We start from the raw sequence: 144,179 nt of genomic DNA on the forward strand, positions 1-144,179 counted from the left end.
GCCCCAAAACTGAGGGAGTCGTTTCAGGACGGATGGACAGACAGACAGACAGACAGAGTCCTGTTTTATAACATAGATTTTCTCCTGAAAAAGAAAAATGTCAACAGTCGAATTCTCCTGTACTTCACTTTTAATTGAGAGGAATTGAGGTTCACAAAATAGCTGATGATGGAGGGGTGAGAGGATGGCACACCAGCAACAGAGCAACAGGGGAAGTGGCAAACTGGGCGTGGCAAAATAATAGGTCAGGATATCCACATCTTTATGTAGGTTCAGCTATTGGGAGAGGTTCAGTCTCTTAAATGTCTAGGCCTCATCTTCAGCCATGAACACTCCCAGACCAACAGCCTAAAAGGCCTTTGTCATTAGCACAATAGAGGACTACACTCCCCAGTGGGCTGGCACACCAACTTCACGTCTGTCTTGAATTTTTTGGATTTTTTAAAGATCTCAATATTATTGAGATCTACCACAATGAGGCAAAAGCTCAAGACATGATAGGTTGGTGGCCTCACATCACAGGTAGTTTGGAGGCCCTTTTAATAGTCCACGCTGCCTCTCCTCAGGTCTAGCTCTATCAGACCTCCGACTCTCCCCAGCACCTGCAGGATACACGTGTTTGTCCAGTAACCCACTCCTGCTTACACTTCCAAAATCCAGGCTGACCGCACACCTCAACTCTTTTACTTCTCTTTTCTTCCATGTGTGGAATCGCTTTACTGAGGCTATTCAATCCCACTCTTTCCTTTCAGGCTTCAAGCAAGTGGTGCACCATACCTGCCTGCAATATTTCTACCTCCATTAACCCTACCTAACTCAGCATTCTTACTTGCAGGTTACCATGTTACCTCCCCTCCACTCTGTCTTTTCCTGTTGATTAATTCCCTAACTTGATGTTGAACATTCACCTGTGGGACGGCACACACAGTGATGTTTCGTTCTGCCTAAAAACACCAGAATGACAGTTTATAGCTGGGTGGAGATTCAAACACTGGCTAAACAGCTCGGAAGAGAGTGTGCATACCTATAGGCGATGCTGCCTGCCACTTTATTACCCAAAGGCCAACATCTAAATATCTCTAAAGGTCAGTTGACTTTTTGCTCCACCAAATAACAGCGAAACGCAGTTGAGTAAAAGGGTGAAAATTGTACAGATGCTGTGATAAATAACTACCTCTGTCGGTTTGAATGTTTGAAAGAGAATAGACGTCTGGATCAATTTTTGAATTAAATTTAAATCCCGATTTATATATATATATATAAACGCGAGTTGTCTGCGTGTGTCCGCGTTGTATTCAGAGATGGCTGAACGGATCTTCATCAAACTTTCAGAGGTTCATCAGTGAGTGCCTGGGAGTGTTTTAGGCAAAATAAAAAATAAAATAAAATAAAAATCGCCTGATAGTGCCGAAGCCTTTTTAAATGAATGACAGTTACATACAAGTACACATTCCCAGAAATAATTACAAAACAATTACCAGACATTTGAATACAAATAAATCAAACAATTCCGGAAGTGTACGAATTTGGTAGTATGGCTTCTTCTTCTTCCTGATCGGCATCACACTTAACTCAGAAACGTGAGCCACATTCACTCAGAAACGTGAGCCACATTCACTCAGAAACGTGAGCCACATTCACTCAGAAACGTGAGCCACATTCACTCAGAAACGTGAGCCACATTCACTCAGAAACGTGAGCCACTCCCCTTCCTCTCCTGCCTCCCCCCTCCCCTCTCCTTCCCCCCCTCCCCCCACCCTTCCCTCCCCCTCCCCTCCCCCCCCCTTTAAGATATAAATTCTCTGTAAAAGAGCTTCCACTTCTGACTGCTCCCCTTCCACCTCTCCCCACCCTTCCCCCCTCCCCTCACCCTCCTCCCTTCCCCTTCCCCCCCACCCCTCCCCTTTAAGATATAAATTCTCCGTAAAAGAGCTTCAACTTCTGACTGCTCCCCTTCCCCCCCCTCCCCTCACCCCCTCTCCTCACCTCCCCCCGTTCCCCTCCCCTCCCCCCTTTTCCCCCCTCCCTCGCCCGGCAACGCCGGGTACTTCTGCTAGTTAAACCATAAATACAAGACCAGGAAACTTTCAGTTATAGGATCGAAAAATGAATCTTGTTCCAATGAAGGCCGAGATGCAAAAATGGACAGCTGGTATCAAAATACGTAAACAGAAGGTTCCCCAGCTTAAATCATCAGACAACGCAATCGGACAACATGTCATGCATTGCCTTTTGTCCAAGGGAGCCACATTTCTTTCCAATCCAATTCCCCCAAAACTACTTTTTCTTGCTAAATAATTGGTGGCATTTCCATCTTGCGCAAACTCCATATTTTTAGCTGATTCGTCTTACTGATGAGAGCTTAAGGCTGAAGCACGTGTCCAAGACACTTGCTTGAATGCAGGCTTGTGTACTTGCCCCTTCAGAGTTGTTGTCCTTGTTAATCTAGTGAGATCTCTACCCTGCAGACTGCGTTTTTGTTCCATACATCCTTTCTTACCAAGCAGTGTAATGGTACATCATTACAGGCATTAAGGTCTGGTGGGTGTTTCCTCTGTCGATTACAATAATCGTGAATAATGATTTTCCACATTGTGGTTTTGCTTTCCTTTTTGTTTTATTATCTGCATAAAGTTGTGGGAAAACATATTGGCACCCTTGCACTTTTTTCAAATAATGCACAATTTATTCCAGAACATTGCTGAAATAAAAAAATCTTATCGGTATCCACATATGTATTTCTTTGGCTTGCAGTGGGACAAAACAAAAAAGGTGAAAATTTTCTAAATCTTAGCTTAATCCACATAGAAATCCTAAAATGGCCATATTATTGGCACCTTTTAGAAGTTGTTAGAAATAATTAGAATTCAAGCAGGTGATTCTCCTTTACTTTGGAATTGAACTCACCTGCAGTGAGTTACAGGTGCCTGCAATATAAAAATCACTCATTCAACCAGTTTGAATGGAGAAAATGAGTCATTTTGCTGTTTGGTGTCACTGTGTACCGCAATGAGCATGGAGATAACAAAGAAAACCAGAGAATTGTCTGAGGAGGTCAGACACAAGATTGTAGCCAAGCATGGACAATCTCAAGGCCACAAGTCCATCTCCAGAGACCTTGATGTTCCTGTGTCCACCGTACGCAATGTTATCAGAATGTTTAAGGCCCATGACACTGTAGCCAACCTCCCTGGACGTGGCCGCTAGAGAAAACTTGATCGAAGATTGCAGCGAAGGATTGTTTGAATGGTGGAGAAAGCACCTTTATCACCTGCCAAACAGATTCAAGCTGACATTCAGACACAAGGTATGACAGTTTCAACTCACACCATCCGTCGCCAACACAATGAAAGGGGGTTCTATGGTAGGAGACCCAGTAGGACCCCACTGCTGAGATAACCTGACTGGAGTTTTCCAAAACACACCTGAACAAGCCAAAATCCTTCTGGGAGAATGTCCTGTGGACAGATGAGACTAAAATTAGAGCTTTTTGGTAAAGCACATCATCTCTATGGTTAGAGAAAACAAAATGAAGCCTTCAAAGACAAGAACACCTTCTCTACAGTCAAACATGGAGGAGGTTCATTGATGTTTTGGGGTTGCTGTGCTGTCTCTAGCGGTGGGTGCCTTGAATGTGTGCATGGCATCATGAAATCAGGAGATTACCAAGGCATTTTGGAGCACAATGCTCAACCCAATCTCAGAAAGCTGGGTCTCCATCAAAGGTCATGGGTCTTGCAGCAGGACAATGACCCCAACACACTTCCAAAAGCACACAGGAATCGTTCAAAACAAAGGTTCTGTAATATTAACAGTGAAATAAAGAATTGCGGAGACCAAATGGTTTTGTCAATTTAAATTTAAAAAAACAATAAAATTGTGAGTTATTTGAAAAAAGTGCAAGGGTGCCAATATTTTTGGCCACAACTGTATGTCCACTCCTGTCCTTTTCATTGCTTTTTTTTTTATCTGGCTTTATTAGTGCTCGTTTTGCTGATTTACATTTGAAACCTAGCTTATGTAGCTTACATACATACATACACACACACACACACACACACACACACACACACACACACACACACACACACACACACGCCCACACACACACATATACACACACACACACACACACACACACACACACACACACACACACACACACACACACACACACTGTATAAAGCTCTTTCTAACCACTACAACAACAACAACAACAACAACAACAACATGCATTTTAAGGCCATTTTCCCTGCTAGAGCGGGGGTTAGCCTTGCGGTCCCCATGACAATCTTCTCCATCTTGCCCTATTTTCTGCATCTCCCCTTGTTAACCCCCTTGCCCGCATTTCTTCTTCCACCATCTTCAACCAAGTCTTTCTCGGTCTTCCCCGTCCTCTACTTCCTTCTACATTCATTTCCATCACTCTTCTCAACCAGTCACTTTCATCCTTCCTCAACACATGACCAAACCATCTCAAACTGTTCCTCTTCACAGCATCAATCCCAGGCTCTATTCCCATCATCTTTCGCAATTCATCATTTGTCTTCCTCTCTCTCAACGATACTCCGCACATCCACCGAACCATTCGCATTTCCACCGTTTCCAGCCTTCGTTGCTGCTCTACGTTCATTACCCATGTCTCGCTCCCATAAATCATAACACTTCTCACACATGCAGTATACACCTTTCCCTTCAGCTTCAACGACACTCCCCTCCTCGTCAGCACGCCACTCAGTTACCGAAACTTCTTCCATGCACATCTCACTCGAGCAACCGTTGCCGAGTCTGATCCACCTTCTCCATTCAGCATGTCTCTGAGGTAGCAAAATGTTTTCACACCTTCCAGCTTCACGCCGTCTCCAAGATCCAACTCAACATTTCCTCCATCTGCAGCTCCCTCTGTGCACACCTTACATTTGAATGTAGCTGCCACACTAGTTAATGACCCTATCAGACCACTACATTTTTGATGAACCCACTCAGCGCACATTGTACATTGAATGGAGTTCACTCCGACACCCTTCCTGCACACAGCACATGGCCACTTCCAGTTCTTTCCACCTCACCACATGCTTTACCACTTGCCATCACCTTCGTCTTTCCGATATTCACCTTCAGACCTTTTGCCTCCATACATTCCTTCCACTTGTTCATCTTTTCCTTCAGTCCATCCATACTTTCCGCAAACAACACCAGATCATCTGCACACAACAACTCCCACGGTAAACCCTCCTTTACGTTCTGAGCCAGCACCTCCATCACAGCTACAAATAGTAGTGGACTTAGTACCGACCCCTGATGCACTCCCACCTTCACCTCAAACTCACCACTGTTCCCGTCCTTCGTCCTTACAGCTGTGTGCGCTTTTGTACATTGCCATCACCACTCCTAACTTCCTCAATGCCCATGTCAATACTTCGCGTGGAACCCTATCGAATGCTTTCTCCAGATCAACAAACCCAAAAAACAACTTCTTCCTCTTCTCCATATACTTCTCCTGCAACTGCCTCACAATAAAGAGTGCGTCTGTCGTTCCTCTTCCTGGCATAAATCCAAACTGCATTTCGTCGATCTTCACCTTCTTCCGTATCCTCCTCTCCAACACCCTTTCCAATACCTTCATTCCATGCTCCAATAACTTTATCGCTCGGTACGAGCCACACTCCAGAGGGTCACCTTTCCCCTTGTGTAGAGGGACGAGGGTACTGAGTTCCCAATCCACTGGAATGCGGCCTTCTTTCACCACCAGATTACAGATCTCTGTCATTCTCTTCACACCCCAACTTCCTGCTGCCTTCAACATATCTCCCACAACTCCCGTCGGCCCTCCCGCTTTTCTACTCTTCATTGCTTTTATCGCTTCCTCAACTTCCTTCTCGGTTATCTTCTCTGCCGGTCCTAAAACTGTGTTACTCTCTATGTTGCCATCCCATTCATTCTCTGTATTCAACAGCATTTCCATATATCTTTTCCATCTTCCTTTAATTCCATCTGGGTCCACAACGATTTGTCCCACTTCATCCTTCAAGCAACTCACCCCCATCACATCACACCTCTCTTTCGCTATCTGCTTTGCAATCCTGAATACCGCTCTCTGACCCTCTTCCGAATCCAAGCGTTCTCTGAACATTTTCCTACATGCCTCCTGCGCCTTTGCTACCTCTTTCTTTGCAGCCTTCTAACTTCCATGCTCTGCTTTTTCTGCTCCCGTACCCTTCGCCTTCTGCCACTCCTTGAACTTCTTCCTCTTCTCGTCAATCCTCTTTCCAACTTCCTCATCCCACCACCCTGTTTCCGAGTGCCTCGGTGGTCCTTTTGTCCATCCACATACCTCACCAACGGCTCCCAACAGACTATCTTTCATTGACATCCAACCACGTTCAAGTTCAACCACATCATCCTCTACCCAACTCAGCCTCTCTTTTAATGCCTACCTTACTGTCACCTCTTTCAACCTCCGCACCTTCATTCTCGGTTGGTACTTCACCCGCCGAGCTCTCCTCGCACCTTTCACCCTTATGTCGCAGACAACCAAGTGGTGCTGTGAAACAGCCTCCTCCCCCGGGATCACCTTTGTGTCCCGGAGGTGCCCCCTATCTCGCCGACGCACCAGCAGGTAGTCAACGGTTGTCGTCGACCCACCTGACGTTTATGTAACAAGCTTATTATCCTATTTCTGGAACTGAGTATTACAAATCAACAAATCAGCTCCATCAGCAAACTCCAAAATCCTTTCACCTTCCCCATTTCTCACACCATATCCGTAACCCCCATGAACTCCCTCAAAACCGTCCATACTCCTTCCCACATGTCCATTTAGGTCTCCTCCTACCACAACAACTTCCTCATCTTTCACGTTTTCCATCAGCTTCTCTATCGCACACCAGAACTTGTCCTTCTCTTCATCGCTCCGACCAACCTGTGGAGCATTTCCCGAGATGACGTTCACCAAGAGCTCTCCAATCATTATTTTCACCATCATCAACCTATCACTCACTCTAGTCACACTCACCACACTGTCTACAAACTCCTCAGAAAACAGGACACCAATGCCATGCATGCCCTCCGGGCACCCTTGCCACACAAACTTGTATTTCTGTCCCTGCCTACCCTTCACCATTCTCACACCACTTCCCTTCCATCTCGTCTCTTGCACACAACATATGTCGACTCTTCTTCTGACCAATACTTCCACCACTTCTCCTGATCTCCCTGTCATTGTCCCTACATTGCATGTCCCAAACCTCAGAAACCGATGGAGACAGGTGTTGTCGCCTCTGGCTTTTGATGAATCAGGAGTAAGGCATTCATTGCCGATGTGTCTTTTGTTACGTGCTCCTCCCCAACCCCTGGTCACGGTATACGTGGTCACGGTCACGGTCACGAATCTCTTTCTAACCACTGATGACTGATATTAATGTTCGGTAGCTTCAGGGTGTCGCAGAAAGCTGAAATTTGGCGTGCCGACGGACATCAAAGCCGGTACATCGGGGAAAAGCCCAGAACTGTCAGGAAGCGTCCATAAATGAAAATGTACGTTTAAAAAAACAAACACATACATCAAAACAAAAAAACCTCAATCAATATCGAGCATTTGAAAATTGTAATTTCTGAATGTAAACTGTGAAATAAACATGTCAATAAAAATGTATGTAAAAACAGTAAACGTGTCTGTAAAATAAAAATAAAAGTTAAAAAAACAACTGAATTTATATGTAGCAGCAGGTCAGTGATGTTTGCTTATAATCATAAAGCTTCTATTTATTATGTACCTACGAACGAAGCACGGTTTGTTATTGCTTTGACAATGTGTAAGCATACCCCACTAGTATGTACCTGTATATATAAATACAAACCCATTTAGGTCTCACTCATAATTGGAGGGAATAACCAAATAGCTCCCTCCTAATCAATTACCCCAGGTGGCTAGGATTTCCACAAGTTAACACTCCTCCACTTCCAACCAAATGAACCTATATAAAGCAACCAAGAAAAGCTACACACATTTTTCGATTCAACACATGGCTGCGGATTACATGAATGCTGGTAGTCAGGCAGTGCCGCTGATGCAATTCCCCCTGTAGATTCGAGGAGGAATTTGGATTTTCCGAGGATGCCGGAGATAGCTTGCTTCCTCTTCACAAACGACGCCGTGGGATCTACAACATACACAAACTAATGCCAGGAGATGTGAGGCCTGGTTTCACGTCCAGACAAGGGGCAGCACACACTGATGTCTTGCTTGGCCTGTGAAAACCAGGGTGACAATTTATAGCTGGATCAAGATTCAAACACAGGCTTGACAGCTCAGAGGAGAATGAGATGTACAATGCGAGATTGAGATATCAATTACAGCTTTTTATTATCTCCGCCTCTGAAGGTAGACGGAGGATACGTTTTCGCCCTTGCCTGTCTGTCTGTCTGTATGTATGGAAACAGGATATCTTTAAAAAGTTGTGGACAGATTCAGATAACCTTTGGTTCAGGTTGGTTGTGTAACAAGGAAGAATTGTTTACATTTTGGTGAACATCCGTATCCGTATACTAGAATATTTAAGTGATTCTTCACAAATGAGAGATATGGCCAAAAATGATACATAGCACGATGTTTGAAAAAGTAAGCCTGGTGTTGGCTGAACAGTTAAGGTGGCTGTCAGGCTTAAGATGTTTGGCTGTCAAAAATTTCCATGTTTTTACGTGGACCACAATAAAGAATATGAATATGAAAATTAACTTTAAAATAGGGGTTATACCCCTAGCGCTCACCTGGTAGAATAAGCAGGATACTGCACTGACTAAGGGTATTTTAAACCAATTTCAATGGTTGCTAGAAGAAAGGGCAGCATGTAGAATCATACTAACATAATCATAAGACTTTAAACAAACAAACAAAAAAAATACCTATTTTGGGGGGCAACCCCCCATCCGCCCGTCACCCCGTGTACCTCCTCAGACCCCAATTTTTCCAATGCATTGAACAAACATAGGTACATCACACGGATGATGAAGGTTGTGGTGAAGTTTCATCAAAATCGTGTGTGTAGGTTCTGAGAAAAAAGCAAATAACTATTTTGGGGGGCAACCCCCATGTAGATCCCCAAAGGGGCAGATTTTTTTTTAATGCCGTGAACAAACTTTGGTACATCACGGGTGGTGAAGGTTGTGGTTAAGTTTCATCGAAATAGTGTGTGTAGTTTCAGAGAAGAAAGCAAATATCTATTTTTGGGGGGGGGGGGGGGGGAGGGGGGGGTCAAGCCTGGATCCACTTTGACCCCGGTAGACCCCCTTCGACCCCGATTTTCTTAATGCCGTGGACAAACTTTACTCACAACACAACAAATATCATTTGTACCAAATTTGGTCGCAATCCCATCAGCGGTTTCGGAGAAGTTTCAAGTGTTTACGGACTGACTGACGGACGGACTACGCACCTTCGCATAAGCTCCCCGGGACACTCGTTGCAGGTAAGCTAAAAAAAAAAAATTATATATGTACTTTTTTTTCTTTTTTTTTTACTACCCTCCCGTGTAGGGTAAAGGCTATCCGGGAAGTGCGAGGCTTAATTGACAATTACTGTAAATTAACAAAAATGTCACATTTGACTATCGAGGATAATCAGCGCTACAATATGGCACCGTCATCCATTTCATTACTTTTCCCAAGCCCCATCTGGTGCTCAGCCCACGCTTTCTGGAAATACCACCAACCGCCACTGTTCTGACCCGAACTGCCCTCACGTGCATTTGTCCTTCCTTCTTAATGAGATAGCCTTCGTACAGTCTCCCTGGACCCTCGGACGAAACACAGTTTCCCATCAGCATGTCGAGATTCATCAGTAGGTTCATATCTATGATCTGCCTTTGTTCCCCTGTGATTCCCCCATCCCCTAAGTGTCTGATGTGATGATTTAAAGCACTGCCTCGCTTTTGCAAATGAAACAAAAGGCAATTTTTCAAAAATAAATTAAATTAAAACGCCCATATCTGATTACACATTAAAAAAAAATTCATTTCAAATCCTTGCGGAGAATATTTCTCATCAGCCAAATGCAATTCCAGGAAATTTCGTAGTTAATCTCGTTTAAGCAGTACGAGAATGGTTGGGTCGGAGTGGTGCGTACGTCGGTACATGTGGTGCGTGCGAGTGTGGATGAACGGCGGGACACAGGGGGTGCTTCAAAGTATCCGCCATATTATCGTACGTAATATGTGGACGTTCTCCATTCACAACTGCATATTTCAAGTTCCATTCCAGACGTTGCATCGACGTTGGCCCGACGCCTCGCACATTTCTCGACTGAAGATCCTTTCGCATTTGTCAAGAGGAATCCATCAGACAAAATTCCCTGAAATATTAAAAAACATTTTTGTACATCCTGAAATAATAAGTGGATGGATTAATTACCCTGCGCTCGTGAAGCAAAAAGCAGGGTGAGGCATTCGGTTGCGTACGTGTGGCGTACGTGTCTGCATTTTCAAAGTTCGTTTTCTTGGCAATCGTTGGTCCGATTGACATGAAATTTTACCATAGGAGCGCCTCCACCTGTAGATTTTTTAGTCATAATTATGACGTCATGGGTCACGTGGTACGGACGCCATCTTGGAAAAACGTTACACCTCCATATCTCAGAAACTGCTCAATGGGAAAAAAAATTAAACAAAGCTCATTGTCAAGTACTCCCCATGCTGAATAAGATATGTTAATGATGTTATCGGTGCCTTTATTATGACGTCATAATTCGACAAGTACAGCGCATGATCTGATCAGTGTGAGAATTTTTTTTTCGCTGGAACTGTTAGTCTAATTGACACAAACTTTTCACCATGGGAGCACTTCCTCTTGTAGAATATTTTAATTATAATTATGACATCATAGGTCACGTGGTACAGGCGCCATCTTGGAAAAACCAAAAAATACGTTGCACCTCTATATCTCCAAAACCGCTCCATGGAAAAAATTGAAACGTGGCTCATTGTAAAGAACTCCGCATGGGGAATAAGTGACGATAATGATGACATCATCAGTGCCTTAATTATGACGTCATAATTTGACAGGGACAAAGCTTAGTCTGATCAGTTTGAAATTTATTGAGCGTGATCTACGCAACAATTATATTAGAGAATGTAAATTTATGATGTCATCGCTCACGTGGTCTGGCAGCCATATTGCATCAAAGACAAAGACCCTTCAAAAACAGAAGAGTTGACTGCACAGGGTAAATATTGTATGAATGCCATCTAGTTGATTCTTTTTTCCTTTTTTTTGACATTATTTCACAGAAGTTCGCCGCCGATATTCAAGGCCACTCCACTGTATTTCACATAATCGAAGGAAGTACGAGAGGGCATTCAGAAGGTTCTCGGAAAGAGAAACCCACAAATTGTCCAAGACGCTTCAAGGCATTTAAATTTATTATTTAACCTCTCAAAATTTATTTGAGACGTTAATAAATTTGAATTTTCAAATATTAAAACAAAAATGTTTTGTTTTTTTGGGGATATATTATTTATAATGTATTATTTAAAACATGGCTAGAAATACCATACAATACGTCTCAATATAAAAGTAATGTAATATACGAGTATTAAATAATAATATAATGGGAAATTATTTTTTTCACCAATTTGAATTCCATCCACCGAAGTGTATTGAAAATAATTTTTAAAAAGCCGTTTTTTTCAAAAAGAGGACCTTTCAAATGTTGCGCTGTTTGAGCGATGTCTGTCCGTTGGTGTCCCGAGTCGTACACGGTTCTTTATGGGGTACACGACTCGTCTTCGACAACAAAGACGGACAATTGCATTATTGAGCTCGCAGTGCGTCTGTGTTTCAGTACAGTGTATAAACGTGAATCTATATATAAGTACCGGCCCTGCAGCTGCCCTGGAAGTCGACGGGGTCGTTGAGGGAATTCTTTGCGCTTGGATCGTTCCGCGGGAGGGAAAATGCAGGCGGCGAAAGAGGCGGGACGAGTCCGACGTGGACGCCGAGATATTAACCGCGAGGAAGAAGAGTAGACGACTCGCGCCGCGTTAAACATGCGGGGAGACAGGCGGACGCTGAGGAGGAGAAGGAAGGGAGACAGACAAGAGTGAGGTGTCTGCGAGGAGAGTCTGCCATGGGAATGATGCATCGCGCGGCGGCGTTCTTCATTTGTCTCTCCCTCACGGCTCTGTCATTCCCTTCATCTCCTCACACTCTCGAGGAATCCGCCGGTGGGTCATTGTTCTTTTAATAACTCCTTCTTCAGATTTTAGGTCTTCTTTGTTCTAGCAATCCATAAAATTATTCATTCAATTATTCATTCGCCGATTCATTCATTCCTCTTGGAGAGAAATCCAACAAGATTTCGTTAAAATCAAAATACTGTGGTAAAATAATATTAATTTTAAATTATTAAAAATTTGATTGATTAATACTGAACATACGATATTTCTTACTGAGAATGTTTATTATTCCTTTACCAGCTGTAAGTATAATGCATTTAATTATTTATTTAATACAACATTACTATAATATACAAGGATTAACGGATTTGCAAGAAATAAAACTGGCTCCAGCTCTAATTACTCAATATTTTGTTAAAATCCGAGTACAGTACGTGCATTGACGATTAAAAGGAATTTAAATACTCGAGGGGTCTTCACAACATTAATTGTACAAGGGACGATCAGGAAATCTGCAGCCTGGCGTCAAAATCACACAGATAACGGAATGAGTTTTTCTTGTACATTCTTTCTTTCACATCCGAGAATGAGTTAAGTCAGTTCACCAACAGCTGAGATTTGGCGTTTCCTATTGGTACCTGTGGCTCGTGATATGTAGGGAATCCAACTTCAAATGTCATGGACAACATGTAGGTTGTCCACTCACGAGTCACGATAGCCATCTCATGTTGAAGTACACTTTAAATATCTCATAATGTCCATGTAATCCAGGTTAAGGTACATTGATATCTCATAATGTCCATGTAATCCAGGTTAAGGTGCATTGATATCTCATAATGTCCATGTAATCCAGGAGAGGGTACATTGATATCTCATAATGTCCATGTAATCCAGGTTAAGGTACATTGATATCTCATAATGTCCATGTAATCCAGGTTAAGGTACATTGATATCTCATAATGTCCATGTAATCCAGGTTAAGGTACATTGATATCTCATAATGTCCATGTAATCCAGGTTAAGGTGCATTGATATCTCATAATGTCCATGTAATCCAGGTTAAGGTGCATTGATATCTCATAATGTCCATGTAATCCAGGTTAAGGTGCATTGATATCTCATAATGTCCATGTAATCCAGGTTAAGGTACATTGATATCTCATAATGTCCATGTAATCCAGGTTAAGGTACATTGATATCTTGTAATGTCCATGTAATCCAGGTTAAGGTACATTGATATCTTGTAATGTCCATGTAATCCAGGTTAAGGTACATTGATATCTCATAATGTCCATGTAATACAGGTGAGGGTACATTGATATCTCATAATGTCCATGTAATCCAGGTGAGGGTACATTGATATCTCATCATGTCCATGTAATCCAGGTTAAGGTACATTGATATCTCATAATGTCCACGTAATCCAGGTTAAGGTACATTGATATCTCGTAATGTCCATGTAATCCAGGTTAAGGTGCATTGATATCTCATAATGTCCACGTAATCCAGGTTAAGGTACATTGATATCTCATAATGTCCACGTAATCCAGGTTAAGGTACATTGATATCTCATAATGTCCATGTAATCCAGGTTAAGGTGCATTGATATCTCATAATGTCTATGTAATCCAGGTTAAGGTACATTGATATCTCATAATGTCCATGTAATCCAGGTTAAGGTACATTGATATCTCATAATGTCCATGTAATCCAGGTTAAGGTACATTGATATTTTGTAATGTCCATGTAATCCAGGTTAAGGTACATTGATATCTCATAATGTCCATGTAATCCAGGTGAGGGTACATTGATATCTCATAATGTCCATGTAATCCAGGTGAGGGTACATTGATATCTCATAATGTCCATGTAATCCAGGTGAGGGTACATTGATATCTCATAATGTCCATGTAATCCAGGTTAAGGTACATTGATATCTCATAATGTCCATGTAATCCAGGTTAAGGTGCATTGATATCTCATAATGTCCATGTAATCCAGGTTAAGGTACATTGATATCTCATAATGTCCACGTAATCCAGGTTAAGGTACATTGATATCTCGTAATGTCCATGTAATCCAGGTTAAGGTGCATTGATATCTCATAATGTCCACGTAATCCAGGTTAAGGTACATCGATATCTCATAATGTCCATGTAATCCAGGTTAAGGTACATTGATATCTCATAATGTCCATGTAATCCAGGTTAAGGTACATTGATATCTCATAATGTCCATGTAATCCAGGTGAGGGTACATTGATATCTCATAATGTCCATGTAATCCAGGTGAGGGTACATTGATATCTCATAATGTCCATGTAATCCAGGTTAAGGTACATTGATATCTCATAATGTCCATGTAATCCAGGTTAAGGTGCATTGATATCTCATAATGTCCATGTAATCCAGGTTAAGGTACATTGATATCTCATAATGTCCACGTAATCCAGGTTAAGGTACATTGATATCTCGTAATGTCCATGTAATCCAGGTTAAGGTGCATTGATATCTCATAATGTCCACGTAATCCAGGTTAAGGTACATCGATATCTCATAATGTCCATGTAATCCAGGTTAAGGTACATCGATATCTCATAATGTCCATGTAATCCAGGTTAAGGTACATTGATATCTCATAATGTCCACGTAATCCAGGTTAAGGTACATTGATATCTCGTAATGTCCATGTAATCCAGGTTAAGGTGCATTGATATCTCATAATGTCCACGTAATCCAGGTTAAGGTACATCGATATCTCATAATGTCCACGTAATCCAGGTTAAGGTACATTGATATCTCATAATGTCCATGTAATCCAGGTTAAGGTACATTGATATCTCGTAATGTCCATGTAATCCAGGTTAAGGTGCATTGATATCTCATAATGTCCACGTAATCCAGGTTAAGGTACATTGATATCTCATAATGTCCACGTAATCCAGGTTAAGGTACATCGATATCTCATAATGTCCACGTAATCCAGGTTAAGGTGCATCGATATCTCATAATGTCCATGTAATCCAGGTTAAGGTACATTGATATCTCATAATGTCCATGTAATCCAGGTTAAGGTACATTGATATCTCGTAATGTCCATGTAATCCAGGTTAAGGTACATTGATATCTCGTAATGTCCATGTAATCCAGGTTAAGGTACATTGATATCTCATAATGTCCATGTAATCCAGGTTAAGGTGCATTGATATCTCATAATGTCCACGTAATCCAGGTTAAGGTACATCGATATCTCATAATGTCCACGTAATCCAGGTTAAGGTACATTGATATCTCATAATGTCCATGTAATCCAGGTTAAGGTACATTGATATCTCATAATGTCCATGTAATCCAGGTTAAGGTACATTGATATCTCATAATGTCCACGTAATCCAGGTTAAGGTACATTGATATCTCATAATGTCCACGTAATCCAGGTTAAGGTACATTGATATCTCATAATATCCATGTAATCCAGGTTAAGGTGCATTGATATCTCATAATGTCCATGTAATCCAGGTTAAGGTGCATTGATATCTTGTAATGTCCATGTAATGCAGGTTAAGGTGCATTGATATCTCATAATGTCCATGTAATCCAGGTTAAGGTGCATTGATATCTCATAATGTCCACGTAATCCAGGTTAAGGTACATCGATATCTCATAATGTCCACGTAATCCAGGTTAAGGTACATTGATATCTCATAATGTCCATGTTATCCAGGTGAGGGTACATTGATATCTCATCATGTCCATGTAATCCAGGTTAAGGTACATTGATATCTCATAATGTCCACGTAATCCAGGTTAAGGTACATTGATATCTCGTAATGTCCATGTAATCCAGGTTAAGGTGCATTGATATCTCATAATGTCCACGTAATCCAGGTTAAGGTACATTGATATCTCATAATGTCCACGTAATCCAGGTTAAGGTACATTGATATCTCGTAATGTCCATGTAATCCAGGTTAAGGTGCATTGATATCTCATAATGTCCACGTAATCCAGGTTAAGGTACATTGATATCTCATAATGTCCATGTAATCCAGGTTAAGGTGCATTGATATCTCATAATGTCCATGTAATCCAGGTTAAGGTACATTGATATCTCATAATGTCCATGTAATCCAGGTTAAGGTACATTGATATCTCATAATGTCCATGTAATCCAGGTTAATGTACATTGATATTTTGTAATGTCCATGTAATCCAGGTTAAGGTACATTGATATCTCATAATGTCCATGTAATCCAGGTGAGGGTACATTGATATCTCATAATGTCCATGTAATCCAGGTGAGGGTACATTGATATCTCATAATGTCCATGTAATCCAGGTGAGGGTACATTGATATCTCATAATGTCCATGTAATCCAGGTTAAGGTACATTGATATCTCATAATGTCCACGTAATCCAGGTTAAGGTACATTGATATCTCGTAATGTCCATGTAATCCAGGTTAAGGTGCATTGATATCTCATAATGTCCACGTAATCCAGGTTAAGGTACATTGATATCTCATAATGTCCACGTAATCCAGGTTAAGGTACATCGATATCTCATAATGTCCACGTAATCCAGGTTAAGGTGCATTGATATCTCGTAATGTCCACGTAATCCAGGTTAAGGTCCATTGATATCTCATAATGTCCATGTAATCCAGGTTAAGGTACATTGATATCTCGTAATGTCCATGTAATCCAGGTTAAGGTCCATTGATATCTCATAATGTCCATGTAATCCAGGTTAAGGTACATTGATATCTCGTAATGTCCACGTAATCCAGGTTAAGGTCCATTGATATCTCATAATGTCCATGTAATCCAGGTTAAGGTACATTGATATCTCGTAATGTCCTCGTTCTGCACCCACTACATCATATACAGCTTCTCCACGAGCTCAAGATCAACGTTAAATAAATAAATACTGCACAATCCCAGATGTAATAAGTTCCATATTTTGTTTTGAATTGCTGAAGTCTCCTTGTAAATGATACTCTTATCATTAACGACCGGATTATGACAACAGCCGGATGTTTAAATTGTGTTTCTTTCTTTATTTATTTTTCAAGTTAACTACTTCACCATCACGATATGAGGGATTTGAACACTGAGAAAATCTTCAACAAGGCCCTACAAAGGCTAAGACTGCCATCTGTGTTTGGTTGTTGATTTTAACTTCTTTAATCTCCAATGCCCGCCGTACATTATTATTACTATCCTTTCGAAACGGACTCGGCTCCCTTGTTTTAACTCTTTATGCCAAGAGTAATCCCTGCTGGGGTGAAAGGCTCACCGATGACTGGTTGTTTGTTTCAACATTTGTAACTCTACGGAATTATTTTATCTGCTTCTGTAAAGTGTCCACTCTGACTGAACCAGCTCTTTCTATCCCCAACTCATCTATTCCCTCTCTATCCAGGTCTTCCTTGGCTGACTGTGCCTCGCTTGCTCTCCAGAACTTCAGACACCCAGGTATATATATATGGCCCTGTCATCCAGAGGCTTATGTAGTGCTTATCTTGGTCTGCATTCTTTGCTAAAAAATTTATCATTATTAAAATTGAATTATTAAATTAATGCAGAAATAATTAATTAAATGAAATTAATTGAATTAAATAATTGAATTGAATTAATAATTGATTCAATTAATTGAATGAATTTATAATTATTAAAATTAAATTAAAATGCAGGTATTTGATTATTATTATTATTATTATAAAATTATTTCGATTATTGTAAATTGTTTTTGCTAAAGCTCTTCAATAGCTCAGAGATTGTTTTCAAGTCCTTGACAGATCAGCTGGGTCGATGTAAAAGTGTTGTTTTGTTGTTGTTTTGATAGCCAGCTGCATCCTTCTTGAAGTTGGGAAAATTTCTTATCTGTACAAAATGAAACATCCTCCATTTCAACAGCTGCCTCTGTTTCTGCTTCTGCTGGTCACATGACCTATTTCAACCTGATAGACAAAGGGAACATAAACTATAATGTTTTTTTTTTTTAAGTGTCAAATTCCTAGCTCTGGACAATATCAAGAATCATAGTACAGATTCACCAAGTACACACACTGATAATTATATATCTAAATATCTCTAAAGGTCAGTTGACTTTTTGCTCCACCAAACAACAGCGAAACGGAGTTGAGTAAAAGGGTGAAACTTCTACAGATGCTGTGATAAATAACTACCTCTGTCGGTTTGAATGTTTGAAAGAGAATAGATGTCTGGATCAATTTTTGAATTAAATTTAAATCCCGATTTATATATATACTAGGGCATGCCCGTACTATATATATATCTAAAATTATATCCCCCCCCCCCTCTATTTACATGAAATGGTTTGGTTCATGAAATGTTTTGGTCCATTCGCAACGCCAAAGCGAACGGCGAACGCTTTACATGAAATGGTTTGGTTCATGAAATGTTTTGGTCCATTCGCAACGCCAAAGCGAACGGCGAACGGCTTGCGAGTACAGTGACAATCCCCCCCCCCCCTCTATTTACATGAAATGGTTTTAATTAGTTTTAAAACATAGTTTAACGCCAACATAGCGGCAACATAGTTTGCCAACGTGAAATAAATGAATACGCTCTCAAATGTGCCGTCTGAGGCAGAGTGTGTTCGCCACGTTCGGCACACGCGATAGCTCGCTGCTCTCTGATTGGTTGAATCGTTTTTTGGACATAGCTCGGTAAGTAATTGTCCGATTAATATGAAACCTTGAAAAGGCACATCCTCGGGTCCCCAGCAATATACCTGGCAAGTTTCAAGTATATCGGACCGGTAGTTGTCGAGAAACAGCGGTCGCATACACACACACAGAGATTACTGGAATTATAGATAGATAAACACGAGTTGTCTGTGTGTGTGTCCGCGTTTTAGTCAGAGATGGCTGAACAGATCTTCATCAAACTTTCAGAGGTTCATCAGTGAGTGCCTGGGAGTGTTCTAGGCAAAAAAAAAACAAACAAAAACAATTGGGAAAAAAAAGTTCGTTTTTTTGGAGTTAAAAAAAAATCGCCTGATAGTGCCGAAGCCTTTTTAAAATAATGACAGTTATATACAAGTACACATTCCCATAAATAATTACAAAACAATTCCCAGACATTTGAATACAAATAAATCAACCAATTCCGGAAGTGTACGAATTTGGTAGTATGGCTTCTTCTTCTTCCTGATCGGCATCACACTTCACTCAGAAACGTGAGCCACATTCACTCAGAAACGTGACCCACTCCCCTTCCTCTCCTGCCTGCCCCCGCCCCTCTCCTTCCCTCCCTCCCCCTCCCCCGCCCGGCAACGCCGGATACTTCTGCTAGTATATATATACTAGCGGGGTCACCCGTGGGAATCCCACGGGCATGGATGTGTGTGACATTTCGACATATTGAGTTAGATGCTGCACCTGCACATTCAGTTATATAAAATGGTTACTGGCAATTGATCACATCCACAAATGATGTAATCCACACAATTTATGTACTTTACATAACGTTAATAGGAATACATGCCCGTGTAGATGGGAAATACAGTTTGTTTGAAATAAATCACAAATATCAGAAGAAAGTTTTTAAAATTTAGAACTATTCTCACTCAGAGTTAAACATCACCGTAATATTATGCGGTTGCTTCAACGTTTTCGGTGAATTATATGTCATTCCCATCTACACAGGCATGTATTCCTATTAAGGTTATGTAAAGTACATAAATTGTGTGGATTACATCGTTTGTGGATGTGATCAATTGCCAGTAACCATTTTATATAACTGAATGTGCAGGCGCATCTAACTCAATATGTCGAAATGTCACACACATCCATGCCCGTGGGATTCCCACCCGTGGGAATCCCACGGGCATGGATGTGTGTGACGAATTTTAAATATACTAGGGCATGTCCGTACTATATATATATCTAAAATTATATCCCCCCCCCCCTCTATTTACATGAAATGGTTTGGTCCAAAGCGAACGGCTTGCGAGTACGGTGACAATCCCCCCCCCCCCCTCTAGTTACATGAAATGGTTTGGTCCAAAGCGAACGGCTTGCGAGTACGGTGACAATCCCCCCCCCCCCCCTCTATTTACATGAAATGGTTTGGTCCAAAGCGAACGGCTTGCGGAGTTTGGTAAAGAAATCGCCATCGCGTGCACAAACGCGCAGGAAAGCGAATGAATCGCAAATTAGTTTTAATTAGTTTTAAAACATAGTTTAATGGCAACATAGTTTGCCAACGTGAAATAAATGAATACGCTCTCAAATGTGCCGTCCGAGGCAGAGTCTGTTCGCCACATTCGGCACACGTGATAGCTCGCTGCTCTCTGATTGGTTGAATCGTTTTTTGGACATAGCTCGGTAACTACTTCTCCGATTAATCTAAAACCTTGAAAAGGCACATCCTCGGGTCCCCAGCAATATACCTGGCAAGTTTCAAGTATATCGGACCGGTGGTTGTCGAGAAACAGCGGTCGCATACACACACGCATACACACACACAGACACACACACAGAGATTACTGGAATTATAGATAGATGTCGACTGTTATTTTAGGCGGTGTATTTTCGTTTATCATCATGGCGCGATTTTAGAAAATATATCTCTGCATTTTCCTCTCCAATACCTCCTCACACTTTACACACACACCGGCCCATGTTTACATATACACACACACACACACACACACACACACACACACACACACACACACACACACACACACACACACACACACACCACCCACACACATATACACATACACACACACACGTACATCGACACACACGCACGCACGCACACACACACACACACACACACGTACACACACACACGTACACATGTCCCACATGTATATATCCCACATCCCACATGTATATACATGTTTAAAGTGTACGTGCCCTTCCCCCCTCCCCCGCCCGGCAACGCTGGGTACTTCTGCTGGTAACTAATAAAATAAAAACGAAGAAATATCTCTCGGTTTCATGAAACTCGGTGGAATGGATGAAATTCGCTCGGTGAATTCACTCGGTGTATTCGGTTCGGCTCGGTTCACTCGGTTTAAAGAAAAAGCGATAATGTCGACATGTTGCGGTCTGTGTCATGTTGGGCGGTGTATGATACTTGTTGGCTGTTGAGTGGTGTTGGGCGGTGATATGGTGTATTTTAAAAAATATATCTCTGCATTTTCCCGCGTTGCTGACACCGAGTCGTTCTTCATCGACTGTGTCATTCATTTTGGAAATGGAAGTTTCCACGCAACGCATGAATTGTCACGAGTCAAGAGGAAGTGTCTCGTCATCATCAAATGACAAATATATTACATTGTGAAAATTAAAGATTTCAAATAAACCTATTTAAAGTGTATGCGCAAATAACTAATAAATAAAGAAACGAAGAAATATCTCTCGGTAATTTCCTGAACCATATTTTACTTCCGGCTAATAATGTTGAATGAAATAAAAACGAAGAAATATATGTCGTTTTGTGACGACTGTCATCAAAAGTAAACGGTGAATTCACTCGGTTTATTCGGTTCGGCTCACTCGGTTTAAAGAAAAAGCGATAATGTCGACATGTTGCCGTCTGTCATGTTGGGCGGTGTATGATACATGTTGGGCGGTGTATGATACATATTGGGCGGTGTATGATACATATTGGGCGGTTGTTGGCGGTTGGGCGGTTGTTGGCGGTTGGGCGGTGGGCGGTGATATGGTGTATTTTAAAAAATATATCTCTGCATTTTCCCGCGTTGCTGACACCGAGTCCAAAACCATCGATAAAAATGAAATCATATGGTGAGTTAGATTGGAGATAAAGGCGTGAGAGAGACTCAATGGCCTTGAAGTTACAGGCGTTTGAGAATTCATTTCGTTCTATAAACGGCAACTTTCATCGGATTTTCTTCCCGTTTTTTTTCAACCGAGTCTAAAAGACTAAAACTATGTTAGCGACTGTGAAAAATGAAATGATATATCGAATTTGATTTGAAATAAAACTGGGAGAGAGAGCAAGACACCACGGGCCTACAAAACAGGCCTCAAAGCTATGCGAGTTAATAAAATAATAATAATAATAATAATGCATTTATTTTATATAGCGCTTTTCAGGAAGCCCAAAGACACTTTGACAGAGTGCAAAACATAATGCATAGCAAAACATAAAGACAATTGCAAAAAAAGAAGAATCAATAGGGAAATATTCAAAGCACAAAGGAGGGAGAAGGAGACGAGATAGTCAGGGGTTAGATGCTGTGGGTTAAATGTTGAATGCAGTGTTGAACAGGTGGGTCTTGAGTGATGTTTTGAATGTGGTGAGTGAGGAGGAGTCTCTGATGGTGTGAGGTAGCGAGTTCCAGAGGGTGGGAGCAGCGATGGAGAAGGCCCTGTCCCCCCAGGATCTAAATTTGGTCCGGATGGGGGGGGTCAGGAGGTTGGTACCAGCAGAGCGGAGGTTGCGGGTGGGAGTGTGTCTGGAGAGGAGGTCAGCCAGGTAGGATGGGGCCAGGTTATGGAGGGCTTTGTAGGTCAAGGGGAGGATTTTGTACTGGATTCTCTGGGAGATGGGGAGCCAGTGAAGCTTGTAAAGGACGGGGGTGATGTGGTCACGGGTCCGGGAATGGGTGAGTAGACGGGCAGCGGAGTTCTGAATGTATTGGAGTTTATTGGTGATTGTTGAGGGTGAACCATAAAGGAGGCTATTGCAGTAGTCCAGACGGGAAGTGATGAAGGCGTGGATGAGGGTTTCTGCAGCCACGGAGGAGAGGGATGGACGGAGACGGGCAATGTTTTTCAGGTGAAAGAAGGCTGTCTTTGTGATCTGTTTAGTGTGTTTGTCGAAGGAGAGGGTTTGGTCAAAAATGATGCCAAGATTCCGGATGTGAGGGGAGGTGGATACTGGGAAACCGTCGATGTTGAGGGCAAAGTTATGGGTGGACTTGGTGAGCGTTTTTGGGCCAATGATGATTATTTCAGATTTATCACAGTTAAGTTTGAGGAAGTTGATTTGAAGCCAGGATTTTATTTCAGTGATGCAGTTTGTCAGGATAGAGTGGGTGGCGGTGGAGATGGACTTGGTGGAGATGAAAAGCTGGATGTCATCGGCGAAGCAGTGGAATTGGAGACCATGACGGCGGATTAAGTGACCGAGGGGGGACAGGTAAAGGATGAAGAGGAGGGGGCCATGAAGCGAAGGCTCTCCCAGAATGGGTGGAGCTATGGGTGGAGCTACTCTGCAAACCGAGTAAGCCACACCCCGGACAGACGCCCAACAGACAGACAGACAGACAGAATCATCTACGGCTATTATATTATATATATATATATATATATATATATATATATATATATATATATATGTTGTGAACAATACTGAGCCTTTCATTAGCATCACTTATTAGGGGCATCGGGCCTGAGACGATGGCCTAGGGGTACGTACACTCACCTGGAAGCTGTCTAGCCTGGGTTCAACCCCCGACTCAGCTATATAAATTGTCATGTTTCACAGGCAAGTCAGGCAGGGTGATTCATCAATGTGTGTGTTGTCCGCTGGATAGACCTTAAACTGCTGTCCCGTCTGCCGTCATTAGTTGGTGGACGTTAAAGATCCCATGGTGTCCTTCGTGAACAGTAGACATGCTATCGTCGGCACCACGAGCAAATTACAAATTCTTGCTACAACTACTGCTGGGAAGGTAATGGCAAACCACCCAGAATAACCAGAGTCAAGAAAATGCTTCGGCGGCACTGGACCTGCCTTCGTGCAGAACACCAGAATACAATATTTGCCTCACCTGTTCTCAAAGGGAGAGGCTTTGTAATTGATCTGCATGTCTGAGTGCGAGTGTGTGATTCCACACAACACCCTGCAGTGAAAAGCTCTCTATTTTATATACGAGTACACCTGCTCACTACAGGAGTGGCAGGGGGAGTCATGTTATTATCCTTATCATTATTGCCAGTTATTATTAGTTACTTATGCTAGACATTAGCCTGGTGTTGGCTTAGCGGTTAGGGTGCCGGCTTGGGATCCTGGGTTAAAATCCCGATCGATCGCTGAATTAACACCAGTGGGGTTGACTAAGCCTGTCATCCTTCTGAGGTCGGCAAATTGAGCACCAGTTCACTGGTAATTCCCTGTGTGTCGCAAGAGGTGACTAACAGGGTTGGCGGCAGGAAGAGCATCCGGCTGCAAAACATTGCTTCAAAAAGGGGACCAAGGTGCCCGAAAAAGGCCAACCCAGGAGGAAAATGGCCTCTGAAGGGTGCGAAAGGTGGGAACTTATGCAAGACATTGTCATTGAAAATATCACACCGTGCCTCACCGTTCTAAATTCCCAATAATTGGTTCACGAGTTATCAGAGTGACCACTAAATTCTTCATGGGTGTGTGTCTGTCTGTGTGCCTGTGTGTCTGTCTGTCTGTCTGTCTGTCCACAGCATAACTACCCGATGATATCATCCGATCTTGATGAAACTTGGTTGGGAGGTTGATATCATGATCTAGTTGTGTCCTGCCTAGAGTGGGCATATTGCGCCCATTGTGGGTGGAGCGACGCCCGAAAAAGATGTCTTTTTATGGGGTAATCGAGTTCAAGCTACATCTTCTCCGAGGAAGTTGGTGGAATCTGACAGGGGTTTCGGTATTTGGTTAGGCCAATGTCATGTCTAGCCCCATGTCATGTGTCTAGCCCCATGTCATGTGTCTAGCCCCACGGAGCTCGATTTTTCATTTTCGCCCCAAGGTCAAGGTCACAAGGTCATGAAATTTAGAAAAGCCTATTTTTGATGGTTTTATTACATTGTTCGCTTCCTGATAGGGTGAAATGTCGTACATGATCTTATATTATCACATACATCATGAAATACAAGTTTTCCAACAAATTTCAGCATCTTCGACTTTTGACCGTTGAAGGTCACAAAGGTCAAAGTTTCAAAGTTGTCGGAATGGAACCGAATTTTCGGTTTTGTGTAGCTAACTAACCTCATAACTGATTATACATTATTTTCTATCTCATTTCAAGGTCAGTAACCTTCGTTTTGACATTTCCGGGCCTGGCCTGTCCGGGCCTGTTTCGGTTATAGTCCGTCCTTTGTCATTGAATACCGCTCGCTCGTGAACCATCGTCGTCTCAAGACTTGTAAAATTTACTTCCGTGAGGGTGTTGGGGGAGGGAGTGTGTGGGGGCAACAAAACCCCTTGGAGAGTAGGGATATTGTTTTGTAATATCATGCTATTATCATAGGTGTTGTTATTACTTTTGTAATGAGAAGCAGCTTTGGAAAAACGCCACGAAAAACGCCTTGGAATAACTCCACGTTAGCGGCAGGAAAGGGTGTATAATCTGTGTTAAGATAGCTATGTTATTAACACTCGTGGGGTATATAGACTGCAGTACTTTTACGATCAGGTGCATTCGTTGACGTGATAAGCATGTCCGGATTCCTCCAAATTTCTTTCCGTTTAGTGTTAAACAGCATTAGCGACTGTTTAAAAAGGTAATCATACATGTTTGTGGTTTATAATATTTTTACCTCTCATCGGGGTGCTCCCACGAAAATGGGACGACAACCTGTTTATACATGTTAACACGGCGTTTGTTAAAGGAGGAAACACCCTTGGAGAGGTGGGATATTATATGTTTTGATATTGTTTTTTAATGACATTAATATCATGCTATTATCATTAGTTTTGTGATAAGAAGAGGCCTTGGAAAAACGCCATGATAAAGCTATCTTAACACTGATATACACCTCAACATGCAACCCCATTGGTGGGTAAAACTCCCTTGGGGAGGAAGGCAAATGAATTTGCTACAAGCTTCATCCCGGTTTAGAATAGGTACACCGTATCCCTGCGCATCGTAAGAGGTGACTAAGGGTTGGCGTCAGGAAGGGCATTCGGCCATAAAAACATTGCCTCAAACAGAGAACCATGATTGTCATGGGGCCCGCAAGGCTAACCCCCGCTTTAGCGGGGAAAATGGCCTTAAAAACGATCATTCATTATTCTTCATCATGTGACCCTTAGTCCTTCTGTGAAGTTCGGTTGAGATTGGATAAATAAGGACCGACTGTATCGTGGTCAAAAATCGTCAGACAGACAGACACCAAATGGTATATTTTAGTATGATGATATATACAGTCACGTGAAAAAGTAAGTACACCCCATGTAAAGTTTTGACTTTTTCTACATATTTCAACATACAGCTATTTGATCTTCATTTCAACAATATTGACAGTTAAAGGTGATATAATATAACAAATATCATGAAACATTTACATTTTGTAGTCCATTGTATAATTTAAATAAACAAAAATGCAAATTTCGCATGTGGAAAAAGTAAGTACACCCTTAGCTCTAATAGGTGGTATTGCCCCCTTTGGCAGAAACATCAAGTAGGCGTTTCTTATAACTGTCTACCAGTCTCTGACATCGACTGGGAGAAATTTTTGCCCACTCCTCCATGCAGAATTCTTTCAGCTGTGCGATGTTTGAGGGGTTTCTTGCATGCACAGCTCGTTTCAAATCCCCCCACAACATCTCGATGGGATTTAGATCCGGGCTTTGACTTGGCCATTCCAGAACCCTCCATTTCTTTTTTTTCAGCCATTCCTTGGTGGATTTACTGGTATGTTTAGGGTCATTGTCATGTTGCAAGGTACACCTTCGGTTGAGCTTCAACTTTCTGACAGATGGCCTCACATTATCCTCAAGCACCCTCTGGTACAATGAAGATTTCATAGTGGATTCTATGATGGTGAGCTGCCCAGGCCCTGATGCAGCAAAGCTGCCACAAACCATAATATTTCCACCACCATGCTTTACAGTTGGTATCAGGTTCTTGTGGTCAAATGCTACCTTTGATTTTCGCCAAACATGTCTTCTGGAACAGTGGCCAAATAGCTCTATCTTTGACTCATCTGTCCAGAGCACATTGTTCCAGAAGTGCTGGTCTTTGCCTAGGCGTTCATTGGCAAACTTTAGTCTTGCCTGATGTTCTTTCTGGACAGCAAAGGTTTCCTCCTGACACACCTCCCATGTAGATCAAATTTGTGCAGCCTCTTTCTAATGGTAGACTCGTGCACTTTGACATCAACAGTGGCAAGAGCTACCTGTAGGTCCCGTGATGACATTCTGGGGGTCTTGGAGACTTCCTTCAGCATCTTGCGGTCTGCTCTCGGGCTGAAATTGCTGGGGCGACCTGGCCTGAACAAGTTGGCAGTTGTTTGGAATCTTCTCCACTTGTAGATGATCTTCCGGACAGTCGAATGATTGATTTCAAATTGTTTGGAGATCTTTTTAAATCACTTCCCAGACTCATAGGCATCTATAACCTTCTTTCTGAAGGCCTCAGAGAGCTCTTTTGATCTAGGCATGGTGACGACGCCGCACACTTCAACAACAAAGAGCAAACCAAACGAAATGTCTGAGGCTTAAATAAGACAGGTTCCTCCAAGATCCTCTCTAACGATGTTCTAATCATTTGCACCTGAGCTGGTGCACCTGATTCTAATTTTAGGTATTTGAAGTAGTGATAAATGTTGGGGTGTACTTACTTTTTCCACATGCGAAATTTGCATTTATGTTCATTTAAATTATACAATTATACAATTATACAAAATGGAAATGTTTCATGATATTTGTTATATTATGTCACCTTTATCTATCAATATTGTTGAAATGAAGATCAAATAGCTGTATGTTGAAATATGTTGAAAAAGTCAAAACTTTACATGGGTTGTATTTACTTTTTCATGTGACTATATATGTGTGTATATGTGTGTATATATATATATATATATATATATATATATATATATATATATATATATATATATATATATATATATTTCAATGGGTGTGAATACTTTCTGAAGCGGTGAGCAGGGTGAACATATATATATGTTCACCCTGCTCACCGCTTCAGAAAGTATTCACACCCATTGACTTTTTCACATTTTGTTGTGTTGCAGCCTCGATTTAACTTGGATTAAATTGAGATTTTTTTGTCACTGATCTGCACATATTACCCGATAATGTCAAAGTGGAATTTTTCTTTAGAAATTTTTACAAATTAAAAATGAAAAGCTGAAATGTCTTGAGTCAGTAAGTGTTCCACCCCTTTGATATGGCACTCCAAATTGAGCTCAGGTGCATCCAATTTCCTCTGTTCATCCTTGAGATGTCTCTACAAATTCAATGGAGTCCACCTGTGGCCAATTCAATTGATTGGACATGATTTAGAAAGAAACACATTCTATATAAGGTGCAACATTTGGCAATACATGTCAGAGCAGAAACTCTACCATGAAGTCCAAGGAACTCTCCGTAGAACTCAGAGATATAATTATGAGGAGGCATAGATCTGAGGAAGGGTATAAAACAATTTCTCGAGTGTTGAAAGTTCCCAAGAGCACAGAGAGCTCCATCATTAGGAAATGGAAAGAATATGGAACTACCCAGACTCTTCTTCGTACTGGCCGTCCGACCAACCTGAGCAACTGGGCAAGAAGGACCTTGGTCATGGACGTGACCAAGGACCGAATGACAACTTTGACAGAACTACAGAGTTCCTTGGCTGAGATGAGAGAACCTGCCAGAAGGACAGAAATCTCTGAAGTGCTTCACAAATCTCGGCTTTATGGGAAAGTGGCCAGACGGGAGCCACTCCTGAGAAAAAGGTACATGACAGCATACCAGGAGTTTGCAAAAAGGCACTTGAAAGACTCGGAGAGGATGAGGTAAAATATTCTGTGGTCTGATTAGACGAAAATTGAACTCTTTGGCTTGAATGCAAACTGCTACGTCTGGCGGAAACAGAGTGCACCAAAAAACGGCACGATAGTGCACCAAATCACCCATCCAACACCATCCCGACCGTGAAGCATGGACAGGTCTGAACCACTCACCCCACAGCCGAGAATACCTTTCAAAGGTGTCCTATATAGTATGCGTGCATCTGACAAAACAACAGCAAAAAATCAAAATCAAAACTTGAGACCCCACAAACACGACATTTACCTTATTATTCTCAGGAAGCACTCGTGTCTCCAAATATCCACATGTACACCCAATCACATAACCACAACATTGACTGAGAACCGTCACGGAGGCAAAAATGGTGGCGATTTGATTTTGAAGCCCCTCCCTGAACGGGGTAAGTCCTTCTCTGAACGGACAGACATCAGGACAAACAGACAGACTGGTGGATATATATATATATATATATATATATATATATATATTGTGCAGTTGCGGCCAAAAATATTGGCACCCTTGCACTTTTTTTCAAATAACTCACAATTTTCTCAAAAATAGGTTGAAATTGATAAAAGTATTTGGTCCCCACAATTTATTTCACTGTTAATTATAGAACCTTTGATTTTGATTCAGAACTTAATATATCCTTTTAAATCCCTCGTGGTCTTTCCCCCTGTCCCCCTGTGCTGTCTTTCCCTCGCGGTTGTCAGCTCTTTCACGAGCCTCGATTCAGTATACAAAAAAAATAAAAATCAGAAAATGAAAAGAAATGGCATTGACGAAATTATTGACACCGAAGACTTCATATTTGGTATCACAGCCTTTGGACAAAATAACTGCAGTCAAGCGCTTCCTATAGCCATGAATGAGCTTCCTACACCTCCCTACTTGCAGTTTGGCCCACTCTTCTTGTGCAAACTGCTCCAGTTATCCCACATTTGAAGGGTGCCTTCTCCCAACTGCTATTTTCAGATCTCCCCACAGGTTTTGAATGGGATTTAGATCTGGACTCATTGCTGGCCACTTTAGAACAGTCCAGTGTTTAGTCTTGAAGCATTCCTAGGTGCTTTTTGAAGTGTTTGGGGTTATTTTCTTGCTGCAAGACCCATGACCTTAGACGGAGACCCAGCTTTCTGACACTGGGTTGAACATTGCACTCCAAAATGCCTTGGTAATCTCCTGATTTCATGATGCCATGCACACATTCAAGGCACCCAGTGCCAGAGGCAGCACAGCAACCCCAAAACATCACTGAACCTCCTCCATGTTTGACTGTAGGGAAGGTGTTCTTTTCTTTGAAGGCTTCATTTTGTTTTCTCTAAACATAGAGATGATGTGGCTTACACAAAAACTCTAAATTGGGCTCATCTGTCCACGGGACATTCCCCCAGGAGTTTGGCTTGTTCAGGTGTGTTTTGGAAAACTCCAGTCCGGCTTTCTCAGCAGTGGGGTCCTCCTGGGTCTCCTACCATAGAACCTCCTTTCATTGAGTTGGTGATGGATGGTGCGAGTTGAAACTGTCATACGTTGTGTCTGAAGGTCAGCTTGAATCTGTTAGGCAGTTGATTGAGGTGCTTTCTCCACCATTTGAACAATCCTTCGCTGCAATCTTCGATCAAGTTTTTTCTTGCAGCCACGTCCAGGGAGGTTGGCTACAGTGTCATGGGCCTTAAACTTCCTGATGACATTGCATACGGTGGACACAGGAACATCAAGGTCTCTGCAGATGGACTTGTAGCCTTGAGATTGTCCATACTTGGCTACAATCTTGTGTCTGACCTCAGACAATTCTCTGGTTTTCTTTCTTTTCTCCATGCTCATTGCGGTGCACACAGTGACACAAAACAGCAGAATGACTCCTTTTCTCAACTCAAACTGGTTGAATGAGTGATTTTTATATTGCAGGCACCTGCAACTCACCACAGGTGAGTTCAATTCCAAAGAAAAGAAGAATCACCTGCTTGAAATTTAATTATTTCTAACAACTTCTAAAAGGTGCCAATAATATGGTCCAGGCCATTTTAGAATTTCTGTGTGGAATAAGCTAAGTTTTTGTAAAAAAAAAAAATATACATATTTACATATATGTATAAATATAAATATATATATATATATATATATATATATATATATATATATATATACATATTGTTGTGGTTTTGAGTTTTGTACAGTGAGTATAATAAAGGTTCAAATTTCCCCCTCATAGTTAGTCACACAAGCAACATGTAGCCTCGCGATAGTGTAGTTATTTCTTAGTATTTGTGAGCTTAGTCCTTTTCCTATGTTAGTTCTGCGTTGAGTAGAGTCAGGAGAATAGGTCCTACTTCTACTGACTCTCCAGCCTCCCTAGCCTAATGCCCCTTTGCGCTGACTTTGCTTCATTTTGGGTGAATTAACACGAGGCAGGCCTAGGAGGGTTGGGGCAGAGCCGAATGAGGGGCGACAGAGGAGCTGACGGTAAGCACGAGCCGCCAACCAGGCCTCAGAGGGTGTGGCGGTAGCACTGCGTCACAGGGCGAGGTTGGAAGGTTCGAGAGGGTTCAAGAAGGTTCGGGGCGTATCTATATAACCCATCGCGCAAAGCCCCCAGGAGGACTAGCCCAGGAGGTCTAGCGCGAGGAGGACTAGCGCGGGAGGACTCGCTGATGAGCAAAGGATTAGCGCGGGAGGACTGGCTGATGAACTGAAGGATTGATGAGAGGACTCGTTGGCGAGCAGAAATTGAGAGATATGCGGTGAAGAAAGACGCGCATGAACCGGAATATGCGCAATTATAAAGCGACGCTCAGTTGAGCTGGAGGCCGAGCCGCGTACAGTGCATTAAGTCACGCGAATGATAACGGCTGTGTAACCGCCCGCCGCGCTGAGAGACGCGCACTTTCCGTGCTACCTCATCGGCTGCTCTTGTTCGGGAGACGCGCTATGAGGTTCCTTCCACCGCCTGCTTGCCATCTTCGCGGGACCTGCTGGGACTGTGGAGAGCCGGACGGGGCCGTTCCTGGACCACCACGTCGACGCGTTTGGCTGGAACATCAACCCATCTGCAATTCCCTGTGTGAGTGTGATGGGCCCGAGTCTGGGCGTTAAGACTAAGACTGTTGAAGTGCTGCTCTGTGTCTCTGCATCCCGATCATTGTACATACGTGTGGGAATAATAATTAAACCTGTGTTCTTCCTTTTCCATTCGATCGTTCCTGTGATTTCCTCATTGGCTAAGCGTGGTACGAATAGAACCGCTTGAATCGGGTTCCACTACTAAAACAGCACGGACCATGTGGTACTCAATCCGCTCAGCGTACCCAAATCACATGTGGCTCGTGCAAGGCTTGCTTCCTCGCTTCCATGATGGCGCAGGGATTTAGGTACGAGCGAGACTTGGTCCTGAAACCCTACCTTGCATTTTGCCCGGAAGAGGCGTTTCAAGCCTCTCGCTTCCGTCATGCACAGAAAAAACAAGGGGATTAATCCGCCCTTTGTAAGGGTAAGAAGGGCGGCGGAGAACCGTAACAATATATACATATACAGACTTGGCATTTAATATGGAATATTTTTTTTGTGGGGGTGAACTTACTTTTCAAGATGACTTAGAACCAAAAGTTCATTGGAATTATGTTGAAATTATTCTAGATTTTGTTAATGTGACCTTTAAAAGAAACAAAAACCACATTTGACATTTCGAAGCAAATAAATTGATCCTTGAAAGTGATGTAAACTGATATCGAACTCAATTCACGGACAGTACTGTGTTAAACTTCTGTACGTTTTCCAGAAGTATCTCTTTATTTTGCACATTAGCCAAAAAAAATTTCAACAAAAACAAAAGCTAAATTATGACTGGGATTACGGACCGTAAAATTACAGTTCAGTACTTCGTGTAACCCCCACGAGCATTCAGGAGAGCACGTACACGTTGAGGCATGCTGTTCACGAGATTTGCCAAGGTTTGGACAGGAATCGCTTGCCATGCAGTGACAATAGTCTGCTGCAATTCACGCACAGAGGTAGGCTGCTGGTCCAAGTTGTCGATTTGACGCGTTAATTCTGCCCACAAGTTCTCTATCGGATTCATATCCGGGGACATGGCAGGCCACTCCATATGCTCTACACCACAGTCAGCAAGAAAGTGTTGGATCATGTGAGCATGATGAGGCCGTGCATTGTCATCTTTGAAGACAAAGTTTCCTCGAAAGGCTGCACGAGCAAATGTAAGCAATGTTTCTTCCAGAATGACCCTGTACTTGAACTGGTTCAGGTTTCCATTCAGAACAACCAGGTCAGTTTTGCCCCCTGCATGAAAAGCAGCCCAAATGGTCACCCCACGACCTCCAGCTTGGACTCTTGGCACTATACAATCTTCGTTGTGGGCTTCATGCACTTGTCTGCGCACTCGGACGCGGCCATCTTGACGATAGACCAGAAATCTAGACTCGTCACTGAAGGTCACGTGATTCCAGTGTCCTGGCTGCCATTGACGGTGTTCTCTGGCCCACACTACAATCGGCGCTGGCTGTGTTGTCTGGTCAGGTGTGGCTTTCTCAGGGGACGCCTGGCACGATAGCCTGCTTGAACCAGTCGTTGGTTGACTAGCCTTCTGGATACAGGCACATTTGTCAGTTGCTGCCACTCAGCCCTAAGCCGATTAGCTGACTTGGTACGGCCATTGCAGACTAACCGGTGCAGCTGGCGATCATCTCTCCTTGTGGTTCTGCGTGGACGTCCTGGCCTCGCTATTAGAGTAGGGACACCCCTCTGAGCATTTCGTTTCAGGATCTTTGACACCTGACCTTGAGTGATGTCATACTGCCAAGCAATAGCACACTGTTTCATGCCAGGATTTCGTAAAGCCACCACTCCATGACAAACAGCATTGTCAAGTTGACGGACCATCTCCAGAGGAAGCGGCAATAACTTTTGCAGACGTGCAGCCGTTGCTTTCCACTAATACAGAACGCAACAACCCTTATGTACCCGATTGTGAAGCCAATCGTCAAATGTACCTGTCCTTACATTTTGTCACGCCACCTGTGATATAATCCTGTTATTGACTTCTTGCTGCGAAAGACAATCAGTGACATGGTTCTTTCAACAAAGACATCACCAAAGGGTAAAATAAACTTTCTTTTATGCTTCGGTGATTTGTTGGAGGTCTAAGTGTTAGCATGCAAAGTTTGGGCTTTCATGGTTTTGCTAGGTTTTTGGAGTTATGGAGCAGACAGATGGACTGACGGACGGACACTGCCTTATATTAATATGAATACGCATTGCGTAGAGTGAGAGCTTCATCGACAATAGCCAGTCAATCGAGTACGCAGCCCTCGCAAACACGCATTTCTTTTATGCTTCGGTGATTTGTTGGAGGTCTAAGTGTTAGCATGCAAAGTTTGGGCTTTCATGGTTTTGCTAGGTTTCATGGTTTTGGAGTTATGGAGCAGACAGATGGACTGACGGACGGACACTGCCTTATATTAATATGAATACGCATTGCGTAGAGTGAGAGCTTCATCGACAATAGTCAGTCAATCGAGTACGCAGCCCTCGCAAACATCTGTAGGCCTAGGCCTAGCTAGGCTAGGTTGTTTGATCTTGGGCTTAGAATTAAAATTAAAATTAATTTTATTGAATGGATAGATTGGGATAGAATGCAGGACTTACCTACTGTAGGCTATATACTGGGTATGTGACAAAAAATTTCAAAAACAAGGAACTCCTTTGCAACTGGTACCATTGGAAAGAGCATGAAAATACCATTAAAATGATACTCAGATCATTGTCCTAGGTCTAATATTAAGAGAGTTAAAGCCTTTTGATATTTACCAATTACGTGCAATTTTGGTCCTTTGTAATCAATGGAAACAAAGGAAATATGTGTGACCTTTTTTTAAAATTATGGTCAAACACAAGGTTTCGGTGCTCAAATTAACTAAATATTAAAACTAGATGTGGATAAATGTATTAACTAATACATTAAAAACAAACAATTGTGGGAGGAGTGAGGAATGGTTAGGCGGTGGGGGAGGGGAGCGAGGCGTGGTTAGGCAGTGGGGTGGGGGAGGGAGTGAGGAGTGGTTCGGCAGTGGGGGGGGGGGGGGGAAGGGGTGGTAGTCAGTGGGGGGAGGGGGAAGGAAGGGGTGTGTCATGTATGCAGTGCAAATGTTCACCGTTGTATCCCTACACCGGGACCGGGTTGTATCCCTACGCCAGAGCTCGGATGGCGCTGCTGTGAATCGGGCCTTGATCGGCAGAGTGAATAAACGCGTACGACAATTGATCGCAGTTTGTCGAGATACTTTACATGGCGACGAAGGTAAACATCTAGACCATGACATCTTTCGGCCATATCGATGAATTCGACCCTCATGAGGGGGATTTTGACACGTATTCTGAGCGATTGTCTTTCTACTTCGAGGCGAACGGCATTGCGACCGAAGGCCTGATGAAGGCCGTCTTCCTGTCCGTTTGCGGAGGTGAGACGTTCACACTCGTTAAAAACCTGATTCGGCCTCGGACAATCCAGGAGCTCACGTATGCAGAGCTCAAGGCCGCTTTGAAGGAACATTGCAACCCATCTCCTTCAGTCATCCTGTGTCGGTTTAATTTTTACATGTGCAGACAGCAGCAAGGTCAGTCGATCGCAGACTTCATTGCACACCTCAAAAAACTGTCACATCTGTGTGAGTTTGGGGACACGATTGATGACATGCTTCGTGATTTGCTGGTGGTTGGCATGTCCGATGACCGCACTCGTAGACGCCTGCTTGCTGAGAGAAGACTGACGTTCCAAAATGCCAGAGACACCGCAATTTCCATGGAAAGTGCTGAACGCAACGCTACAAGCATCGGTGCCACTCGCTCATCTGGTACCAGCCCTGCTGTGAATCGGTTGGATCATGTTCAGCCACAACGTTGGAACAAGGCTCCTCGTCAGAAGCCAGTGCAGTCTCAAACCCACAACAACTGTTTTCGGTGCAACGGAAAGCACCCTCCGGAGACGTGTCGGTTCAAAGATGCCACCTGCCATTTCTGTTCGAAAACTGGCCATATTGCTCCAGCTTGCATCACTCGCAAATCGGGAAAAGGAAAAGCTGCTGACAAGATTCATCAGTTTATCGGTTCGGAGGAACCCGAGCTTGACCAGGTGAGCTCTGTTTCCGACAACTCAGAATCGTATGACCTGCTTCATATTGATTCTCACCATAGGCGGGACCCTCTTCTTGCCAATGTTGTCGTCAACAATCGACCATTGCAAATGGAGGTCGACACTGGTGCGGCCGTCTCGCTCATCAGCCATGCTGTTTTCACAAACCTGTGGAGTGATGCTGACCGACCCCATCTGAAACCTACTACCTATGGACTCTCCACCTATACAGGTGAGAAGATTGTTCCCTGCGGTACATGTGATGTCACGGTGGGCTACGATAACCGTGAGTTTCACCTACCCCTGATCGTCATTCCTGGAAAGGGCCCTTCCTTACTCGGCAGGAACTGGTTGAGCATAATTCGACTGAAGTGGGAAAGCATTCATCAACTCCGGGCAGCCAACGTTTCTCCTACCGCAGCATACACACTCAAAAATGTGCTGGATACGTACCCGGATGTCTTCAAGGATGAGCTTGGAACCTTGAAAGGACATACGGCTAAACTCAGGGTTGACCGGGATGCCAATCCTATATTTTGCAGGGCTCGCCCAGTCCCTTTCGCCCTGCGTGAGCGGATTGACAAGGAACTGGATCATCTTGAAAATCTGGGGATCATCGAGCAAATCCAGTATGCCGAATGGGCGGCGCCCATCGTTCCAGTCATAAAATCGGACCAGTCCATCCGCATATGTGGAGATTATAAAATGACCGTGAACAGGTGTTCTTCATTGGATAAATATCCAATCCCGAGGATCGAAGACCTCTATGCTCGTCTCACGGGAGGCAAGACTTTTACGAAACTCGATCTCAAATCCGCCTATCTACAGCTCTGCTTGGACGAGAATTCGAAACAGTATCTTACCATCAACACGCATCGTGGGTTGTATAGGTACCACCGACTTAGTTTTGGAGTGAAATCTGCACCTGGAATTTATCAGCGTGTCATGGACAGTTTGTTTGCCGCCGAACGCAACGTCGTTTGTTACCAGGATGATATTCTGGTTACTGGTCGTACGGACGCGGAACATCTACAGAACCTGGAGAGAGTTCTGAAGAAGATTTCGGACTCCGGCCTACGTTTGCGTCGAGACAAGTGCAAGTTTATGGTGCCATCAGTCACGTACCTGGGTCATACGATTGATGCCGAGGGTCTACACCCGACAGATGAGAAAGTCCGAGCTATCAAGGATGCTCCTTCTCCACGAGATGTGACCGAATTGAAGTCATACCTCGGTTTGCTTCAGTTCTATGGTCGTTACATCCCGAATGTGACCGACGTTTTGGGCCCCCTTTATCGGCTTTTGAGGAAAGGAGTCTCCTGGAGCTGGGGGTCTAGTGAACAATCAGCATTCCAGACCTCTAAGGATCTGCTCAAATCGTCCAATGTTCTCGTTCATTTTGATCCAGAGAAGGATCTTGTGCTGACATGCGATGCCTGTCGGTATGGAGTGGGGAGTGTATTATCGCACGTGATGCCTGATGGTACAGAAAGACCGGTTGCATTTGCATCCAGAACGTTGACCCCGGCAGAGAAAAACTATTCCCAACTTGACAAGGAAGGATTGGGAATCGTTTTCGGCGTTGGCAAATTTCGCCAGTACCTTCTTGGACATCATTTCACGATTCGCACTGATCACAAGCCGCTGATCAGTCTGTTTGGTCCAACTAAGGCGACATCTGACACACTACCGCCCAGGATCATCCGCTGGTCCCTGTTTCTCGCTGCTTATGACTACACCATATGTTATAAGCCCGGTTCGTCTATCACAAATGCAGATGCCATGAGTCGGTTACCCCTTCCAGAATCCGTTGATGATTCGCCTACACCAGGATCCATTATCGCACTGATGGATCATCTGGAAGATTGTGCTGTCGATTCTGGCCAGATCCGCACTCATACTCGACGAGACCCCGTTCTGTCCAGAACTGTCCAGGCTGTACAGCTTGGATGGCATTTGCTACCTGAGGGTGACCCAGATTTTGCGGCTTTTAAAGCACGTAAAAACGAACTCAGCGTGGAAAATGGTTGCCTACTCTGGGGATGTCGTGTCGTGATCCCGAAAAATCTGCGTTCCAGGGTCATGGATGAAATCCATGACTGTCACCCCGGGATTGTGAAGATGAAGTCACTCGCCAGAAACTATGTGTGGTGGCCGAATCTTGATGCTGATATCGAACATCATGTTCGACATTGTTACCCCTGCCAGAGCACCCGGAATACACCTGCGAAAGCGCCACTGCATCCCTGGGAATGGCCCAGCGAACCGTGGCATCGCCTACATCTCGATTATGCCGGGCCTATTAACGGCAGCATGATTCTAATAATTACGGACGCGCACACAAAATGGATTGATGCCTATGTGACGCGTGGTACTACGTCAGCCATTGTCATCGAAAGACTCAGACGCTGTTTCGCCACTCATGGTCTGCCCAGGATGATCGTGAGTGATAACGGTTCGTGTTTTTCCAGTACCGAGTTTGCCAAGTTCACACGTCGGAACGGCATCAAACATAAGTTTGTCAGCCCACATCACCAGGCTTCAAATGGCTTGGCCGAACGATCCGTGGGAATCATCAAATCCGGATTGCAGAAACTTCAGGAGGGAACCCTGGAAACAAAGCTGTCTCGTCTCCTGTTCAAATACCGCATCACGCCACAATCAACAACCGGTGCAGCTCCGTCTGAGTTATTGATGAAACGACACTTGAGATCGACACTTGACAATCTCAAACCAGACATATCATCAAATGTTTATCAAAGCCAGCTTAATCAAAAGTTGGTGCATGATAAGACGTCCAACAGTCGATGTATCAACATTGGAGATCCAGTGTTTGCCCGAAATTTTGGTGCAGGTGCGACGTGGCTACCGGGAGACATCATCGAGAAGCCAGGTCCACTGTCCAGTGTGATTCGCCTGCAGGACGGCCGCGAAATTCGTCGACATCAGGACCACATAACCTACCGTCACTGTGAGTCGATGGAGCCTGTAGCATCGTCACAGTCAGGACAACAGTTCGACCCGCCACTGCCGGAGATCGACGTGGCCGCTCCAGCCGGCTCGGATGCCCCGAAAACCTCTGCAAACGCTACACCCTTCGTGGAGACCAAAGGAATCACCTCGGACTCTGTATCCACTGGTACACCGCGACCCAAAGGAATCACCTCGGACTCTGTATCCACTGGTACACCGCGACGCTCAATGCGTGAGAGAAAAGCACCCGACCGGTTGAATCTTTGAAGATGTTTTTTTTTCACGTTGACACATGTTCTATTTTCACGTATTTTCATTATTCTCATAACCGTTTGCACACATATTTTCACATGTTTTGGAAATGTTGCTTTTGAAATGTCAATTCTGGAAATCTAGCACGTATTGCTCTTGGTAATTTTGGACTTAAAGGGGAGGATGTCATGTATGCAGTGCAAATGTTCACCGTTGTATCCCTACACCGGGACCGGGTTGTATCCCTACGCCAGAGCTCGGATGGCGCTGCTGTGAATCGGGCCTTGATCGGCAGAGTGAATAAACGCGTACGACAATTGATCGCAGTTTGTCGAGATACTTTACAGGGTGGCAGGCAGTGGGGGGAGGGTGGGAGGAAGGGGGTGATAAGCAGTGAGGTGGAGGGGAATGGTGGGAGGGAGGGGAGGTAAGCAGTGGGGGTGGAGGTAAGCAGTGGGGAGGGGAGGTGGGAGGAAGGGGTAGGTGGGGGGGGGGGGGGAGTGAGGGGTGGGTGGGTGGGGAGAGTGAGTGAGGAGTGGGAGGGTGGGGGGTGGGGGGGGGAGTGAGTTTGGGGAGTGAGGGGTGGGTGGTTGGGGGAGGAGAGTGAGGGCCAATTAACAACACAAACGTGTGATTGCATGCATGTCATGAGATGCATGAGCTGTGAGCGCACTATGCACCCCGACGACATATTTTGGAATTTCCATCCACGACACGTTTTATTATTATCGTCAAAAACAAGGTTTCGGTGCTCAAATGAACTAGATATTAAAACAAGATGTGGATAAATAAATAAACGAACAGAATAAATTGGTTTCAGAACGATATAAACTTAACTTCGTCAAAATCAGTGAATGGTTTTGACAACCTAAACTTGCGGCAATAAATTCACCTACTTCTCGAAGTCGGAAAATAACGGTTGGAAGACGAGGTCAAAGGGGAAAATCCGAACTACGTCATAAGTATTTCCGGTTCATCTAAGAAAAACAAATACGGACTCTGCAGCGATAGTAATAGAGGGCTGTGCAGACAGCCGAGATCGCTGGCAGAACAGGTTGTGGTGCCACAGCGACGCGCTACTCAGCATCCGATAGTCACGTACCTACTGTATTATATAGTCTAGACTTCTAGTCGACTGGACCAGGTACGTGGGTCCGACTAGCAAGGAAGTATTGAAATCGGTGTACCTGGCTTAAATGAAGTTGGTGTAGCTGGCAGAAAACTGAAGTCGGTGTCGATGGCAGAAAACTGAAATCGATGTACCTGACTTAAATGAAGTCGGTGTAGCTGGTGTAAATGATGAGCGGTTTCGAAATCAAAATCCGTTCTGCACAGTACTGTATTGTAATTTATTGATTTTAATCACCAGGTGAAAATAATTTATCGGTCGCGCCAAACCAAAGCAAGATCACGTGAGCAAGATGGCGGATCATGGAATGGACAAGATGGCGGTTCATGGAAGGGACATTTCAAATGACAACATGAAATTTTGTTCCCAAGAAAATGGGGGAAAATTAGAATTTTTTTTTTTTTGGTGAAATTTGAAATGAAAGTGAAATTTTGAATGGATTGACATATACTTGCAATTGGCATAGAGGTTCGCGTACAAAGCTCTCTATTATAGATAAATGTACACTGTGTGTGTGTGTATGTGTATATATATATATATATATATATATATATATATATATATATATATATATATATATATATATATATATATATATATATATACTGTACATACAGACTTGGCATTTAATATGGAATATTTTTTTTGTGGGGGTGAACTTACTTTTCAAGATGTCTTAGAACCAAAAGTTCATTGGCATTATGTTGAAATTATTCTAGATTTTGTTAATGTGACCTTTGAAAGAAACAAAAACCACATTTGACATTTCGAAACAAATAAATTGATCCTTGAAAGTGATGTAAACTGATATCGAACTCAATTCATGGACAGTACCTGTGTTAAACTTCTGTACGTTTTCCAGAAGTATCTCTTTATTTTGCACATTAGCCAAATTTTTTTTTAACAAAAACAAAAGTTAACTTACGACTGGGATAACGGACAGTAAAATTATAGTTCAGTACTTCGTGTAACCCCCACGAGCATTCAGGAGAGCACGTACACGTTGAGGCATGCTGTTCACGCGATTTGCCAAGGTTTGGACAGGAATCGCTTGCCATGCAGTGACAATAGCCTGCTGCAATTCACGCACAGAGGCAGGCTGCGGGTCCAAGTTGTCGATTTGACGCGTTAATTCTGCCCACAAGTTCTCTATCGAATTCATATCCGGGGACACGGCAGGCCACTCCATATGCTCTACACCACGGTCAGCAAGAAAGTGTTGGATCATGCGAGCACGATGAGGCCGTGCATTGTCATCCTGGAAGACAAAGTTTCCTCGAAAGGCTGCACGAGCAAATGGAAGCAATGTTTCCTCCAGAATGGCACTGTACTTGAACTGGTTCAGGTTTCCATTCAGAACAACCAGGTCAGTTTTGCCCCCTGCATGAAAAGCAGCCCAAACGGTCACCCCATCACCTCCAGCTTGGACTCTTGGCACTATACAATTTTTGTTGTCGGCTTCATGCACTTGTCTGCGCACTCGGACGTGGTCATCTTGACGATAGCCCAGAAATCTAGACTCGTCACTGAAGATCACGTGATTCCAGTGTCCTGGCTGCCATTGACGGGTGCTCTCTGGCCCACTGCATTCGGCGCTGGTGGTGTTGTCTGGTCAGGCGTGGCTTTCTCAGGGGACGCTTGGCACAATAGTCTGCTTGAACCAGTCGTTGGTTGACTAGCCTTCTGGATACAGGCACATTTGTCAGTTGCTGCCACTCAGCCCTAAGCCGATTAGCTGACTTGGTACGGTCATTGCGGACTAACCGGTGCAGCTGGCGATCATCCCTCCTTGTGGTTCTGTGGGGACGTCCTGGCCTCGGTATTGGAGGAGGGACACCCCTCTGAGCATTTCGTTTCAGGATCTTTGACACCTAACCTTGAGTGATGCCATACTGCCGAGCAATAGCACGCTGTTTCATGCCGTAATTTCGTAAAGCCACCACTCCATGACAAACAACATTGTCAAATTCACGGACCATCTCCAGAGGAAGCGGCAATAACTTTTGGAGATGTGCAGCAGTTGTTTTCCACTAATACAGAACGCAACAACCCTTGTATACCCGACTGTGAAGCCAATCATCAAATGCATCTGCCCGTACATTTTGCCACGCCACCTGTGATATATTCCTGTTGTTGACTTCTTGCTGCGACAGACAATCAGTGACATGGTTCTTTTAACAAATAAATCACCAAAGTGTAAAAGAAACTCACCAGATTGATATACTGAGTTAAGAAAGTAAACCCAAGTCAAGAAAAAAAATATAATCCATATTAAATGCCAAGTCTGTATAATGAATGAATGAATGATCGTTTTAAGGCCATTTTTCCCGCTTGAGCGGGGGTTAGCCTTGCGGGCCCCATGACAATCATGGTTCCCTGTTTGAGGCAATGTTTTTATGGCCAGATGCCCATCCTGACACCAAATACTGTATATATATATATATATATGTATATATATATATATATATATATATATATATATATATATATATATATATATATATATAATAGTTTATGATTATGTAGTGTGTTGCCCTGATTAGCGCAAAGAAGAGCAAATGCATGGTCGATGACTCCACGGTCCTTTGCTTGTGGCCTTAAACCCTCGGTCTTTAAAATAGAGTCGAGTTTGCGCTGATTAAGCTATCCGGGCAGGAAGCGAAGCGGTGCGCATGTGCTCATGGTGTTTAACTCTATGATACATTTATCGGGCTGGAAGGGCCATATTTTGGTTAGTTTTATCCTGCTCGCTGACATTTATTTAGCCTGCTCACAGATCATGCTGCTTCGTCTGTTATGGGATGCCAATTGTGCTTTACCAAGCTGGGAGGTTCAATACAATATATATATATATATATATATATATATATATATATATATATATATATATATATATATATATATATATATATATATATATACATATATATATATATATATATATATTGTATATATATGTATACCATATATATATATATATATATACAGTGGAACCTTGACTTACGAGTTTAATCCGTTCCGTGACCGAGCTCGTAACTCAAATTGCTCGTATCTCAAATCAAATTTCCCCATTGAAATGCATTGAAATGCTATTAATCCGTTCCAGCCCGCCAAAAACCACACCAATTTTTTTTTTAATATACAGTATATATAAAAATATGTCGCGCTTTATATTTCACGTGTATGCAGCATACAAGTTGGCAGGATGGCCTGGACTGGAGGTACGCACACTTGACTCTAAAGTCTAAACTGTCCAGCCTGGGTTTGAATCCCGACCCAGCTATAACCTGTCATGGGTGAATCACAGGCAGGGTGATTCATCAATGGGTGTACCGCTAAACTGGGCGCCCCGTTTGCGTCCCATTAGTTGTTGGATGTTAAGGATCTCACCGTGTTTTCCACAAAGAGAAGGCGAGCTATCGCCGGCACTCTGAACAAGTTGACGGCAGAGATACTGTACTTGCACGGCATGATAACCACGTGTCGCACGATCTCTTGTCATGGTCCACAAGATTATCACAGAGAGGTGCAGCTTCCAGCGTTTCGAGATCTGATCCAGGCCTATCCAACGAGACCGGTCCCAGCGTTCTAGGCCCGGTGGTTGTCTCAGACGGACCCGACAACGGCAGTGTTCGTTTTAACTCGATTCGATTCGAGCGCCGACGTGCCGGCGAACAAAACCGGTCATATCTTTTGAACGCGTGGCTCGATTTTTACAAAATAAACTTTTTCTTGAAGGTCTGAACCGTGCGCTCAAAACGATACCGAGTTTGACCCTGAGAGAGCCGTTTTGCGCCGGCATGGCAAAGGCGCCTTGTGTGACGTGAGGACCACGTCGTGCTGCATAGATTATCATAAATTATCATATCATTATCGGCGGCGTTATATATCATTAGCGCTATACGACTGTACGTGCACGTCAAGATAACCACGTGACCGGAGCCCACCTGGCGGCGGAAACTCAAAATAACCGAAATGCGAAATCTAAAATGCAGCGCTATACTACGACAGAGATACTGTACGTGCACGGCAAGATAACCACGTGACCGGGTGGCGAAAGCTCGTAACTCGGATCTCGGCTCGCATCTCAAAGCAATAAACTGCCAGAGTGACGGCTCGTATCTCGAAAAACTCGTAAGTTGGGGCACTCGTAAGTCGAGGTTCCACTGTATATATATTTTGTTCCGGATCTCGGAGTACGGCACTCCCGTTAGCAAGGGGGGGGGGGGGGGGGAAGGGGTAATCCCCTTGTCTTGTCAAGCTGGCCGTCTCCGGTCCTGGAACTATCCCGCTCCTTTGCGGGATGAGATTGGCCAGGGTGATTGGTCAACGGGTTCCCAAATACCTTCACCAATCTCTCCGCAAAGCAGGGAGATGAGTCCCTGCTCGAACCGCGGATGTGATGGTAATTGCTGAGCGGTTTAGCAATCCGCGATCCGAGCCGTTAACAAAAGGACTAAACCCGATTAAAAGCGGTTGGCCAAATCGTGCCACAGGTACTCAAATGGAGACAGGACAAAAGCGATCGGGTGAGAATGAATCAAAAAGAGTAAAGGAAGAACACAGGTTTATTAATTATGTACACTAAATGAAGAGGAAACGAAAGGCAAAGAATATACAGAAGAAGAAGAAGCAGGACACAGGGCAGCCTTATCCAGTCTTACTTAGCAAACGCCCCAGACAGAACGAACACACTTACACTCAAAGGGATGGAATGGCAGGAAAGGCAGGAATGGCAGGAAAGGAGGAGAAGGTCCAAGCAGATGGCACAGGTGTCGAGGTCCGCTCCAGGTCGCGCTCCGGTCCACGCTCCGGGCTTGAGCAAAAACCCGGCGGCAGCTGCGCATATGGTTTGCACGCGGTCGGACAATGCAATATATTTCTCGGGGAAACTGGCCTCCTGCTTATGTAATAGGTCGACACCGTGCTTCTCTCCTCTTTCTCGAACCTCTGGTGTCGCCGTCGTGCTCATCTCGTGAAGCAGTCCCTCTCGGCCGCTTTTATTACGCGTTGTTAGATCAAGCTGCCGGCTCCCAGGACACGCCCAATGGTGAGCTTGCCCCGGACCTGGTTGGCTCCAAGAGCTTACCGGTCCCGCCCCTCGGCGAGACGTTGACAGGGCCACGCCTTGTTCTTGGCGCCCAACTTACTCCTCCCCCTTTTTCCTCCAGAGGACCGAGCGCGTGATGGCGTTTGCATGGGTCATAGAAAAGCACTCTTACTGCCATTGAAGAGATTGGGGCCTATTCTTATTTGATTGATGCAACGTAGATTCAAACTATTGGGAACACAGCCTTAATTACACACATACTAATGAGATATCTATAGAGATCCTAAGGTGTGCTACGTGTTGCTCGTGGACTAGCTATGGGTGCGATCTTTAACGTTAGACAAATGGTGGGTATTTACATGGGATTATTTATAAGGGAACATTTACAAAAATTTACCAAGTGGAGGGTTCTAAAAACCGCAACAATATATATATTGTTACGGAACCCAACGTCGGCCTCGGATCCCTTCTCAAGCGGGGATTAGTCCCCTCGTTTGTGACTGACCGACGTGGTCCCTGAAGCTGCACAAGCTCCCTCCAGAGGCAGGTGAGCAGCTTCGTTCGCGACCGCGGATAAGATGTTTTTTTTTTTTTGTTTGTTTTTTGTATACAAGATCGAGGCTCGTGAAAGAGCGAACATTAATCACACAGAAAGACAAACCGACACATAAAACATATAACATAGGGAGCGGTAGACAAGATGGGGAGAGAGGGGGAAGGACACAAACACAACATTTGAGAGCAGGGACCGAGAGACATGGAGACATCGAGAGATCTGAGAGAGGGCGAGGGCTTTGGGGGGGGGGGGCATGGGAAGGGGGCGGTGGGAGAGGTATAAAACATATGGACACTGCCAGGACTTCCAGGAAAGAAGTTGGAATTTCAAACAAGGTGGATCTGGGGTGAATTCGCGGGGGTAGAAAAGATCAAGGTTTTGGATGGGGGAAGATAAGAGATGGTGGTGAACAGCTGTTTTAAAGACCTGGAGGGAGGAGTGGGATTGAAGGGAGTGAGGGAGTTTGTTCCAGAGGCGGGAGAAAAGAGGAATGAAAGAGTGAAGGTGAGCAGAGAGCCGAGATTTCGGCAGTTTAACCATCAGAGGGTTGCTGGCAGATCTTGTGCGACCTGTAGGAATATTTGGGGGACAGAGCACAGAGAGAGCTGGGGGTGCAAGGCCGGAGAGGAGTCGGTAGAAGACAGAAAGACCACCTACCTGCCTGCGGTGAGTGAGTGAAAGGCCCTCAGAGATAGCTTCATCGCGGGAGATTCCAATAATTCTGAAAGCTTTGGTTTCAACAGCGTGAAGCCGAGCTAGGTGTGAGGCAGGAGCACCGGCCCATAGGGGAGAACAGTATTCCATTGAGCTGCGGATGAAAGCCTTGTATGTGGTGAGGAGCTCAGGTGTGCCGAGGAAGGACTTCGCACGACGGAGGATGCCCAGTCGGCGACTGACTTTGGAGGCCAGCTTGGAAATGTGGTTTTCCCAAGAAAGATCATGGCAGATAGTGAGACCCAAAATCTTGAGCGACAGAACTTCTTGGAGAGGATTGTTGAGAAAGTAGATGGGAGGGTTGTCCAGTCGATCTTTTCGGAGAGACATAGTAAGAGTGTGAGATTTGTCAGGATTGAAAGACATGTTCCACTTGTTTGACCAGTCTGTGATTTTGTCCAGGTCTTCAGAGAGTGAGGAGGCAGCAGACTGCCGATCTGAGGGAAGAGGAATGGAGTGGCAGAGAGTGGAGTCATCAGCAAAGAGATAGAGAGGATTTTCGAGAGAGTCAGAGAGATCATTGATGAAGACCAGAAAAAGCACGGGGCCCAGAACACTGCCTTGGGGAACTCCAGCCTGAACAGGAAGAGGAGATGAGAGAAACCCATTCAGGGCCACACGTTGACGACGACTAGAGAGGAAGTCCGCCAGCCATGCATGGAGATTTCCATGGATACCAAAGGAGGAGAGTTTGGTGAGCAGAGCGGGGTGCCAGACCGTGTCGAAGGCACGTGATATGTCGAGGGAGACAGCTCTAATTTCCTGTTTGGCATTGAGGACCTCCATCCATTGTTGAGACAGCAGAAGCAGCATGTCCAGAGTAGAGTGACCTGGTCTGAAACCAAATTGATGATCAGAGATCAAGCCATTGGAGAAGAGGAAAGATTTCATATCCGAAGCAATGATGGATTCCATGACTTTGCTGATAATTGGGAGAAGGCTGATTGGTCTGTAGTTGCTAGGATATGTTTTTGCATGTTTGCAGGGGATGTTAATTTGCCGAGCAGATGGCAGCTGTGGCACGAACTGTTAACAAAGACTAACCCGATCCTGAACGTTGGCCAAATCGTGCCACAGGTATTCAATGGGGAAAAGACAAAGACGACGGATGTGAAGAAGAAGAAGACGAAGGCAAAAGGTTGGAAATACGACTATTATTTATTATTACTATTTACACAATGAAAGAAACCAAGGAAGAAGGAAGGATAATAAAATAATGTAGAAAGGGGGACAGACCAGAAGGACACAGTGCAATTTCTAGCTTATACAGACTTACTTATAACCCAGGACAGAACACACAAAACAAACTCACGTACACAAAAGGATGGAATGGCAGCAATGGTTTGAAGGGATGAGCAGGTGGAATCACAGGGCACAGCGAGCAGGTCCACACCGGGCGGGAAGCGAGGAGCCGGCAGCTCCTTGTATTCGGCTTTACACCGCACACCGGCAGGGTCACTCGCTGCCCCGTTAGGGCGTCACGCTGCTGGTTGAAACGGGGCTGGTTGAAGCGGCTCTCTGCAGAAATCAGCTGGGTCACGCATCTGCCATATCTCTGACGCAACTCGCTTAACAAAGGCTTCCGCGAGCGCTTATATCCCCCTCGGGCGATCAAGCCGCCGGCCTCCAGGACACGCCCATCGGTGAGGTCGCCTCGGCCCTGATTGGTCGCGAGGGCTCACTGATCCCGCCCTTAGAGGAGGCGTTGGCAAGGCCACGCCTTGTTCCCAACGCTGGGCCGACTCCTCCCACCTTCGGCTCCGAGATGACCTCGTGGCTAATGGAGTCTTGCAGCGAAAACAACAACCCACAGCTGCAGCAGAATTCAGCGAACCGCTCAATGCAGTTGGCAATTGAGGAAAGGGGAATCCAATGGAGGTTCTGGGGAAATTGAAAGGGGATACTACCTTGTCTGGATTCGGTGCAATGGAGTGTCAATTAATGGAAGACACAGCCTTAATCTAATACACACAATAAGGAGATAACTACTGAACAGGGAGATCTATGATTTGGCTACGTGATTGTATATGACCTAACTAAGGGACGCCCTTTGACCTTTATACACAGAATGGAGGCAGGAGGGTGGTCTTTACAATTCATTACACAATAAAAAAACACAATTCTCATATCCACAACAATACATATATATATATATATATATATATATATATATATATATATATATATATATATATATATATATATATATATACATATTGTTGTGGTTTTGAGAACCCCTCACTTGTAAATTCTTGTAAATAATAACTCTTGTAAATATCCCAGCATTTAATAAGGTCGCACCCATAGTTAGTCCATATGCAACACGTAGGACACCATAGGACTTTCAGTTATTTCCTTATTATGTGTCTAGTTAAGGCTGTGTTCCCAATAGTTGCATCTGCGTTGCATTAATTAAATAAGATAGGCCCCATTCCGTCCATTTTGCCAGTCTCTCTCTCCAAAATTGGGTTACGCGCCTCTGCTCGCTCAGCAGCATTCGCTGCCTCGCTCCAAACGCCATTACGCACGCGGTCAAGCTTGGAGAAGAAGGGGGCGGAGCGCCAAGAACGAGGCATGGCCCTGTCAACGAGCCGACAAGGGCGGAGCCGGTGAGCCCTCGCTATCCAACCAGGGCTGAGGTGAGCTCACTGGTGGGCGTGTCTCTATGAAGCACGCATTGATTTCAAAGCGCGTTATATAAGCGCAAGCGCGAGGACTGCTTTCAGGACTGCACGGGGAGAGCCCGAATATCAAGGACTGCGTGGGGAGAGCTCGAATATCACGAACTGCGCAGGGGACCGTTGCTATTGAGAGAACAGCGTGGAGACGGCAGATGATAAGAACACTGTGCAGATTATCGCTTGGAACCATCGTGTGATACGAACTGCCGTTTGATACGGACCGTGATCGATCAGGAGAGAGAGAGCGTTTGGCACGCTAGACGTATGCAGCAGTCCAGCCCCTCGCATCTGTAAGGTCCGGTCGTGCGCCAATGACACGCGAAGCTGCCTGCCGTTCTTCGCCCGCGGACCCGGAGCCTGGACGGATCCCATCGCCTGGAACCATCTGCCTGGACCTTCCCCCCCTACCAGCTGCCATCCCGTGTGAGTCTGTCTGTTTGTCCTGGGGTTGTAAGTAAGACTGTTTAGATAAGCTTGCCCTGTGTCCTTTTGCTCTTGTATATTCCTTTCATTTCTTCTTTGGGTTTTTGTATATAATTAATAAACCCACTCTTTGTTCTTCTCATTTTCTGGGTTTCCTCTTATTCAATCGTTTGCGTCCTTTCTTTCAATTGAGTACCTGTGGCACGATAGTAACCCCTCAGGATCGGGTTTAGTGTTTGTTATCGGCCCGAGTCGCGGCTCGCTTCGCTCAGCATATCCATTAACGCTGTGGCTCGGGTTGGAGTTATCTCCTCGCTTATGGCCGGTGTTAGTACTTAGGTAATAAGACTAATTGGGCTTACAACCCTACTTACCACCGACCGGAAGTGATGTCATAGCTTCCAGGATTGGGGGACGGCCAGCTTAAAAGACAAGGGGATGAAACCCCCCATTGATAAGGGGAGTGCCGACCACCGAATCCGCAACAATTGGTGTCTGGGAGTGGAATTTGAAGCCCGAACCAAATTTTAATATATCTGAAAAATTTGGTCAAAATTTCGAGCGGCCAAAATTTTATTATAACATCTAAATTTTACATTGTGTCATGGATAATCAGGGCGATCGGATGCCGGTGGGGGAAATGAAGTGGTAGAGGAAGGGGTAGAATTAATCCAGGACCCCAGGGAAGAAGTGGGAGTAATGGAGGAGGAAAGCGAAGAAGGTGCGGTAGTGAGGGTTGCAGGCGCACAAAATGGCGGCGCCCCGCACATGGCCGCGGCAGCCGAGCCCGCGGTGCCAAAGGACTGGGGCCTATTTATGGTACAGATGAGGGCCTTTATGGTCAAGTCGGGTGAAGACATGAAAATAGAGGGGGACAAATCAAGGGCGGAAATGAGAGAAATGAGAGACGGGTTAAGTAATTTGGAAAACAGAATGGGGGAGTAATTGGGAAGCCAAATTGGGGGGTTAGAAAGCAAATTTGGGGGATTAGAGAACCAAATTTGGGGGGTTAGAAGGTAAATTGGGAGGATTAGAGGGCAAATTAGGGGACCAATTGGAGGACATAAATGGCCAAGCCCGGGGAGTAAGTGAGGGACTGGCGAGGGGGCAAGCCAGATATGAAACAAGGGAATGTGAGAGGGAGGTTAACCGCAGGTTGAGCGAGGAGGTCGCATTTGTACGCGACGCGGTAGCGTGACTCGAGGAGCGTGGGTTGAGCGAGGCTGAGCAAGGCATGGTCACGTGGACGGGTGTAGAAATCACGGCCCGGGGTATGGGAAAGCCTACGACCGCTGAAGTAGAAAAGAAAATTTTATTTGCGCCAGCGGTCGTCGAGGGAAAAGAAAATAAAGAAAAAGAATTAATTCAAATTGGAAAAGAAATTGAACCAATAGTGGAAATTGGAAAGACGCCGGACTTAGAAAAGCACTCGCGGGAGGAAGAAATGGATTGCACGCAAAGTCTGTATTCGCATTGTGATGCCGTGCTTGACCCGAATAAAGATTTGCAGGTGGTGGAGCGAGGAAGAAGAAGCACCAAGGTGAGTCGGGCTGTATATGGCGCGAAAAGATTTTGCGGGAAAGTGTTTGGCGCAAAAAATTTTTTCGCGCGCTTGGGATTCCATCGTAACCCGGGCGTTTGTGGGAGGTCCGTGGTGCGCTGTGTGAGTAGAAATGGCGCGCGTGTGCGAATGGCGCCGGAGCACGAGTGTGTTGTCGAGAGTGAGGGAGAATGCACGATGGAGTGTAGGTGTGAGAGTGAGAGTGACACGGAGAGTGAGTTGGTTGTGGTGAGTGTGCGAGAATGCACACCTGAGTTGGTTGTGGAGTGCGTGATTGGGTGTGCGACAGGGGATTGCACACCCGTGGGTAGGTGTGGGCTGAGCAGGTGTGCAAGAGAGTGCACACCCGTGAGTGTTACGGAGTACGTAATGGGGGAGAGGTGTGCAACCGAGGAGTGGTGTGTAACAGAGAGTGCGGTGATAGAGTGCAGGGAAGGTATGGGTTGTATGAGAGGCGTTGGAGCGCCGAGATGTATGAGTAAAGAAAGGAACGCATGGTGTGAGCATGCAAGTGGAGCATCGACGTTAACTGGGACAGCAGTTAGGCCGATGTTTAGCCGACGCGAGCTCTCGGTCCGTGAGGGCTTTGTGTGCTGCGGGGACCGGCGGAGGTCATAGCCGCGGCGGTTTCTCAAGAACCGCCATGCGCGATCCGCGCCGGGCTCCGCCCTGCACGGTCGATTCCGCGCTTTGCCAGGCAAGGCGACCGGCCCAATTAGAGGGGAGGTAGGAGGGGTCGGAGCAGTGCCCCCTTGTGGTGGCGGCGCTCCGGCCAGGCAAGGCTGGGCAATCGTGCTTGGGAGCGCAAAGCCTTGCACCGAGATGGTGCCTGGAGTCTTGGCCCGACAAAACCTCCTCCCCAGAATCGATGCCGGATGGACCCAACCTACAGTAGACCCACCATCTGCACAGATAGCCGGCTTTTCGAAGTGGAGCTATGGAAATGTATTTCCCCGCACCGAGGCTCGTAGTGTAGTGGACTGATGGTAGTAGTGATAGTGATGGATGGTAGTTTTACCATTCACCTCACCTGTTTGGGCACATGAGCTATAGTTTTATGGGGTGTGGCGGTGAAAACCTAGCCAGGGAGGACTTGGATAATGTATAGGGACCTAGAAATGACTTTAGGTGACTCGAGATTTAAGTAGTGACATTGTACCTGTAGTGGGGACGTAGAGTAGATTAGATGGTTGATAATGACGAAGGATGTGCATAGTTTAATGGGATGACAGGGAAGCACTAATCTTAGAAGGGCAATAGTTAGCCAGATGATGCAGTGTGTTTGTAGTGAGGGTGATGAAATGAGGAATTGCGAATGTAAGTTCCCGGTAGTGCTGGTGATGAAATGAGGCAATGGTTTGGAGAAGTGGAAAGTGTATTGAGCAGAGTATTGAGAATGGGTGTGATTGTGCATTGAGTGATTGACTTGCATGGCATGCAAGTGGAAAATGGTTGTGTGGAATGGATGGTGTGGAGTGAGTATTGTGGAATATGTGGAGTGGAGTGTATGGTGCGAAGGAGTGGATGGGGAAAGGATGGACCCCTTCACGAGTACCCGGGGAGGGTAGTTTAAAAGTAGGTAGAGGGGGTAGGTAAATTGTGGTTGGATATTGACATCTGTGGTGCGGAAGTAGCAGAGTACTGCTTGAATGGGTGCATGAGTGAAGTGGAATGGCTGGGCGTGTGGCCTGTTAGTGAGAATGGTTGGTTGGGCACTCCGCCACTGTTAGTCTGTCGGCCAGTTGAGGCCGCAGGTAGGCTCTGGGAGCCAGTTTGAGTTCAATGGGGCCCGAGGATCCAGAGGAAGGACCTGGGTAGCCCAGTGCCAGAGAGGGCACTGAGGGGGTAAGCGCCAGGGAGGGCCTTCCCCAGGTAAGTTAGAGTGAAGGAGCAGGTAAGCTCGGGTGGTGACATTCAGTGGCGGAGGTGTGCAGGTGAGCGGACCTGCTGGTGAGCCACATGATCCAGCCCTGAAATTGTGCAAGGGCACAGAAGGAAGAATCGAGGGAGTGAGACCCCAAATTGGAGTGCACCACAGATTGGTCAATGGGAATTGGTTTTAGAACCACATAGTGTAATGATGGCCAATGGATTGGCAGGGCAAGACCCCGGGTAGTGTAAACTGAGTTAATGTCATTTAGAGGCATAGATAGGAGAAAGTCTCTTCGCACCATCCGCATCCACTCACCTGGGTGACAGAGCTCCACACCACATTTTTGTTCAGACATTTGGGAATGAAAGACGCATCTCGACGTGGGGGAGACATTGTTTAATATTCCATCCGTTCCTTCTTGGGAGGGATTGGGGACGAATTTGGCATTAGAGGGAATGAAAGACAAGACGATAGCGACGAATTGTAAAGTGTGTAAATAACGGGCTTTCTCCGCTCGCTCTCCAGCGCCCTTCACCTTGCATTGCCTTGTTTTTAATGTGTACCCTTGCGCTCTTGCCGCTGCTTTGCTTGTCCTCCTTCCCCCGATCATGGACTTGTTTTTTTTGGGCCCAGGGGAGTGCGCAGGTGACTGCAGTTGTGTGCCTGCACCTTCGCTGCCTCCAGCCTGCACTGATGCACCATATGGACCACACATTCTGTGGCATGGCACCCCTCATGGACCACATGTACTGTAGCCTGGCGTCTCTGCTGGGACCGGCCACTGTGGCCATTGGTATCTGGATGCGGACCACTGTTCTCAAAGTGGCCTCCATGCCCGGCAGTGGACCACCTGAGTTGGCCCTGCTGGCCATACAAATAATAAAAAGCGGATGCGGTGTGTGCCCTTTTATTCTTAAATAACATCAAGTATGAAGATCATCGACAACCAGAACCAGCGGCTCAGCAGAGCAGAGAAGAAGAAGACACCATTTTATTATTTTAAAATGTGTGTTTTGTGCATTTTTTTTCATGATGGTGCTTTTTGGTGCTTTTGGTGCATTTTGTGATTTGGGTGCATATGGTATTATGGTATGGTGCATCGGTGCAGTGCATGGCAATATTTTTCCTCTTTTCAAAAGTTCTGCTTTTCCCACAAAAGACAGCTCCTGGGTGTAGTTGTAAATAATCAAAATAGTAGTGTGTTTGTAAATAATGCTCCCCACCGGCTAAATGTGTAGTTTTCAAAATAATTCCGCAATTCGGTTAGTCTGTGGGCATGAGTCTGATAGGTACAATGCAACGCAGTAGGCGGGACATATTTAGTGTTAAAACTGTCGCACTCAGGGTGAGGTTAAAAGTAGAGGGTAACCACACCTAAGTGCCACACTAAGTTAAAGTTGTTTCAGCCCGGGATGGGCCTGGAGGAAAGGAGAGTGCAGTGTTGTGGTTTTGAGAACCCCTCATTTGTAAATACTTGTAAATAATAACTCTTGTAAATATCCCAGCATTTAATAAGGTTGCACCCATAGTTAGTCCATATGCAACACGTAGGACACCATAGGACTTTCAGTTATTTCCTTAGTATGTGTCTAGTTAAGGCTGTGTTCCCAATAGTTGCATCTGCGTTGCATTAATTAAATAAGATAGGCCCCATTCCGTCCATTTTGCCAGTCTCTCTCTCCAAATTGGGTTACGCGCCTCTGCTCGCCCAGCAGCGTTCGCTACCTTGCTCCAAACGCCATTACGCACGCGGTGAAGCTTGGAGAAGAAGGGGGCGGAGCGCCAAGAACGAGGCATGGCCCTGTCAACGAGTCGTCAAGGGCGGAGCCGGTGAGCCCTCGCTATCCAACCAGGGCTGAGGTAAGCTCACTGGTGGGCGTGTCTCTATGAAGCGCGCATTGATTTCAAAGCGCGTTATATAAGCACAAGCGCGAGGACTGCTTTCAGGACTGCGCGGGGAGAGCTCGAATATCAAGGACTGTGTGGGGAGAGCTCGAATATCAAGGACTGCGCGGGGAGAGCTCGAATATCACGAACTGCGCAGGGGACCATTGCTATTGAGAGAACAGCGCGGAGACGGCGGATGATAAGAACACTGCGCAGAGGATCGCTTGAAACCATCGTGTGATACGAACTGCCGTTTGATATGGACTGTGATTGATCAGGAGAGAGAGAGCGTTTGGCACGCTAGACGTATGCAGCAGTCCACCCCCTCGCATATGTAAGGTCCGGTTGTGCGCCAACGACACGCGAAGCTGCCTGCCATTCTTCGCCCACGGACCCGGAGCCTGGACGGATCACATCGCCTGGAACCATCTGCCTGGACCTCCTCCCCCCCCCCCCCCCTTGGCCTGTCTCTTTGTCATCTCCGGGCCTGTCTCACTCTGCTGGGTTCACCGAGCACTTGTGCTCCACTCTTGAGGCCTGGATTGTTGATCTAGCACGTATGCTCCTCTCTTGGTCTGGGTCACTCTGCCGTGCTGACTATCGACCTCACTCTGCCTGTCCGTGCTGGGATCGTCATTACCTGTTCGCGCTGCTCAGTGGCGACAACGGGACGGGGGCATGGCGAGGAGAGGCATCCGGAGCATTATAGCCTTTGTGTAATCAGGTTTCCTAAGTTCGTTCGTTCATTCGTTCCCCTCCCCTCCCCTATGAAAGTGTGCTGTGCCCATGTGGTGTTTATTTGTAGTGATCGGAATAAGGGGTAGAATAAGCCATGTTCCTGCTTCTCGTCCATTTGTCTTTCCTATTGAATAATTACACTGTAAATATTTGTAAATAAATCAAAACGTTGAAACGTTTCCTTTCTCTCTGTCCGTGAAAGTATTTTCCTCCACTGATCCGCCATTGCTCGCACCCAGGTTAACAATCGCCGTAATGACATTAGCATTACCCCGGCGGTTACCAACTGTTTTCGCTCGGCCATCTAAATTGGTGTACCGCCGGAGGGTATGGTGCATTCCCCGATTGGGACCGTCGCGTGGTACAGGTAAGCTATCGCGCGACGGACCATTCTGCATTCGTAGTTGCTGATTCGCAACCTGCTAAGTACGAAGTTATACGTGCGTGGTAGCCGCAGGTCCGGTAAGTTCGGGAGGGAACAAGGTAAACCCCCTCATCGTAAACCCAAACCCCAGGCCGTAACATATATATATATATATATATATATATATATATATATATATATATATACATACACACATAATACAAATGCCTCGGTGATGTCTCTGTACCTGCCACACTGTTCTCCCCCTAACTCCTTCTCACCACAATCCTGCTTCCCCAGTGAAGTTCGGTCGATAAACTGATGGATCGAATTACTGTGGTGTTGATATAGTACAGGAATGATGAGCCAAATGGCCCCCACCTCTGTCCAACTTCCTGGTAATGCCCAGGTTCTATGCAGTATCTCCAGCCGCAGCAATTTGTGTTTCAAGAAAACATTCACTGCATTTTCAGTAAGCCTCAGGCCACGGGCTCGACTTGTGTGCCTGGGTGGCTTTAATCGTATTTCAAGCTGGTTAGTCAAGCCCATGATCTGTGGTGTGCTGCAATGATTAATCGGTCCGATTAGTGTGCCAAGTCGGACTTGGCCACAGTTTGACTAAGTGGTCCAATATTGCATTACCATAACATTTTTATATCTAATTTAACCATAAATAGATTTTATTCCTTGAATGTGGATTATGCCCACGTTAGACGATCGCATTTCTGTGGGTGTTTAGTTTGTTCGTATCTAGATCTACTGTGATTTATACGGTTCGTTCTCGGGTATCACGCATACAGCTTTGGGCAGCAATGAAATAGGGTTATAAAGTTTACATTGAAAAACATTTGCTAAATTCTAAAAAAAAATACATTGTTTAATCATATCAAAGATTTTTTTTATCTTAAGAAATGTCACACTCATTTTCAGAAGTCAGATGTCAGAATGTCAATGTCAGAAAATGTGAGAAGGGTGACCCCTTCTTGTGTAAAGGGGTCACCTCGACAAAAATTAATTGAAAAGCAATGTCCTAATGAACCTTTCCTGGTTCCAAAATCCATGGCGTGCTGCACTTGTTCTCAGATCTACTGTAATCTATATTCACCAGCGAGGCTCTGCACCTTTCAATGCTCTGTTTTGTTTTAAATTGCATTTCCTAGACTAGATCATAAGTAGTAATAGCTACGGGATCGTGATCTCCTAGTGTTGTGGCCACGGAACCCGTGCAGACATTGCATTTGGTGTCTTGTTGCAAAATCAAATCATTGGCCCATATATGCATTGTCCTGTTTTAAGAAATTCTGTAACACATTCTTGTAAGCCACAACTCAACATACTCGATTTTTTGGTTTCCTCATTCTTCTGCTTTTGGTTTGTTTCACCACAAGTTAGGAGTAAGGGGACAATAAAGCGATGGGATCGATATGATGCTTGTGGGGGTGGATGATGGGGGAAGGTATTAAGTGTTAAAAATGCTTGTAGTGATACACATTTACATTTGAGTCGTCATAAACAAGGCCTTTCTGGGATCCAATCATTACCTCCGCCACCGAATGTGGATGGAGGTTATGTTTTCACCCCTGTCTGTCTGTTTGTTTGTCTGGCTGTCTGTGAACAAGATATCTCAAAAAGTTGTGGATGGATTTTGACGAAATTTAGCAGATCCTGAGCCGGATCCTGATCCGGCTACTAGAATTTTAAAAGTGATTCTTCACCTTTGGGAGATAGGACATATCAAAAAGTTGTGGACGGATTCGGACGAAACTTCGTGGACAGGTTGTGTGTTTGACAAGGACGAATCAATTCGATTTTGGTGAAGATCTGAATATGGATTCGGATGTGAGAATTATTTAATTTTTGAAGTGATTCTTCACCTCTGAATGATCGGGCTAAAACCGATACATATCACGATATCTCAAAGGGTTATGGGCGGATTCGAACGAAACTTGGTGGACCGATTGGGTATGCCACCAGACAGAATCGATTCGATTTTGGTGAAGATCTGAATATGGATTCAGATGTGAGAATTATTTAATTTCTGAAGTGATTCTTCACCATTGAGAGATCGAGTGAAAAGCGACATTTTACATGATATTTTAAAAAGTTATGGACGAGTTATGACTAAACTTGGTGGATGAGTTGGTTAGGTGACAAGAACAAGCTGATTAGATTTTGGTTTAGTTCCGAATCCAGATCAGGCCTATCAGTGGGATAGAAACCATAAACTGTTCAGCCTGGCGGAGGTTTGCACTCTACCGAGTGCCGTTCTACTTATGACTGTAGTTTGCCCATTTTAACAAACTCAACATAAAAAAGTGCTCCAACTACGCCTAAAATACAGGATCAGTCATGGAATCAAAGGTCTCCAATAGGTCCTCAAACATTTGCAATCATTTAATGGAAGACATTCTAATTTTGCAGACATTCTCAGAAAGTGTACATTCTCAGAAAGTTTCTCAGAAAGTGCGCGGACATTCTCTCGTTCTACAAGAACCACATTGTCAATCAATGACGTTCAACCGATTTGTTTTGCACAAATGGACAGTGGATTTGAAAAAAAATATTTCAACATAAGCAAAACTGTAAACACTGTACATATGCAGCTTGAACATTGCCCCTCTTTGCGTACAAAACAGCATGCTTTCTGTCTGTTAAAGGTTTGTCCGCAGCAGGTGGATATCCACCTGAGTTTGTTCGGGAAGGACATCGAGCTGCATCTCAAGAAAAATGAGTGAGTAGACATACGTCATGCAAACAATGTGTAAATGTTACCCTGCTAGATTGGAGCAGACATAGGTCTGCATTTTGTTTATATTTGATGGAGGCCATACAGGCCTGCTCAAAGCCATCAGGGGACTTTTGTATTTGTATTTCCGGTTGCAGGCAGCTGTGGTCAATTAATTTAGGGTTTTTGTTAAGTATCTAAGGTATCTAAGGCTCGTAGTTGAGCTGCCACTCACACACATATCCCTCCCACATGGACATACAGACAAATACATGAGACACAACACAGGACTGTTAGATGAGACAAACAGCCGGAAGTGCCGTCACTTCCTGGGGCACTCTGGGTATCAGCGACGCCACAACAATGGCGCCGCCTTTCTCACCACACTCAGCGGGGCACTTCCTAAGGAGGAAATTCCTCCTCTCCGTGAATGCCAACCTATGGGGACTGGCTGTGCTTCTATCCTTTTAAATGCTGAAGTCAAACAAGGAAGCAACACATACCATTTTAAGTCTTTGTCATGACTGGCCAGGGTTTAAGTCGCTGACCTCCCAGATTCAACCATGACACCACCAAATCTGCTCGTAATAACATTGCATTTGCTCATGAATCACGTGTGGCCAAAATTGAATGTTGAGATAACCTGAGTGGTGTGCATGAAGCAAATTTTCAGCCTTCTATTTCCTGATTGGAAATGGGAGTCACAGCTTGTACGGTCAAATACAGACTTGTACGGTGCAATGTTTCAAAGATGTTTCATTCGGTGTGCCAGAAACGGGATGACATTATATCTATTGTATTTCAGTTAGAAATAGCACTGTGTATATATATATATGTGTGTATATATATATGTGTGTGTATATATGTGTGTGTGTGTGTGTATTATATATATATATACGCACACACACACAAATTGAACCCCCTAACTTGACTGGGAAGCAAGGCACAGATTGAGTCTCACCCCAGCAATTGCTGCACAACCTGTTAGCAACAAGTGTCTCCTGCCACACCGACACATTGTCTCTGCACTGCTCATCAAAAGTTAGGAGTTTTGCAGTCAGGAATATTACATTAAACCAAAGAAGCACACTGACTCTATGACATGACGCTGACGTCATGTGCATAAATTAAACCAACACATCACCTCCAGACGAGGAGGCAACCGTGTGATACTCAAGTCTTTGCAGACTGAGATTAAAGCTCTATGGTCACAAATAGACAAAGGTAGAAATGTCGATCTAGATTTCGCCCTCATTATGGGCTCATCAGGACAACATACTGCAAATTGTTTATTTGTGACCAACCTAAGCCACCAATAAACACAGATTGATGTAATAATAAACACATAGATTGGTGTTATTTATGCACATGACGTCAGCGTCATGTCATAGGGTCAATGTGCTTCTTTAGTTAAAAAAAAAAATTAAAAAAATGTATATATATATATATGAGGGGCAGTCAATAATTAACCTTTCAATATTTTTCACAACTTGTTTATCGCATGCACGTGTGTAACAACTGTGTTATTTTTCAACATAATCTCCATTGCGTTCAATGCATTTTTTCCAGTGCTTTACTAAGGCCTGGATTCCTGTCGGAAAAAAAATATTTTGGATGCTTGTGTCACCATTCGTGCACCTCCTCTTGGACCTCTTCATTGGGTCGGAAAGTGGTTCCACCAAGCACCTCTTTAAGTGGCCCAAAGATGTGGTAATCCGAAAGGACGAGGTCTGACGAGTAGGGTGGATGAGGAAGACACTCAAAATGCAGGCAGTTCCTCGATTGTTGCAGCTGTAGTGCGGGCAGTGTGGGACCGAGCATTGTCATGCTGCAGAAAAACACCGGTAGTGAGTAGTCCATGACGTTTTGATCTGATTGCTAATTTCTGATTTTTTCTTTTTAAGGAGGTTGCAGTATGATGCACTGGTGACTGTGGTCCCTCTGGTCATGTAATGCTCTACAAGTGGGCCTCAGCTATCCCAGAAGAGCATCAGCATCACTTTTCCAGTGGATGGCTGTGTGCGGAATTTTTTGTGCTTCGGTGAAGTTGAATGGTGCCACTCTTTGTTTGCTCTCTTCGTTTCTGGCTGAAAGTAGTGGACCCAGCTTTCATCCCCAGTCACTACACGCTGTAAGAAAGCGTCACCTTCTGTTTCGTAACGTCGCAGAATTTCTTCACATACGTCCACTCGCCGTTCTTTCAGTTCGGATGCGAGTTGTCGAGGCACCCACCTTGCAGACACTTTGCGGAACCCCAGCACGTTGTGAATGATATGGTGTGCTGAACCATGGCTAATGTTCAATTCGGAGACCACTTCATCCAGCGTAATGCGACGGTTTTCCCTTAGCACGCACTCAACTCCTGCAACCATTTCTGGTGTGTCGGCTGTGTGAGGCCGGCCCGAGCGAGCAGCGTCTGCCACACTGGCACTCCAGTTTTAAACTTCCTGTCCCAGTCGTACACCTGCTGCAGCGATAAACATGCGTCACCATATTGCATCTTCATTCTGCGATGGATTTCACTGGGATTCACACCTCACTTCCCAAGAAATGGATGACAGAATGTTGTTCCTCCCTGGTGCATGCCTCTAAAGGAGCCGCCATCTTGGAACTGCTCTACTGACGTCATACGCTCAATGTTGCCAGATCTAAAACAGGCAAAACAGACTCTTACCCATAGATATAACATACAGTATGTCGTCTACAACTACACACATTACATTCTCGAATTTATATCGCCATTTTAAGGTTACTTATTGACTGGCCCTCGTGTATATATACATATATGCAAAACTGCAGTTCATGGAAGAACGAGGTGACGGGGAGTAAAAAAAGTTATGTATTGACAGTGGAGCCACAGTTGGGCACATCAAGCAAGCGAGTGAATAAACAGGAATAGAGGAGACAGAGAGGAGGAGAGGAAACACAGTAACCTGTAAGTAAGAAGGTTGGGTTTGATAGAGTTAATGAGGATAGAAAATATTGCAAGTATGGTTGGGGGTGACATGAGATGGTAGTGCCCCGCCTGGTTGAAGTTCTGGAGTGAAGGGTGGGATTGAATTGACAGTCTCAGGAATGTGGTTCTACAAGCAGAGACAGAAGAATGGAGGTATGCTTGGATTTTGGAGGTTTAACCAGGAGGGGGTTACTGGACGAACACATGCATCCTGGAGGAGCTAGGGAGGGTCAGGGAGCTGAGAAAGCAGAGGGTTCTCGATGGGAAGCAGTGGGTGCCACTGACCTGTCTGCGATGTGAAAGCACCAGACCTTATGCTCCTGCCTCTATGCAGGAGATACCATTTTGTGCCTTTCGTTGTGCTTTCACGTACCGTCATTCATTTCACAACAAAATGAAAACTGCATGAGATGCGTACCTAAGAAGATCTGCAAAAAAGGTGAATTTCAAACTGGCTTAAAAGAACCAAACTGATTGTCATTGTAAAAAAATCATCCTGACTGCCGTATTAATGATCTTCAGGGAGGGATCCTTGTTGCTGGATATATATTGGACGAGGATTTAATAATGAATTCAGCACACTGGTTGCACCATTATTGGGGTGTGTTTATGCCACTGATGCTGTACCGCTGCACATTAGAGCAGGAAAGTGGAATTTTGCTAGGGGGATGGCAATAACTAGCCTATTCTTTTTTTATTACTGGAAAGGAAGTGGGAGAGAGGAAACACTGAAATCAGAAAATCAGAGGGTTGGGTTAGGAAACTTCTGTCGGTAATAAAGATCATGGGTCAGGATGGGAGATTACATGAGATGGCAGTGCGCTGCCTGCATGAAGCTCGAGAGAGTGGACAGCGCAGCCTCAGGAAGGCAGTTCATACATGTGAGGAGCGAGGATCAAAGTAATTGAGGTGTACAGTTTGGAAGTTTGTTGGAGTTCCCACCATTTGTTGATACACATGGTGAGATCTTTAACATCTACCAGCTAATACACACGGATGGGTCACCAGGTTAATGTCGAAGAAACAATGCGCTCATTCATGTAACATCCTGCCTGCAAAACACTAGTGTGACAGTTTATCGTCAGACCGAGAATTGATTAGACTTCCAAACGTGTATATAATTGATTAGAATTCCAAACTCAGTGTTGAGTGTGCTACACCCTCCTAACAGATGAATGCTTCCATACCTCTTCCGGTACACATTCAACATTATTCCACATGCCGTGCTGACTATTCACACCCTCATGGCACCTCGGGATGTTACTAAAATGTTACCTCCAAAAAGGCAGCGCTGCCCTGAATCCCCTTTACCAAAAAATAAAAACAAGAAAGAGCAATCAGAGATTGCAGACCCTCGCCAGGATGTGTTTTTAGTGGATTTTAAGGCTTTTGTGTTCAAACAAATATGGCGGCCGAACCACGACCGATGACGTCATCATTATTTTTTTTTCCTCCACCAATTTATCCCTAGATTATGCTCAAGAACTTTAATCTTGATCGGATGAAGTTTTGTACTTGTCGAATTATGACGTCATAATGGAGGCACCTATGACATCATCATTAACATATTTTATTCCCCATGGAGAGTTTTTTACAATGAGCCATGTCTCCATTTTTTCTATTACGCGCTTTCAGAGATATAGAGGTGCAAAGATTTTCGGTTTTTCCAATATGGCGGCCGAACCACGTGACCTATGACGTCATAATTCTCAATAAAAATTATACAGGTGGATTTTCAGCTATGGTGAAAATTTCCTGTCAATCGGACCAACGGCTGCAGAGAAATTCATATTTATTCTGTGCGGACAAACAAACAAACAAACAGACAGACAAAGGGACTCAAATGCAATACCCTCTCCTCTGGCGAGGGTAATAAAAACTCAAAATCTTGCATAAGATGGGATAAAAGACAAAATAGAGATATCTAACTTTGCATTTGAAGCTATTAGCACAGCTTTGGAGGATAAGAAACAACATGATATCAAAACCAAAGCCAGAACAAACAAAAAACTGTTTCAAGATAAAGAGTTCAAGATAATAACTGTTTCAAGATAATACAAGAGGGAGTTCAAGATAAAGAAATCAGGTGGAAGCAAGATTTGAGTTGAGATAGGTTGAGAGATTTGGAAAAAGAAATCCTTGTGAAGAAATCAATAAGGAGAGAGAGTGGGAAAAAGACGTATATCAAAATGACAGATTTGTGCTTTCAGAGATATAGAGGTGATTTGTTTTTTTTTGAATCTGAAATCTCTTTTCAGAGATTTGTTTTTTGTTATAATATCAGGGATCGCGGAGGAGTGAGGTGGCAGAGGGTAGGTACTGACAATGCGGAACACAGTGGGTCACAAGCAAACGAGAGAGAGAGAGAGAGACAGAGAGACAGAGAGACAGAGAGACAGAGACAGAGAGAGAGAGAGAGAGAGAGAGAGAGAGAGAGAGAGAGAGAGAGAGAGAGAGAGAGAGAGAGAGAGAGAAAAGAAAAAAGAAAAGAAAAAAAAAAGGGGGGGGGAGAGAGAAGGGGAAGAGACACAGTAAACCTGTAACTAAGAGGGTTAGGTTATCTTGGGTCAATGGGGGTAGAAAATATTTAGGGATGAAAAGAGGAGGTGCAGGTGGCAACATGAGGAGGTGCACTGCCTGCTCGAACTCTGGACGGCGGTTTGATATATGGGAGAAGCAAGGAACAAAAAAGTTGAGGTGTGCAGTCAGACTGGATTTTGAAAGTTTAATGAGGAAAGAGTTACAATATTGTTATTTGGAAATGGAGATTTTGCATCCTGCATCCTAAACTGCCTTAATTAATGCAGTAAATGAGCAAAAATAAAATGATCATGAGTTATATGTTAATTATATGATGTCTCAACTGTTTGCCAAGTCAACAAATACATCTCACTCATTCCCTGTAGATATTTGCTCGCTCACAACTACACCCTCAAGCTGCAAGAGGCTCATGGTTCAAGAGAGTTTGGCACAACATCAAGAGCGGTAGGTCTTAGGTGATCCCCTGCGAAGCTGGACTGTTTTATTTACAGTTTTGTTCCACTATAAAGAACTTTCAACATATTTCGTTATAACTAAACACTTTTGGAGGACAATTCCATTTTGATGAGCAAATTTCAACTTGATATAACGAAGTGATATTTTTCAAATCGTTAAAAAGAATTATATATGCACTAGAAACACCTGCTACTTACGGGAGCAGCAGGTTATGTTTTCACCCCTGTCTGTCTGTTTGTTACTTGGCAAAAAAAAAAAAATTTTTTTTGCAAGTATGTTCATCACTCCAGTTTGTGTGTTTGTGTGTTTGTTTGTTTGTTTGTCTGTCCGCTCACTTATACTTGCCTATAGGTCACAATTTTAAACCGATCTTCACGAAACTTCACCAAATGGTAGAGTTCGTGGTCCGACAAAATTCTATATATTTTGGGGTTCAAAAGGTCAAAAGGTCAACATAGGCCAAAGGTCAACCACTTTTTTCAAATTCCTAAAATCCTCAATTTTCATCCGATTGACTTGGAATTTGAATAGGATATACATATCGGCTAACTAAATTCAACCACCAACTATTTTTTGAGATCAACATAGGCCAAAAGGTCAACATAGGCCAAAGGTCAACAACAATTTCAAATTTCTAAAATCCTCAATTTTCATCCGATTCACTTGAAATTTGAATGGGATTTACATATCAGTTAACTGAATTCAACCAACAACTATTTTTGAGATCAGCATAGGCCAAAGGTCAACCACTTTTGAAAAGTGAAAATTATTTTCTTGAAAAAGAATTATCCCTTGTGTTGGCTTAGTGGTTAGGGTGCCGGCTTGGGATCCTAGGATCCTGGGTTCGAATCCCGGTCGATCGCTAAATTAACACCAGGGGGGTTGACTCAGCCTGTCATCCTTCCGAGGTCGGCAAATTGAGTACCAGCTTGCTGGGATGAATGATCATGGTGTGTACCCCGATTTAGAATAGGTACAACGTATCCCTGCGCATCATAAGAGGCGACCAAGGGTTGGCGTCAGGAAGGGCATCCGGCCATAAAAACATTGCCTCAAACAGGGAACCATGATTGTCATGGGGCCCGCAAGGCTAACCCCCGCTCTAGCGGGGAAAATGGCCTTAAAACGATCATTCATTCATTCATTCATTCATTCATTCATTCACTTGAAATTTGAATGGGATTTACATATCTGTTGATTGAATTCAACCAACAACGATTTTTGAGATCAGCATCGACCAAAAGGTCAAAATAGGCCAAAGGTCAACCACTTTTTTCGAATATTCCAAAAAAGCCTCAATTTTCATCTGATTGACTTGAAATTTGAATTGGATTTTCATGTCAGCTAACTGAATTCAACCACTAATTATTTTTGAGGTCAAAAGGATGCTCCACTGAGTGCCATGCTACTTTGTTATGTTTTGCCAAGTGTCACTCTATGAGTGATTTTTCATTTGTCTGTCTGTTTGTGAACAAGATATCTCAAAAAGTTGTGGATGGATAGGAACGAAATTAAAGCATTTTGGTGAAGATCCGGATCTGGCTATTTCAAGGTTTAAAGTTATTCTTCACCATTGGGAGATAGGGCTAAAACTGACATATAGCAGGATATCTCAAAATGTTATGGACGGATTTGGACGAAACTTGGTGGAGAGGTTGGGTGTGTAACAAGACCGACTCGATTCGATTTTGGTGAAGAGCTGAATATGGATTCGGACACGAGAGTTAATTAATTTTTTAAGTGATTCTTCACCATCGAGAGATCGGACGAAAAGCGATATATAACATGATATTTTAAAAAGTTATGGACGAGTAATGACAAAACTTGGGGGATGAGTTGGTTAGTCGACAAGAACAAGCAGATTACATTTTCGTTCAGGTCCAAATCCAGATCCGGCCGATCAGTGGGATACAAAACATAAACTATTCAGGCTGGCGGAGGTATGTGCTCTGCCAAGTGCCGTACTTGCATTCCTCCTTCATCCGCACGCACGTGTTCTCCATGCAACATGTAACATGTCATTTAAAATCACGTGTTCATTACCTGTTATTGCTTTCAGATGAGGCGTCCTATCTCTAATCTGATTGGTTGCCTGGCATAGCAACGACTCCTGAGGATTTCCTTAACCTCAAGGAAATCCTTAGTTGAGGATTTCCTTAGGGTTGTTTATGCAACAGCCCTTAAGGAAATCCTCAGCTAAGTGGGAAAAAAAAAATCTACATTAAGGTAAATTTTTCGTTTACCCATAAAGTGTCGGGCCACAATCATGGTCGATATGTGCATGCAAATTAGTTTAAACTGATGGCAACCCAAACAATGAATCACGACCTTTCTTACAATGTATAATATCCGGGTAACTTATGAAAGCTTTCTTCTAATGGGTGGAGAAAAGCCGATGCTATGGGGGTTGGGAGGACTCTTTTAACTTTAAGGAAGGATTTAAGGAAAAACCTCCATTTAAGGATTTCCTTAAGGGAAAAGTTAAGGAAATACTCAATCCTCAATTCTGTCCTTTCGGATGGTTCATGCAAATTGCCCTACGCCTCCCTCTGGGAACCATAATAATTTAAAAAAAATTAAGAAATGATGGAAAAAAAAATGGAAAAATCAAATTCTTGAAAATTTAAAATATACAAATAATATAAAATTTAAAATAAATAATTCATTGAAAATTGAAAATAATGAAAAACATCCAATAAAAAAAATTATGGAAAAATTCAATAACTGGAAATATAAACATACAGTATTTAAATAATTGAAATAATAATATTAATTGAAAATAAAAGCTAATAAATAAAAAAATTTGAAAATTTAATAATTTGAAAATTGAACATATAATTTAAAAACTAGAAAATTTCAATAATTGAAAAATCATAGAGTAGAAAATTGAAAAAAATAATGAAAAAATTAGGGGAAATTTTTAAAAAACCAAATAATTGAAAAATAGAAAAAATTATCTGTTAAAATTGAAAAATGAAAATTGAATAATGAAAAAAAAGGAAGTAATGGAAGAAATATTCTTCAAAAAGTGGGACACCACGAACACCCAACACTTTATGCCTCCCTTCAGGAACCATAATAAATAGAAATCACTTTTTAACTTTGGGTTAAATGTATTATACATTCCTTGCCTACCCCCATTTAACTTGTATACTGTTGTATGTAAACATGACAAAGTTATCAATGTATGTGCATAGTTTTCTTCCTTTGAAAGTAAATATTTAACTGGACAGCTCTGCATTTGCAGGACTGTTTATATGGTGGACACATGAGAGGAATGTCAAACTCTTTTGTGGTGCTGAGTGCAAGAGAAGGTTTGAGGTACAGACCGACATCTATCATATCTTTCCCTCTTGCTGCAATCTGCAGGCTGAACAGCCAGTTATCTCAAATGAACATTTGCACCTACATACCTGAACACTGCTTTATATTATTTGTTGCTCTCGAACCAATACATTAGAAATTTCCAGATTTTTAGCTTAATATCAATCTTCCTTTTTTTCGATATAAAACCTACGTTTGTGGCACATCAATGTAACACATGATCTGTCCAGTGATTCAAGATGGTGGTACATCACCATTTCATGCTGTCTTGAACCCCCACGACTACAACAACTTAGTCAATGGCCACAAATATTCCCACTTTCTCGTGGGGTAGGCTGAGGAATGTTCTTGACCTATGTCTGTCACAATCTGGCTGGCTAGGCCTGAGGTTCGACTGGACGTGGTCGGAATTTATAAGTTGTTCAGAGTGCAGGTGACGCCACGCTTACTCTTCCTGAAAGTCCCTGTGGCGTCTTCATCAACCATCAATGTCCATTGCTAGTGGGCGAGTCTTCCAGCTTAACGTTCATATGAAGGACGGCAACACACATTAATGCATCAAACTACATGCGAAACATCAGGGTAGCAGTTTATAGCTCAGTCGATAATCAAATCCAGGCTAGACAGTTCAAATGTCAAACATTCCTCAAATCTTTATATTTCCTTCTATCTTGTTGCACATCATTCCATATTAGCAAAGGTACCCTTGTTGCTGGGTACCGCTGGGTTCCTTCACCCATCCCTTTCCCTTCCGCCTCCCACCTCCACCCACACCACACAAGGTGAGATTCATTGGGTCTGTTAAGTAAGTAGTAGTACAGAATTTCGTTATCCAAACATAGACAATCTCCTTAAAAGCCACACCCTTGTCCGAAAACCTACGCACGATGTACGCATTTCATTTTTATAAAATACTGTAATGCTGTTTATTAAATGTATGGTTAAATAAAAATAATTTACTCATGGTCTTCAATCAAGTAGAATATTTTTTTTGACCAAGAGACAACTAAACATTTGAGACGGAGAAGACTTTTTGTTTGTATTTTCCTTTACAGAGGCCTATTAAACACAGGCATTGAAGCCTTCTTCATCGAACCAGCAGCAGGAAGAATGGAGGATATTGAGAGTATGGAGCAAGAGCTGCAAGAGGATAAAAACAAGAATGAAAGAAACAGTCATGAAGAAGATGAACATAGAGGCAAACAAAAGCAAAATAAATGTGAGAAACCAAGAAAAGATAAATGGAGCAAAAGATGGAGGGAGAAGGAAGAGAAAATAAGAAAAGGGAAAGAGAAAGAGAAGATTGGTGGAGGACAGAAGCGCTTTGATCAGGGAGAACGAGGAATAAGTGAACAACTAAAGAGCAAAAAGAAGAAGAAAGAAAGTTGGAACGGGCAGAGGAACTGGCGCAATTTTGGAATCCATAAGATACGGCAGGCTTTGGACATCGACTTTCGACATGGCAGCTGTGGAAATCAAAATGACACAGGATGGGCCTGGGACAACGCGCAACTTTGGAGTCACAGACACCACCGCAGGGTGAGAAACTCAGGTGATCGTTGGTAAGTTTGTAAGTCATGAGATACTCTGTAAACTCGGCAACAGATCATAACAAACTGGTCAATTACAAGAATGCATGCACATTTTCACAAATTGGATCTTCCAAGAAAATTGAACAATGAAAATGAGCTTTACGGAGCAAAAAATGCTTTACAAATCTATTTGACTAGCAAAGAACACGTCCTTATGGACATGTTGATTCACCCGCTCCCCGTGGCCAACTCTGCATTTGCTTCTGTCTATGGCGTATTTGGATTTATCTGGAAATTCCAGGATCCGTATCTGAATCTTCACCAAAATGTAATCAATTTTCCTTGTCACACAACTAACCTGTCCACCAAGCTTCGTCCAAATCCACCCACAACGTTTTGAAATATCGTGCTATACTGTCGGACCCCCGCTATTAACGGTTCCGCTATTCACGGTTCTGCGTATTCACGGGTGATAAAATGCGACCTGTTTCTCTATTCCAGTAAAAGCTTCCCGTGAATTCGTGGTTTTTTTTTCTATTCGCGGCCGTGTTCCGTGAAATTGCGGGGTTTTTTTTCCTATTCGCTGCCGTGTTCTAAGAATTCGCGGATTTTGTTTCCTATTCGCGGCTGTGTTCCGTGAATTCGTGGTTTTTCGAGGGCGCAAAAAAAGAATTAATGAGCCGTGAGCTTCACATATAAAAGCTTTACGGATTATCGCCGACATTCGCGGGATTTGCCTTGCCATTTGAAGATTTATCCTCTCTATTCGTGGTTTGGTCCTCTATTCACAGATTTTCGTGACTTGGGAACCTATCCCCCCTTTTTACATTGAAACAATGCCCCGCTGTTCACGGGTTTCATTATTCGCAGATTTTCCAGGAGTGTATACCCGTGAAAATGTCCGAGGGTATATTGTTGTTAGCCCGATTTCTCAATAGTGAAGAATCACTTCAAAAATTCTAGTATCCAGATCCGGATCTTCACCAAAATGTAATCATTTCGTCCTTGTCACACACCCAACCTGTCCGCCAAATTTAGTCCGAATCTATCCATAACCTACCAGTCGACTGTGGATGATTTTACATCCAATAACAATAACACACTTGCATTTAATACATACACACACACACACACACACACACACACACACACACACACACACACACACACACACACACACACACACTCATGTATGTATACATACAACAACAACAACAACAACAACATGCATTTTAAGGCCATTTTCCCTGCTAGAGCGGGGGTTAGCCTTGCGGTCCCCATGACAATGTTCTCCATTTTGCCCTATTTTCTGCATCTCTCCTTGTTAACCCCCTTGCCCGCATTTCTTCTTCCACCATCTTTGGCCAAGTCTTTCTCGGTCTTCCCCATCCTCTACTTCCTTCTACATTCATTTCCATCACTCTTCTCAACCAGTCACTTTCATCCTTCCTCAACACATGACCAAACCATCTCAACCTGTTCCTCTTCACAACATCAATCATAGGCTCTATTCCCATCATTTTTCGCAATTCATCATTTGTCTTCCTCTCTCTCAACGATACTCCGCACATCCATCGAACTATTCGCATTTCCACCCTTTCCAACCTTCGTTGCTGCTCTACGTTCATTACCCATGTCTCGCTCCCATAAATCATAACACTTCTCACACATGCAGCATACACCTTTCCCTTCAGCTTCAACGACACTCCCCTCCTCATCAGCACGCCACTCAGTTCCCGAAACTTCTTCCATGCACATCTCACTCAAACAACCGTTGCCGAGTCTGATCCACCTTCTCCATTCACCATACATACAGTATATATATCCATACAACAACAACAACAACAACATGCATTTTAAAGGCCATTTTCCAAACCACCAAACCATCTCAACCTGTTCCTCTTCACAGCATCAATCACAGGCTCTATTCCCATCATCTTTCGCAATTCATAATTTGTCTTCCTCTCTCTCAACGATACGCCGCAGTATATATATATTATACAGTCTATATATATTATATATATATATATATATATATATATATATATATATATATATATATATATACATACATACATACGGGGGAAGAAAGGGGAGGGGAAGATGAAGAGTCTTACCTGTTGTCCGCCGGTAGTTCCCGAACCTGTGAAAAATATACTCAAACAAAACGGGTTTAAAATGTAAAAGGAAAATAACAAAAGGATTTATTAAAACGGAATGCCAGTAACAAGAAAAACGCGACGAAAAATAAAGTTCCTTTTGGAACTCTCCCAGAACATACACCGTACACAGACAGAGGGGAATTCAAGAACTGGAAAATAATAGTGTAATTATGGCACTTAGCTCAACTCGCTCGGTGCATCGTCAGCAATCGGCAGGCCCCAATCGCGCAGTCCGGGCGCGGCTTCTGCCTTGGTGGGAACAAGGCCTCGTGGTCCGTCTTGAACGGCAGGCACGCAGCCTGCTTTCCAACCAAGTCGGCAAAGCACCATCTCTTCCGCCTCAACCCGACCCCCACTGGCAAGATCTCCAAACACGACCGCAGCGATGAAGCCTAATGAGAGGAATGTCGCGCACAGCCGTCTTCCACCAAATTCCGGAACCAAGAGGAGAGAGTCGAGGGCAGTGGAAGGCGTGAGGGGCAAGAGGATGAAAATGTCGGTCTGAGTTTTCTTTTATTCATCGGGTCGTGACATCATCGGTGCTTCTCCTCCAATGCCCGCAGGCCCCGCTGCATGATCAGCTCTCCACCAATCAGCACGCTGCTTCTTGCTCGCCCTTCTCTCTACCAATCAGTGAGTGCCTTCTTACTCCACCCTAGCCAATCACGGCTCCTCAGGGCGTGTCCTCGGCCTGCTCGACCTCGATGTGTGCTGTAGCTGGTTGCCGTGCCATCGGTAGTGCTCAGAACTGGCTTCCTGGTGGTTTTTATTGTTATTTAGTGTGGTTTAATGGCCTGACTGGTGTATATGGTGCGGTGCCAAAAAGGATAAAGGAAATAAATCACTGAGGTTTGACGAACAGGGGAATTAACGTAATCCCTCCAACCAGTTAACAAAAGGGCCATCCTCGTATGGCCACAATTATTCACTCTTATGCGACAACCTGCTAAACAAAACTTACTACATGGTGATGGTTCTTACCCGACATCCGGAGCATGTTAATTTATACATCCTACCTGTTCTAAAGTATCTCCACCCCACCGACATAACAATATATATATATATATTTTATATATATATATATATCCATGTAGACTCAAACACAAATTAATGTGTTGGCGTGTCTGCAGATGAAACGAAGTGATGGAACTACAAACATGCATGTGGAACTACTATTGGTAGCAGACGCGGCAGAGGTTCGTATCATATATTATGGATGAGTGTATATTAGTGATGTTAAACTTGAAGAAAAGTTTGAGATTTACACAAGTTTGAATTTATGGGAGTTCAAATTGTCGTTCTTGGAATTAACCTTTCAGCAAAGAAAATTGTTGGCCGGTTGGGTGCAGAGTGGGGTGCTGGTGTTTTGGAAGGTCAGCAGCATAGCTCAGTTGGTGTCCTTTCTGTTGAATGTGTGACAGTCAATGATGTCACGCAGTGTTTACGCTGGTAAACTGTAATACTGTACTTGAATTTCTGGTAAAAATGTAATATTCTATGAGCTTTATAATATCACTTGTAAAAAAGTCTTTCAAAAATGATGAAATGGAACAATTTATTCGATGGTGCAGCCTCGTGAGCGTGCCAAATCCGAGGCCCTAGTGTCAGGTGTGCTTATATCGATTTTAGTTATAAGACATCATACAGACATAAATGAACACTTGTTTTACTCTGCGAGCATTGCACATCACGTGCAACAAATTTTACCTCCCTGCACCTTGTATCTATTGTCATTTTTTAAAAAACGTTTCTGTACACCACCCTTGAGGCCGGTTTGCAAGCCACCGTCTACAATTCCAATAGAAGAGACATAATTACTTTTATGAAAAAAAAAATTCGAGTTTGTTTTATCCTCAAAAAATAGACTGTAGTGAATACACATTCGTGTTAAAAGATTGGCCTTTAAAACCTGACTCAAATTGTCCTTATGGAGGGGGGCAGACATCTGTACTAACACATCAACTGACAGTGTGTTTTATATGGTAGATGAGGATTTATGGCACCTTTTGTCATTATATACTATATGATAACCGTATTATTATTTTTATTATTTTCACAAGTACTTGGAAATTGACAGTAATTACCTTTAACAACAACATCCATGAGCTTAGTGTGAGGAAAGAAAATCACTCATTTTTCTGTAGTTTTCGTTCACAATCGTCTTCACACATTATCTAGCTGATTTCTAGAGGGGCGCACACTTGCCTCTAACCTCCCTAGATTTTAATCCCGAGCCAGCTATAAACTGCCATCGCAGTGTTTCACAGGCAGGGTGATCCATCAATGTGTGCACCGTCCCTCCGATGGACGTCAAACTTGGCGTCCCGTCTGCCAGAATTAGTTGGTGGATGTTAAAGACCCCACGGTATCATTCGCAAAGAGTGGGTGAGCTGCCGACATCCTGAACAAATTCCAAATTTCTGCCCTAACCTAACCCTACTTACCCTAAGCATCAGCGACACAGCCGTGACCTCAGCCAATGACGCTATCCTACAGCCTAATGCTGCATATGACAGAAGAAGAAGATCTGGCTGGTTGTTGGCAGTCATAAAATACTTTTTAAAAAGCACCATTTTTATATGGCTCTCCTTTAAAACGAATCTACCGTCGGCCATATTGAAATAAACGGACCCTGGCTGTATCCCACAATTGCTTGCAGTAGAGTCCCTGTATATAGAGAGTTGTGTCAACTCAAATTTGGACGCCATTTTGTGTCTAAGTGTGTCGGATTAGATATACATGTACATTCGCGATATGGGGTGATATATTCTAAACCTGCTAAAAAAAAATTTACTACACATATTTAGTCTTATTATTACATACAGGTGATATTTGTTTTGTCAAAAACTCAGCTATTGCCGTGAAAAAGAGCTGTGTGGTGATATTAAAAGTGGTATGGCAATGCATATTACAAGCCAACACTGCATATAAGAGCTAACATTATAAGTAAGACAAACCAATGCTGTCGTTCTCTGAATTTTAATAACTTTTAGAAAGGAGTGTGGGCATATCCAATATTTTTAAAAGGGTGCCGAGAGCAATTCCGGTGTAGGACTTCCAGCCGACATATAGTCTAACACACTTAAAACAAATTCTGTACGTGGTATTGCCATATTTCTATAGTGTACAACTTTAGTTTTATCGACATTTATATTCAATTTCCATTGTAATGATTTAACAAGCTGCAAGTCAGCTTCTGTCTCTGACATAAGGAAAACGTCATCGGCATCTAGTAAGATTGAAACGTTCATTTATTACTACACCCTTGCCCAGAACTCTGATGGATATTGCCTGATCGATTAATATGTTTCATAGCTGGCGACTTAATTAACACTTAATATGCCACAAGACGCATGAGCACTGTACAAAGCAAACAATAACTCGTCAAATTTTGGACGTATGGATGGCTGCACAACCCGCAAAAAAATTGAGCAGGTCCCCCCCTAAAATTGCTTTTATGATTGCCGATTAGGCTAAAGATTTTAAACCAAAAAAATAACTTGCCTCGGAATAAGTTTTGAATGGACGGACAGACAACTGAAAACAAAACGGACCATGGGTTTCCCACCCCTATAAAATCAAAATTAATTCCCTCTGAAAAAGTACAGTGACATTGCCCACAGACTACCCAACCGCAGACCAGGCAATGTCACTGTACCGGGACATTTCATCAATCAATGACAATATGCGGTCCGCTAGGACTACCCGAAAAAAATTGAGCAGGGTTCTTCCCACGGAAATGCATTTTTGGTCAGCTCCTTGAAGATTATAAACAAACACAAATCACTTCCCTTTAAAAGGGTTTTCAACGGACAGGCAACCAAAAAAAAACCGAGCAGATAGAATTGCTTTTGAACATCGATCATCAAGCGGCGTGGGCCTACCTGGCAGAGTCTCGAGGAGTCGATCGCTTTCCAGCTCTTTCGTCTGACTTTCGCTTCCCAAATTTGTCTTCTGACTTTATCACTTGGAAATCTATACATCTTATATTTCCCAGATTGGTTTGAACAACCAAAAGCAGAACAACCAGTCATTTTGTTTGGCAATAAACAACATTCCTGTACCAAGCTGACGTTCACGCACGGTGAAGTTAGACACAAAATGGCGCCACGAAATCACGTGACCAAAAATCTCGGGTCAGCGCATGGCGCAACTCTCTTTATACAGGGACTCTAGCTTGCAGTAAACATGTTGTGATTGAATTAGTTTTGAGGGCCATTGTCTCGACTGGATTTGATTAACGACAGGGTTGGATTTGAGTAAAAAAAAACAAATACTGCCATCCTATTGCAGCGTCAGAAAGTGAAGCTGCATCTTGGAGTACGATGTCCTTCGGACACAGAGATAAAGCTGGCTGTCCCATCTGTATTTAGGTTGTGGTTGTTGAATATCCCACGGTATCTCCCAAATAGCAATAGACCACTGTGTTCTGGAACCCTCACTAACACATTGCCGAGATTAAATTTAGATTAAGTCAATTGTGTCATTGGGGTTGTTTGATAGAAAACAAGTTATCCATACAGTACAATTACACTTTCACTTCACAGGCAGCCTGTATGGATAACCTACTAGCTACATACAATGCATTCCCCACATGGTGTGGGTTCCATTCCCATGGCCGCTCAGAAATTTGGTCTAGACTCCAGAGAGATGAGCACTACTGAGTCCATGCCCATAGAAACACTATCCTGGGGCCCAACATCCTGTTGAAGGTCATGGGACCTCCACCACGACCACCACCAAAATTGTGAGAGAAATAGGCCAGAAAGGGCCAAATGCAAAATAAAGTAGCATTTTGGAAATGCTAACATAATTTCAAGAGATGTCCACAGGAGAAACATGACGGAGCCATTGTGGGTAAAGGATGTATTTAACAGGCAGATAATAAATAAATAAATCGAAGGAAGTGGTGTTGCTCAAGTTCGGGAGGAAAAGATGCTTGCATTATTTCGGGTTGCTCTATGCAGATGTTTCCTGAAATTATCTGCAATGCACTCCGCAGTTCCTTGTTCTGCTGTAATATATATTTCTGGGAAATTATTGCATCATTAGACAACACAAAATGAAATTTTGTTTTATTCAAACTCACAACAACCAAATGGTTGTGAGTTTTGAGCAATCTTTGGCTGAGGGAGGAACTTGATCTTGCTTTTATATGACGAGACATCACTGTGCTTTTAGATGCATTACAATGACTTTAGTAAATTAGAGATTTAATGGAACACCTTACCCTGCACAGTCTTGAGAAAATGGACATGGGAAGGGTTACTCTGTCCCTTTTTGTTTGGATGAAGTTAGCTTAGGTGTTGTATGGCTGGGTACCGCCATTTTGTCTGAATCTTGATGTTCTCCACAAACTTGATTGGTCGAGATGGAATGCAATTTTGCCCAAGTACTGCTAAACTGAAGTTTTTGGAAATGTGAACAAGCCGATTTGTGTTCTACATTGTTCAAAAGATACAATTCAAAGTAATAAAACAAAAGTTTTTGAGGCTGTATAAAAATTAAAAAAAACAAACAAACATTGAAATGGAAGTTTACCACCATTGATGCATTTTTTAAATATACATGGTCTAGGCTTGTGTAAGAGCTCGGACATAGAACAGATCAGGATGCAATATAACAGAGGGAACAGCAGGAGAAAGGGGAAATGGCAATAACAGGGTAGAGGGAGAAGGTAGATGGAGACGGTCAAAAAAGGGAAAAGATCATGGTTTTGGAAGGGGCATGCCCTGTGATAGTGATGAACAGCTGTCTATAAAACTTGTAGAGAAGAATGAGATTGAAGAGTGTGTGGAAGGTGGTTCCTCATGTAGGAAAGGAGAGGAATAAATGAGTGGAGGTGAGCAGTGGTTCTGGATTTAGACAGTTTCACTAGGAGGGGTTTTCTGGTGGACCGTGTGCATCCTGTAGATACCTGAGGGGGACATGGTGCATGAGGAGGGCAGAGGGTGCAAGACCAGAAATGTGGTGGAAGAAGACAGAGAGACCCCCCGACCTGTCGGTGATGGCGAAGTGATAGGCCCATAGACTCAGCTGAATTGTGAGAGATTCCAATGATCTTGAAGGCCTTGGTTTCTATGGCATCAAGATGAGCAAGATGTGAGGCAGGGGAGCCAGCCCAGAGGGGAGAGCAGTACTCCATCAAGCTGTGGATGAAAGCCTTGTCGGTGGATAGGAGCTCAGGTGTGCTCAGGTCATTTGGAATAATCCATCTTTTACACCACCTTATTTAACATGTTAAATTACTGATTCATGCCTGTTGTTTGTCTCTTTTATGACGTCCCCAAAAAAGTAAGTTTCCTGTTTGGAATGATTTTCAATTACTAGTTAGATACCCATGCTACGCACGGGTGGGAGGCCATAAGCAGACAGACAATGCAGAAATGGCGAATGCTAAAGCATGAAACCAATAAATTCCACATTCCTGTAGCACCTTCAGTCGCACATCAGACATGGACAGCAAGTTCGTGAAGGACTTACATGAAAAACGTACCCGTTTGTTCCATACCCAGTCAATGGCGAATCTGCATATGGCGATCTGCGAATTTCATGTTTAGGAAGTAAAAACCGTCACGGCATTTCGTCATTCACTTGAACTCGATATCTCTTTTTTCATTCCAAACAGCATAACTCCAATCACAAATGAAATAACATTAATATAAAAAATAAACTTTTAACAACATTCGTGACATAAGCAAATATTTAAATCCTGATGTGAAGTTCCGTACGGTTGGGTGAACACAATTACAAATTCAAAATCGTAATTGTATTCACTCAATTCCAATCATCAATTGATCCCTTAACAAAACAATTGACACGATTAACGATTTAACATTACGATTGAATGACGGTTGTATTTGGATATTATCAAACCCGTGCATTTCCGTCATGTGTCCACTTCCGCATTCGCGGCAGGTTCATAATTGTCATCAAAATCTAAACAGTATTTGTAGAATTTCAATAAAAGCCACATCACTGTTCATATCGGTAAATAGTATTCCATCGTGTTTGGAAAAACTGGAAAATTGGAAAACTTGGAAAACTTGGAAAAACAATATAGCCTATTTTACTCCCAAGAGTCCCAGGAACACCCACCCAAAATATCGTTGGGATCGGTTGAGCCGTTTTTTTTGGGTTTTTTTTTTGTATACGAGACAGACTGCTTCAATTTGCTTTATTCAGGCATTATCTCACTGTGTGCATGCACATGCATGGGAATGTGAGAGCCTAAGTACTGCCAAACTGCCGCCGTTTGGTAATCTGCAGTGTCCAATTCATGTTTTAAATGGTGGCCTGAAAGTCGCTTCACCCATTCCCAGTAAAGCATTCGTTCTTAAACTATTTTAATATACAGGTTTTATTGTGCGGTACTTACAATAATTAATTATTAATTGTGTCTGTATGATGGAGTGCGTACACGTACTGTACAATGACTACTTCATTATAAAAATCGTCAAACTTAAAAAGGGAGGTGGTAATCCTTCCCATGTCCTTTTTCTCAAGACTCTTGGGCGGGGGACGTTTTTTTCTTTATATAACCCTCTTGGGGTAAGGTGTTCTATGAACTCTCTAGTTACCTCCACCACCAAAGGTGGACGAAGGTTATGTTTTCACGAAAGGTCTGTTTGTTTGTCTATCTGTGAGCAGGATATCTCAAAGTGAGATGGATTTGGACTAAATTTGGTGGACAAGTTGGGTGTGTGACAAGGAAGAATTGATTCGATTTTGGTGAAGATCCAGTTCTGAATACTAGCATTTTTTCAAGTAATTCTTCACCATTGAGAGATAGGGCCAAAAACGATTTTAAAAAAGTATGATATCTCAAAAGGCTGTGGATGGATTATGACAAAACTTGGCGAATCAGTTGGTTAGGCGACAAGAACAGGCCGATTAGATTTTGGTTCAGGTCCAAATCCATATCCGGCCTAGCAGTGGGATACAACACTTATATTGTTCAGCCTGGCGGAGGTTTGCGCTTTACTGAAGTGTCGTTCTAGTTTATTAATGTCATTGTAATACATCTAAAAGGACAGTGATGTCTCGTCAAATAAGAGCAAGTTCCTCCCTCAGCTAAAGATCACTCAAAACTCACAAACATTTGGTTGCATTTAGGATTGTCTTATGATGCAGGAATTTCCCAGAAATGCAAATCATAGCAGAACAAGGAACTGCAGAGTGCAAGGCAGATCATTTCAGGAAACATCTGCAAAGAGGAATGTTCAAAATATGAAAGTCTATGAACAGACACAAATAACAGTGGGAACTAATTTGCTCTGCTTTGCGCTTCACACACGAGGGTAACAATGGACAAACAAGAAGACGTCATGCAGAGCACGATACTTGCAAAATCCGCCCCCCCTCCCCAATAATTTTTTTCCCATTGAAACAGCAAATTGTCCATTTCATCAAGATTAAAATTGACAATCTTGATCAAAGCTCGGGTCAATAGGAAGAAAAGTGACGATTTTTCAGATGAACAATTATGATTTTGGAAGGTTGACCTTGAGTTGACCTTTTGACCTCAAAAATAGTATGTTTCCCAATTTAGTGACTCGATATGCAAATGCTGTTCAATTTTCATGTCAATCGGTTGAGAATTGACGGCTTTTTAGATGAAAAGTGATGATTTTAAAAATTTGACCTTAAGTTGACCTTTGACCTTTTGACCTCAAAAATAGTATGCTTCCCAATTTAGTGACTTGATATACAAATGCGATTCAATTTTCAAGTCAATCGGATTTAAAATGGCGATTTTAGAAATTTGACCTCCAGATTACCTTTGACCTTTGACCTCAAAATGAATAGGCTTCTCAATTGGGACGACTTATACAACGTGGTGAAGCTTCGTGACGATCGGTTTAGAATTGTGACCTGTAGGCCGGTGACAAACAGACAGACAGACAAACAGACAGACAGACAAACAGACAGACAGACAGAACCACAAACGGAACCGACCAATAAACACAGTATATAGGAATGAGACAGGAATCCCAGCATTATGAGCTACTGTACATGCTCAGAGGGGGATGTGCTGCTGATGCAATGCCATCTGCTGGGAGGGCAGGAATTTGTAACTTGGTCAGGGTGCTGGTGACAGTTCGCCTACTTTTCATGAAGGATACCGTGGGAACTCCAACGTCCACCAACTAATTCCAGCAGATGTGACGCCAAGTTTAATGTCCATCCGAGGGACGGCACACACATTGATGAATCACCCTGCTGGTGAAGCACGAGGATAACAGTTTATATAGCTGGGTCGGGATTGAAACCCAGGCTAGACAGCTTAGAGGACTGTGTGCGTACCTCTAGAGTCTAGGCCAATCTGTCAGTCCTAAATATAGGATAAGTGCCATCAACATACCTGTGCTTTAAGAAAAGTAAGATATATCAGCTGGTCTGAAAAGAATTACCATATACTGCTTCAGGAGTTACTGGAAAAGTGGAAGGTAGGGGCTCTACACCCCCACCCCCAACCCACCCAACCCGTTTAACCATGGCTTCTGAACAAATGATTACTCCCGTATATCCTCTCGCCATGGCACTGATTCTCGGCAGTCATTTTCATTTTGCACCTTATGACCTCACTCTTCAGGCCACTGGAAGCACCAATGATTGTAATTTCCTGCATTTTACATTCGCTAGTCCTTTAGTTTCTGTAAGAAAAGATCGAGACAAAATACAGACAAGGCAAAATTACACCACAACTTCATATAGCAAGCACATTTAGTATTAAAAAACAAACAAAAAAGACAACAAAAAAAAACAATATATATATATATATTGTTACAGACGCGGTGGTGGATGTTGGTTCACCGAGCGGTTTGGTATGACCGCGCCTGCACAAGTTACCCGATTATACTCGAACGTTGCCGAGTCGCGCTACGCTAGGTCAATGAAGGAAAAGGACACAACGGCTGGGATTCAAATGACACGACACCAAGGGTTCAGTTCTCAAGACCTCCGGAGGAGGTTATATTAGGGCGGAAGGTTAGATTACAGGAATGAGAGGGACAGCATAGAAAGACAGGCACTTAGACACACTCTTATAATAGCCCCAACAGACGACAGATAAACAGGACAAAAACTGACTCACACGGGGATTGATGGCAAGGAAAGGCAGAATCGATGGCTCCAGGTGCACCTGGGCTCAGGGCAGGATCGACCCGGTCCGGTCTAGAGATGCGGGGAGGTCGCAGCGCTCGGATGTGGTGATTGTCTTCTCAAGCTGGGGGCGCATCTCACGTCACATCCGGTAAGTCGCCGCGTATATCCGGCGGGGAGTGACACGCCCTCGGCTCGTTAGCTCCGCCCCAGATGGAATCGGCCCGTTGCTTCTCATTGGGTGCGTGCGGGGGGGTTACCGGCTCCGCCCTTGACGAGGGGCCGACAGGCAGCCCCTTCTTGGTAACCCCGTCGGCGCACATGGGTAATGGCGGCTAACCGAGCCGGAGTGAGGACGCACACTCCCCGCACGCCGCGCCGCGCCCCTCTGTTGTTGTAGTTGTTGTTGTTGTTGTTGTTTGGGGAAGAAGATGGGAGGAGGTATGGGAAGGTCCTAAACTCACTACTGGTGCCATATAATCACATTCTGGTGCAACGAAGAGTCAGAATTAATGGAAACGAGTCCTTAACTGACAGACTAAGAATAACTAGCAAGATGTCCGAAAGTTGTCTACGTGAGATGCGGTGGACCTGGGCACGACATTTAATGGGGGAAAAAGGGGAAGGTCGGTTCTACAGAGTGTTATTTACAGGCAATGGGACTAGGGAATGGGGGATTGGGGATAGTTGGGGAGTATTGGGGAAATAGGGGAATATTTACAAGCGGATATGGAGGCCAAATTCCATATTCGCAACAATATATATATATATATATATATATATATATATATATATATATATATACACATGTATACCCAACTAACACAACATTAGGCCAACGTTGGAAAATAGACGTCGCGTTTGCAACCAATAAACAACGTTGGGCCAACGTTAGAAAATAGACGTCGCGTTTGCAACCAATAAACAATGTTGCGCCAATGTTCGAAAATAGACATTGCGTTTACAACCAATAAACAACGTTGGGCCAACGTTAGAAAATAGACGTCGCGTTTGCAACCAATAAACAACGTTGGGCCAACGTTAAAAAATAAACGTCGCGTTTGCAACCAATAAACAACGTTGGGCCAACGTTAAAAAATAAACGTCGCGTTTGCAACCGATAAACGTCACCGTGACGTCAACAATGAGCTTGCGACCAAATGCCAACGTTGGCCCAACGTGTTAGCTGGGTATACAAAATCAATATCAATACACTCGATATACTACTACCTGATATAATACTATACTGATATACTATACTACACTGATATATATATAATACTGATATAATACTACTACCTGATATAATACTACCTGATGGTGCGTAGGCGAGAGAGGGGGCACCTCCGGGACACAAAGGTGATCACGGGGGAGGAGGCTGTTTCACAGCACCACTTGGTTGTCTGCGACATAAGGGTGGAAGGTGCGAGGAGAGCTCGGCGGGTGAAGTACCAACCGAGAATGAAGGTGTGGAGGTTGAAAGAGGTGACAGTGAGGGAGGCATTAAAAGAGAGGCTGAGTAGGGCAGAGGATGATGTGGTTGAGCTTGAACGTGGTTGGATGTCAATGAAAGATAGTCTGTTGGGAGCCGTTGGTGAGGTATGTGGATGGACAAAAGGACCACCGAGGCAGTCGGAAACATGGTGGTGGGATGATGAAGTTGGAAAGAGGATTGATGAGAAGAGGAAGAAGTTCAAGGAGTGGCAGAAGGCGAAGGGTACGGGAGCAGAAAAAGCAGAGCATGAAAGTTATAAGGCAGCCAGGAAGGCTGCAATGAAAGAGGTAGCAAAGGCGCAGGAGGTATGTAGGAAAATGTTCAGAGAACACTTGGATTTGGAAGAGGGTCAGAGAGCGGTATTCAGGATTGCAAAGCAGATAGCGAAACAGAGGTGTGATGTGATGGGACCCAGATGGAATTAAAGGAAGATGGAAAAGATATATGGAAATGCTGTTGAATACAGAGAATGAATGGGATGGAAACATAGAGAGTAACCCAGTTTTAGGACCGGCAGAGAAGATAACTGAGAAGGAACTTGAGGAAGCGATAAAAGCAATGAAAAGTAGAAAAGCGGGAGGGCCGACAGGAGTTGTGGGAAATATGTTGAAGGCAGCAGGAAGTTGGGGTGTGAAGAGAATGACAGAGATATGTAATCTGGTGGTGAAAGAAGGCCGCATTCCAGTGGATTGGGAACTGAGTACCCTCGTCCCTTTATACAAGGGGAAAGGTGGCCCACTGGAGTGTGGCTCGTACCGAGCGATAAAGTTATTGGAGCATGGAATGAAGGTATTGGAAAGGGTGTTGGAGAAGACGATAAGGAAGAAGGTGAAGATCGACGAAATGCAGTTTGGATTTATGCCAGGAAGAGGAACGACAGACGCGCTCTTTATTCTGAGGCAGTTGCAGGAGAAGTACACGGAGAAGAGGAAGAAGTTGTTTCTTGGGTTTGTTGATCTGGAGAAAGCATTCGATAGGGTTCCACGCGAAGTATTGACATGGGCATTGAGGAAGTTAGGAGTGGAGGAGTGGTTGATCAGAGTAGTTATGGCAATGTACAAAAGAGCGTGCACAGCTGTAAGGACGAAGGACGGGAACAGTGGTGAGTTTGAGGTGAAGGTGGGAGGGCATCAGTGGTCGGTACTAAGTCCACTACTATTTGTAGCTGTGATGGAGGGGCTGGCTCAGAACGTAAAGGAGGGTTTACCGTGGGAGTTGTTGTATGCAGATGATTTGGTGTTGATTGCGGAAAGTATGGATGGACTGAAGAATAAGATGAGCAAGTGGAAGGAATGTATGGAGACAAAAGGTCTGAAGGTAAATATAGGAAAGACGAAGGTGATGGCAAGTGGTAAAGCATGTGATGAGGTGGAAAGAACTGGGAAGTGGCCATGTGCTGTGTGCAGGAAGGGTGTCGGAGTAAACTCCATTCAATGTGCAATGTGCTCTGAGTGGGTTCATCAAAAATGTAGTGGTCTGAGAGGGTCATTAACCAGTGTGGCAGCTACATTCAAATGTAAGGTGTGCACAGAGGGAGCTGCAGATGGAGGAAATGTTGAGTTTGATCTTGGAGACGGCGTGAAGGTGGAAGGTGTGAAAACATTTTGCTACCTCGGAGACATGCTGAATGGAGAAGGTGGATCAGACTCGGCAACGGTTGCGAGAGTGAGATGTGTATGGAAGAAGTTTCGGGAACTGAGTGGCGTGCTGACGAGGAGGGGAGTGTCGTTGAAGCTGAAGGGAAAGGTGTATGCTGCATGTGTGAGAAGTGTTATGATTTATGGGTGCGAGACATGGGTAATGAACGTAGAGCAGCAACGAAAGCTGGAAAGGGTGGAAATGCGAATGGTTCGGTGGATGTGCGGAGTATCGTTGAGAGAGAGGAAGACAAATGATGAATTGCGAAAGATGATGGGAATAGAGCCTGTGATTGATGCTGTGAAGAGGAACAGGTTGAGATGGTTTGGTCATGTGTTGAGGAAGGATGAAAGTGACTGGTTGAGAAGAGTGATGGAAATGAATGTAGAAGGAAGTAGAGGACGGGAAGACCGAGAAAGACTTGGCTAAAGATGGTGGAAGAAGAAATGCGGGCAAGGGGGTTAACAAGGAGAGATGCAGAAAATAGGGCAAAATGGAAAAGATTTTCATGGGGACCGCAAGACTAACCCCCGCTCTAGCAGGCAAAATGGCCTTAAAATGCATGTTGTTGTTGTTTGTACACTCGATATACCAGCCCCTAGCTCATAACAGTGAACTCATAACATGTAGTAAAGATAAGACAGTTCACACGATTAGAGGATTATGCCTTTGGAGCCTTAACTGGAGATTTTCGGTTGGCAATTCTGCAAAGCAAACTGGTATTGTGTACAAAATGGCGATAGACCGTTCTTGTTAGTATTCACTAATGATAAATGTACCAAAGAGGCATCAAACAGGTTAATTCAGACAATACAAAGTGAATTTTCAATGACTGTAATGTGTGTGTGTGTGTGTGTGTGTGTGTGTGTGTGTGTGTTTTATATGTGTGTGTGTGTTTTGTGCATGCACATGCATGCTTGCACATGTAGTTCAACAAGCAAGGCCGCAATGCGAGAGCAACAGAATCTCGCTTGATAGAAATGGCACACCTTGTGCATGAGGTGAGGAACAAGAGGGGATGGACCTCCTTATCTTTTTGTTTGATTTCATTGTTTCTTTTTTCACCCTCCGATATAGATATTCCTCTATTTCCATCCACTCATCCCTCCCCCTAAACCACTTCCCCTCTTGCCCAGTTTTACCAACCTCTAGGAGTGGTAGTTGCCCTTGTTGGAATTGAGATTTGGACCGCAGGTGACCTCATTAGGGTCACACCAGACGCACAGATGACATTGACCCAGTTCCTAAGTTGGAGGCAGCGTGAACTTGCTCCTCAGAGACACCATGATTCCGCCCAACTCATCACGTATGTTTTATCAGACAAACACGTAACATGCTTAGCAAGGAATAAAGAAGCAGATTTTGTGGAATTATTTGTCATGGCAATCGTGGCTTAACTACATTGACTGTCGTAATCTAGGTTTCAGTCACCAGGCCATGAGGCTTGGATAGTTTTTGAAATGCTGAAGTCTGAACAAAAGCTTTTTTTAGTTTCTCGGTTAGACATTAGACATTATCTTTTGTTTCAAAACTATTGTTTTTTGATATTCTCTCTTCTTTGCCACCCTCCCTTCCTTTAGTGGTGTGCAGTTTGCTGGTAGTACTGTTGGCATGGCACCCCTGGGTGGAATATGTTCCCCAGACCTCTCTGGTGGCATTAGCATGGTGAGAGAGGGTGCCGAGATCTTTGCAGTCTTTTTAGTCTTTCTTTTAGCAAGTCTTTTTACACAAAAGGTTTTTAAAGGGACTGTTAACTAAAAATCCAAATTTGGTATTTATTAATGTGAATTAATACAACACTTATCCGATCAAAGATTTAAAGTTGTGCCGACGTTTTGATTTCCCCCGTCGACTAAAACTTTGGTGGTTCGACTAAAAGTTTGGGAGATCTTTGGGAGATCCGTCGGGAGATACCAAATTCTTTGGGAGATCTTTGGGAAATCTTTTCGTCGAACCACCAAACCACCAAATGGGAAAAAATTGGATTTTGGGGAAATTTGGGAAGATCTTTGGGAGATCCGTCGACTAAAAGTTTGGGAGATCGGTGGTTCTAAAAGTTTGGGACATCTTTGGGAGATCTGTCCAGAGATACCAAATTCTTTGGCAGATCTTTGGGAGATCTTTGGGAAATCTTTGGGAAATCTTTGGAAGATCTTTGGGGAATCTTTTAGTCGAACCACCAAATGGGATTTGTTTTCGTCGAACTAAAAATGAAATGGGAGTTTTAGTCGAACCACTAAACCACCAAACCACCAAATGGGAAAAAATTGGATTTTTGGGAAATTTGGGAAGATCTTTAGGAGATCCGTCGACTAAAAGTTTGGGAGATCGGTGGTTCTAAAAGTTTGGGAGATCTGTCGGGAGATACCAAATTCTTTGGGAGATCTTTGGGAAATCTTTAAGTCGAACCACCAAATGGGATTTGGTTTAGTCGAACTAAAAATGAAATGGGAGTTTTAGTCGAACCACCAAACCACCAAATGGGAAAAAATGGGATTTTTTGGAAATTTGGGTAGATCTTTAGGAGATCCGTCGACTAAAAGTTTGGGAGATCTGTCGGGAGATACCAAATTCTTTGGGAGATCTTTGGGAAATCTTTAAGTCGAACCACCAAATGGGATTTGGTTTAGTCGAACTAAAAATGAAATGGGAGTTTTAGTCGAACCACCAAACCACCAAACCACCAAATGGGAAAAAATGGGATTTTTGGGAAATTTTTTGGGAAAATTGGGAAGATCTTTGGGGGATCCGTCGACTAAAAGTTTGGGAGATCGGTGGTTCGAACCCCGCCGAGTCATACCGAAGACTTCCTTGCTTGAGGCTCATCATTTAAAAGGATGGACCACAGACAAACAACGCTGGGAAGGCAATGGCAAACCACCCAGTATAACCCTGCCCAAGAGACTGCTTCGGCAGCACCAACGCTCTGTAAGAGTATGGCACATCAGAATCAACAATTCTTCCTTGGCACACACCGAACCTGTCCACCAGGTTTCGCCTGAATCTGTCCATAACCGTTTTGAGATATTCTGCTCACAGACAGACAAACATACAAACAATGGGTGAAAACATGACTTCCGTCTACCTTCGGTGGTAACGGAAACAACATCGACGAAAGAGAAGACGTTTAAGATGTTGGAAGATGAGTGTAAGGATGGCATGCCATGTCTCGTAAGCTTCCTGGCAGATAGCTCGCGTCATTAAAAATGAAATAGGAAACTCAGCATGCATCAGATCAAGTTAAAAATTGATAAGTTGTTTTATTTCCTGTATATTTATCCCCTGCAATGCAATAGCTCTTATGTACTCTCTACACAAGTTTGTCTGGAGAATATGTTTGTTCAGGCAAATTAATTCATAACCAAGAACACAAGCGGTCAATCTTTTCCTTCTATATCCTCAGGACCACTCATCTGAGGTGCTTGGAACTGCAGCCACTTTGGCCCATGAGCTAGGACATGGGCTGGGGATGAAACATGACGATAGCAATTGCAGGTGTCACAATACCCACTGCATCATGGCTCCTGCACTGAGGTAAGTGCCGGATTAATTGTTTGGAGAGGGGTTGTTGCCCTGCGCTCGCGAAGTGAAAAGCGAGGCTAAGCATTCATGTGCGTACGTGTGCCGTGTCTGAATTTTAAAAAGTAATATTCTCGGCAACCGTTGGTCCAATTGACATGAAATTTTCACCATCGGAGCGCCTCCTCCTGTAGAATATTTTAATGATTATTATGACGTCATAGGTCACGTGGTACAGGCGCCATCTTGGAAAAACTTTGCACATCTATATCTCTGAAACCACTCCATGGAAAAAAAAAATTGAGACCTGGCTCATTGTCAACTAATCCCCATGGGGAATAAGATATGTTAATGATGATGTCATCGGTGCCTTCGTTATGACGTCATAATTCGACAAGTACAACACTTATCCGATCATTATTTTAAAAAATTCTCAGCAAGTTGGTCTGATGGGCACGAAATTTTCACCATAGGAGCGCCTTCTCCTTTAGAATATTTTAATGATAATCATGACGTCATAGGTCATGTGGTACAGGTGCCATCTTGGAAAAACCAAAAAACGTTCCACCTCTATATCTCCAAAACCGCTGCATGGAAAAAATTGAAACGTGGCTCATTGTAAAGAACTCAATATGGGGAATAGGTGTTGTTAATGATGACGTCATTGGTGCCATAATTATGACGTCATAATTCGACAGGGACAACGCTTTGTCTGATCAGTTTGAAATGTATTGAGCGTGATCTATGCAACAATTATATTAGAGAATAGAAATTTATGATGTCATCGCTCACGTGGTCTGGCAGCCATATTGGATCAAAGAAAAAAAAATGTTCAAAAACAGAAGAGTTGGCTCGCACCAAGTTGACTGTGCAGGGTAAGCATTCGATGAATACCATCTAGTTAGTTTAGCAACCAAACTGCATTTTGTTTAGCAATTCGTACCTTGTTCGTGCATGGTTCAGACACATCGAGCAAAGTGGATTTCTATTATCTTATAATCTTAAGTCAACTCAAGTACAAACATCTTCTGGTCGAAATAAGCGCAATAATTTTTTTAATGCCTCCGCTGAGGAAGTCGTTGGAAGCATTATGTTCCCGGGTTGGCTGTTCGGCTGTCCGTCCGTCCATCCGTGATAGGTTTTCGTTACCATGATAACTTAAGAATGGCTGAAAGCATCTTGGTCAAACTTGGTGCAAGTATGTATAATGATGCAAAGATAAACTGATTAGGTTATGTGGTCAAGAGGTCAAAGGTCAGAGGTCCCGTTTGATAAAAAATTTTTTGATAACAAGCTAACTTGTGAACCAGTGATGGAATTTTGACCAAACATGGTATAAGTATTTATTATGATGCAAAAATGAACTGATTGGATTTCGGCATCAAAGGTCAAAGGTCAGAGGTCATGTCAGGTAAAAATGTGATACTTGAGAACAGCTGAAGGGATTTATATCAAACTTGGTGCCAGTATGTATAATGATGTAATAATGTGTGCGGAGGGTCGACGTCGTGACGTCGAAGAGTGCTGTTGTAGTTTTAAATTTGTTATATAGTAGATTTTGAACCAATGAATTGTGTTACTTGAGTTCGTCCTGAATTTGGTGCTGAAGGTTATTCTGGAGTCGATTCCTGAGTGAATAATTTGCACAAAAACTGGTGGCTGATGACTGATATTTAGGGTGGAGTGGGGAAGAAGAGAAGGGAGCAGCTTATTTGAGTAGTTTAATTAATGACTTAAATCACTAGCTTCACCCACTCACCTTGAACCCCAGCCTTGGCCGGAAATTCTAACTTGATACCTCGTATCTCCCCCCCGCCCCCCCCAAAAGCACCCCCTTTCCATCAACCTTCAGCCAGTGCAGTCGAAAAAGTCTCCAGATGACTGTTGTGCGTCCGACGTCTACGTGCCTTGCCAATCGCCCTCGTTACCTGTTTGAAGGACCACGTTGCGGGAATGGTTATCTGGAGGCAGAAGAGGCTTGTGATTGTGGCCCTCCCCAGGTGATAATAATAATGTCAGAAGTGAATAACATGTGCATGCCTGCTGTGTACATACGTGCTTGTATGAAAGTTATCATGTAATGTATAATAATCAATGTTCTCACACATGGGGGCTCTTAACAAGACTGTCTCCACTAACATGATAGCATCGTGCCCACACTGTGATGGCACACCCTCCATTTACTGCTGCACACCAGGAGTGAGGCTAAGTTGTGATAAATCATGATAGCACAGGCTGCCTGTCAAGGTCGCTTTCAACCGCACTGGATGAGATCAACCTTAACAGTTGTGTTGACTTAAGCGAGCTTACATGGAAGAATATGCAGGAAACCCAGGAAATCTAGCCCAGGTCATAGAAGGCCTCAACACCTCTCTCTTTGTTAAATCTCCGATTGCCGATTTACTTTCCACCTCGGTCATTCACCCTACATATGGTGCTTCTCCAATCTATTTTATTTATAGTATTCCGTATGCGGCCTGTGGCTGCTGGTTGCATCATTCCTGTGATCGCGGCTGTGCTGCTGATGCAGTGCCTCCTGTTTCCAGTCAGCTGGTACTCATTTCTCCGACCTCGGAAGGATGACAGGCTGAATCAATCCACCTTGTGGTTTTCAACTCTGTCTGTTTGTCTGTGGGCAGGATATCTCAAAAAGTTTTGGACAGATTTGGACGAAATTTGGTGGACAGGTTTGGGTTGTGCCAAGGAAGAATTGATTCAATTTTGGTGAAGATCCGGATCCAGATCTGGATATGAGAATTAAAAAATAATTCAAGTGATTCTTCACCATTGAGAAATGAGGCCAAAAACGATCGATATATACCAAAAAATTATGGATGTATTCGGACGAAACCTGGCGGATGAGTTCGGGAGGTGGCATTTACAAGCCGATTACATTTTTGCTTAGGTCTGAATTCAGATCCGGCCTATAAGTGGAATACAAAACGTAAACTGTTCAGCCTGGCGGAGGTACAGTCGTGTCCAAAAATATTGGCACCCTTGCACTTTTTTCAAATAGCTCACAATTTTCTCTAAAAATAAGTTGAAATTGACAAAAGTATTTGGTCTGCACAATTTTTTATTTCACTGTTAATATTACAGAACGTTTGTTTTTGATTCAGAACTTAATATATATCCTTTTATATCAGAAAATAAAAAGAAATGGCATTGATAAAATTATTGACACCCGAAGACTTAATATTTGGTAGCACAACATTTGGACAAAATAACTGCAGTCAAGCGCTTCCTATAGCCATGAATGAGATTCCTACACCTCTCTACTGGCAGTTTGGCCCACTCTTCTTGTGCAAACTGCTCCAGTTATCCCAGATTTGAAGGGTGCCTTCTCCCAAGTGCTGTTTTCAGATCTCCCCACAGGTGTTCAATGGGATTTAGATCTGGACTCATTGCTGGCCACTTCAGAACAGTCCAGCGTTTTGTGTTGAACCATTCCTGGGTGCTTTTTGAAGTGTGTTTGGGGTCATTGTCCTGCTGCAAGACCCATGACCTTCGATGGAGAACCAGATTTCTGACACTGTATTGAACATTGTGCTCCAAAATGCCTTGGTAATCTCATGATTTCATGATGCCATGCACACATTCAAGGCACCCAGTGCTAGAGGCAGCACAGCAATCCCAAAACATCACTGAACCTCCTCCATGTTTGACTGTAGGGAGGGTGTTTTCTTTGAAGGATTCATTTTGTTTCTCTAAACATGGAGATGATGTGCTTCACCCAAAAGCTCTAATTTGGTCTCATCTGTCTACAGGACATTCTCCCAGAAGGATTTTGGCTTGTTCAGGTGTGTTTTGCAAAACTCCAGTCAGGCTTTCTTATGTCTCTCTCTCAGCAGTGGGGTCCTCCTGGGTCTCCTACCATAGTACCTCCTTTCATTAAGCTGGCAATGGATGGTGCAAGTTGAAACTGTCATACCATGTGTCTGTAGGTCAGCTTGAACCTGGTTGGCAGTTGATCGAGGTGCTTTCTCCACCATTCAAACAATCCTTTGCTGCAATCTTCAATCAAGTTTTCTCTTGCGGCCACGTCCAGGGAGGTTGGCTACAGTGCCATGAGCATTAAACTTCCTGATAACATTGCGTACGGTGGACACAGGAACATCAAGGTCTCTGGAGATGGACTTGTAGCCTTGAGATTGTCCATGCTTGGCTACAATCTTGTGTTTGACCTCCTCAGACAATTCTCTGGTTTTATTTTTCTCCATGCTCATTATGGTACACACAGTGACACAAAACATTCAAACGTTTCTCTATTCAAACTGGTTGAATAAGTGATTTTTATATTGCAGGCACCTGTAATTCACCAGAGGTGAGCTCAATTCCAAAGTAAAGGAGAATCACCTGCTTGAAATCCAATTATGTCGAAATTATGCCTGAATTAATCGAAATCAGGCTGGAGTTCCCCAAGGCAGTGTTCTGGGCCCTGTGCTTTTTCTGGTCTTCATCAATGATCTCTCTGACTCTCTTGAAAATCCTCTCTATCTCTTTGCTGATGACTCTACTCTCTGTCGCTCCATTCCTCATCCCTCAGATCGGCAGTCTGCAGCCTCCTCACTCGCTGCAGACCTGGACAAAATCACAGACTGGGCAAACAAGTGGAACATGTCTTTCAATCCTGACAAATCTCACAATCTTACGATGTCTCTCGGAAAAGACCGACTGGACAACCCTCCCATCCACTTTCTGAATAATCCTCTCGAAAAGTTCTGTGACTCAAGCTTTTGGGTCTCACTATCTGCCATGATCTTTCCTGGGAAAACCACATTTCAAATCTGGCCTCCAAACCCAGTCGCCGACTGGGCATCCTCCGTCGTGCGAAGTCCTTCCTTGGCACACCTGAGCTCCTCACCACATACAAGGCTTTCATCTGCAGCTCAATTAGTTAGGAGGGTTAAGAGGAAGCATCGTTCATTTTTTCAGGAAAGCACCAAATTTGGCACAGATGTAGTATGGACCTATACAATTGTTTTCCTGAGGGGCGCCCAAAAATTCAGAAAATTCAAAAAATCCAAAAAAATGTCCTGGATGCTGTGAAAAAGGGGAGAAAACGGGTATTGATTCGAACTGTAGATTCTGATATTGTGGTCTTGGCAATAGCACACTACTTTACCTACCAGTGTGGAGGAACTCTGGATTGCCATTGTCACTGGTAAAAGCTACCGCTACCTTGCCATCCATAAAATTGCCACTGGCCTTGGCCGCAGGAAGTCCGAGTCTTTGCCATTATTTCATGCCTTCACTGGCTGCGACAGTGTCATGTTTTGCCCAAATTGGGAAAAAGACAGCCTGGAAGGCTTGGGAGGCATACCCCAGCATCACGCAGACCTTTCATGCTCTCGCTTATAGGCCATCTGTGGACGCTATTACTATGTAGTCCTGCGGCATAGCAGACCAATTGTTCAAATTGTTCTAAAAGCACCAAAATTGGCACACATGTAGATTAATATATTCTAAACATTTTTGGATATGGAGGCATTCAAGATTAGCCCTGTGGAAGATATGGCGGCCATTGTTCAAAATGGCCGCCATTTACCATTAGCGTCATTACATAGACTTCATTATGTGTCGTTAGTATGGTGCTAGATGGGCCAAAATTCCTTTTTTTTACATCAGAATTAACATCAATAAGTGTTTAACAGATATTTAGATACAAAATATCTGTTATCTGTTAAATTTAAATATCTGTTAAATAACAGATATTTAACAGATATTTAGTTTAACAGATACAAACCTCTCGATGACATGCATTGTATCCTCTTGGATGCTTGTGGGTGCATTTGCCAGACTCAGCAGGGCATCAGTGAGTTCTGGCAGCGTGTTCCATGTTGCCCAGGCAGATTTCTTCCCATGTCCGACGAAGGCTGACACAGTATCACACCCTGTGATGGCATGAAACATTGGAAGAGTGCATTTTGAATGAATCTTGAATGAATGAAAAGAGAAAGAAAAAAAAAAAGAGAAAAAAAAGAAGAAAAAAAAAAGAAAAAAAGAAGAAAAAAAATGAAAAGAGAATCTTGAATGCCTCCATATCCAAAATTGTTCAGAATGTATTAATCTACATGTGTGCCAATTTTGGTGCTTTTAGAACAATTTGAACAATTGGTTTCGTATTTTTTACTATGCCGCTGGGCTAATGGAACTACAGAGCATAGAAAGATATGTTGCCATCCTCTATGACCGCACTACCGAGATAAAGACAGTGAATGACATGCGCCGACACTTGTTCACGAAGAAGGCAAGAACAATTGATCACATTCCCCCAACAGCAGACGCCTTCGAACAACACCTAAAACGTGCATGTTTTCAGGCTGGACACGTATAGAGTCAGGCACTTGTGCCCTACCCAGAACTTCCATCACCAGCTGATTGGGGCTGGATGAAAACAGGGACTTCTTGGACAAAAATTTGGACCACAATACTGAAGGAGCTGCGCTCCAACGCGAGTCGAAAGAATTGACGCGACCAAAGACGGAATTCGTCCGAGTTGCTTAATTGAAACAAAACAGCTCAGGTATTCTGACCAAAAGCCCGTTTATCGGGCAGCAATATATATACACATTTATGTCGGGAAGTTTGCCCGGCAAAAGCTATACCGGGCATGCCCGGGTGTCAAGGGCGAGCCTTGGAAAGGCGAGTCTGGACCTGCCCGGGCGTGTTTGGCTGCGGCCTGGCAAGTCGAGGCTGGGCGTGCCCGGGCGCTCTGGACAGCACTGGAAAGGCGAGAGCGGGCATGCCCGGACGCTCTGGGCGAGCCCTGGAAAGGCGATAGCGGGCATGCCCGGACGCTCTGGGCGAGCCCTGGAAAGGCGATAGCGGGCATGCCCGGATGCTCTGGGCGAGCCCTGGAAAGGCGAGAGCGGGCATGCCCGGGAAAGACGAGACCGGGTGTGCCCGGGAGGTTCGGGCGTGCCCGGGAACAGTGAGTCCGGGCATGCCCGGGAGAGGCGCGTCTGGCCGTGTTCTGGCCGGTGCAAGGCGATTGTGTGCATCCAGCGGTAACCGCTACACAGCACGGTGAAAGGTGCCAGCGGGGCCTGGGTGTGGCGGTGGACCTTGGCCCGCTGGCAGGCCGTGCAGGCGTTGGCCCAGTCGCGGACGTTCCGTCGAAGGCCGTGCCAGACGAAACGCGCCGACACCAGCTTCTGAGAAGCTTTCCGGCCTGGGTGAGAAAGGCCGTGGATGGAGGCGAAGATGCGGCGCTGCCAGGAAACGGGCACGATGGGGCGAGGCTGGCCCTGGGAGACGTCGCAGAGCAGGACGGTGCCCGCGAAGGGGATGTCGGCCAGGCGGAGGCCCGTGTCCGCCGCCCGGAGGGCCTGCACCGAGGTGTCGGTGGTCTGGTCGGCCGCCATGAGCGCGAAGTCCACGCCGAGGTGGACCGCGTTCGCGCTGGCCCGAGAAAGACAGTCGGCCACAGCGTTGTCTTTGCCGGCGACGTGCCGGATGTCCGTGGTGAATTCCGACACGGCGGAGAGGTGGCGCTGCTGGCGGGCCGACCACGGCTCCGTGACTTTGGCCATTGCGTAGACCAACGGCTTGTGGTCGACGAAAGCCGTGAACGGGCAGCCCTCCAGGAGGTGTCGGAAATGGCGAATGGCCAGGAATAGACCGAGCAGCTCGCGGTCGAATGTGCTGTATTTTAACTCGTTCGGCCGGAGCTGCCGGCTGAAAAAAGCGAGTGGCTGCCAAACCCCGTCCACCCATTGTTCATGGGCGGCGCCCACCGCATAGTTGGACGCGTCCGTAGTGAGGGCGATGGGCGCGTTGAGCACCGGGTGAGCCAGCAGCGTTGCGTCGGCGAGGGCCCGTTTTGCGCTCGCGAAGGCCGTGTCCATGGCCGCAGACCAAACGATGTCATGCTTGGCCGGCTTGCCCCAGAGGGCCTCGTAAAGGGGCTGCATGAGCTGAGCAGCGCGGGGCATGAATCGGTGATAGAAATTCACCATGCCGAGGAACTCTTGTAGGGCCTTGATGGAACGGGGACGCGGGAACATGGTGATGGCCTCGACCTTGGTCGGCAGCGGCACGGCCCCGGTCTTGGTGATGCGGTGGCCCAAAAAGTCAACGGTCGTCGTGCCGAAGTGGCATTTGGCCGGGTTGACAATTAAGCCGTGCTCGCTGAGGCGACCGAACAGTGTTCGGAGGTGGAGGAGGTGCTCGGCGCGGGACGTGCTGGCGACGAGGATGTCGTCCAGATAGACGAAAAGAAATGGCAGGTCGCGCAGCACGCCGTCCATTAAGCGCTGGAACGCCTGGGCCGCGTTCTTGAGGCCAAACGGCATCCTCAAAAATTCGAACAGGCCAAACGGCATGATGACAGCCGTCTTCGGGACGTCGGCCGCCCGGACAGGTACCTGGTGGTATCCCCGTATCAGGTCAATTTTGGAAAATATGACCCGTCCCGCCAAACGGGCGGAAAAGTCCTGGATGTGCGGGATCGGGTACCTGTCGGGGGTGGTAGCGTCGTTGAGGCAGCGGTAGTCGCCACACGGGCGCAATTCGCCCCCCGGCTTTGGCACGATGTGCAGTGGTGAGGCCCACGCGCTATTGGAGCGCCGCACGATGCCGAGGTGCTCCAACGCGTCGAACTCAGCCTTTGCCACGGCGAGCTTGGCCGGGTCGAGGCGGCGGGCCCTGGCGTAGACCGGCGGGCCCGTAGTGGGTATGTGGTGCTCGATCCCATGCCGCACTGCGACGGCCGAAAACGTCGGCCATGTGAGGGCCGGGAATTCCGCGAGCAGGCGAGCGAACTCGTTCGCTGTCGGGAGGGCGCACGCCAGTTCGGTCGGCGCGGAGCTGCTCATCGTGCACGCCAGGGAGCTGAAGGTCTCGGCGTTGACAAGGCGATGACGTTTGACGTCGACCAGCAGCCCGTGCGCGCAGAGGAAGTCGGCGCCCAGCAAAGCCATGGGGACGCAGGCGGTCACAAAGGTCCACTGAAAGCGCTGGCTGCCGAAGCAGAGGGTGACGTTGCGCGAGCCGAAAGTGCGTATGGCCGAGCCATTAGCAGCGACCAAAGAGGGGCCGCAAACGGCATCCCGCCTGTCCTGCTCGGAGGCGGGTATGACGCTCAGTTGGGCGCCGGTGTCACAAAGGAAACGCCGCCCGGACGCTTTGTCCCGAATAAAAAGCAAGTTGCCTGAGTGGCCCGGCCGTTTCCCGACTTGCCGAAAGTGCACGGGGGTCGGCACGTCCGAGCCTTGTGTCCGAACCTGGTGTGGTAATAACACCACGCCTGGTCAGGTGGAGGCCCGGCCGTCGTGTCGGAAGCGGTCGGTGTGGCGTGGCGGCCGCCAGTTTCACCGGCAGTTCGGCCTCCAACCGCGCAGGGTGCTCGGGCGTCGTGGGCGTCGCCTCGGACGGCGGCAGGCTCCAGGTAGCCGCGTCGATGTGTTGGCCCGCCGAGGAGATCTTATCGGCTTCCCTGGCGAGGGCACGGGGATCGGTGATCGACGTGCCAGCCAGGGCGAGGCGTACCGGGTGAGGCAGCTGGCGAAGGAACAACTCACGGAACAGAAAATCCGGAGAGTGCTCACCGAGCAACGAGAGCATATAGTCCATGCGCTCGGATGGGCGTGTGTCGCCGAGCTCGGGCAGGTCGAGCAGGCGCCGTGCGCGTGCCGCCGGTGAGAGGGCGAAAGCGTCGAGGAGGAGCGTCTTCAGCGCGTCATACTTGTCGGCAGCCGGCGGGTGCTCGAGGAGGCTCAGGGCGTGGGCCGCGGTGGCGGAACCCAGCGCTGCCACGACGTGGTGGAAGCGGGTGTCGTCCGCGGTGATGCCTCGCAGGGCGAACTGGGAGTCCGCCTGGGCGAACCAAACAGCCGCGTGAGCCTCCCAGAAGGTAGGCAGTTTAAGAGTCACTGCCGTGTCCATGTCGGTAGGTCACCAGTGAAGGAGCTGCGCTCCAACACGAGTCGAAAGAATTGACGCGACCAAAGACGGAATTCGTCCGAGTTGCTTTATTGAAACAAAACATCTCAGGTATTCTGACCAAAAGCCCGTTTATCGGGCAGCAATATATATACACATTTATGTCGGGAAGTTTGCCCGGCAAAAGCTATACCGGGCATGCCCGGGTGTCAAGGGCGAGCCTTGGAAAGGCGAGTCTGGACCTGCCCGGGCGTGTTTGGCTGCGGCCTGGCAAGTCGAGGCTGGGCGTGCCCGGGCGCTCTGGACAGCACTGGAAAGGCGAGAGCGGGCATGCCCGGACGCTCTGGGCGAGCCCTGGAAAGGCGATAGCGGGCATGCCCGTACGCTCTGGGCAAGCCCTGGAAAGGCGAGAGCGGGCATGCCCGGGAAAGACGAGACCGGGCGTGCCCGGGAGGTTCGGGCGTGCCCGGGAACAGTGAGTCCGGGCATGCCCGGGAACAGTGAGTCCGGGCATGCCCGGGAGAGGCGCGTCTGGCCGTGTTCTGGCCGGTGCAAGGCAATTGTGTGCATCCAGCGGTAACCGCTACAATACCACTGATACAGGAGGCATGTTCAGAGCTTACAAGCTGCCATTGTAAGTCGGCCTGTAAAGGCAACTGTAAATGCGCCAGGGCAAATCTGCCCTGCACATCACTGTGTGACTGCGATGGACAGTGCTTGTCGTACTACGCGTCTGTGCGAGAGCCTCCAACTTTCAAGTGCCCACAATATTTTAAGTTAAAACGGCAACTGTGTGTAACTTTGATTAATAAATACCATTCCATTGTTATCAGAGACCAATAAAACAATGTGTATCACTTGGAATTGAAATTTTACCTAAAATACTATGAGAGATTCAAGGAAAATGGAAACACCATGGCGGCCATCTTGAAATTAAAGATGATGGATGCCAATCTTTATGCAATTGATCCCATTGGATTCAGAGACCATGAAACCATGGGGTAAGACACTGGAACTGTGGTGTTATCGCTCATAGTATAGAAGTTATTGAGGGAAATAGGTCACAGAGGGCGGTCATGTTGAAATTCAATATGGCGGCCACCAGGGGTTCTGAACTTTTGGGCGCCCCTCAGGAAAACAATTGTATAGGTCCATACTACATCTGTGCCAAATTTGGTGCTTTCCTGAAAAAATGAACGATACGCCCTATTTTTTGGTCTTAACTGCCTAAGTAAATGGATTACTGCTCTCCCCTCTGGACCGGTGCTCCTGCCTCCCACCTAGCTCGTCTTCACGCTGTTGAAACCAAAGCGTTCAGAATCATTGGAATCTCCCACGATGAAGCTAACTCCAAGGGCCTTTCACTCACTCACCGCAGGCAGGTGGGTGGTCTTTCCGTCTTCTACCGACTCCTCTCTGGCCTTGCCCCCCCCAGCTCTCTCTGGGCTCTGTCCCCCAAATATTCCTACAGGTCGCACAAGATCTGCCTGCAACCCTCTTATGGTTAAACTGCCAAAATCAAGATTCTCTGCTCACCTTCACGCCTTCATTCCTCTTTCTCCCGCCTCTGGAACAAACTCCCTCACTCTCTTCAATCCCACTCCACCCTCCAGGTCTTTAAAACAGCTGTTCACCACCGTCTCTTATCTTCCCCCGTCCAAAACCTTGATCTTTTCTACCCCCGCTAATTTCACCCCAAATCCACTTTTTAAAAATACCAACTTCTGTCCTGGAAGTCCTTGGTGTCCTTGTGTTTTATACTTCTCCCACCCCCCCCCCCCCCCTTCCCACGCCTCCTCCCCCCAAGCCATCTTCCTCCCACACATCTCCCTGCTCTCAAATGTTGTGTTTGTGTGCTTCCCCTTCTCTCCCCATCTTGTCTTCCGCTCCCTCTTTTTATATATTTTGTTTGTCTGGTTGAATTGTTTGTGAAATAAATGTTAGCTCTTTCACGAGCCTCGATTCAGTATACAAAAAAAAAAAAAAAAAAAAAAAAAGTCTAACAACTTCAAAAAGGTGCCAATAATATTGTCCGGGCCATTTTCGGATTTATGTGTGGAATAAGCTAAGATTTAGTAATTTTTTCAGTTTTTTTTGCTTTGTTCCACTGCAAACCAAAGAAATACACGTGTGGATACCAAAAGATTTTTTTATTTCAACAATTTTCTGGAAGCAAGTTTTTTCTCAATCTTTTTTTTTTGCCATTGATCATGTTTCATCACCATTGGTGATATAGCGAGCAGGGCACGCTCACCTCATGAGCCGTCGCTGCCTCTTCCCATCTTGCTTTCATTGGAGCCGTGCCCACCACCACCTTGTGGGTGTCTCGCAATCCTATCTTTCAGTTTTTCAAAATTACCAAGACCATGTCCCCCATTTCACCTGCAACTCCTCTCATCATACATCTGAACATTATTGTCATGAAGCCATTTTGTCCTTGCCCCACTTTGTTTTTTGACCCTCCACCCTTTCTTATTCTGCTCTCCAAAAAGTCTGACACTTGTATAAAGAAAACTTGTTGAGTGCAATGAAGTCTTCCTTTCATTTTTTTTCTGGTAATGTGGCTGCAGAGCCTCCATGGATCTCAGTACACTATCCCAGCATGGAAAATTGCAGGCCGTCATCAGCGGCAAAGCCGTGCCCTTGGGCAATGATGCTACCCTGCTGCCTCGTGCTGAATACGAAGAAGAAGAAGAATATGGGCCAAATGCCTGCCTTCTTCTCTAAGTTACCATGTATAAAGTGTATATATCATCGGTATATTAAAGTTTGGAAAATGGGGAAAAAAAAACTCACCTGCAATGGACTTACCCATTATTATTAATTACTCAACATTTGCTGTTGTCAAATGCAAGTTTTCCCACGTGCACAGGTGTGTCAAAACCCTTGCTGCTTTGCCAACAACTGCACCTTACGACCAGGAGCGGTGTGCGCACATGGCGGCTGCTGTAAGAACTGCCAGGTTGGAATAAAGTCCAATTGAATCCTTGCTTTATCCAGGTCATATAGAATACTAGTATCTCCTCCAGCTCTTCTAACTCTCCCTGACATTACAAAATCTTCTAAATATGCTTCTATCCCTAGATTTTGTACCCCAAGTGTGTCCAGTACTCGCTTTTGCCATCTTATTCGAACCATTTTAGGGTACTTGAACAACAAACATAAACACAACACCGAGCAGGAACTAGAACCGACAGGACTATGTTAAACCCAATTCAAAATTTCTGTTCCCAGCTCCTCCCTGCCAGCACCCTCTGTCGTGCGGCACATGACCCCTGTGATTTCGCAGAGTTCTGCAGGGGGATTGAAGCTACCTGCCCAACTGACATGCACAGACAAGATGGAAGTCCATGTGAGCCCAAGGGGTCTTGCTACGCTGGCCACTGCCGTTCTCTTGCTCGCCAGTGCCAAGAGCTCTGGGGCCCAGGTACGATTCAGAGACCATTAAGGTTAGTCAGAGACCAAATGATGGCATCTCTGAAAATCAATGAGTAAAATCCAAAAAAGAGAATGATCAGCTTCATTTTGATGCCATACTTCCCTTCACTCAGGTGCTCGGCCTTCCTCTGCACACTGCTTTACGAAGGTCAATGCAGCTGGAGATCAGTACGGGAACTGTGGGAAGGACATGGATCGATACATCAAATGCAGGCCGAGGTGAGAACCATCTCTACCTTCCCACTTCCATCTCACTTCCTCTCTTATCCTTCTTAATTTATATTTTCCTTCCTCAAGATGGCTTTCTTCCCTCCCACCATTCAATTCTCCTTCATATATATATACACTACATGACCAAAAGTATGCGGACACCCCTTCTAATTAGTGGATTCGGCTGTTTCAGCCACACCCATTGCTGACACGTATATATAATCAAGCACACAGCCATGCAATCTCTATAGACAAACATTGGCCGACGGGCCGTACTGAAGAGCTCAGCGGCTTTCATCGTGGCACAGTCATAGGATGCCACCTTTCCAACAAGTCAGTTCGTCAAATTTCTGCCTGGTAGAGCTGCCTCGTTCAATTGTAAGTGTTGTAATTGTGAAGTGGAAACTTCTAGCAGCAACAGCAGCTCAGCTGCGAAATGCTAGGCCACTCAAGCTCACAGAACGGGAACGCCGAGTGCTGAAGTGCGTAGTGCGTAAAAATCGTCTGTCCTCGGTTGCAACACTCACTACCGAGTTCCAAACTTTCTCTGGAAGCAACGTCAGCACATCAACTCGATTTTGGAATTGAAGGCTCGAAACCTTGATGATGGACGATTCCCAGCTGATGATGCGGATGGCCCTTTATTCAGGCATCAGTAAGCCAAATGAATTATTCAAATCTCTCGAGAATCAACGGTTTATTTTGGTATATAATTATATATAATTAATCAACTCCCAATTAAACTGCACGTCTTTTTCTACTCGTGGTAAATCCACTCCATTGTTTTTGATTTTATCTCTCTGTCTCTCCCAGTGCATTCAGTTTGTTTGAAGATTCCTCCTTCCGGGTTCATCTATATATCGATTGGTTGATCCAGTTTAATAAAAATGATGATGCCACTTTACATGTTAGGAGTTAGGTGATGCCAACAAGCAGTATCCAGATTCAATTTGCTTGTTGGCACTGATGCTATATGGTGTAGAACAGTTTGAAGAGCTAAAACAAAGCTAATGGAAGAGCTAAAACACTAAATGGATCAGGACACAACAAAACAAAAGGAACAGTAGAAAAATATAGAGGAGGGGGGGGGGGGGGGAGGTACCAACAGCAGAGTTGAAGAACAAAATAGAGGAAGGCTTGGGCAATTAATAGATGTGGAGAGGAATGACGAGTGGGGGAAGACGCACACACAGCGTGTACAAGATGAATACAGAAGCAAACTCTCACGAAGGAACAAGAATGACCGCACTGTGGTCACAACCTGCGACGCAAAATATATATTTTCACCTCCTCAATCCACCCTCCCCTCTCCCCATTCCAATCAACATTCGACCCAAAGAAAGCCAATGTAAATCTGACGTATCAAACCCGGGCAGTGTATAATCAGCAGAGGCCTACAGGCCCAATGTCTTAGGCTCACCAGAAAACCAAAATGGCGGCCATATTATTTTGTCTGGTCCCATGGTGGGTGGAGTCAACGCCCACATTTTGGTGGGGTCCAGCAGATGTCCAACCAATGGGTGCACATTTCAAAAATTGACCCCCAACAAGAACCACAACAATAACCACAACCATGAGGAGCCCTTGTTGACGTGCGATGCAACTGGAAACTTGGAAGGAGGTGGGGTTGGGGGTTCATCTTGTCCACCCCATGGATATTGTCTGAATACATATATCTATAAACACAGGTCAAAGACTGATATTAAATTGTTTATCCTTCACACTTCCCTTTTGGGAGTCATATTTAGCACAATCTCAATCACTGCCATTACTAATTTCTCCACTTGAACCACCATTTTAATTGGACTCCTTTACCACTGTTATTCCATCTCTGCTTCCTCCTTGTTTCCCAGTGATGCTCTTTGTGGCAAGGTCCAATGTTCAAGCCAGGCCCCGACTCCCATCATCTCTCCGGCTGCCGTCAGCATCGAGACGGATGTGCCCGACGATCGTGGTTACAAAGAGAAGTGTCGCGGTGTACACCTGTATACAGCTGCAGATGTTCCAGACCCAGGCCTGACCCAGCTTGGTTCCTGGTGTGCTCCTGGAAAGGTAACCAGTTGATCCATTCACTATGTGTATATAATAATATTAATCGTTTGAACACATTGCAGTAGGCTACCTGTTGGAGAAATAAATTTGATTAAACCAAATATCCGTGCATTTGCTCAGATTTGATTAAACAAAGTATCCGATTAAACAGATGCCAATCCTAAAGACGGAATGCTCCGGTATACAGTGCCTCCAACCAGCACTGCATCACAGTGGTAGTTTTATAAAGTTGAGTCTGATCCTTTGAGGCATCAATTCCCGACTACCAGCAACGGTACCCGCCCTAAGGGCGGGGCTTAAATTGGGAGGCCCAAATGAAAAGGCAAAATGTCAGAAATTGAAGGCTTTTTTTATTTTAAACGATTCATGTAAACATCCGTTAAATCATATCACACGCAAATCATCAAAATCTAAACAGTATTTGTAGAATTTCAATAAAAGCCACATCACTGTTCATATCGGTAAATATTATTCCATCGTGTTTGGAAAAACTGGAAAATTGGAAAAATTGGAAAAATTGAAAGAAAAATTTGAAAAACAATATAGTCTATTTTACTCCAGGGGGTCCCAGGATTACCCACCCAAAATATCGTTGCGATCGGTTCAGCCGTTTTTGCGGAACTTGGGAACAGACGGACGGACAGACAGACAGACGGACAGACATTTGGTGAATTGTAGTAAGATGAAGGCCAATGTTGAGTTCACTACCACTTCAGCTATTGCACACATTATATTGAAGCCTAGCTCATACTGGATTAAACACTGTTTATTGGTTAACTTACCATAATGTCATGTTTAGCTATCTAAAGAAAAATACAAGTAAAGACCATGTAAATGTATTTCGATACCTCCAACTGAATATTACTTTCCTATATACAAGACTAGCAGAAGTACCCGGCATTGCCGGGCGGGGGAGGGGGGGGTGTAGGGGGGGGGGGGGGGACAGGGGGTGGATTGGGGGGAAAATGGGGGGAGGGGGGAAAGGGGTGAGGGGGGGAAGGTGGGGAGGGGGAGAGGGAGGCAGGAGAGGAAGGGGGTTCATCACCTTTACGTTGAATATATTCTGGTGAATGTGGCATTCATCACGTTTCTGAGTTAAGTGTGATGCCGATCAGGAAGAAGAAGAAGCTGTACTACCAACTTCATACACTTCCGGAATAGTTTGATTTATTTGTGTTCAAATGTCTGGTGATTGTTTTGTATTTATTTATGCGAATGTGTACTTGTATATAACTGTCATTAATTTTAAAAGGCTTCGGCACTATCAAGCGATTTAGGCACGATCGAGCAATATCGAGCGAAATCCAAAAAAACGAACTTTTTTTTTCATACTTTTTATTTTTTTGCCTAAAACACTCCCAGTCACTCACTGATGAACCTCTGAAAGTATGACGAAGATCCGTTCAGCCATCTCTGAGAAAAATGGTGACACAGACAGACAGACACACACACAGACAGACTTACACAGACTGTACTTGATCTTATGTAGTAGATCGTAGATTGTCTGTTGGGAAAGTAGAAACAAACAAACAAATAAATAAATAAATAACGATCATCAAAAATTTCACCTTTCCGTGTATCTGTGAATCCCACTAATGATCTGTGTGCAGGCTTGTCAGGCAGGAAGGTGTAAGCCAGTTGTGGAGCTCGGCTTCAGAAACTGCACTAACAAGTGCCATGGCCATGGGGTAAGCCACTCATCGCTAATGAAATAACCAGGTAATTATACGAATATCGTATCACGCACTGGTCAAGACTTAGTTTCAAAAATATTTTTGGGGGGGAGGGGGAGGGGCAGCTTGGTTGGTGTTTTCACCCCTTTAGGTTTGTCTGTTTGTCTGTCTGAGCAGGATTTCTAAAAAAAAAGCTATGGACAGACTCAGAGGAAATTTTATGGACAGGTTAGGTTGTGTGTGTGTGAGACAAGATCAAGCCGATTCGATTTTGGTGAAGTTCTGGATCCGGATACTATAATTTTTTAAGTGATTCTTCACCATTGAGAGATGTGGCCAAAAACGATAAATAGCTTGATATATCAAAAAGTTGTGGACAAGTCATGACAAAACTTGGTGGATGAGTTGGTTAGGTGACAAGAACAAGCCGATTCGATTTTGGGTCAAGTCCGAATCAAGATCCGGCCTATCATGGGGATACAAAACATAAACTGTCCAGCTTGGCGGACGTATGCTCTCTACGGAGTGCTGTTCTAGTTTTTGTTGTTGCTGTTGTTGTTTGTCATCTTGAGCTAATTTTTATCTTCATCTCCAGGAATGCAACAACCATGGTAACTGTCACTGTCAGTCTGGATGGGCCCCACCTGATTGCTCTCAGCGTGGGGCTGGGGGCAGCATAGACAGCGGGCAACTGCCAGGTCTCTCTGCTCCTTCACACTGTTTACATGCTCATAACAATCGTTATTTGTGTGTATTTTTCCCCTACCTTTACAAATACCAAAAATCACCTGGTTTGGTCCCTTTCACCACAATTTAATATTATTTCCCTCTCTCAACAGTTCATCCATCTCTCTTATCCACGATACTGCCCCTGGTTTTGGTCTTGACGTTGGGCCTAGTTGCTGCCTTGGCTGCCCTATGTTGGTGGCACCGCCATCACTATGTGTTTCAACGGTTTGTTTCAACGATTCGTTTATCAAGTTTCACTTACTACACATGACTGAACATTTTGGTGATCTGTCGTTTCTTTTCTTTCATTCCACCTGTAAGTTTCTGCATCATTAACCTGTTCACCAAGTCATTCACAGATCTTATTCAAATTCATTAATTCCATAGTTTTCACTTTTTAGGGTACCTCATATCATCCAACACCATTGCTGCATATAGTGTGAAAATGCTGATGTCATAGGTCATGTAGTTGGGCAATGGGCAGCCATATTGGATGAAAGTAAAATAAGTAAATAACTATTCCTCTGAAACCACTTAAGCTCTTGAAGACAAACTTTATAAGTATCATCTAGTTGTCAAGGGGAATACATGTTTAAAATTTCAACATGATCGGTCACACGGTCTGGCAGCTAGAGGTGTTAATTATTTGAAGAAGAAGAAGAAACCTTATAATTTTATCTTCTCCAGTACGGCTTCCAAGATTGATGTGAAACTTCACGCTCATGATCAACAAGTGTTTTTGGAAATATCGTTTAATAACTTAAAAGTAATTGCTCGAATTCTGGCAGCCATTTAAAAAAATTATTTTGAATCCGAGTATTTTTTTAAATTATTTTGAATTGAACGTTTAAAATCCAATTCTGAGACCGTTTTTTAAAGAGGACGTCATGGGTCACGCGTCTGATCAAATTGAGGTTGCATCAAAGGGGGGTTCTATCAAAGCAGGACATCTTGGTACCCAGTCAGTGTGGCTCAGAATATATAATAAATATCACAAAGAATACTTCGTTCCTTCACACTCATTTCATTCTTTCACTCAACTCAATCGACCACACATTACCTTTTGCTTTGTTTTGAATTTAACCACAGAAATGATCTCATTTGTCCACAGAGTACGCATCTGGTGCAGCAGACAGGGCATATCCAAGTCGGGGCAAAACGAACAACATGGACAACCCAACCTGCTGTTCGGGAAAGAAAAGGAAACTGGGACGAAGACAGACAGCTTTTTACTCAGGGTACTTTCATTCCTATCTGCATAATTGTATTGACTTACACATAACTTGTCTATTTTGTTGTGGATTCCATTAACGTCCAGTTAACCTGTGCTGCTTTATGAAATCTTGACAATGTGATTATATGTTGTGTTGAAGTTCAAGGAATGTTGTTGTGTTGAAAAACAAACATGTTGAAGGAATGCAACATTCCAGTCTTAATGAAGTTAAAGGCATTTTGCCATCGATACCAAGAGATGTCTGTCTGTCTGTGCATGTGTCATCACTTTTCTCGGAGATGGCCAAACGGATCTTCATCCAATTTTCAGAGATTCATCAGTGAGTGACGGATAGTGTTTTTGGCAAAAAAAATTGGGAAAAAATTTGAAATAAAATGTTGAATTAAAAAACAACAATTGCTCCATAGAGTGCGTAAGCCTTTGTAGCTATGTTAATAGTAATATTAATTGATCCCCCAACCCTATTCCTTAGTGGGTGTAGGTAAGTGTTTTAGGCCCCAACAAAAAAAAAATTGAAAAAAAAACCAAACTTTGATTTCTTTAAAAGGCAAACAGGATTAGAATAGCACTGGGCAACGTCCGGTACCCCTGCTAGTACTAGATAAATCTAGAGGCTATGGCTTTATGTCTTTGGTGTACTTAAATGAATACCTTCTTAGTTATTGGTGTAATGTCTCTCTGGAAATCTTTAAAAACATAATTTACACCAAAGGAAGTATCTGCAGCCACAGCATATGGTATATAGTAGGTTGTAGACTTTAGGTAGTCGGTTGTAGACAGCAACCATTCAGGGTAGTACTACCGTTTAGACTTTGGAGCGTTAATGTGGTGCCCGGAATCATCTTACACTCTCCATGTCAGGATTTCTGGTCGTACTTTCTGTCTCACTCAAACTATAGCTATCGGGCTAGCTTCAACCTCTCTTTCTCGCAAACAAACATCATACACTTTTCATCATACACTTTTATTTTTTTTATTTAAGGCCTGGCCACAATGAGGACTATATAGGCCTGGAGCCTTCAACATTAAAAAAAAATGTTTCTTTTTATATCCACAGCCCTCTGGAAAAATTGGGGCACTAATTTCATTATTTGTGATTTCTGCAATTACTGTATATTAGAATGATCTGAAAAATAGCCTCATCAAGATATTGATGCCAACATTTAATCGTTGCCTAATTATTTGCTGGCAAAATGGAAAAGTAAAAATAAAAAATACCATGTCTAAATATCTTAGCCTATCTAAATATCTAAATATCTAAATATCAATATCTAAATACCATGTCTAAATATCTTAGCCTATCTAAATATCTTAGTCTAAATATCTCAGAACGAGAGACACATAATCCTGTGTCTCTCGTTCTGAGAACCGCTCCTCGCACTGCGTTTTGGAAAGCTGCTGATTGTTTTTTTACATTTTCATTTCACTTTTCTTGATGCAATATAGTCAGTCACTTTATCGTCCTTTCCAGTAATCTTTCAAATGACCATAAATACAGATCTTCATGGAGTAAAACACTATTAAAATAGCTATATTTTGCCCTCTTTTTAGACAAATCCAACCTCCACCGCCCAATGTTGCACCACCATTTCGCAGTGGGTGGTATATGTACCGAACTCAGAGCTTTGGCTCTGAGTGAAATCAAGCGTGCTACACAATTAACCCTTTTAAAGTACCGTATGTGAAATAAATTAAATTGATAGATTAACTTAAACTGTTTCTGTCACTGGGGACACGTACATTTGCTTGTTTTCCCCATCATTGGGGACGGATACTTTTGCGAGTTGTGAATAAGTGCAAAACAAACAATAACTATCTGTGAACGATACGAGTAAACTCTAAATAGGACGTCTCTATGCTTTACTTGCATTTAGTTAAACTAGTACACCCGCAGACTTTGGGAGGGGCAGGAAGGGTCATTCCTCTTTGGGGTATATAGATTACAGTCGATCTATGGGCGGGTCTCAAGAACATTGGGGTGTGTGTTCATTTACCAAGTTTCTTGTGAAGAGATCACCAAGTGGTTTAAGCATTTGAGCAAGCACTCCATTCAAAACCGTTAAGGAACGGCTGGCCTGGCAAGCGCTAGCTAGCTACTTGGTAAAAGAGCACAACCCGAGCTTCTTCCTTTCAGTTTCGTATCAAACAGCAGGAGCGAGTTTCAAAAGTTCGCTACGAAAAATGCCACGGTAGCGGCAGAAAGGGCCATGTTGTTAACCCAATATATGTGGGTTATATAGAGTACAGTAGATCTTCGCTCAGTTCTGTAAGTAAACCTTACTTAACGGATGTCGGGATTCCTCCAAATTTCTTCATTTATTGTTATAAAGAGCATTAGCGACTGTTTAAAAAGCTAAGCGTACGTGTTTGTGGTGTATAATATTTTTACTTCCTGAAGAAGCCGTTGCTCCCACAGAAACGCCATTATAACTATAAGCTATTTATACACGTTATCAATGCAGGAAAAACGCCTTGGGGAAGTGGGAAATTATTAGTATTAATATTGTTTTGTAATAACATTAACAGTATGCGATTAACATTAACTTTGTTATAAAAAGCGTCTTTGGAAAAACGCCACGATAAATCTTCTTTGGAAATACGCCACGATAAAGCTAATTTAACATTTATATGCACCTCAACGTGCAACCCCATTGACGGCAATGACGGGCAAACTCACTCGGGGGGGGGGGGGGGGGGGAGAAAACCCCCTTGGGGAGGGGGGCAAATGAATGCGCTACAACCTTCATTATGTAACCTTTTGTCATCCTGTCAAGTTTGGTTGAGATTGGATAAGTAACGACAGAATGTATTGGCGTCAAAAATTCATCAGACAGACACAAATGGCGTATTTTAGTATGATGATAATAGCTGTTTAACCACCCTATTGGTGGATGTAGAAGGCAAATCTGAAATGGAGTGAAATCCTTGCTGAAGCTAAATAATTGACTAAAATTGATGGAGCCGTAATATCTGGGTCAAAAGTGATTTTCCACGTATATGTCACAAGAGCGTCTTCACAGCAATAAGTGTTCTAATAGTACATACTTAATGGACATACTCACATTGTGATAGTATGTACTTTATAGATGTACTCACGTTCAAATAGCACATACTCACTCATGTTCAAATAGTATGTACTTTATAGATGTACTCACGTTGTAGGCATTCTTGAGTTGAGACATTCTTGATATCATGCTTGATGTCTCTTCTCACCTCTTACTGAGTCGAGACATCAAGAAAGAAAGCAAACTTGGACTCAACATTTCTTGGACTCAAAAGTAGACACCTCATCACAGAGAAACACTGTATCTTGGGAGTTGTATGAAGAATTCCGCTTACCAGAGCTGACTGGCATCACTTGGATGCTGAATGAAATGTGAATTTAAATTTTGGAAGTAAAACTTCCCTTTATCTATCTTCTTTTGCGTAAGTATCAATCTCACTTTGTCTGTCTCTTTTTGTCCTCAGGCGATGCAAACGAGCACTAGACCAACTTACCCTCCTCCAATACCTCCACCTCCACCTAAGGCCAACTCCCAGGTATTCAAGTTATCCAAAAATTGCCAAAGGCCTGCATTGTCAGTTATTTTAATCTAATGCTTGAGCTACAGGCCAAGGCCTTTTAGACTGATATATCTGATTTTCCAAGGATCGATGGAACATGCACAGTCTGTAGCTGACTTTGGAGGTCAGCTTTGCTATGTGGTTGGCCCATGAAAGGTCACAGTTGATGGTGAGGCCAAAAGTTTCAAGACATTGAACCTCTTCCAATGGCTGACCATGAAAATACAGTCACGTGAAAAAGTAAGTACACCCCATATAAAGTTTTGACTTTTTCAACGTATTTCAACATACAGCTATTTGATCTTCATTTCAACAATATTGATAGATAAAGGTGATATAATATAACAAATATCATGAAACATTTACATTTTGTAGTCCATTGTATAATTTAAATAAACATAAATGCAAATTTCGCATGTGGAAAAAGTAAGTACACCCTAACATTTATCACAACTTCAAATACCTAAAATTAGAATCAGGTGCACCAGCTCAGGTGCAAATGATTAGAACATCGTTAGAGAGGATCTTGGAGGAGCCTGTCTTATTTAAACCTCCGACATTTAGTTTGGTTTGCTCTTTGTTGTTGAAGTGTGCGGCGTCACCATGCCTAGATCAAAAGAGCTCTCTGAGGCCTTCAGAAAGAAGGTTATAGATGCCTACGAGTCTGGGAAGGGATTTAAAAAGGTCTCCAAACAATTTAAAATCAATCATTCGACTGTCCGGAAGATCATCTTCAAGTGGAGAAGATTTCAAACAACTGCCAACTTGTTCAGGCCAGGCCGCCCCAGCAAGTTCAGCCCGAGAGCAGGCCGCAAGATGCTGAAAGAAGTCTTTAAGAACCCCAGAATGTCATCACGGGACCTACAGGTAGCTCTTGCCACTGTTGATGTCAAAGTGCACGAGTCTGCCATTAGAAAGAGGCTGCACAAATTTGATCTACATGGGAGGTGTGCCAGGAGGAAACCTTTGCTGTCCAGAAAGAACATCAGGGCAAGACTAAAATTTGCCAATGAACACTGAGGCAAAGACCAGCACTTCTGGAACAATGTGCTCTGGACAGATGAGTCAAAGGTAGAGCTATTTGGCCACAGTACCAGAAGACATGTTTGGCGAAAACCAAAGACAGCATTTGATCACAAGAGCCTGATACCAACTGTAAAGCATGGTGGTAGAAATATTATGGTTTGGGGCAGCTTTGCTGCATCAGGGCCTGGGCAGCTCACCATCATATAATCCACTATTAATTCTTCATTGTACCAGAGGGTGCTTGAAGATAATGTGAGGCCATCTGTCGGAAAGTTGAAGTTCAGCTGAACCTGGACCTTGCAACATGACAATGACCCTAAACATACCAGTAACTCCACCAAGGAATGGTTGAAAAGAAAGAAATGGAGGATTCTGGAATGGCCAAGTCAAAGCCCGGATCTAAATCCCATCGAGATGGTGTGGGGGGATTTGAAACGAGCTGTGCATGCAAGAAACCCCTCAATCATTGCACAGCTGAAAGAATTCTGCATGGAGGAGTGGGAAAAATTTCTGCCAGTCGATGTCAGAGACTGGTGGACAGTTATAAGAAACGCCTACTTGAGGTTGTTTCTGCCAAAGGGGGCAATACCACGTATTAGAGCCAAGGGTGTGCTTACTTTTTCCACATGCGAAATTTGCATTTATGTTTATTTAAATTATACAATGGACTACAAAATGTAAATGTTTCATGATATTTGTTATATTATATCACCTTTATCTATCAATATTGTTGAAATGAAGATCAAATAGCTGTATGTTGAAATATGTTGAAAAAGTCAAAACTTTACATGGGGTGTACTTACTTTTTCACATGACTGTATATCGGTGGTTTCGCACACAGGAAAACACCGACGAGTTTTTTTAGGCGATTAGCTGGATCGATCACATTTCTATAAACCCAGATCAGCAATGTGTACTGTGGAGTCGAGCATATATCATCCAGGTGTGAGCACAAGCTGGTTGACTAGAGTTGGCGGAAGACTGCATGAGCAAGTTGGGAGGTGCGAGTATGGCTCTGCTATTGAGCCGGGAGCCGGGACAATATAAATATTGGAAGAGGTGAGAGGAAAAGACAACACAACAAAGAATTGGGTGATAGAAGACAGGATGGAGGTTCGAGAGGAGAGGTATTACAAAATAGGGGGAAAAGGAAGAGAAGAGCATGCACAAAAGTTTCTTTTCTTCCTTGTTAGAGACGTGTGGAGTATGCAGGTGTTGAGTTTGACGGCATTAGAAGAGACTAGCATTAGTAGGTAAACAAAATGAAAAGAATGGAATAAAATGAGCAACGAGTAAAGTAAATGAAAGGAGATGTATTTTTAAACCAGTGAAGCATGCGGTGCTACGCGCGAGACTTGCTACCAAGGAGGAAGCGGACAACGCGGTAAGTTTATAGTTCTTTATTCCAAAGAGGTCACTGTAGCACTGGCGCGCTCCGGGCTGCGCGCCCAGTGTATATCCTGAGGCCACGCCTACCCCTCGGGCGTGGCCGCCACCCACTTGGTGTGCGGAATGATGTCACCACGCCAGTGGGCTTTCGTGTATGCCACCGCGCCCCCCCAGAATTCCCGCGCACCTGGAGGGCCAGCTTGCGGGGCAAACGGATGACCCGGCCGAAGCGCCCTCTGGCGACCGGCGGCGTCCGGAGTGCAGGAATGCAAGTTGGGATGCCCCCGGCTGTACCCGGGATGGGTGCCGGACCGGGGGGCGGCGTGCCTGTGGTGCTGGGCGGTGCCGGGCATCCGCCCGCAGGGGGGCGGCCCCGACGCGGGGGCAGAGCCACCGGCGGTGGGTGGTCCACGTCGAGGTGGGCCGGCTTGAGGCGGTCTATGGAGACCCGGTCAGGAGTGCCGCCGATGTCCAGGGTGAAATGTTTCACCCCGGTCTCCAGCACGCGGAAAGGCCCGTCGTACGGGGGCCGCTGTGGTGTCCGGTGGGCGTCGTGCCGGACAAAGACGTACTCCGCGGTGCGAAGCTCCGGGGCGAAGTGTGTAGGAGGGTGCCCATGGTGCGCCGTCGGCACTGGGGCGAACCTCCTGGCGGTCTCCTGCAGCGCAGAACGCTCCTGCGCCACGGACCAAGGTGCCGTGGGGTCGGGGAGGAACTCGCCCGGCACCCGCAGCGGTTGTCCAAAGACCAACTCCGCCGCGGATGCGCGCAGGTCCTCCTTGGGCGCCGTCCGGAGGCCCAGCAGGACCCAGGGGAGCCTGTCGACCCAGCCACCGTCGCGGAGGGTGGCCCGGAGCGCGGCCTTCAACGAGCGGTGGAACCGCTCGCACAGGCCGTTGGCCTGGGGGTGGTAGGCCGTGGTTCGGTGCAGCTGGACCCCGAGCCCCTGCTCGACCACGGCCCAGAGCTCCGAGGTGAACTGGGGGCCGCGGTTGGATGAGATGTCCGAGGGGGCGCCGAACCGGGCGACCCAGGTGGCGATAAATGCCTGTGCGACGTCTGCCGCCGTCGTCGCCGCCAAAGGCACGGCCTCCGGCCACCGGGTGGTGCGGTCCACCATGGTAAGGACATGGGTGAAACCCCGCGAGGGGGGCAGAGGTCCCACTAGGTCCACGTGCACGTGGTCGAACCGACGTTCCGGCACCGTAAACGGGGCCAAGGGGGCCTGGGTGTGCCGGTGCACCTTCGCGCGCTGGCATGCGAGGCACGTCCTGGTCCAGCCGTGGACGGCCTTCCAGAGGCCATGCCAGACAAACTTGTCGGCAACCAACCTCTGGGAGGCCTTCGTGCCCGGGTGGGACAGGCCGTGGATGGCGTCAAAAACCTGGCGCTGCCAGCCTGCGGGCACAATGGGGCGAGGCCGCCCAAGGGAGACGTCACAAACGAGGGCTGTGCCCGCACCGTCGAAGGGCACCTCGGTGACGTGGAGGCCCGTGACGGCGGTCCGCAAGGCCTGGACCCCGGGGTCGGCGACCTGGTCCGCCGCCATCCGGGCATAGTCGATGCCAAGGTGGACTGCGTGGGCGACGGCCCGGGAAAGGCAGTCGGCCACCGGGTTGTCCTTTCCCGCGATGTGTCAGATGTCCGTCGTGTACTCGGACACTGCCGCGAGGTGATGCTGTTGCCGGGCCGACCACGGCTCGGCGACCTTGCCCATCGTGAAAACCAGCGGCTTGTGGTCGACGAAGGCCGTGAACGCACGGCCCTCGAGCAGATTGCGGAAGTGCCTGACCGCCAGGTGAAGCCCAAGCAACTCGCAGTCGAAGGTACTGTACCGGCGTTCGGGCGGGCGAAGCTGCCGGCTGAAGAACGCCAGCGGTTGCCAAGCACCATGCACCCATTGCTCGTGCACCGCGCCCACCGCGTAGCCCGAGGCGTCGGTGGTGAGGGCGATCGGTGCATTGGGCGCCGGGTGCGCGAGCATGGTGGCGTTGGCCAAGGCGAGCTTCGCGCCCGAGAACGCCGCATCCTTCTGCTCGTTCCAGGTAACGTCACCTTTGCCCGGCTTCCCTCGAAGGGCCTCGTGTAAGGGGCGCAGGAGCTGGGCGATGCGGGGCAGGAACTGATGGTAAAAGTTTACCATGCCCAGGAACTCCTGGAGCCCCTTGATCGTGCGGGGGCACGGAAACCCCTTCACCGCCTCCACCTTGGCTGGTAGGGGGACGGCCCCATGCCTGGTGACGCGGTGCCCCAAAAAGTCGATTTCAGCGACACCGAACCGGCACTTGGCGGGGTTCACGATCAGGCCGTGCTGGCCCAGACGTTCGAAGAGCGTGCGGAGGTGACGAAGGTGCTCTTCGCAGGACGCACTGTCGACGAGGATGTCGTCCAGGTAGACGTACAAAAAATCCAAGCCGCGCAAGACGCTGTCCATGAGGCGCTGGAACGCCTGAGCCGCATTTTTCAAACCAAAGGGCATCCGAAGAAATTCGAAAAGCCCGAACGGCGTGATGACAGCCGTCTTCGGGATGTCCTCCGGCCTGACAGGGACCTGATGGTAGCCGCGTACGAGGTCCACCTTTGAAAAGAAGGACATCCCCGCCAACCGGGCGGAGAAGTCCTGGATGTGGGGGACGGGGTAGCGGTCGGGGGTGGTGGCGTCGTTGAGGTGCCGGTAGTCCCCGCACGGTCGCCATCCCCCACGGGGCTTGGGCACGATGTGGAGCGGGGACGCCCACGCGCTCTCGGAGCGCCGCACGATGCCGAGCCGCTCCAGCATAGCGAACGCCGCTTTAGCTACGGCGAGCTTCGTCGGCTCGAGGCGGCGTGCCCGGGCGTAGACCAGTGGCCTGGCGGTGGGGATGTGGTGTTCCACCCCGTGCTTGACAGTCCCCGCCGAGAAGGTGGGCCGCGTGAGGGCCGGGAAACCCGCGAGGAGGCGGGCGAATTCGTCCGCTGCCGGAAGCGTACAGATGAACCTGGCCGGAACGGACCCGCTCAGCAAGCCGCTCGGCGAGCAGCTCAGTGAGCCGCTCTGTGAGCTGCTCAACGAGGCGGGCAGCGCACACGCGAGCGAGCTGAACGTCTCAGCCTGGACAAGCCTTCTGCGCTTTACATCAACCAGTAATCCATTAGCACATAAGAAGTCCGCGCCAAGCAGTGCCATGGGCACGTCGGCCGTAACGAACGACCAACGGAAAACCTGACCTCCGAACCGCAGGGAGAGACAGCGTTTTCCATACGTGCGTATAGACGTACCATTGGCCGCAAGCAGCGCGGGACCTCGGCCCGCGGTGTGCTTGTCGGATGTACCGGCAGGAATGACACTCACCTGCGCCCCCGTGTCGCACAGGTAATGGCGCCCGGACAAGGTGTCCGTTATGTACAGAAGGCTGTTTGAATTGCCGACGCTCACCGTTGCCACCGAGCGCCGGCTCGCCCGTTTCCCGACCTGCCGAATGAGCACGGCGGGCGACACTGCCGAGCCTCGTGGCCGAACTTGGCATGGAAGAAACACCAGGCGGGCAGCTGCGGTGTCGGAGGCCGCGGTTTTCTTCGCGGCGGCGGCGGTGGTGGTGGGCGGGGCGTGACGGCGGACACGAGGTGCGGTGCATCGGGGAAAGCCTCGGGAGCCTCGGGAGCGGCAACCGCGCCAAGACTCGCCTGCGTGTCCAAAGCCGCGTAGTATTTGTCGGCCTCAGCAGCGAGTGCACGGGGTTCCGTTGACGCGGAACCAGCCAAAGCGAGGCGGATTCGTGCTGGCAGCTGGCGTCGAAACAACGCCCGGAATAGAGCGTTCGGGGTTTCGTCGCCCATGAGCGCCAGCATATGGTCCATACGGACCGATGGTCGCGTGTCCCCGATCTCGGGGAGGTCCAAGAGGCGATCGGCCCGTGCGTCCACCGTAGGGCTGAACGTGGCGAGGAGGAGACGCTTGACCGCCTTGTACTTGCCGTCGGCAGGTGGATCCCTTAGGACCGATACGACGCGGGTGGCCGTGCCGGGCCTGAGGGCGGCGACCACGTGGCAGTACATGGTCTCGTCCACCGTGATGCCTCGAAGTCGGAACTGGGCTTCCGCCTGCAGGAACCAAACTTTGGCTTGTGACTCCCAGAATTCGGGGAGTTTGATGGAGACCGCGTTGGTAGCCATTGTTGCGGCGGTTTCGGGTAGTCAGCGACGGCTGACTCGAATGTCGGAGGTCACCAATGAAGCACGCGGTGCTACGCGCGAGACTTGCTACCAAGGAGGAAGCGGACAACGCGGTAAGTTTATAGTTCTTTATTCCAAAGAGGTCACTGTAGCACTGGCGCGCTCCGGGCTGCGCGCCCGGTGTATATCCTGAGGCCACGCCTACCCCTCGGGCGTGGCCGCCGCCCACTTGGTGTGCGGAATGATGTCACCACGCCAGTGGGCTTTCGTGTACGCCACACCAGCATCATTATATAACCACGATATCCAAAGGAATTATGCAAATTTAGGAAGTGCATAAAGCAGAAAAACATAAAATGTCATAAAATTGAGAAAAATATACTTCAATTTAGAAAAAAAACATTTGGGTGAATCGATATTGGCAACTGAAACCGGATGTCCGAAATAAACAGAAGAGCAAAGATGGCATGGAGTGCTTTCAGGAAATCAAGTTGTATTCTTAAAAGGATTCATATACAAGGAACATGGAACTTTGGTGCAGGAGGCCATTCGGCCCATCATGGCTACACTGCACCAACTCAAGCATCGTCACCCATCCACACACAAGCTACCTACATACCATGCACACAAGCCAATGTCCTCATCCCCCTCTATCTCCAATGCATCCAGGTACCTATCTAAATCCAATTTAAGCTTATCCACCCCCTCCACTGCCAAAGCCTTTCTGGGAAGACCATTCCAAGCATTAAGCATAGGGGCAATACCCCTGGCACTCACCTGGTAGAATAAACAGTATACTGCACTGACTAAAGGTGTTTTAAACCAATTTCAATGGTTGCTAGAAGACTGCTACTTCAATGGTTGCTAGAAGTTGCTAGACAATGCATGTAGAATCATACTAACATAATCATAAGACTTTAAACAAAAAAATACCTATTTATTTTGGGGGGCAGCCCCCCACCCCCAACCCCAACCCCATATACCTCCTAAGGCCCCAATTTTTCTAATGCCTTGAACAGACATTGGTACTTCATGGATGATGAAGGTTGTGGTGAAGTTTTATCGAAATTGTGTATGTAGTTTCTGAGAAGAAAGCAAATACCTATTTTGGGGGCAACCCCCCAGTAAACCCCCAAAGGGCCAGACTTTTTTTAATGCCGTGAACAAACTTTGGTACAGCACGGGTGGTGAAGGTTGTGGTGAAGTTTCATCGACATTGTGTGTGTCGTTTCTGAGACGAAAGCAAATACCTATTTTGGGGGATCAAACCTGGATCCACCTTGACCCCGGTAAACGCCCTTTGACCCCGATTTTTTTTAATGCCGTAAACAAACCTTAGTCACAACACAAGAAATATCGTTTGTGACAAATTTGGTCACAATCCGTTCAGCGGTTTCGGAGACGAAGTTTCAAGTGTTTACAGATTGACAACGCGCCATCGTATAAGCTCCCCTGAACTTTGTTTCAGGTGAGCTAAAAACACTCCGAAAGGATACAATAATATATCTCTGGACTGGGATTTGAACTCAGGCTGGCTCACCTATAAAGCAGATGCTCTACTTATAAAGCTACCAGCCTTACCTATTGATGGGCTTAGCAAGTGAGTAGCAGGTGTGGTAGTGCCACTATTGAAACCCTGTGAACGTCTCTTGTTGATGCCTCCTTTCTGTGCCCTCTTCCATTTATAGTTTGACTAGTTTTACTTGAACAAAAAAAAATGAAAATATCTGGGAATCTGGAAGAAAAGAGTTTACTAAGCAACCCCAAAGTGAAAATCCTCCACTGAGGAGCTCTATCTGACAAATTGTGATTAAAAATTAATTTTTTTGGAATACAAAAGTCTAGGCTCATGGAACGACTAATCAACAGAGGGCAGCAAACTTACAGATGGACTCAACTCCAAGGGAATTAAAGTGGAACACGGAAACAATTAAAATTGGGTGTGCGGAAGGTAATATTTCAGTTTTTTCTTTTTAATAAATTTGCAAAACTTTCTAAAGTCCTGTTTTCTCTTTGTCATTATGGGGTATCAAGTGTAGATTGATGAGGGAAAAAATGAATTTAAACGATTTCAGCATAAGGCTGCAACGTAACAAAATGTGAAAAAAGTGAAGGGGTCTGAATACTTTCTGAATGCACTGTACAATTACTGTGAATATTTGGAAGTAAATATATTGATGTTTGTTGCCTCGAGTACAATGTTGTTTGTACAATGTACTATGTACAATGTACTTCAAATCTCATTTCCTCTCACTGTCTTCCCCATTACCAACAAGCCCCCAGCTCGACCACCACCCCCGATGAAACCTCTTCCCAAGAAGCCCAACGGAACTTCAAAGAACCATACCCAGACATTTTCCAATTAACCCCTGCACTCTTCCTCAGGTCAATGTGGGATTCCACAAAGTTATGTATCTTATTCCTGACAACTTGATTGGTTTATTTGTATATATTAGGATTTTTTAAAATGTATTTGTTTTATTTATATAGTAAAAAGACATAACTGCAAGAAGACTAATCTATCCTCCTTTGCAATTAATTTTAGCCTTTTCAGCGCCAACACGCGACTTGCAAAATGATGTATGGATGCTAAATGAGGCCTTTTGCGTATGTGCTGTGTGTTTGTTTACAGTGACCCGGTTCTGCTCGCCGGGCACTTTTAACCTGCCGGTGCTAGCGCAACATCTGTGATTCAAATTGTCTTTTGAAACATAATTTTCAGCAATTAGACGAAAGAGAGGCAATTTCAAAATTGTTAACCATAATCGTTCTGTTCCTGAATGCAAATCGGACTCACGGAAATTTAGGAATACGAGAAATATCCGTGGATGAGAGGATTCGGGTTCATACCATCTCCTGTTAGTGGAAGCTAGCATCAGCCTTCCTGTATATGACACACACACACACACACACACACACACACACACACACACACACACACAGAAAGAAGCTTCTCCTTTTAGCAACAGATGCAAAAATCTAGTCTGATTTCTCAAGGTCTCTTCAATCCCCCTCCTCCCTTCAGGTTTTTAAAACAGCTGTTCACCACCATCTCTTATCTCCCCCCATCCAAAACCTTGATCTTTTCTACCCCCGTTAATTCACCCCAGATCCACTTTTCTGAAATACCGACTTCTTTCCTGGAAGTCCTAGCTGTGTCCATGTGTTTTTTTGTTTGGCTTTTTACCCCATGTGTTTTTACCTCCCCCACCCCTCACCACCCTTCCCACGCCACCTCTCCCCAAGCCCCCTCCCTCGCACAGATCTCCCGATGTCCCTTCTCTCAAATGTTGTACTTGTGTGCTTCTCCCTCTCCCCATCTGGTCTCCCACTCCCTTTATTTTGTCTTATGTGTCCGTTTGTTTTTTTTGTTTGTTTTTTACTCCATGTGTTTTATACCTCTCCCCCCCCCCCCCCCATCCCTCATCACCCTTCCCACACCTCCTCCCCCCAAGCCTCCTCACTCACACAGATCTCCCGATGTCCCTGCTCTCAAATGTTGTACTTGTGTGCTTCTCCCTCTCCCCATCTGGTCTCCCGCTCCCTTTATTTTGTCTTATGTGTCCGTTTTTTAATTTTTTTCATTAATGTTAGCTCTTACACGAGCCTCAATCTTGTATACAAAAGAAAAAAGAAAAAAAAAAGGCCCTGTAACCAAATAAATAATGTATTTATAACATCCCTCACAACTTCTGTAGCTCCCACCTCCCAGCATGTTTAACTTACCCTGTACGTGCACAAGGTGCAGATATTACTTTCCTTTCAGGGTTCAGAAGCACCTAATCCATAAACACAGTCCAATCACTGGTAGCGATCCGTTTGGGGGTTTGTGTAGCACATGGGCCTTGCACCTTGCACCTTGCACCATGGGTTCACTCGGGCCTTGCACCGACCCACACGGTCTGGAGTTTGTACTACGAGCAGCTGCCTGTTCGGCGAGCTGAGGAAATTCTCCACGTCTTTCGTTGTGCAGAGGCACAGCCCTTTTTCTCAGGTATTTTTCCAAGTATTTCGACTTCTTTTAGAGGTTTGTGAGTCGTCACACGATATACCTTATTTCGCCTCGAACACACAAGTTTCCTGGGGTTTCTGCGCATGCGCACCGAGCATTCTGGGGCTGATTATTTTGAAAGTCGCGTATTGTTGCGAAATTTTCCAGGGATGTCACACGAGTTAAACAACCTGCATTAAAAGGATGTAGTTATGTTGTACAGACTTGTTAAGCTATTGCAAAAATAACAATTTGATTGCAGTTTTTTTTTTGTTACATTAAACCTTCCATGTGAAATCGTGAAAAAGCTACAGCTGTTAAAATTATATAATTACTAAAATGATTTTTAAACCCTTTTTATACCTTTTGATTTGTATAAATTTAGATCCCTGTTACTGCCGTTGACAAAACGACAAAAATAGTCCATTGGACCTTTGAGCGGGCAAAATACAATTTTATAAAGCTACCATGTTTGCATCGTTAACATCATTTGTGGCCAGGTGTTGTCCAAACCACGAAGGAACATTCTTCTCCTGGATGTAGCAAACTTTTGATGAATAAACGTGCTCCTCAAATTTTATCTCCTTGTTGATTTAGCGAAACATAAGAACTCGGAATTTCGAACTTGCCATGAAAGCGTCGATTGATATGCCTCTGCCCAACTTACATGCCAACTCACTGTTATGTTCGATGTCAATTAAAGGTCACATGTAGAAGAGAGACCACGTCAGATGCTTCTAACTCGAGTTCTGATTTATAAAATGACTAGCAGAAGTACCCGGACGGGGGAGGGGAGGGGAACTGGGGGGAGGGGGAGGGGAGCTGGGGGGAGGGGAGGGGGGGAAGTGGAGGGGAGGAGTGGGGGGGAAGGGGAGGTGGAGCAGTCAGAAGTGGCAGCTCTTTTATGGAGAATTTATATCTTAAAGGGGAGGGGAGAAGGGGAGGGGGGGAGGGGGAGAGAGGGGAGGGGAGGGGGGAAGGATGGGGGAAGGGGAGCAGTCAGAAGTGGAAGCTCTTTTACAGAGAATTTATATCTTGGAGGGGTGAGGGGGAGCGGAGGGGGGAAGGAGGCGGGAAGGGTGGGGAGAAGGGGAGGGGAGAGGCAGGAGAGGAAGGGGAGTGGCTCACGTTTCTGAGTGAATGTGGCTCACGTTTCTGAATGAATGTGGCTCACGTTTCTGAGTTAAGTGTGATGCCAATCAGGAAGAAGAAGAAGCCATACTACCAAATTCGTACACTTCCAGAATTGTTTGATTTATTTGTATTCAAATGTCTGGTAATTGTTTTGTATTTATTTATGCGAATGTGTACTTGTATATAACTGTCATTCATTTAAAAGGGCTTCGGCACTATCGAGCGATTGTTTTTTTTTTTACTCCAAAAAAACGAACTTTTTTTTTCAATTTTTTTTTTTGTGTGTATAGCACTCCCATGCACTCACTGATGAACCTCTGAAAGTTTGATGAAGATCCGTTCAGCCATCTCTGAATAAAACGCGGACACACACACAAACTGTGTTTTATATATATAGATATACAGTATACATGTTTATATATAGATATATATATAGATATATACATGCAGACTTCCGTTGAACTTGGGGCTGACTCAGAAGAAGACCTTTGTTGGTCGAAAGCTTGTCGACAATTAAAGATCGACGTCCTGAAGCTACGTCCGCGTCTTATTTAATCTAACGATTATTTATTCAATACAAATGAGACGCCCTGCTCGTACTTTGGAGTTTCTACTATTTCTTACAGTTATATATACACAAAGAATTAAGTTAAGCACCCCTACACAACGAATTAAGGTAAGCACCCCCTAATATATATTCTTTGTGTATATGTATACATTGGCATATATTCTAAGGTATGTGAGATCAAATAATGATTGGTATGACATTAGCAATTATCCATTGATGAAATGCAGATGAGTGCACTCATCCGTGACGCCCATCGCTCGTGCAGCACGTGTTATCATCCACGTGGTCGTGATTTTCTGTAAATGCACTATCATCACGGGTTATTGCAAGTCACGCCTGAGCTCGTGTGGGGGTTACATGGTCATTTTCTCGTAATGGTGGCTCGTAGACGGTTGTCGGACGGAGAACGATGGCGGATAATAGGCATGATCGAGTCCGGAATGTCCAGAAAAGCTGTAGCTCGAACGTTTGGTTACCACCATTCGGTGATCAGTCGGTTGGTGCAGAAACACCAGGAAACGGATGCGGTGAAGGACCGCCCAAGGTCTGGAAGACCTCGCGTGACAACAGTCCGCCAAGATAGAGCGCTTTTGAGACTGGTGCGACGATATCCCTTCGCCTCGAGCCATTTCCTGAAGGACAACTGGCTGCCCAACAGAAGGCTATGTCACCGTACCGTGAGGAACCGCCTGAAATCGGCCGGTTTAAGGTCAAGACGAGTGATCAAGCGTCCAAGGCTACTCGAACGACATCAGAGGGAGCGTTTGGCATGGTGCCTAGCGCGACGTGGATGGAACATCCGGTCTTGGAGGCGAGTTCATTGGTCGGATGAAAGCCGGTTCTTGCTGTACGTGACAGATGGGCGTGTTCGGGTGTGGCGCCACAAAAACACCGCGTATGCACCTAAAAACATTCAACCAACGGTACCCTTTGGTGGTGGCTCGATTATGGTCTGGGGATGCTTCTCCCATGACTGTAAGTTGGACCTGATAACTGTGCGAGGTAACCTCAACGGAGAGCGATATGCTGAGGAAATCCTGAATACCACCGTAATCCCGCACTTCGATGACCACACCCTCGCCAGCAGACCCATCTTCATGGATGACAACGCCAGGCCTCACCGTGCGAGACGCGTCCGAGCCTTGCTGGAGCAAGGTGCTGTGACAACCATCCCCTGGCCTGCGTACAGTCCTGACCTGAACCCCCTCGAGCACGTTTGGGACATGTTGGGACGACAAATTGCGAAGATGGTCCCTCCAATAGCCAATCTGGATGAATTGGAACGTGCATTACATCGGGAATGGAACAACCTGCCACAGCAACGCATACGACGGCTTACAGGGTCTATGAGACGTAGGGTTGAGTCAGTGATCCGATCACGTGGGTCCTACACACGTTATTGACGCAAAGATCGCTAGAGGTCTTCTCAGAACAATGACTGTACGTTAGAAAACATAAACGTCATCCACACTGTCCGTGATGGACCTATAGCTCCATACTTAAATTGAGGTGAAAATATGCCTAAAATTCCCAAAAAATTTCACCTTAAATTATTCAGAATAAAATATTGAAAACGGCATGATTGTTATGTTTTTATGTGACCATAATATCACTTCTCCAGAAAATATAGCAATATCATGGGTATATTACACTGTTTTGACGACAACAAACTTGTAATGTGCGAGGTTGTAAAAAAACGGGGGGGGTGCTTAACTTAATTCTTTGTGTATATATCCATATATATATATATATATATATATATATATATATAAATCGGGATCTAAATTTAATTCAAAAATTGATCCAGATGTCTATTCTCTTTCAAACATTCAAACCGACAGAGGTAGTTATTTATCACAGCATCTGTAGAATTTTCACCCTTTTACTCAACTCCGTTTCGCTGTTATTTGGTGGAGCAAAAAGTCAACTGAGCTTTACAGATATTTATATTCTCAAAGGGCACATGACCAGAGAATGAATCAAAGGGCACAGTTCCCAATAATGGGAACTGATTAAATAATGGGATTCATGATCCCATTATTGAATCAGTTCATGTATGTATCACAGTGCATATTTGTGCCAAGTTTGGTTGAAATCCCTTCTGTGGTTCACAAGTTATCGTGGTAACAAAAAAACCGACAATGGACGGACGGACAACCAAGAAACATAATGCCTCTGGCCTTTGGCTGCCGAGGCATAAAAAGTAATAAGATAAATAAATAAACGAAAATAGTTATAAATATGAATGATGCTATGAGGTTTGTGCATGAAAGCCTCGATCTTGTATTTAAAAAAAAAACAAAAAAAAAACGTTTCCAAAACCTATTGTTAATACAGACATTGCATAGCACACACACAAGTACACTATGTAATGCATTCGTGATGTGAGGCTTCGGGAACCCTCAGTCATACCCGTTTAATTTTAAACAGCAAGCGGGATAATCACGATTCGTCATCGGAAAATGAGTTTCAATCACCTTGGAAGAGCGAAACCACCTGGATCTTGGGGAATCTCGCACCAAGTCACAGCAGAGGTGACCTGTCCACTTGAGAGACCGTGATTCTCCTCCAGCAAGTTTTGCTGGTCTCAACTGGACAAACAAAGCACACAGACTCGTGCCATAGACTCCACTTCAAAAATTGGTTCTCAAGGGTTCTAGAGAGTGTGGGGAGGAGGTAGAAGGTCAAAATTACACAGTCAGGGGAAATTTCATATAGAGCACACCACTAATTGGCTGATGCCTCATGTTCACAGCTTGCCTCACCTTCCAACATGCTAACCCTTTATACTGCCAAAAACACATCCACTTAACTCACACAAATTGCACGATAAAGCTTTTAATGGCTTGGATATGCTGCAATGTGCACAATATACATGTTAGCCATTGCCCATGATTGATTTGATTTGGTTATTGACACCAAATCTGGTTATTGCCAATGGAGACTTTTTTTTTTTTTTGTAATGCTAACATTAACATAAATGACAAAAAAACAAACGGACACATAAGACAAAATAAAGGGGGCGGGAGACAAGATGGGGAGAGACGGGAAAGCACACTAGTACAACATTTGAGAGCAGGGACATCGGGAGATCTGTGGGAGGGAGAGGGCATGGGTGGAGGAGGCATGGGAATGGGGGTGGGGGGTGGGAGAGGTATAAAACACATGGACACTGCGAGAACTTCCAGGAAAGAAGTCGGTATTTCAAAAAATTGGATTTGTGGTGAAATTAGCGGGGGTAGAAAAGATCAAGGTTTTGGATTGGGGAAGATAAGAGACGGTGGTGAACAGCCGTTTTAAAGACCTGGAGGGAGGAGGGGGATTGAAGGGAGTGAGGGAGTTTGTTCCAGAGGCGGGAGAAAAGAGGAATTAAAGAGTGAACGTGAGCAGAGAGCCGAGATTTTGGCAGTTTCACCATAAGAGGGTTGCTGGCAGATCTTGTGGAGTATTTGGGGGACAGAGCACAGAGAGTGCTGGGGGAGCTAGGCCGGAGAGGAGTCGGTAGAAGACAGAAAGACCACCAACCTGCCTGCGGTGAGTGAGTGAAAGGCCCTCAGAATCAGCTTCATCGCGGAAGATTCCAATGATTCTGAAACCTTTGGTTTCAACAGCGTGAAACCGAGCTAGGTGTGAGGCAGGAGCACCAGCCCAGAGGGGAGAGCAGTATTCCATTGAGCTGCGGATGAAAGCCTTGTATGTGGATTTGTATGTGGACAACAGCGTGAAAGCCTTGTTGCGGATGAAAGCCTTGTATGTGGTGAGGATTTAAGGCTGCTTAAATATAAATCCTGGAAAACAACATAATGCTCCACCCCTCCTTCAAACTTTGTTTCAGTCTTTTTTGTCCCTTCTTCAGGAGTGTCTCGTGGAGAGTCCAGCTTGTCTTAAGTTGGAAATATGGTAAACTGTAATTTTTGGCATTGAAATTGTCAATTTGAACCAAATTGGAGCGTCCGTTCCGAGCCATTGTTTTGACGTCGCTGGTACCCATAGTACCCCGGGAAGTGACGTCACTTCCCCTAAGCTCAGTGGCTGTGTTTTTCTTCTTGTGTTGTGTCACGTATCTTCTTTTGTACGTCCATGTGTGTGTGGCATGTCCACTACAAGCCTTAAATCATGCAAGAAAAATTAACAAGGAGCTGATACTCTAGGTCCCCCGCTTTTTGGGTGGTATGAGGAATAGATCTGTGTAATAAGAAAGCTAAATCCTGAACGGTTTTTGAAACAAGGCAAGTTACTGAGATGTTTGCCATGTGAACAGAATTCAGCCAATCTCAGCTATTATCTTATCAGGTTGAAATAATGTCATGAGTAATAGATATCGGCAACACGAAAGTGAAATGTTCAACGGTTTTTTAAATATCGTGTACACAAATCGACATGGACAGATGATCGGTGTCAGAAGGATCTCATTTGAATGTCCCGTCTCGAACCTTTAAGGTGTGGGGGACAAAAATTGTCAGTTCAGAAGCATACTGATGGTATTAGCAATGTCTAATTGGTCCAATCGCCTGTTCTTGCTGTCGACGCTCCACTCGAGATGGTCAACAAAGGCAACTCTTGGGAGCGAAGACATTCTTACCTTAGCTCATAGGTTCTGGATGAAACTACATATTGCCTCACATACGTTTTATGTTGTCATTGCATAATGAGCTGTTTCCCCCTCTTTGACAAACTGCTCTTACTAATTACCAAACCCTATAGAGCCTCAGCCTTAATTACCTTCGCCACCAAAGGTGGATGCAGGTTATGTTATATGTTCACCCCTGTCTGTCTGTCCGTTTGTTACTTGCAAAATCGAAGATTTTTCAAGTTTATTGGTCGGTTGCGTTTGTGGTTCTGTCTGTCTGTCTGTTTGTCTGTTTGCTTGTCTATTTGTTTGTCACCGGCCTACAGGTCACAAGTCCAGACCGATCGTCACGAAACTTCACCAAGTTGTATAGGTCGTCCCAATTGAGAAACCTATTGTTTTTGGGGTCAAAAGGTCAAAAGGTCAACATAGGCCAAAGGTCACCAACTTTGCCAAATTTCTAAAATCCTCAATTTTCATCCGATTGACTTGAAATTTGAAGAGGACTTGCATATCTGATCACTGAATTCAACCACCAAGTATTTTTGAGGTCAACATAGGCCAAAAGGTCAACATAGGCCAAAAGGTCAACATAGGCCAAATTTCTAAAATCCTCAATTTTCATCCAATTGACTTGAAATTTGAAAATGACTTGCATATCTGGTAACTGAATTCAACCACAAATTATATTTAAGGTGAACATAGGCCAAAAGGTCAACATAGGCCGAATTTCTAAAATCACCAATTTTCATTTGATTGACTTGAAATTCTAAGAGGATTTACATGTATGGTCACTGAATTCAACCACCAACTATTTTTGAGGCCAACGTAGGCCAAAAGGTCAACATAGGCCAAGTTTTTAAAATCCTCAATTTTCATCCAATTGACTTGAAATTTGAAAATGACTTGCATATCTGGTCACTGAATTCAACCACAAATTATATTTAAGGTGAACATAGGCCAAAAGGTCAACATAGGCCGAATTTCTAAAATCACCAATTTTCATTTGATTGACTTGAAATTCTAAGAGGATTTACATATATGGTCACTGAATTCAACCACCAACTATTTTTGAGGCCAACGTAGGCCAAAAGGTCAACATAGGCCAAGTTTTTAAAATCCTCAATTTTCATCCAATTGACTTGAAAATTGAACAGCATTTTCACATTGAGTCACTAAATAGGGAAACTGACTATTTTTTAGGTCAAAAGGTCAAAGGTCAACTCAAGGTCAACCTTACAAAATCATCATTTTTCATCTGAAAAATCATCACTTTTCTTCCTGTTGGCCCGAGCTTTGATCAAGATTGTCAATTTTAATCTTGGTGAAATGGACAATTTGCTGTATCAATGGAATTTTTTTTTCTTGGGGGTGGGGGGCGGATTTTGCAAGTATCGTGCTCAGCATGACGTCTTCTTGTTTGTTTGTTTGCTTGTGAAAAAAATATCTCAAAAGGTTATGGACGGATTTGGACGAAACTTGTTGGACCGGTTGTGTGTCTGACCAGGAAGAATCGATTCAATTTTTGAGAAGATCTGAATATGGATTCGCATATGAGATTTATTTAATTTTTTAACTGATTCTTCACCTTTGGGAGATAGGCCTAAAACCAACATATGGCAGGATATCTCAAAAAGTAATGGATGGATTTGGACGAAACTTCCTCTCTTCCTCTCTGGTCGTAGGCAACGTGTGGCCCTGAATGGATTTCTCTCATCTCCCCTCCCTGTTCTGGCTGGAGTTCCCCAAGTGTTCTGGGCCCTGTGCTATTTCTGGTCTTCATCAATGATCTCTCCGACTCTCTGTAAAATCCTCTCTATCTCTTTGCTGATGACTCCACTATCTGCCGCTCCATTCCTCATCCCTCAGATCGGCAGTCTGCAGCCTCCTCACTCTCTGCAGACCTGGACAAAATCACAGACTGGGCAAACAAGTGAAACATGTCTTTCAATCCTGACAAATCTCACACTCTTACGATGTCTCTCCGAAAAGACCGACTGGACAACCCTCCCATCCACTTTCTCAACAATCCTCTCCAAGAACTTCTGTCACTCAAGCTTTTGGGTCTCACTATCTGCCATGATCTTTCTTGGGAAAACCACATTTCCAAGCTGGCCTCCAAAGCCAGTCGCCAACTGGGCATCCTCCGTCGTGCGAAGTCCTTCCTTGGCATACCTGAGCTCCTCACCACATACAAGGCTTTCATCCGCAGCTCAATGGAATACTGTTCCCCCCTCTGGGCTGGTGCTCCTGCCTCACACCTTGCTCGGCTTCACGCTGTTGAGGCCAAAGCTTTCAGAATCATTGGAATCTCCTGCGATGAAGCTAACTCCGAGAGCCTTTTGCTCACTCACCGCAGGCAGGTTGGTGGTCTTTCTGTCTTCTACCGACTCCTCCCCGGCCTTGCTCTCCCAGCTCTCTCTGTGCTCTGTGCCCCCAATATTCCTTCAGGTCGCACAAGATTTGCCTGCAACCCTCTTATGGTTAAACTGCCAAAATCTAGGCTCTCTGCTCACCTTCACTCCTTCATTCCTCTTTTCTTCCGCCTCTGGAACAAACTCCCCCACTCCCTTCAATCCCACTCCTCCCTCCAGGTCTTTAAAACAGCTGTTCACCACCATCTCTTATCTTCCCCCATCGAAAACCTTGATCTTTTCTACCCCCGCTAATTCACCCCAGAGTCCTTGCAGTGTTCATATGTTTTATACCTCTCCCACCTCCCCCCAAGTCCTCTCGATGTCCCTGCTCTCAAATGTGGTGTTTGTGTCCTTCCCTCTCTCTCCCCATCTTGTCTGCCGCTCCCCTTGTTTTTTGTGTTTTGTGTGTCGCTTTGACTTTTTGTGTGATTAATGTTTAGCTCTTTCACGAGCCTCGATCTTGTATCAAAAAAAATAAAAATACTTGGTGGACAGGTTGTGTGTGACAAGGAAGAATCGATTCAATTTTGGTGAAGATCCGGATCCGGCTAATATAATTTTAAAGTGATTCTTCACCATTGGGAGATAGGGCCAAAATCGATACATAGTCGGATATCTCAAAAAGTTGTGGACGGATCATTTTGATTAAATGTGATTCTGTATTGTGATTTTCTGGTCTACTCTGGGATACAAAACGTAAACTGTTCACCTGGCGGATGTATGCTCTCTACTGGGTGCCGTTCTAGTTATCTTGAGTGGCTGCCCCCTACCTTAACTGAGTGCTAATATTTTTGGCCCAATGAGGCCATCTTTGCATCAATTGTGACTCAGCCATTCGCAATGAGGCTCACCTGTATTTTTTACATTGTGCTGGTAATGGCTTTCAACAGCAGGCCCTTTCTGAGGATACCAGGCCATACCTTTTAACATCTCCACCATCACTCCCTACAGTCACTCTCGATGGATGCCATAACCAAACCACGAGTGTTGGCCAATTTTTCTTATCGTTGGATGCACTTCCGCAACCAAGCTGCCACTTGCCTCCCAAGTGGCGTCCAGGCGCTAGTCCTGGCCCAAACCTGATGGTGTCTCGGCTTGGACCACTTGCACCCCTCTCAATGGACCAATATGCTGCTCCAGAGTCCATTGCACCACCCTGTGTGTATGCCAGCACAATTGCCATCCATTCCATCTCACCTAAAGGTGGAAATGCCTTCTCATCCGCCATTTTGTTACTCCCAGCTTCAATTCCAAAATTAAAACAGATTTAGGTCTGCAGGACTGACAGGGTGGCCTAGAGGTATATAATAGTGGCTGTGAAAGAGGAAGAAACAAATTTGGGTGTGGGATTTGCAGCCTAAAATACTGGGCCTATAATCCAAAACCCAGTCCTCGATACCAGAGGTGGGCCTAAAATACTGGGCCTATAATCCAAAATCCAGTGCTCGACACCAGAGACGGGCCTAAAATACTGAGCCAATAATCCAAAATCCAGTGCTCGACACCAGAGACGGGCCTAAAATACTCGGCCTATAATCCAAAACCCAGTGCTCAATACCAGAGGTGGGCCTAAAATACTGGGCCTATAATCCAAAACCTAGTGCTCGATACCAGAGGTGGGCCTAAAATACTGGGCCTATAATCCAAAACCCAGTGCTCGATACCAGAGGTGGGCCTAAAATACTGGGCCTATAATCCAAAACCCAGTGCTCGATACCAGAGGTGGGCCTAAAATACTGGGCCTATAATCCAAAACCCAGTGCTCTATACCAGAGGTGGGCCTAAAATACTGTGCCTATAATCCAAAACCCAGTGCTCGATACCAGAGGTGGGCCTAAAATACTGGACCTATAATCCAAAACCCAGTGCTCGATACCAGAGGTGGGCCTAAAATACTGGGCCTATAATCCAAAACCCATTGCTCGATACCAGAGGTGGGCCTAAAATACTGGGCCTATAATCCAAAACCCAGTGCTCGATACCAGAGGTGGGCCTAAAATACTGGGCCTATAATCCAAAACCCAGTGCTCGATACCAGAGGTGGGCCTAAAATACTGGGCCTATAATCCAAAATCCAGTGCTCGACACCAGAGACGGGCCTAAAATAGCACTCCTGTTGATTATGATAGAACTTTTTGCTCACCCCACCATGTATATGCGGAGCCCATACCCTCAGGATAGCCGAACACTGATTGGACGAATTGAAACCATGCAAAAGAAAATGGCAATTCCCATGCTGATGTAACGGCTTCCGCTTTCCAAATGGGTCAATGGTAGCAAGAGAAGACATCCCCATGTTAACAAATTGGAGGATACCTACTATGCGCTCCTGCTGCTGGTCCACACGTTCATGGAGATCATTTAGACCCTGCCATCTCCCGTAAGCCTTCAGGTGAAGGGAAGTTTGGTTCTACAGGCCTAGTCCCATCGGCTGTGCTGCACATTGGCTGTGCTTCCGTCTCATCAACACTGCAGCCATTCGCCCACCAGGAATGTGCCTCCCTCGATATTCCATGTCTCCATCCACTGCAACTTCATCTAACATCCACCTGCAATACACACCTCGTCAAATCTGCACTTCCTCTTCACCGATATTGCAGACTTTTGATTATCTACTGCTTGCATGATGCCATCACAGTTCGATTTCTGCATCAGGTGGCCATCTTGGGTCTCAAAAATGGAGGCATCATGGATGGGACCGAGTGGAATGGCCCTACTCTGTCTTCCAGGTCCAGTAACGAAGGCGGTATCCTTGCATGTTTCTGGATAGCGTTGCACAGCCAGAACGAACACATCCATGTCAGGAGAGCAGATTCTGCTGCTTGGAGCCCCACAAGCTGTGGCAGCAGCAGCATGCAGGAACAGCTTGATATCGGCCTCTTCGTGATCACTGTCTAAGTAGCTCTTATCAGTATGTGTTGCTTTGCATTGGATGCCCCATGCCACAATGGGTCTTCAGGGTCTTTTTGAGCCTCAGGGCCTTCAAGGGTATTTTGGGTCTTTGGGGTGTTTTGGGTCTTCGGGGTATTTGGGGTCTTCAGGGTCTTTAAGGGTATTTTGGGTCCTCAGGGGTCTTGGTGGTCTTAAGGGTATTGGGGGTATTAAAGGGTCATCAAAGGGGTCTCAGGTTAATTACTTAGTTAATTACTTTGTTACTCTCAGGGCTCAGGTTATGAGGGGTCTCAGCAGTCTAAACGTAATTAAGAGGGTTAATTAAGAGGGTGTTAATTTGATTTGAAGAAGAAGAAGAAGAAGACGTTTTCGTCGCATATAAACAAACAAACATACATAACGACATAATTAACCACATACGTTTGCTCTATTATAATAAGATGTAATAATGTGGACGGAGGCATATCGATCGACGTCTTGGTGTCGAAGAGTGTTTGTTGTTATAGTTTAACATAACTTGGGCTTCCCACTAGAAATCTGGATGGTTGGGTTGCTTTCACCACCAAAGACCTGTGTAAGTCTATTTCGTTGCATGTGCTCACTGAGACTACAATCAGTGTGCCGCGCTGGCGTGCCATGGAAGGACGATTAACTGTTCTTTGGTAATTGGTCTTCGGGGTCTTTTGGGTGTTTTGGGTCTTCGGTGTCTTCAGGGGCTTTTGGGTCTTTTGTTTCCTCCGGGTCTTTAAGGGTCTATTTGGGTCTTCGGGGAATTTAAGGATCTTTTGGGTCTAAAGGGTCTTCATGGGTGTTTTGAGTCTTAAGGGCCTTTTGGTTCCTCTGGGTCTTTAAGGGTCTTTGGGTCTTCGGGGTCTTTTGGGTCTTGGGTCCAAAAGACACTTATTAATTAGCATTAATGCAACATTACAATACAAGAAGAACAAAATTATCCACAGCATGGATAGACTACAAAAAAGCTTTTGATAGTGCCATGCATTCATGGATGATACAATGCATGCAATTGTACAAGATCAACCCCCAAATAATCAAACTGATATAGAAAGCAATGGAGCTTTGGAATACCACATTGATATTACAGCATTCGGAAAGAAAGACCGAAATACCAGGAGTGAAGATACGTCGAGGAATCTCCCAGGGAGACAGACTTTCACTCCTGTTTTACCTGGCCCTGGACCCACTAAGCAACCGCATTAATGAGCAAGGACATGGATACACCCTGACGTCAAATAAGAGAACGTCCAGAGACAAAAAGGGTGACACATCCACTTTACATGGATGATTTAAAACTCTGCACCAAATGATAAAAAAAAATGGGCAGAACAACTCAAATTATTGAAACAGTACTCCGACGACATTCAAATGGAATTTGGCCTGGATAAGTGTGCCAAGTGGACAATCATACAAGGTAGACCGCATACCTCCACCAGGCAGAACAGTTTATGTTTGTATCCCACTGATAGGCCGGATCTGGATTCGGACCTGAACCAAAATCTAATCGGCTTGTTCTTGTCGCCTAACCAGCTCATCCACTAAGTTTATTCATAACTCGTCCATAACTTTTTTTAAATATCATGTTATGTATCGCTTTTCGCCCGATCTCTCAATGGTGAAAAATCACTTTAAAAATGAAAAACTTATTGTATCCGGATCCAGATCTCATCTTTGTCCCTCATCTCTCATCTATCTTGATCAATCTCGTATTGTATCCCCATCTCTCTGGACTATACTCTGGTACTGAGAGTGCTGTGAGGTGTGGTGGCTCCATCTCTGACTTATTTCCAGTTGTTACTAGAGTTCAGCAGTGGTGTGTACTGGCTCCCATACTCTTCAGCGCTTGTGTGGACTGGATTCTGAGGAGGATGTCGAAGAGGTCAGGCTGCGGTGCATCGTTTGGGAGTGTCAATATCTCTGACCTTGATATTGCAGATGATGCAGTCATCTTTGCGGAGACGCTGGATGTTCTTACGGAGGCCCTCCAGGCACTGAATGAGGAGGCAGAGCCGCTGGGACTACGGATTTCCTGGGTCAAAACCAAGATCCAGTCTTTCAATGACATCTTGAATGCTGCTGTCTTGTCTGTGCCTGTTTGTGGCGAAGATGTTGACGTCACGAAGAGATTCACTTACCTTGGCAGTGCTATTCATGTCTCCGCATGTTGTGAGCCAGAGATTGATGGACGTCTGGGTCGGGCCCGGGATCATGGATTCACTGGATCACTGGATTCACTGGTTAGTTATTCACTGGATTCACTGGATCTCAGGGGTGTGGCGCTGTCGGTATCTATGCAGGACGAAAGTCAGAGTCTTTAAGTCCTTGGTGCTTCCAGTCTTGCTCTACAGATGCGAGATTTAGACCCTCACCATGGGCCAGAGAATGAGACTTAATACCTTTGGAACCAAGTCAAAGAAGAATCTTTGGCTATTGCTTGTTATACTTTGTGTCCAACGAGTGGTTGCTGAGAGAGACTCAGATGAGATCAGGTCTGTGAGCGTCAGCTGCAGCTGTATGGACATGAGGCTCGTTTTCCGGATGCTGATCCAGCTCACCAGATACTCTCAGCAAGGGAGCCTCGTGAGTGGAGGAGGCCAAAGGGGCCAACCGGGTGCCTCGTGGTTGCAGCAGGTTGATCGGCATCTGAAGGAGATAGGGATGGGCCAGGCATCAGCCTGGGGGATGGTCAGATGGAGGCCCCTGGAGTACCGTCGGAAAGTGTATGCGGCGACGCGCTGCTCCGGCGCATGCCCCCATTCTTGAATTGACTTGACTTTCAATGGTGAACTATCACTTAAAAAATTAAATAATTCTCGTATCTGAATCCATATTCAGATCTTCACCAAAATCGAATCGATTCGATCTTGTGACATACTCAAGCTGTCCACCAAGTTTCGTCCAAATCCATCCACAGCTTTTTGAGATATCTTGTTCACAGGCAAATAGACAGGGGTGAAAACATAACCCCCATCCACCTTCAGTGGTGGAGGTAACAATACAAAAGCTAGACAATGAAGCATCATACAAATACCTCAGAGTAGAAGAGGGCCACCATATATGTCAAATACAAATGCGCAAAACAATTACCCAAGAACAAGGCTGATCCTGAAAACATACTATTATGTCCCCGGGGTTAAGACCCCTGGGTGACAGAAAGCCGAACATTGTTAACTCCGAGGCGTATTTCGAAACTTGGTGGGATTGTCTTTGGTGCGTGCGGGAAATGCCCGAAGCCTTATCTAATCATACGGCCACCACAGGGTTTATTACTCGACCCACAAGCACAAATACGAGACAGCAAAATTCACAATACAAGAAATTGAAATTCAACAATAAAAGTATTTCATAAAATGAATAATTCAGGACAATAACAATGAAATAAATGGTGAGGTAAACCTAAATTCTAACTGAGGGACCCTCCAGACGGACACAGAGACACGACAAGGGAAGGCAAATAAAAGAAAAAGTGTTTGTGTTGTGCCTTGGCCGGTACTCAGCCTGGCATCCCCAAACGGCCCTCGAAAGTTTGGTGCTTGTCGAATGTGTCCCGAGTCACCGCGTGGGAAAACACGCGTTGGCGCAAAGTCGCGCCCACTGCCAGACACCGGTGCATGGCAAGCAAGCAAGAGCACCTCCCTCGGTCTGCATGATCTTTCCACATTCCCCCAAAGGTCCGAACTCACTCCACCAGCGGACACGGAACAAAGCACAGCTGTTCTCTAGCATGACTACGACCAAGAGAGAGAGAGAGAGAGAGAGAGAGGAAAATGCGACTGTCTGGTCCGACTGCCAGTTCAAGAGACAGCGAGAAGAGGGGAGGCACCCTCCTTTGTCCCTCACTGACGTCATCCCCCGACCAATCCCCGCACCCCATTTCATCAGTCCATGGCCACGACCAATCGTCGTCTTCGGGGCGGGGCCTTATGGCCTTGTTGGACGCCCAATGATAAAGGTTGAGGCGTGGCCTTCCCGTCACGAGTCATTGGAGGGTGGAGTCTAATCTCTGTTCGGGAATGTTCGGATGACGTCGGCGGTTGTGGGGCAGGGTTTACGTGCCCGATGGAATGTGCAGGTTTCTGTTGGACTTGTCGGTTTAATAGCTGTTGCTGAAACAATGGGGCTGATTGCTTGGCTGGCTGACTTTTGATGAAATAAAACAAAAGGGAAACATCACAGGAGCAATTACGCACTGGGGATTATCCTTAAGCCCTACCAAATTAGCATAGCTCCACCCCTCACATGGAGACATATATACAGTCTTATTCTATACAGATTCCCTACTTAGTTACATTGAGGTGGGCTTCTCCTTCACATCACACGGTCCATGCTAAACTACACAATCCTGACTTCACTAAGGTATTTCATCTCTACCACCACAAACGTAACAATACCTATCTCCAAGGAACAAAATCAAAGCCGTAAACCAACCTCGCAATACCAGTATTCCAGTACAGCTGCAGAATCATAAACTGGCCGCAATCAGAAATCAATAAACTGCATATCAAAACAATGAAACTCTTCACCACCCACAAAATGCTTTACAAAAATCAATGCATCCCAAGAATGTACCTGCCGAGACAAGAAGGAGGTAGGAGCCTGATGGAGCTCAACCAAGTGCACAGAATGGCAATTGTAGGATTGGCCAAATATGTAAAAAGTGCAACAGGCTACCGAATCCAATTTGAAAGCAAACACGAAGACAACAAACCAGAGAAAGTATTCCTAACCCACCAAGCAAAAAATTTCCAAAGACAGGTGCGAATGGAGGATATCATACAATAAACCGAAACAACAAGTACAGCCCTAACAATTGCAAAAAAAGAAGAAAGGAAACTATAAAATTAAATATCAACAGATATAGACCAACATCCGGGAAAACGATAAAAGAGCAGGAAGTTATAACAAAAATAGTTGGACAGATTGGGAGTAGACAAAGAAGGCTCGTTGGAATGGCTAAGAAGAGGTCAGCTTTTTTTTCTTTTCTTTTTTTTCTTTTTTGTATACTGAATCTAGGCTCGTGAAAGAGCTAACATTTATTTCACAAACAAATCAACCAGACAAACAAAATATACAAAAGGAGGGAGCGGAAGACAAGATAGGGAGAGAAGGGGAAGCACACAACCACAACATTTGAGAGCAGGGAGAAGTGTGGGAGTGAGAGGGCTTGGGGGGAGGAGGCGTGGGAATGGGGGGGGGGAGGGTATAAAACACAAGGGGACCGAAATTAGCGGGGGTAGAAAAGATCAAGGTTTTGGATGGGGGAGGATAAGAGATGGTGGTGAACAGCTGTTTTAAAGACCTGGAGGGTGGAGTGGGATTGAAGAGAGTGAGGGAGTTTGTTCCAGAGGCGGGAGAAAAGAGGAATGAAGGAGTGAAGGTGAGCAGAAAGTCTTGATTTTGGCAGTTTAACCATAAGAGGGTTGCAGGCAGATCTTATGCGACCTGTAGGAACATTTGGGGGACAGAGCCCAGAGAGAGCTGGGGGGGCAAGGCCAGAGAGGAGTCGGTAGAAGACAGAAAGACCACCAACCTGCCTGCGGTGAGTGAGTGAAAGGGCCTTGGTGTTAGCTTCATCGCGGGAGATTCCAATGATTCTGAATGCTTTGGTTTCAACAGCGTGAAGACGAGCTAGGTGTGAGGCAGGAGCACCAGACCAGAGGGGAGAGCAGTATTCCATAGAGCTGCGGATGAAAGCCTTGTATGTGGTGAGGAGCTCAGGTGTGCCAAGGAAGGACTTTGCACGATGGAGGATGCCCAGTCGGTGACTGGCTTTGGAGGCCAGATTTGAAATGTGGTTTTCCCAGGAAAGATCATGGCAAATAGTGAGACCCAAAAGCTTGAGTGACAGAACTTCTTGGAGAGGATTATTCAGAAAGTGGATGGGAGGGTTGTCCAGTCGGTCTTTTCGGAGAGACATCGTAAGAGTGTGAGATTTATCAGGATTGAAAGACATGTTCCATTTGTTTGCCCAGTCTGTGATTTTGTCCAGGTCTGCAGAGAGTGAGGAGGCTGCAGACTGCCGATCTGAGGGATGAGGAATGGAGCGACAGAGAGTAGAGTCGTCAGCAAAGAGATAGAGAGGATTTTCAAGAGAGTCAGAGAGATCATTGATGAAGACCAGAAAAAGCACAGGGCCCAGAACACAACCTTGGGGAACTCCAGCCTGAACAGGAAGAGGAGATGAGAGAAACCCATTCAGGGCCACACGTTGACTACGATCAGAGAGGAGGTCCGCCAGCCATGCATGGAGATTTCCATGGATACCAAAGGAGGAGAGTTTGGTGAGCAGAGCAGGGTGCCAGACCGTATTGTAGGCACGTGAAATGTCAAGGGAGACAGCTTTAATTTCCTGTTTGGCGTTGAGGACCTCCATCCATTGTTGAGAAAGCAGAAGCAGCATGTCCAGAGTAGAGTGACCAGGTCTGAAACCAAATTGATGATCAGAGATCAAGCCATTGGAGAAGAGGAAAGATTTCATATCTGAAGCAATGATGGATTCCATGACTTTGCTGATAATTGGGAGAAGGCTGATTGGTCTGTAGTTGCTAGGATCTGTTTTTGCGCCTTTTTTGTGCAAAGCGGTGTTGTTGGCTGATTTCCAAGCAGATGGCAGATGACCTTGAGCAAAAGAGAGGGTGAAGAGAACAGAAAGAGGGAGTGAAAGAGCGGAAGAACATGATTTTAGGACCCGTGGGCTGATGCCGTCAGGACCAGTTGCAGAATCAGAGTCGAGGGTTGACAGAAACTTTTCCACCTTGTCAGGAGGAAAGGACACAGAGTCCAGGAGCAGCTGGGTACGACTGGGTATGGTGGGTACAGAGTGGGATGGGTTTGGGACACAAGATTTAGAGGCAAACACAGAGTTGAGGCATTCAGCTTTTTCACGTGCGGAGTCAGCCGTTAAGCCGTTTGAGGTGAGGGAGGGGATGGAGGGGGAACAAACACCAGAAACAGATTTGACCAGATGCCACCAGGATTTGGAAGAGGGAGACAGATAAGAGAGTTCGGTCTTGGGAAGGGTGAGATATTGTTTCCTGGCTCTCCTGAGGGTGGACACACACTTGTTTCGGGCTTTGTGAAAGGAAATGAGATTTCCTTCCGTTGGATTTGCTTTCCAGGAGACGAAAGCAAGTTGTTTCAGGGCAACAGCCTCACCACAAGATTCCGTGTACCATGGACGGGAGGAAGGGTATGACAACTGAAGACGAGATGGGATAAATCTGTGCATGAGAGAGAGCAATTTACTTTGAAAGAATTCCCAGGATGAGTTGATGTCAGAGGCGGTAGAGATGGGAGACCAGTCCAGATGATTGATGGCTGCTTGAAGACCGTGCCAGTTGGCCTGAGTGAAATGCCAGACTCGTCGACGCTGAGGAGGCTCTCTGAGAATGGTCAGAGAGATGACTGGGAAGGAGAACAAATCATTATAAACACCCAAGACATTATTCGTGTGCAGCAGCCTCAGATCCGGTAAGTTCAGGAGGAACCGAGGCTAACCTCCTCGTAGTAGACCCTGAACCCCAAGCTGTAAAAATATATACAGTGCGTTCAGAAAGTATTCACACACCTTTATGTTTTTCACATTTTGTTGTGTTACAACCTGAATTCAATTAAAATAGATTATATTGAGATTTGTTTTGTCACTGATCTACACATAATACCCCATAATGTCAAAGTGGAATTTTTTCTTTGAATTTTTGCAAAATAATTTAAAATGAAATGCACAAATATCTAATTTACACAGGTATTCAATCCCCTGAGTCAGTACTTTGTAAATGAACCTTTGGCAGCGATTACAGCTTCCGCCTCCAGTTCCTCGAACAAGGAAGCGACTTTCATCTCTCCATGGCATCAAAGTTTAAGTATTTTCCCATTCGTGTCTTTGTCAAATTTCCACTCGTTATTTTATTGTGTATGTGTTATTGTGTGTTTCTAGTTCGTTTTGGTTTGTAATTCGTGCAAACTTGTGTGTAATTAATAGTTTTCTGTTCGCACCGCATGCGAGGCCTGTTAACTTGAGGCTTAGCTCCCCCCATCGGTGTTTTGTAAATTTAAGTTCTTTCCTTCGCTCTATTGCTTATTTCTTAGATTGTCTCTTCTCCCCCTAACTTCCCCGAACATCTACCCTTTGTCTAACGTTTTAAATACAAAAAAAAAACAATTTTTTTTATTATCATTTCCTTCTCTCCTCGTGGGCCCCCACGTGTGCTGTTGTCTCGCCCCACCTCCTTTATCTCCTTTGCTTCTACCTCTTCCTTCTATCTCCAGCCGATACTCGCCTTTCCAATTCTAGTTTCCTACATACTCATTCAACCCTTTCTCTTTCAATTCACCCTTTTTCAATTCAATTCAACCTTTCATTCAACCCTTTCTCCTTTCTCTGATCCACACCCTCACTTCAGGGAATTTTCCCAGATTGTTTTTCACAGTTTTGTTTAAATATTATTTACATGTTTAAACTTTTCCCTGCAATGTTTTATTCAGTGGTATATTACAACACGCTGTTTTTCTTCCTATTTAAAAGGCTTTTTTCAATTTCCTCATCAAATCATTCCATTTCAAAAAAATATTCAATCTCTTACAATCCTTCCTTTCATTCTCTAAACTCACCTTCATTCCACCCCTCCTATATCGTTCTTAAATGGATCTCTGACTTGAAAATCACAAGAAACCCAGTTTGTAAAAAATGTTCGCTTTTCATTAATCATAATAATAATAACAAGCGTTACGCCTAGGCCCCCCGTCGGTGAAGTGATGTGAGTTGACAAAGTTTAAGACGCCGAAAACATGCTATGATATGATATTTCGCTCACAAGGTTCAGACATACATAGAGGTGGCCATATTGGATTTTGACGTGGCCACCCAATTTTCAATAGCGTTCTTCCTTGTGCCTAGATACACCCACACACCAGATTAGAAGTTGGTACTTCGCTTATTTTTCAAGATATTCCGCTCACAAGGTTCAGACATACATGGCGGCGGCCATCTTGGATTTTGACGTGGCGACCCAATTTTAAACAGCGTTCTTGCTTGTGCCTAGATACACCCACACACCAGATTATAAGTTGGTACTTCGCTTATTTTTCAAGATATTTCGCTCACAATGTTCAGACATATATATGGTGGCGACCATCTTGGATTTTGACGTGGCGACCCAATTTTCAATAGCGTTCTTCCTTATGCCGAGACACACCCACACACCAAATTAGAAGTTGGTACTTCGCTTATTTTTAGCCGCGTCGCAGACGCTGGTCATAGAGTGCCCTCTGCTGTTGTTGTTGTTCTTCTTCTTGTTCTTGCAGAGAAGACAAAACCTCAAAGCTCCACCCATTCTGGGAACCATAGCTCCACCCATTCTGGGAGAGGCTTCATATAAACAAATATCCACCATTTTATTAACTCGCATAGCTTTGAGGCCTGTTTTGTAGGCCCGTGGTGTCTTCCTCTCTCACACAGTTTTATTTCAAATCAAATTCGATGTATCATTTCATTTTTCACAGTCGCTAACATAGTTTTAGACTCGGTTGAAAAAAAACGGGAAGAAAATCCGATGAAAGTTGCCCTTTATAGAACGAAATGAATTCTCAAAGGCCTGTAACTTCAAGTCCATTGAGATTTTTTTTTTTTAAATCGCGGCATGGTCAGTCATACACCGCCCGAAATAAGAGACGGGAAAATGCCGAGATATATATATTTTGTTTAAATCGCGGCATGGTCAGTCATACACCGCCCGAAATAACAGACGGGAAAATGCCGAGATATATTAAAAATTCGTCCATTTGATGACAATCGTCACGATGAAATATTTAATTTATACGTCGTCACAATAATGTGGAGAGAGGAGCATAGCTTCGTTCACGTGTCGCCACATACGGGAAATTGCCGAGATTTTTTTTTTTTAAATCGCGGCATGGTCAATCATACACCGCCTGAAATAACAGATGGGAAAATGCCAAGATATATTAAAAATTCGTCCATTTGATGACAATCGTCACGATGAAATATTTAATTTATACGTCGTCACAATAATGTGGAGAGAGGAGCATAGCTTCGTTCATGTGTCGCCACACACGGGAAATTGCCGAGATATATATTTTTTAAATCGCGGCATGGTCAGTCATACACCGCCTGAAATAACAGACGGGAAAATGCCGAGATATATTAAAAATTCGTCGCCACACACGGGAAATTGCCGAGATATATTTTCACTTTGCACAAAAATAACATCAAGTAATCGAATCAATAGGAATGTCCTGTGCCTATAACATCGACGTTATAGGCACAGCTGCATCTAGGCATTGTGTAACATCAACGCGGCTTTTGTTTTAATTAAAACTTTTTGTACTTGTTCAAGATATTTCGCTCACAATGTTAAGACATATATATGGTGGCGGCCATCTTGGATTTTGACGTGGCGAGCCAATTTTCAATATCATTCTTCCTTATGCCGAGATACACCCACACACCAAATTAGACGTTGGTACTTTGCTTATTTTTCAAGATATTCATCTCACAAGTTTCAGA

At 44.8% G+C, this 144,179-nt stretch overlaps 1 protein-coding gene across 1 annotated transcript; it reads left to right on the forward strand.

The window, feature by feature from the left end:
* Positions 1 to 12,008: 12,008 nt before the first annotated feature.
* LOC137418084 (disintegrin and metalloproteinase domain-containing protein 12-like) lies at positions 12,009 to 120,569 on the forward strand. Its single transcript, XM_078769882.1, has 22 exons — positions 12,009 to 12,218; positions 17,595 to 17,647; positions 58,924 to 58,997; positions 64,854 to 64,932; positions 68,192 to 68,265; positions 69,324 to 69,807; positions 73,093 to 73,158; positions 86,129 to 86,200; positions 86,336 to 86,505; positions 86,780 to 86,864; positions 88,603 to 88,733; positions 90,547 to 90,718; positions 101,476 to 101,565; positions 101,838 to 102,030; positions 102,155 to 102,260; positions 104,105 to 104,303; positions 105,914 to 105,991; positions 106,572 to 106,674; positions 106,816 to 106,930; positions 107,817 to 107,943; positions 111,408 to 111,479; positions 120,347 to 120,569. The coding sequence occupies exons 1-22, from the start codon at positions 12,122 to 12,124 to the stop codon at positions 120,434 to 120,436; spliced, it is 2,730 nt and encodes a 909-aa protein (XP_078626008.1). The 5' UTR covers positions 12,009 to 12,121; the 3' UTR covers positions 120,437 to 120,569.
* The last annotated feature ends 23,610 nt before the right edge of the window (positions 120,570 to 144,179 follow it).

The sequence above is a fragment of the Myxine glutinosa genome, chromosome 1 (assembly GCF_964187855.1).
Source record: "Myxine glutinosa chromosome 1, kmMyxGlut1.1, whole genome shotgun sequence".
Lineage (NCBI taxonomy): Eukaryota > Metazoa > Chordata > Myxini > Myxiniformes > Myxinidae > Myxine > Myxine glutinosa.

Excerpts from the sequence above, each read along its gene's own strand:
- LOC137418084 (XM_078769882.1), top strand. The coding sequence starts at position 12,122 with ATGGGAATGATGCATCGCGCGGCGGCGTTCTTCATTTGTCTCTCCCTC. Across the intron at positions 69,808-73,092 it reads GTCACAGACACCACCGCAGG|ATGAAACGAAGTGATGGAAC; the intron begins GTGAGAAACTCA and ends GCGTGTCTGCAG. Across the intron at positions 111,480-120,346 it reads CACCTAAGGCCAACTCCCAG|CCCCCAGCTCGACCACCACC; the intron begins GTATTCAAGTTA and ends ATTACCAACAAG.